Source organism: Cardiocondyla obscurior, linkage group LG09 (assembly GCF_019399895.1).
Source record: "Cardiocondyla obscurior isolate alpha-2009 linkage group LG09, Cobs3.1, whole genome shotgun sequence".
Taxonomy (NCBI): domain Eukaryota; kingdom Metazoa; phylum Arthropoda; class Insecta; order Hymenoptera; family Formicidae; genus Cardiocondyla; species Cardiocondyla obscurior.
The window spans coordinates 267,894-412,072 of NC_091872.1; the positions used below are offsets into that span (position 1 = coordinate 267,894).

The window sequence follows — 144,179 nt, forward strand, 5'->3', positions numbered from 1 at the left end:
GTTTTGCGACAAAGACCATCCACCTCGAGGCGGTCGGCGATCTGAGCGCAGCGGCGTTCATTGCGACCCTTCGGCGTTTCGTGGAACGCTGAGGATATCCGCGGCGCATACATTGTGACAACGCCACCAATTTCGTTGGAGCAAAAAACGAGTTACATGAATTGGTTCGTTTACTTAAAGGGGAAGAAAAGAAATTATCGGATGAATTTTTTATTCCAAATAAAATTGAATGGGCATTTATCCCGCCATCGGCACCTCATATGGGCGGTTTATGGGAAGCAGGGATAAAATCATGTAAATACTATCTTAAACGCGTGATGGGAGAAAATCTCATAACATTCGAGGAATTAAATACGGTGTTAGTACAAATCGAGGCCTGTTTGAATTCTCGCTCGATATGCCAAATGTCGTCAGAAAGTACAGATTTACAGCCCTTAACTCCAAGACATTTTCTAATCGGCGGCGCTTTGACGACCCTTCCGGACGTCAATTTAACAGACATTCCTCTAAACCGATTGAATCGGTGGTAAGCAGTACAACGGGTAGTACAACATTTTTGGAAACGTTGGAGTTCAGAATTGTTACGTCAGAAATGGAAATATTTTTAAAAAGAAGATTACCGCTTCTCGGTAGCTAAGGAAATTGGTCGAGAGCAGGTAAGGAGGAGGAAAAGATTTTGAAAAAAAACGCAAATACCGATCCTTGCGTGACGCGTGCGATACAGCGCCACGCGTATATAGTGCTAGGAATAGGTTTAAACAACAAAAGATTTGAGTTAGCGCGATTTTAGTTCTTTTTAGGGAAAAAATTTTAATTCTTATTCCAAAGAAAAAACCGGAGGTGGTTTCGCAACAAATGGGTTCCAGGGTTTATTTTAGAAATGCAAAGATTAGGTTTTCGCCTTTAATACAAAACATTTATTATCAACTAATTCATACAAAAGGAATAAAAACAAAAATAAAAAAAAAAAAAAAATTAAACATTTTAATTTTTGAAAAAGATAAATTTATTAACTAATGAGTACAATATAAAAAAAACGTAATTATGAAAATAAATAAGACAATTGTTAATGAGTGTGTATGTATATATATATATATATATATATATATATATATATATATATATATATATATATATATATATATCTATATATATAATTGTGAAGTGTGTATAGAAGAGGGTGCGAGGTTATATAAATATACGTTTATTCAAGATCTATTTCAATGATTTCGGAGATCCGGGCTGTCGATCTCGGGAACACCCGGTCGATGAGCCTGATCGGGGCAAGAAAGGGGAGTTCCACCCCGGGATAAAAGATAAGAATGTTTTGATCAGGAGTCGCCCCACTGGCCTCTCTCTTGATCTCCTCAGGATCAAAATAGTCAGGGCCTATGGTAAAGGCCCTTTCTGGGACAGGATCCGTCCAAGGAGTGCAGATCCTCCGGAGAAGCTCGAGGAGAATATCAACGACCGCTCTCGATTCCTCTTGCTCCCCGAGGAACTTCACACTTGGGACGGGGGAAGGGGAATGTTCCGAGCTGTCAGGCTCTTGCCAAGAGACGGTTTCGTCCTCAGCAAAGGAACCGACCTCCTCGGGTTCCCCAGGATATGGTATCGGTGATGGGATAGGAGAGGAGCATGCTCTAGAAGCAGCTCCAGGAGAATGGTCGTCGGAGTTTAAAGAGATGTCAGGAGTATAGGAGGGAGAAGTAGAGCGGAACCGCTCCGACTCAGGCTCGGATCCGCTTGCGGAGGCATTTGAGAGCGACGGACTCGGAGGTCGGGCTGGTTCCGAAGCGAGATCTTGGTCTTGCGCGGTCTCTTCCGGAGTCAGTGAATTCGGGGGAGCGGGTGGTGGAGGAGACCACGAGCGCTCTTCTCTTCTTCGGGGAGGGTCGGATGTTATCTCCCCTGGCGCCGCCGCGAATAAGTATTGTATAAAGAAAATCTGGACAAGCTGTCTTAGACTTCTTATTTGGCGATTACGGCGGGCCCGACTTTTCTTTATTGTTCTTAAATTTCCAGATTCCAGTAAAAAGGTATTAATTTAAAATTCAATTAATGAAAGAATTATCGAGAGGAATTGATAGGGCATCACGTCGCATTCTTTCTTCCGGATCTCTCCATACGTCACTTTAAAGATTCTCGGAGTTTCTCTGACCGGATGGAGCCTCACTCAAATCAAGGTTTTAATAGTCACCATTTATTGGCGGCATATCGCAACCCCCGACAAAAGGAAGCTCACTAGGCGGGTCGAGTTACCGGAGAACTCGGAGGACTCTAGAGAGATACCGAATTTGCGAGATACGAACGACACCCTGACAATTCCCTCGTTTTTTATTTTGAAGATAATTAAAATTTTTATTTTAGTGGAACCGTTTCGATAGTGAAAAGGAAAATGAGAGTTAAATAAATGATGAGACTTACTACTTGTTGTCTTCAAGTTTCCTCGGACGAGTCCTTGGTAGTCCCTTTATTTCTCGTGGTACACAGAATATTTTACAAGTCACTTGTTTTATTAAGACTCAGAAAGCAACTATAACTTTAGTTCGATTCAAAGACAGAATGAGAGAGAGTCCCGCCGAAATCCGCGGTTTTATAACCTCGGAAAAGGGAAGGACTAGCGCCGAATTTTCAATCTTTATAAAAATTAGAATTCCATTTGCTAGGCTTGTTCCTCCACTTTTCCGTCTTCGCAATTATTGGCCGCCCTCCTCTCAGATTTTCTTAAATTTCTAAGTTTTCGCCCTTAGTTCCTAAATTTTGGTGAGGAGTTCCCGATATCTATTGGTTTCGGAAAAAATGTTTTTAAGAAGCTCCGCTTACATGGCTTTAACCCTTCCAAGCTTCCAGAATTTTTATTAACATATTCAAAAATGGTTAGGTAACCCTTTTTTGTTATCGGCAGCGTGCAATTGCTGCCTGAATTTTTATAGTTTCCGGCTGTGTATCCTATCTTTATTATTGCAGGCTTCTTGCCTCTTGTTTTTCTAATCCTTAAAATCCACGGCGCAATTTTGATTTTTAAGAGTCATTTTTCTTCCAGAAATTCCTTTGTTTACCGCCAGATATTTGTTGTTAATTTGAGATATTTCAAGACCTTCTGAGCTTTTAATGATTTTTTAATATTTTGACAAGTCCCTACGTTTTAATTTTTATCGACATCTGTTATACAATTGTTACAAGTTTCTTTTTTTTTTATTTATGCATCTGGCGATTCAAGATGTTCTGTTAGTAAAAATTATTTTTCTGGGAGCTTAGAACTGTTGCACCGCAGCCGGTGCACGGGGTCCGTCCTTCGGGATCCGTGGGGAAAGGACGATAAATTTAAGATAGACAAATAAATACTGCGTTTTTAATCGGTTCGGTGTTACAAGTTCTTCCGCTTCTCCTAATTTTCCCTTGTTTGCTTCGATGCGCGTTCCGGAGTTATCACGCAACCTCGGCTCCGCGAGGTCTCCTCTTTCACGACACGCGACCGAACTTCAATTACTACGCGGTATCGTTTTACTACACGGACTCTTCCTCTTTTGGCTCAGATGTGACTGCTCGCCCGTGACGGTCCGCGGTTATTTAATAGTGACGCTGGGCCTTGGCGTCATCGGGTTGCAATGCCGAACTTCGGTTGTTCGGCGAATGCAACCTTAGCGATTTCGGCAATAAGTTCTCGCAATTGTTTTTTTCTTTTATTTATTTTTATTTAATTGCTTAAGGCGGCTTGCTGATGCCGCATCCTCCGATGCTATTTTATTACGAGATCTTATGCCGAACTGCTTTACATCATGCTACGTGTTGTAATGAGGTTCAGGTTACAACAGAACCCTCGGTACAAACTCCTTCGGTACCAATACATTCGGTATACTTCTCTTTATCTATTCTATCAACCATGTGTCGGAAAAAGAAGATGTGAAGTTTACAGGACGTAACAGAATATTTTACACCACTACAGGTAGAACTAAATGGAAAACAAACCAGTCGAACTTGGTGGCGGGTGACGTAGTCTTAATCCACGACAATAACGCTCCAAATTTAAGATGGAAATTAAGAAAAATAGAAGAAACGCACGAGAGCGCCGATCAAAGAGTACGCGTTGTAACAATTAAAACGGCCATGGGAATGATGAAGAAAAATATAACAAAAATTTGGAAACTGCCTATAACAGATAATTGTAATTAAATTATAATTAATCAAGATTAATTGGTGGGCAGCATGTATATAACTAATAAGTTCAAAATTAACGACAAAACATGTTGATAAATAAAAGCAAAATAGACGAGTACACTTGCGAAAACAAATACGAAGATCGAACGGGATCTATCCGAACCAAATGCGAGCGTTGCGAAAAAATGTAAAATGAGTCTTTTGTGGTACCGCAACGAGTTTGCATCACAATAAATTATATTCCGCGAATTTCAAAATACTTGATTCCTCTGTAGCTGTGTGACGCAATTTTTTTAAATTAAAGTATCCGACGACTGACGCTGTCAAACGAACGTTTTTTATTTCAATTTGCACTTGAACATTTCTACTTTCCCAACATTGTATCTAACCCGTATCATGGATATTAAAATTAAAATTATTACTTTTAGTTGTATTAAATAAAATATTTATCTGCTATTACAGATGCTAAAGTTGTGAAACAAATTAATCTTCTATGTCATCTGTTATCACCAAGAGGAAGATTTATAGTGAACAAAAAACACTGGAAATTTTCAATTCAAAAAAGTATAAATTCTATCATTATTCATGCAACTGTGAGTATTGTTATAAACTGTAATAATAGTTCTTGCATTATTATAAATTAGGTAAATTTGTAAATGTTGACAGACAAATAAAGGACCCCGCACATATCTTATGGAAAATAACTTTCGGTTAAATTCGCTCAAATTTTGCTATCTTCTAAAATTTGTTATTCTGAACAAGTTTCCATGGCCGCAACAAAATCTGACGAGCCGTTTTTGCTCTATAAGAGTTCGAGTATCGGTAATAATAGTTTAATCGTATACCTATAAGTAGGGAATAAACACGGGTTCTAATCCATGGGGCAATGAGCGGGGTGCGGGGACGGGGAAGGATCTACAGCAAGAGGAGCGCAGGGAGGGGGAATTTCACAGGCGTAGAGACGAACGAGTCACCCCCCTCTTTTTCTCTTATGTCTCTACACCAGTGAGATTCCACCTCCCTGCGCTCCTCTTGCTGTAGATCCTTTCCCCCGTCCCCGCGCCCCGCTCATTTTCCCAAAAATTAAAACTCACGTGTCAGCGAAAATCTTACGCACCGCCCATTTTCACACACATCGACCATTTTTTATTACGCACCGGCCATCTTTACGCATCCGAGAATCCGCGCATTGTCCCCGAAAATTGAATAAAAAATTTTAAAAATATAGAATTTTGCTCACCAATTAGTTGGGCCGCTTTCGTTTAACGGACGGTAGGTCGTCGTCGATGAACTTAAAGCGCCTCGTATGGCCGCACAAATGTAGACGCTTGTCTACAATGTAAGTCCCGTCGTCGCCAACTCTTGGCGTCCTGTCGACGACAACCTCGTCGACTTTTCTTGTACGGACGTACTCGTGCAACCGGTCGCCCTGATATTCGTCCAGCAACGCGACGTTATTCTTCTTGTGCGTGTTGCACCACAAACCGCCCGAACTGAATGCGTTTTTTGCGCCTATTTCTCGATTAAAGACGTGATGAATAATCAAATTACACTTGTCCATCACGTTACTCGTTTTGTTCACGACTGGCAGCTATGAGCTCGTCGCATAATCGCGATGCACAAAAATGCTTATGCGAAAATAAACGAATGCATTTTTTTTAAATCCCCCCCATTCAATGGTTAGACTACACTCAGGTGACGAGACCATAATACCGAGAAATTAAAATGTAAACGCAGCAAGATCAGGAAACGGACGGAAATCTTATTTCATTAAGAATAGCGGCGCATACATTTCAGCAAAGATAATAAAATAAAAAAATTTTTTTAATATTACTTTATTACATATTTTATATATTTACATTTAAACACTTTTTACAGAAAATATAAAATATCATTTTTTTACTACATTTTTTTTAACGCTGTATTTATTAAGAAAAAATACATAAGAATGAAATTTTTAATAAAAACATTAATAAATTTTTATACGCTAAAGACAAGAGCTAACAGTTCACAATCAATAAATTGGTTTTTATCAAATAAACTGCTAGCACGTAATGCATCTACAACATTAGATTGGTTCTTCACAGCTGAAGCGATGTTTACGAATTGCACATACTTGGTATCAATTTGATTGAGAACTGCAGTCATTCTATCAAAAGTTAATGTGATGCAGTCATCGAGAGTAAGCATCTTGTGATACGTTGATTCAGTCATTAATATATGCACGTGGTTGGATTCCAATCGCAGAAAATTTAAATTATTCATGGTATAGAGTCGAGCTGATACTGAACCGAGGTGTACAAAATCTTCTGGATTTTTGAATTTATTATGAAGAAGATTCAGAATGTTTTCCTGGTATTCACAAAGAGACTTCCAAGCTTCAAGAGATAATACAATTTCATGTCCTCGATTGTCTCCGATAGCGATCTCAACATAACTTTGCTGGCCAACGTTCACACCAATTTCCAGATATTTATAACTGGTGGCTGTAAGCGCATAACGTCTGCTTAACAAGCGTGTAGCGCGCTGTTTGGTTGAGGTGCTGTAAAAAGTTTTTATATAAGAATTGAAAAAATTTTTGTGCACAATTAATACTCACACATTATTTGAATATGATGCCGATGATGTGCTAGCTACAGCTGGAACGTAGAAGTCCATTTTTGTATACAGTGTCTTCAGCGTGAACGAATACGACTAATGCTGTAATTTAATTTTGGCTTCGAATTTATACACAAGCCCCCCACTATAATTGCTATCATTATTAATATAAAATGCATTAATCAGCAAGATTGATTTTTATCGACAATGTTCTTTCTATGTATTATATGCAACACATATAGGGCATATATAGCATGGAAATATTGTATATGTTGGAAGTCTGCAATTGGTGCATGATCTTCCACATAATGCACCGAAAATATCTATTTCATGTTTGACAATAGATTGCATTGTTTCACCATCATTTAAATTAATCATGCATGATGCACATAGCACAGTATTTCCAATTAACGAGCAATAATAAAAAGCTATCATACAATGTCTGGTTTGCCCATTAAGTGCACGAATTCCCGGTGAATTTAATGTCACACATATGCGATCTTCGAGGTCCTCACTTTGAACACTCACATAGTCACTGTCATCAGGCAATGTGGAATTATCATCATCGTCGTCAGATAAATCTAAGTCCATTAATACATTTTGGCCTCCGTCTTGTTCTTCTTCATCAGATAAGTCCATAATTACGTTTAAATCAACCATTTTTCATATAAAAAATATTTTTTAATTGCGGCTTACGTTTAAGTGAACAATTAATATACATATATGCGTAAAAAAACTCGGTGGTTTTTATATTAGCTATACATCGCCGGTGGGTGGGATTATAATTTTGTGAGAACAGCGGCGGCAGCGAATAAGCGCTAAAAGTCGCATGCGTAAAAGCCAATAAGATTATTTTACTGTAGTGAGATCAATGGATATGTATAAAATATGCAAATTATGCATTTTATAAGTTCAAAGCACTGTACGAGAAGAATGAAGGTAATGTATCAGATGACAAATGTTTGCTAATCCATTGTAAGCGCTAAAACGTTGCATATGCAATTTGCAAAAGCTAATAAGTTCAATGCACTGTGAGAAGAATAAAAGAGATGCATTCGATGAATAAAATGGTAACTGGATCTATCATATAATACCACACATAGTGGTAATTTGATCCATCATTTTGTAGAAATTATACTCAACTCATTTGCAAAGTTAATAAGTTCGATGCACTGAGAGAAGAATAAAAGTGGATGCATCCAGTGAATAAAATGGTAATTTGATCGATTGCATGTAAATGGTAACTTGATCCATCATTTCGTAGAAATTATAAGTTTGACGAACTCCACAATCTCTGAAATCAGCATATTCTCATTTCGTAGAAAATATAAGTTTAATGAACTCCACGATCTTTGAAATCAGCACATTTGTTTGATGCACTGCAAGATTCTCAGAATATATAAGATGAATGTAAAATTATGCATTTGGTGAAAAAATGAGAAGTTTTAATGTGCCATAAAAATGGCGACAAATGTTTAAAAATATAAACTTAGCAGTTACGTGAAACAATTAAAATAAAAATATCGTTGTGAATATATAGTAATATGTAATTGTCACAATGAAATCATTGAACTTGTTGAAATGTAAACTCAGCATTTTTATTATGTGATGCATTGAAACAACGTATAAAAGTATGGGCGAGTGCATGAGTTTAATCATTAGTCATACATAAATCTTGGGAGTAATAATGGATCAGTTAGAGCAAGAGCTGGTGGCACAAGCAGATCAATTAAATTCAAGTAATGAATTTTGTGTATGGCAGCAACAATGTGAGGAATATATTGAGTCGCTGGAAGAACAAAATCGAAATAAACGCCCAAGATTATCCGTCGGCGCTCAAAATTCAATTGTTGCACGTATTGCCCGTATTGAAAGTTTAATAGATTTAACGCAGCGGCGTTTCGTTCACAAAGGTGCTGGATATAATTCATGTAAGGCGGGACTTCGATGGTGTAAGATTGACACTGCTTTTAAAAGTCGCATATTAACTGGTGCAGTAGTCAATTCAAAATATATTGAACCTCAACAGTTTCTTGAAGATGCTCGAGACATTGTGCTCGAACATGTGCAAAATGTTATGCATGAACATCGTAATGTGAAAATAAATACTGTGTTCAATGGTGAATTTGTGGCAGGTGCAAAAACCTCAAATAAATGTGTATGTACGAGAAATTGTGAACTCTTTCAAACAAGTAATTTACAAGAATGGTATAACTCACATGTCATTGAGCCCATTCTTGCATCTTTAGATGAGTTTCAAGAACGTGATAGCGGTTGGGCATTATCGCGCATACGAAATTTAATCGTAAATGTAAATAAATACAATCTATTGCATGCTGGGTGTTATATTAAATTACCTCGAGAAATTTAAAAGAAACGAGCAATAATCAATGTGAAATCTACAGATAATGCTTGTTTTGCATGGGCAGTTGTGGCCGCTCTATATCCAGCTAACGCGCATACTGAACGATTAACATCGTATCCGCATTATACAACAGTATTAAATCTTCATGGTATTGAATTTCCAGTAACTTTAAAACAAATAAAAAAATTTGAGAACTTAAATAATATTTCAATTAATGTATATGGTATTGAAAATAAGCAAATTTTACCATTACAACTCGCTGATAAAAAGAGGGAGAGGCATATACATTTGTTATATACACAAGAATGCAATGCTATTAGACATTTTTCTCTGATAAAAAATTTATCTCGCCTCATCAGTTCACAGCTAAGCAAGACGAACAACAAAAAATACTTTTGCGACCGGTAAATATCAACATAATTTTATGTTATAACATTTTACATTATTTAATGGTATATTAATATACTTTTATTTTCAGATGTCTGCACTATTTTGGTACCAATGAAAGATTGGAAACCCACAGTGCAGACTGTGGAAAAATTAATAATTGTGCAATTATACTACCAAGTGAAGATGACAAATGGCTAAGTTTTAGTAATTATAACAGGAAGGAACGGATGCCATTTGTTGTATACGCCGATCTCGAATGTACTCTGGAAAAGACGAATGTTAATCCTACAACATCTACATATGTGCAGAATCATCATAAGGTATTTAGTATAGGATACTATGTATGCTGTTCATATGACGACTCTTTATCAATGTATCGATTTCATCGTGATAATAACTGCGTCACATCGTTTGCCGAAGAACTTTGAAATTTAGCCCACAATGTAAAGATGATTTTATCTAATCCTAAACCAATGATAGGTTTTACACAGGACAAGCGAGAAGAATTTAAAAAAACTAAACATTGTCACATATGTGAAAAGCCGTTTGCAATCGATGATACGCGAGTGCGTAATCACTGTCATTTAACCGGTCGATACAGAGGACCTGCACATCAAGATTCTAATATAAATTATATGGATTCAAATTGTATTCTCATAGTTTTCCACAATTTATCAGGTTATGATGCACATTTTATTATTAAAGAAATAGCTACAGCTTATGAGGAAAGTGTAGAGTTACTTCCTATCACAAAAGAAAAATATATATTGTTTACAAAAAATGTTAAAAGCACTAATGATGATAGAAATGATTGCATAAAATTACGATTTATTGACTCATTCAAGTTTTTAAATACCAGTTTAGAAAAATTAGCTTCTTTTCTAGGTAAAGATTAATTACGAGTGTCGCGGTGCGAATTTTCTAATTTAATTAATGAAAATTTTGATTTGCTTACACGTAAAGGTATCTTTCCCTATGAATACATTGATTCCATTGAAAAGTTGGAAGATTCATATTTACCACCGCGAGAATCGTTTTATAGTTCATTGACAGATGAAATAGTATCTGAGAGTAATTATGCACACGCTGTTGATATCTGGCAGCGGTTCTCAATTAAAACGCTTGGCGAGTATAGTGATTTATATTTAAAAACCGATGTTTTGTTGTTGACTGATATATTTGAGAATTTTAGAGACAGCTGTATATCGAGTTATAAACTTGATCCAGCGTATTATTACACTCTACCAGGTTTTACGTGGGACGCGATGTTAAAACATACAGATATTAAATTTGAACTTCTTACTGATGTTGACATGGTTATGTTCATTGAGCGTGGTATACGTGGGGGCTTAAGCCAATGCTCTGGTAGATATGCTTGCGCCAATAATAAATATATGCAATCACATGATTCAACGAAACCATCAACGTATTTGATGTATTATGATATTAATAATTTATATGGATGGGCGATGTGTCAACCACTACCATATGCTGAATTTCAATGGGTTGACAACGCTTCCACTTTCAATGTGATGAGCGTTCCATTAGATTCGTCAGATGGTTACATTCTCGAAGTTGATTTAGAGTATCCGCAACATTTGCATGATGCGCACATTGACTTACCGTTCTGCCCAACGCGTGATAAGCCGCCCGGCAAGCGTCAGGACAAGCTCCTAGCAACCTTGTGCGATAAGAAACGTTACATCATTCATTATCGCAACTTGCAGCAATGTGCTCATCACGGTCTTCGCATTACAAAAATACATCGCGTATTACAATTCAAGCAATCTCCATGGCTTAAGGCGTATATAGAACTAAATACAAAATTTAGAACGATTGCTAAAAATGACTTTGAAAAAAATGTATACAAATTAATGAACAATGCAGTATTTGGCAAAACCATGGAAAATGTTCGTAATCATGTTGACGTTAGGCTTATAACACATTGGGAAGGTAGATTTGGTGCCGAGGCAATGATTTCAAAACCAAATTTTCACAGTCGCAGTGTCTTTGCTGAGAATCTGGTTGCGATTGAAATGCGCAAACTTGAGGTAAAATTTAACAAACCAATCTACGTTAACATGTGTATTCTCGACATATCTAAAACATGTTTATATGAATTTTACCATGAGTATATGCGACCGTTATATCACGACCAATGTAAAATTATGTACACTGATACAGATAGTCTTATATATCACATTGAGTGTGAAGACGTTTACGAAAATATGAAACGCGACATTAATAAATTTGATACGAGTGATTATACATCTGACAATGTTTATGGTCTTCCACTTGTTAATAAAAAAGTACCAGGTTTAATGAAAGATGAAAACAACGGTGTGATTATGACGGAATTCGTTGGACTTAGAGCAAAAATGTATGCATTGCGAGTTAATGGTAAAAAAGATATAAAAAAGGTTAAAGGTGTTAAGAGTAATGTTGTCGCGAAGAAGATAACGTTTGACCATTACACGCGATGCTTACATGAAGAAATAGAAATGACTCGTCAGCAGACGTGTATACGATCCAAGCTGCATGAAGTGTATACTATACGTGAGGAGAAAACTGCTCTAAGTCCATATGATGATAAGCGATATATTGTTCCAGGTTCCATAGAAACTTTACCATGGGGACATTATAAAATACCATTATAAAAAATGTGTAAATAAATACTTCATGTTTCCATTAATTTTTATTTAAATAAAAAAATTTTTTATAAAACATTATTCTTGTGTATCCATGAATTGTGTGAATTATCAAATCCTAACCATTTTACATAAACTTAATTTCCACGTTTTCGCAGCACTTTTTCGACGAGGTATACGTCGTGATTTTTTACTTTGAGTAATTCATATTCATAGAATCCTCCAGCGATGTGTTTTTCATAAGAATCCTCTAACAAGTACGTTGCGGGATTAGTTTTCCGCACTTTGATGATTTTAAACACTTCGGTAGTCCAATTCGGTGTATAACCTTTTTCAAATAATGTTTTAAACTTGCTTATGCGTACCAAATCATCCACCTTAAATCGCGCTGGAGCTGCGATCTTTATACGGCTGTACACCGTTGCCAAGAGTTTGTTCGCGTTTTCTGGAGTAACGTCGACAGGCCGCATGCCGATAGTTCGATGTCTTCGCATGTTATAATTCAAAACAAGCTGTTGCAGTGAATTAATCCATTTATAATTTCCATTGAGCGTAAATATTTTCCACATATCATTTTTAAGAGTTCGGTTAAACCGCTCGACAACTGACGCTTTCATTATGGAGTATGTGGAATAGTGATTAATACCATATTTCTTCAACAAATTCTGCACATTTTCATTGTAAAATTCTTTACCCTTGTCAGTTTGAAGATTATTTGGGCATCTTGCATTATCTCGAAGTATCTTTGCAATCACCATGGCAATTTCGATACCGCTCTTCGTCTTCAATGGCATTGCCCATGCGTGCTTACTCAGCACATCGATAATTGTTAGTATGTAGTGGTAGCCTTTGTTGGCATGTGTATATGGACGCATCTCAACCAAATCAGCTTGCCATAAGTCATCATATCCATGCACTATGACATGCTTCCGAGAAAAATTTCTTCTTGCTGGAATATGCAATTCGTTTATCAACTGCCGCTTCTCAGAGCTTATTTTTTCAGACATGTTAGAGCTTTGAGATTCACTGCACTATTAATTCTGCGATAATGATAACGGCAACGGCAACGGCAACGACAGCTGTTTAATTCTGTTCACCGCGAATAAATTTATTACGAAGCGTGTTTACCACAACCTGCAGACTACGCTGTAGTATTTCTATTTTCTTATTCAGCTCATCTAGTTGATCTTTTAAAATGCTAACATTCTGTTGAACATATCGCTTATTGGCTGCATCGGTATCACCCGTAGGTTCCGCCACACGTATAATTTTACGCGATCTCGCATCATAATCGGCGGATATTGTACAAAGAGCGTTATCACGAACAAAATTTCTAACTAATGCATTATATTGATAATAATCAACACCACTTCCTTCTCCTTCTCCACCAAGCAATGCTCCAAACTTGTTGATCGGCATTTCAATGTTAAATGAATGAATTACATATGCATACTTCAATTTATGATAAGTCCAGCCTCGCGAAGTTCTTCGATAATTGATAAAATCTCATTATCGTGAGCGTTATGGCCTGCATGACGTGAAGCTTCGAGTAATCGAAGTCGATCCACAAACTCGTTTCGATCGTTCCAATGAATGTAATCAATTTTGTTATCATTTAATATCACAGTGCTTGGTATGTCTTGTCCAACTTTTTTATCCAATAATGGAGCGATTATACTTTTGTACTTGTGACCTTTGTTACTCTTTACTTGATTTTGCTCACTATAATCGCGTTTATGAGCGTTTGTTGACAAAAGTATACTTTTATAATATTGTTTATCAATATCCGTGTAACTGCTTTCATTGGGAAATTTCATAAAAATTAATTCGTAAAGTCCTACCGTCCCAGGATACTTTTTACCATCTATGAATATATCATCGTTTTTATCCAACTCAATACGTTTGCTACCAATCATGGTTCCACTATCGTTGAAATATACTCCATAAACACTATCGATGGTAACAGATTTTTTGCCACTCAGTACAGCACCTAGATATTTCTGTCCTAATGGTCCATAATGAGTCTGAAGAATTTTCCAACCATCAGCTGTTTGCAACTGTTGTCGAATAGAGGTTACCAGCTGTTCAGTATCCACGGAATTAAAAATTTCATCGATGGAATTAGCGTGTGAAAATTCATGTGATAAATTTTGCTGACCTGCAGTTTTAGATGTCTCATTTAATGTATGTAGATCGGTGTTTGATCGTTTCAACATTGAAGATGTTGCGTTTACACGTTTCGGAGTTGATGTCGTTATTGAAGATGTTGCGTTTACACGTTTCCGTTTTAGTGCCGATCTGTTATATTCTTTGTCTTCAGATAATGATATCGGAGATGGGGAGATTGACCGCTTATGTTTTGGTGTCGACATTTCTTCTTCTCCAGAGTAATACAGTTCGTTCTTCGGTATAACTGATTCGGCTTCGTTGTTTACATCGGTGTTTTCCACAATTTGTTTCAAAGTTTCGACGATGGGTTTAAAATGCCGCTCCAGTGCGATATCCTCGTCCATTTTTCCCGTTTTCATAGCATGATATTTTTTGCGAATTGAATCACTCGTTTGAGCGATTTTCTTTACAATTGTTTCATGATTTTTAAGTTCATTAGTGGTATTCATATCGAGCGCAATGGTTGTCTAATCGGTGTATAAACAACGACTGATTACATTAAGATACAGCAAAGTCGTTAAATTCTTTTCTATATCGACCATTTGAAATGGCGCTGTCCTTGTCAATCACCACAAATCCATACTTTTTTTCCCAACATAGTTGGCACAATTTATTAAAATCTTCAAAAGACATATCAGTGTTTACGTGATCATTATATACATGTTTCATATTTGTACCATCTTGTTTAAACAGGATCAATAAATTCGTATTATCACGTATGAGATGCTTCGGTATTTTCGCATACTTTTGACAAAGATAAAAGCTGTCAACGCTCGCGTGTCGCCCCATCGCAAAGTATTCTCTTACAACATCTTTGTTGTAACCCGACAGCGCACGCTGGTCATTGACCACCACGCGCGACACATTTTTATACACAACTCAGCAGATTGCCAAACTGTTGGAATCTGCTGAGCTCAAGAATCCGTCTTGTCAGCATTTCGACATCACGCACTATCAGCAGAAGGCAGTAGGGCACGCGGCCACTTCCTTCTGCTATTTCGCTGACAAGACCAAAAAATAATAATATATAATGCACGAGCTCCGAAGCTCGTGCAAGTCAGTTCGAGAGTTCGAGGTAGCGACTCGTAACTTTATCATCGAAACACACAGGAAGAATAAACGCAAATACATATATATAACGATCAACAAAGATATTTATTTCTACACGCCGTCATCCTTTTACACCTGAACGTGTAATATTCGGAGGACGGACCGCGTGCACCGCTCCGGTGCAACAAATTGGTGGCAACGGGGGGATCCGCCCCCTGAAGAAAAAGTAAAAAATTTTTTTTTCTCGCCCTTACACCGCCCGGTGTTGCTGGTAGTACACGACTGAAACAGAAAAGATAAAACAAGGTGAGGACAACGTCAACGAGAAAGACAGCCAAGCAGCTCACGTTACGGTACCCGCCAAATACACAAGCATAAGCGAAAGGAAAGAACCAGCAGAAAACAGCATGCGTTCCATACTACTACTGTAAGTTAACGAAAAAATCTTTCTTACAACAAATCGAACGACTGACTTCCTGTCTTGGCAGACGCTATAAACAAACGCGACCGCGAAATTCGCAGAGACAAAAAACCGAAAAAGTAAAATGTCGCGATAGCAAACTGCGAAACCTACTGCCACATGGCATACTGACGTTTTTAATGATTCGAGTGACGAATTTGACGACGATCCGACAGCAACGTACGAAAACATTGAGAGACCCTACAGACAAACGCGCACCTCCGCACAAACGACTATCCGCACAGCCAACGGAAAAAATTTTATGCTGACGATCACTGACGAAGGACATGAAACTGAAAATCCTGGACCTTCGGAAAGTGAAAATCCGCCTAAAGAAAGTACAGAGGAAGAAGAACGATCCGAGCACGCTCATTCCTCTCCTATCACGAACTCGAAACCCAAGATCTCACAAAACGACACCACTCTCATGCTACTAGAAGCAATGCAAGAAATAAACAAAAGGATGGATCGAATGGAAGCCGGGCTTAACGCGGTAAAACCCGAGTTACAGCTCACGCGGATGATAGATCAAATACCAGAAGAGGAAGACGACGAGGACGCGAGACTTACACTCGATCAGTCGGACGAATTTATATCATTAAAAGAGGCAGTTAAGATAGTCCCGACTTTTTACGGAGACACAAGAGAGGTCCGCGACTTCACACGATCCTGCGAATTCGCCGCGCGTAGAATTAAACCAACGCAAGTAAAGTTATTACTAGCCGAGGTATTATATACAAAATTAAGGGGACGCGCCCTAATGCGATTTGAAACAAAGAAAATAACTAATTTCCGGCAATTTATAAAGGCCGTAGAAGAAGCATATTTACAAAAGGAAGGAGTCGTACACCTACAAACCGACTTCCTTAAACTAAAACAGCGAGCAGGCGAAAGCGCTCAAGCATTCGGAGCAAGAGCAGACCGACTAACAACGGATTTATACGACGCATTGAGTGACGATGCCGCATACTCGCACGAACAAAAATTAGGTATTTGTAACTCTCTACAAAAACAAGTACTGGTCGTATATCAAAACGGATTGCACAAGCATCTCCAAATGATAATACGTTCCCGCAATTACACGACCCTCTCTGAGGCAGTCGCAGGAGCCACAATTGAAGAACGGCAACAGGGAACCCCCGCGCGGGTTTACTCGGAAAACGGAAAAACATACCCGCCAGTAATTTCACGAAGCAGCATAAATTGCCAAAAATGCGGAAAACAAGGGCATACGGGAAGCGACTGTAAAAATAGCCGTCACGCAAAACGATTCTTGTTACCACGAGCCGACGCAAACGAAAAAGTAAATGCGACCTCGAAGTATTGCACGCATTGCAATATCAACGGGCATATACGCGAAGAGTGCTGGAAGATCCACGGGCGACCAACAACCTCGCGTAACCCAACCCGCGCCACGCGCGACGCATCAAATAACCGTAGAAAACGCGAGGTGAATACCACGACACGAGCGTATGCACAAGACGCCAATAGCAGCGACGAAGAAAGACACTCGACAACGTGGGCCACGCAAACGGTAAGGAAGCATCAAGTATCGCAAATGATGACACAGGAAAAAGCACGCGGGCTAAAATTAATCACCCTGCCAGTAAAGGAAGCGAAGCAAGGGAAAATAACTTTCCTGTTAGACTCAGGTGCAACTATAACTATAATAAAAGTGGGAAAATTGAAGGGAAGCACTCCCTTAAATGACCACAAATTAACATTAACAGGCGTAACCGGACATAAGGCAATCACGCTAGGACGAATAAAAGCCACAATTAACCTAGGCCGCACAGAAATAATACATAAAGCACACATAGTAAAAGATAATTTCCCCGTGGACTATGAGGGAATACTAGGGATGGACTTCCTGGAAAAACAAAGAGCAGTATGCGATTTAAAAAGAAGCACCCTTACAATGGGTAACACCGTATTTAAATTAATGCCGTACGAACAGATCCTTCTACCACCTCGCAGCGAGACAATCTGCCGAGCCATCACCAATACCGACCACATCGGGATCATTCAGGCGAGAATATGCAAACCCGGAGTATTCATGGGAAGCTGCCTGGTTGAACCCATAAATAATATCTGTCCGGTAAGTATATTAAATACTTCGGACAACGAAATTGTCTTTAGCACGCCGAACGTCGATATAAAAAGAATTAAAACCGCTGACACAGAAGAAGTACTCGTGTTGCGCGGAACGCGTGACTCGGAGCCCGTACAGTCACGACAAAAAAGATTAAGAGACATTTTACGCACCGAACATTTAAACGAGGAAGAAAAGAAGTCTCTATTAGAAATGTGTGACAACTTTTGTGACACATTCTACTTAGACGGAGATACCTTAACATGTACGAAAGCGTTAGCACATGAAATCTCCATGGACGAAAAAGCAAAACCAATAAATAGTAGACCATACAGACTGCCTGAACGACATAAAACGGAGGTAAACAATCAAATACAAAAAATGCTACAAGAAAAAATAATACGGGAAAGTACCAGCCAATGGAATGCACCCATTCTGGTAGTACCGAAAAAAGCTGACGAAAATGGAAATCCCAGAGTTCGAATTGTGGTGGACTTTCGGAAATTAAATGAGATCACAATTGGAGACTCATTTCCGATTCCTAACATCACAGACATACTAGATCAATTAGGACAAGCAAAGTACTTTTCCACGTTAGATTTAGCATCAGGATATCATCAGATTCCGATGCACGATAAGGACCGGAATAAAACCGCCTTCTCAACGACTCTGGGACATTACGAGTTTAATCGTATGCCGTTCGGACTAAAAAATGTACCAGCCACATTTCAACGGCTGATGAATGCAGTCTTATCCGGTTTACAAGGCATCAAGTGTCTGGTATATCTTGATGATGTAGTAATATACGGCCCTACTCTCCACGAGCATAATGAACGACTAAAAGAAGTTTTTAAAAGGCTAAGAGAACACAATTTAAAATTACAACCAGGGAAATGCGAATTTCTACGAAAAGAAGTCCTGTACTTGGGACATATAATAGCAGAAAACGGAATACGGCCAGACCCGTCTAAAATATCCGTCGTAAGAAATTATCCGACTCCGAAAAGAATCAAGGATATTCAATCTTTTATCGGATTGTCCGGATACTATAGAAAATTCATCGCTAACTTCTCAAAAATAGCAAAACCATTAACAAATCTAACTAGAAAAGGCCAAGAATTTAAGTGGGAGATAGAGCAGCAGCAAGCATTTGAAATGCTCAAGGAAAAATTAACTACCGCACCGGTATTAAATTACCCAGATTTTGCGAAAAAATTTTTAATCACAACGGACGCCTCCGACCAAGCAATCGGAGCCATACTTTCGCATGGTGAAATCGGAGAAAACAGGCCGATCTCTTATGCAAGCCGCATATTGAATAAAGCAGAGAAGAATTACACAACAACTGAAAAAGAATTACTAGCCATAGTCTGGGCTGTTAAACATTTTAGGCCATACATGTACGGAACAAAATTCACCATCATTACGGATCATAAACCACTAACCTGGCTTTTTAATGTAAATGATCTAGGGTCGCGATTAATCCGATGGCGATTAAAATTAGAAGACTACACATACGAGATTCTACACAAGGCAGGAAAGAAAAATACGAACGCAGACGCGCTCAGTAGAAACCCGCCAATCGAAAAAACTGTCAGCATAAATACGACCGCTGAAACGCGAAACTATACGACAGAAGAAAAAAAAAAAATTTTAAAAGAATATCACAACTCTCCACTGGGAGGACACCAGGGAGTATCACGAACAATAAATCGATTGAGATTAAAACATAACTGACACGGACTAACAAAGGATGTCGAAAAATACATAAAGAGATGTGAAACATGCCAGAAAAATAAATTAAGTAGGCAAACAAAAATGCCACTAACGATTACGGATACGCCTAAAAAACGACCTTTTGAGAAATGCGCCCTGGATATTGTAGGGCCACTCCCCGTGTCAAACGAAGGGAACAAATATATATTAACATTCCAAGACGCTTTAACGAAATTTAGTAAGGCGATTCCGATTACCAACCAAGAAGCGCTGACAGTGGCAAAAGCATTTATAACGAAGATCGTATTCGAGCATGGAATACCGGAGAAACTACTCACGGATCAAGGAACGAATTTTACAAGCGAAATGTTTAAACAAACCTGCAAGTTACTAAAAATTGAAAAAATACAAACAACCGCCTACCACCCTGAAACAAATGGCGCATTGGAAAGATCGCACAGAACACTCGCCGAGTATCTAAGACATTATCTAAACGAGGAACAAACAGATTGGGACGAATGGTTACCGTATGCTATGTTCACGTATAATACCACGCCACACACAGCTACGGGTTTCACACCATTCGAGCTCATCTATGGGCACCAAGCTTTGCTGCCTACAGCAGTGTCAGGCACACCAAAGCAAACGTATTCGTACGGAGATTACGTACAAGAACTCCGAGAACGACTACGAGCATCGAATTTCTTAGCGCGAGAACACGCTAAGGAGGAAAAATTAAAAGCAAAAATAAACTTCGACATACGAACAAACCCTAAATCATTCAAAGTCGGAGATTCCGTACTATTACACGACGAAGCAGTACGGCGAGGGCGATCAAAGAAACTCGACGCGCAATGGGTGGGACCATACGTAATAATAGAAAAACTCGGCGAAATAAATTATACGATAAAAAAGGAAAGGAAAACCATTCGCGTTCACGCTAACTGGTTAAAACTATTTATCGAACATTAAAAGGAAAAGGATATGGTGAGTCGGTAAAACAGAGAGAGAGAGAGAAGAAGCAAAAGAAGAGTCATGCCACAGAGCAAACAGAAAATTGATACCCAGGAGCATTGGATGAGGGGACTGGACGACGGATCAACAGCAGGAAGGAACAGAGTTCAAAGCCCAAAAGCGGCAAATAAAAAAATAACTCACCAGACTGCAGGACATCAACGGTGTGAGAGCCATCCTCGGCGAGCCGCACACACAAGTCCCGGTCCTCCACCCGGGTGATGATTTCCCGCAGACCATACGGAGGCGCCGGCGATGACCCTGGGTCCGGGGCCGCAGACACCCCCGAACGATAGGTCACCAAAGAATACGGTGGCGGCGGCGATTCGGGGGGCGGCGACCGATAAGGAGGATCCAGAGCCGGAGGATCAGTATCCGGCGTCCTCGGCTCCACCGGTGATGACATCCGCGAAGATGCCTCCGTTGGCAGAGGGCTTGATGGTTGATCCTCAGGGGGAAAGGGGGAAGATGAGAGAACTCAGGTATCTCCTTCACCACGATCCTCCCGGTAGTAAGCTCCCTGCAGACCATCGGAGGGAATCCACCGATGGGCGGCATGTACAACGGGGGCGGCAGCCCCACGGGTACCCCCCCGGTCGAAGTCGACGGGCCTGCCGAGTGCTCCGGCACCGTTGTCGCCGTTGAACTAGGCGACAAAGCAACCACGGAGCACTCCTCGCAGTACCGAGGAGCATAGGTGCTCCGGCACCGCGGGCAAAAATGCAGGCAAGCCCGCGACATAGTATGCCCCAAACACAAGGGGGCAAATCGGGGCTCGTCGCACCGATAGCATCCAGAAGACACGTTCTCACTCACTGGAAACAAGAGAAAAGTTATAAAACCGACCACCACACATCACATATATGTATATATATAAAAAAAAAAAAACAATAAATAAAAAAATTTTTACTTTTTTTTTTGAAAAAAAAATACGTAAAAACGGACTCGTTATCGATAGACTGCTCGAGACAGACTAAAGAGTCTCTAAAATTAGAAGATAGCAGTAAAGGAAAGAAGAACTTGAGCCGTGCAAAAAATAAAAAGTTTAGATAAGTGAAATTTTAATTGTAATATGCACCTCTCATCAAAAGACGTTCCCACTGTAGACGTTGGACACCACGACACTGACGGACACTTCCACATAAAAATATAAAATCAAAACTAACACACAGTAAAAAAGGCTACTCATTTTTCAGACTTGCGTTCACGGTAACGCAAGCCAGGAATTTAGGAGAAAACACGGATACACGCTCACCACCGTATTCTCTCGCCCGGTTTACACACACCCCCGGATTATATTATGAGAGCCAGGGATTTCTGCAAATAGCAACGTCTACATGGAAGTTCATAATTATGACAGATGTCTCAACCATCGAAGAGCGATACAAGAAAATACAAAATTACACGGAAAAAGCAGAAAAACTCTGCAATTACTTCCATGAGGCACATGAAGAAAACATAGGTGGCAAGTGCAACGAGCTACTATATACAACGCTCGCCGAATTAACAACCGCAATAAACCGGCTGCAAGTTATATATGGGTCCGCAACACAAAAGAGAGATTTAATTGATTTCGTCGGGAAAGCGGGAAAAGCATTATTCGGCCTGATGGACGTAGACGACGAGAAACAAATCGCGGAACAACTAGAAATACTACACTCGCAACAACAAACTTTGTAACATATCGCAAAAAATCAGATAAAAATTCTGAACACAACGATAGGTCACATCCGAGAAACAGAAAGTAAGATGGACCAACATATTAAAAATCTAGCTAACGCAACAGCGGCAGTGAGCTGGAAACTCGACCAGATAACATGCCGACTGTACGCATTAGATTTCGTGTCTATAGTAAGAACACCACAGACACATTAAATGATGTGCACGACATCACGGATTTCTTGACACATTCAAAATCCGACATGCTGAATATGCGGTTATTTCCGTTAGAAAAAATACTAGCGGAACTAAAGGAAGCCGCAGGAAAATTAAGAAGGGGAAATCACTTCCCATTTCGTATCAACGAACAAAGTTGGTACAATATCCACGAATACGCAGAAATCAGCGCGTATTACAAAGGAAATGCAATCATAACAATTATAAAATTCCCGATAGTGGGATATGAAAATTTTGAGGTAATGCGAGTCACGGCAATCCCCGTGTATAGTAGTGAAAACATATTCAACATCATAAATAACGACAATGAAATAATCGCTTTCGACAAAGAAAATAATAACTACCTAAAATTAACCGCGACCGAGTTAGAAAAATGCAAACGCAGCGACAAACAGTACGTGTGCACTCAGAGTCATCCGATATACCACGCAAAGGCAAATGCTCCGTGCGAAATACAAGCACTCACGAGACCGGATCAACGACCGACGCAGTGCAAAACCCGACACTTCCTATCAAGAGCGACCATATGGATCTCCCTACACGAAGCCCAATCATGGATATTCTCAACTACGGAAGAACAGGAGATCCAAATATTTTGTTTAAACCACCCCAGGAATATTATTAAAATTAAAAACACCGGTAAACTTACTATTTTCGGCGAATGTCAGGTAATAACAGCTGACATATCCATACGAACCAAAAGCGTGCATGAATCACACATCATGACACGCTTACCTGCATACAACCTGACACTCGACCGAAAAAACATTATATTAAGAAATCTCAAATTAAAGCAGAATGAGTTACAAGGCGAAACAATTATATCTAACCCGCGAGAACTACAACAATTAACGAATAGCCTCGACGAGTTAGACGACGAAGTAGACAAGGCAAACGAAATACCTATACATAAAATACTTGTATACTCTACCAACGGCGGTACATTCCTCATAACAATAACCATCATTATAATTATAACCATCGCAATAGTTAAAAAATGTAATAAAAATAAAACTCCTGCCCTTCCGCCGCGAACGCTAAAACCAAAAGCAAAAAACTTCGCTGCGACGGAGATCGAAGAAGCATAAAAATATATAATATAATAATTAAGAATTGTAAAAAAGAAAAAGATTGAGATACTCACTCTTTTTCTTTTCCCCTAGGGGGAAGGGATGTTGTAACCCGACAGCGCACGCTGGTCATTGACCACCACGCGCGACACATTTTTATACACAACTCAGCAGATTGCCAAACTGTTGGAATCTGCTGAGCTCAAGAATCCGTCTTGTCAGTCTTTCGACATCACGCGCTATCAGCAGAAGGCAGTAGGGCACGCGGCCACTTCCTTCTGCTATTTCGCTGACAAGATCAAAAAATAATAATATATAATGCACGAGCTCCGAAGCTCGTGCAAGTCAGTTCGAGAGTTCGAGGTAGCGACTCGTAACTCTATCATCGAAACACACAGGATGAATAAACGCAAATACATATATATAACGATCAACAAAGATATTTATTTCTACACGCCGTCATCCTCTTACACCTGAACGTGTAATATTCGGAGGACGGACTCCGTGCACCGCTCCGGTGCAACATCTTGCTTATCACATGCTATGTCATCAAAGATAAAGATGGAATTCGGAAGTGCTTTGCTGGTTGGAACAACATCACTGTTATTTGAAAATGTGAAATAACCAATTTCTTCTATCGGTGTCAATATCTCTTTTAAATACTGATATTTCAGCTGTTGCAGTGACTTTGAGTATACATAAACATTTTCAAATCGTAGTCCATGTGGACTTTCTAGCAGACTTATCAGTACGTTAGTCTTACTACAATTTGATGGACCGTAAATGATAGCTCGAATAGAGCTCGGTAGCATGTTTCCATGCCTGCGTATCTAACGCTCACTTATTAACTCATCGTCAAAATTCACCACCTTAATTGGTGGCGCTTGTTGTATGAACCGCATTCTACTTTCTAAATGAGAACGATATCACTATGACGGGTATATTTATAGCTGTGTATGCCAATTAAATGTTTAGTATTGAAGATGTTTCTGTTCATGTCGGATGATTTTTTATCGACATATAGAATAAACTTCCAAAATACTAAAAAAATCGATTCAATGATATCATTGAAAAACGTATATTAATAACCCCACGCTGTTTATAAAACTGTGTTGAATGCCTAAACAACTAAACAAAGTCTATTAAACAGAGCGATCAACGCACTTCCTTTTGAATTAGACATACCTGGCTACCATTTTTGTGGGCCGGAACTCGATTGAACGAACGACTTGCCAGGGGAGATCACGGTATTAATCTATTGGATGCAGCTTGTCGCGATCACGATATAGCATATTCGCGTAGCAGATAGCGAAACATATGCGCATTCCATATTTTAGAGGTGTTTTTATGCGTAACGCCTTACCAGTTGGGGGAGTATATCGAAACGAAAGCGGAATTGTGAATTTAGATAATGTTGAAGGACTTGGCACCCACTGTGTAGCATATGCAAAGAGAAGAGATCGCGCCATATATTTTGATAGCTTTGGTAATCTTCGACCACCGCGAGAACTCGAGCGGTATCTGGGAAATAATACAACACAAATTGAATACAATTATTCGTTATATCAACGCTATAATCAGAAAAACTGTGGACAATTATGCATACAATTTCTGCGAACGGTAGAAATACAATTTAAAGATAAACATAATACCATGTTAACTCAATATCAAACATGTCGTTGACGTTCACGTTATCAGGTAAAAGTAGTAGCCTCGCGGTGAGCTACTTTCCAGCTGTTGATTTAAATAATGGTGAATATGACCTTGGGCTGGCAGATTTTGAAACGTATTATACAATTCCAAATGTAAACTTATCAAATAATAAGTTTTATTTCGATAATGATAATGATAAAGTGATCGATAATGATAAAGAGATTGTAATTCCCGATGGGTCATATGAGCTACGTGATATCGCAGTGTACTTTGTGGCCTGAGGCCACGAACTTCAGACCCCGCGCCGCAACCACCACCGTTCGCCCGAAACAATCGCGCGGCCCCGAACATATTTTAAGTCACGCGCAGGCCGACCAGCCACCCGCGGCGAGTAGCGCGAAGCTACGCAACAGAGAACATGGGCCGCCCAACCGCCCACACCGCGCGCCGCCACCCGACCGCTCGGGAGTGGGGGCCCCCACTCCCAAGCCCACGGGTATATAAGCCGCCTCGAGCGCAGACGAGGCACCTTTTCCGCGCTGGGGAGCACCCCAGCATCCGATCCTCCAGGACTTGGGCGCTCCCAAGTTTTCCTCGACCGGGCTCACCCGGCCTTCGAAACCGACTTCACTCTACACGAACTCGGGCGCTCCCGAGCCTTCCTTCGTCCGGGCGCTCCCGGCCGTCCTCGACACCGACATCTCCGAGACTCGGGCGCTCCCGAGCCTTCCTTCGACCGAGCGCTCCCGACCGTCCTCAACACCGACACCTCCGAGACTCGGGCGCTCCCGAGCCTTCCTCCGACCGGGCGCTCCCGGCCATCCTCGACACCGACATCTCCGAGACTCGGGCGCTCCCGAGCCTTCCTTCGACCGGGCGCTCCCGACTCTCTCTCGCACCAACACGGTCCTAGCATTCAGCCTCGTAGGCGGATTGCATTGCGGCACCGCTGACTCGCGACTACGGAGCCCGTACAACCGATACGGTCCGAACGACCTAGCTTGTAATCCGCGCCGCCGTCTCGCGAACGCGAAAACTGTCCGACCGATACGGCCCGAGCGGCCCATCTTGTAATCCGCGCCGCCGACTCGCGACCGCGGAGCCTGTACGACCGATACGGCCCGAACGGCCTAGCTTGTAATCCGCGCCGCCGACTCGCGACCGCGGAGCCTGTACGACCGATACGGCCCGAACGGCCTAGCTTGTAACCCGCGCCGCCGACTTGCGAACGCGAAGACTGTCCGACCGATACGGCCCGAGCGGCCCATCCTGTAATCCGCGCCGCCGACTCGCGACTGCGGAGCCTGTACGAGCGATACGGCCCGAACGGCCTAGCTTGTAATCCGCGCCGCCGACTCGCGACCGTGGAGCCTGTACGACCGATCCGGCCCGAACGGCCTAGCTTGTAACCCGCGCCGAGGACTCGCGAACGCGAAGACTGTGTCCGATCGATACGGCCCGAGCGGCCCATCCTGTAACTCACGCCGCTGACTCGCGACCGCGGAGCCTGTGCGACCGATACGGCCCGAACGGCCATCCCGTGACCGCGGACTCGTTACGTAGGATACGCTCCAAAGCGACACGAACTAGCGTCCACATTAAATCCAGCTCCCGGCGGACGTTTGCTTTTGTTCAATTCATTCTTAGATTATTATATTGTTGGTTCCTTTGTTTCATTCATTCTTAGACTATTATATTATTTGTTCCTTTTCTTTCAGTCGTTCTTGGACTAGTGTAATATTTGTTTCTACATTATTTCTTTTCTTAATAAATCTTTTATTTTACGATAACCACGTCTCGGTTCTTTACACTCGCACCCTGGCTTCCGACGAGCTTTCTGGACCCGAAATTATCGTGTTACAACTTGAAAAATGCGCTAGAACAGCATCATATCAATAATGCTGCGAAAAAGAAAACGATCGCGCATGCCAGTGTGAGTGATTACCCTTTGGTTATTTGAGCTAATAATAATACAATGAAAAGTGAAATCAGATGTGATTATCAAATAAATTTCACTAAACCAAACAACATAGGATCATTGTTAGGATTCTCACCAAATCGCATGCTCGAACCACTACTTTGGCATGAATCGGATGCACCAATACAAATTAATGGTGTAAACATTATTCGAATTGAATGTAACATAACAGGTGGCGCATACAGTAACGGTAAACGTGTACACACAATACATGAATTTTCACCTAGCGTTCCACCAGGATATAAGATATCTGAAACTCCAACGCAGATCATTTATCTCCCAGTTACCGTACGAAGCATTACGGATTTGTCGATTCGCATTGTGGATCAAAACGGTCAATTGCTTGATTTTTGTGGCGAAGAAATTACTGTGAGATTACACGTGCGGAGACGACTATAGTAAGAAATGCTCGTTTTGAATAAAACATCGCAAGTGAAACAGTCTAAGTACATAGTGTTGTAACCCGACCCTGGCAACAGCAAGGCCACGCACGCGAAGGCCGGGTTGACAACCAGCGTCGATCGGATCATCCGATCGCGGAATCCGCTGACCGATCGACGCCTTGCACTTTTCGCCTAGGCAATGACCGAACGCGGTCACTGTCCTACGCGCCCGGAATCCGCGAACTGTTGCTTTTCCGCCTTAGCAACAGTCGCGTATAAAACCCGCGGCCACCGAATGTCCGCGGGTCATTCTGTTAATCACTACGACGGGGTAACGCTGCCCGAAGCCGAAGAACTTAACCAAAGGGAAATAAAAAGACATCGAAATAAAAACAAGTGTTATCTTTTATTCACGGCCCTCGCTGAGTTACACATAGTTCTGGGAGGACGGACCCCTTGCACCGTCCGGGTGCAACAATAGTTTCCAACAGAAAAAACTCAATTATAAAAAAAAAAAACTCTCAGCATTGAACATTGAATTCTTAAAATTGTTGGGTTTTCGTGTACGCAATATTTAAAAAATGGCTGGAATATTAGCCGTAGAAAGTGAGCCGATCTTCGACGATAGTATTGTTAAAATCGAAACTCACACATACAATCCATATGCTAACACGACATTTGGACATAGTGATGAAATAAGAATACCGATACAACAACAAGATTTATATACATTGCCATGTGATAGTTTTCTGTATGTTGAAGGAAAATTGTCAGTAAAAAAAACCTAATGATAAGTCAACAATTGTGCTCGGAAATAATTGTGTTGCATTTATGTTCGATGAAATTCGTTATGAGCTTAATGGCGTTGAAATTGATCGCAACAGAAACGTTGGAATAACGAGTTCTCTCAAGAATTATATATCATTAACATCTGATAATGCTTTAATACTGCAAAATGCTGGATGGAATGGGCCGACGTCCACTGCTGGAGGATACTTTAATTTTTGCATATCACTTCGTATATTATTGGGCTTCTGCGAAGATTATAAGCGTGTGGTTGTCAATGCTCGTCATGAATTAATTTTAATACGCGCCCGCAATGATAATAATTCCATTATGGGAGATTCTACGACTGAGCCTGAGATTGAATTACATAAAGTACAGTGGCGAATGCCACATGTTATGTTAAACGAATTCAATAAATTATCGCTGCTGCGAACTTTAGACAGCGGACGATATTTAAGCATGACTTTTCGTTCGTGGGATTTATATGAATATGCACTTTTACAGAGTACGACAAAACATTCATGGGCCGTCAAGGCCGCAACACAACTTGAGAAGCCTCGATATGTTATTTTTGCTTTACAAATTGGTCGTAAAAATATTATGTCTGAATCATCAGCTGTTTTCGATACTTGTGAACTGACCAATGTAAAACTTTATCTTAATTCAGAATGTTATCCATATGATGATTTGAACTTAGATTTTAGCAAAAACAGATACGCCATTCTTTATGATATGTATGCGCGTTTTCGTAAATCTTATTATGGTTGCCATTACGGTGAAGTTTTTTGCAACATAACCACATTTCTTTCAAATGGACCATTCGTCGTAATCGATTGCTCTCGACAGAACGAGTCAATTAAAAGCGCCAGTGTGGATGTGCGAATAGAATTTGATTGTAAGGAAAATGTGCCTCACAATACTACGGCATACTGCCTCATTTTACATGACCGTATAGTCGAATACAGCCCATTGTCCAATGTTGTGCGGAAAGTTTTATAAAGTTGCAATGTCAACAAAATATTCTTATAAAATAAACAATTTTATCGATGAAAAATTATGTTTTAATGCAATTAAATTGTAATTAAAATTACAAACAATAATGAAATAAAAAAATCTATTTATATTTATATTTATATTAACCTAGTCCTAACTTTCAGGCTCGAAGAATGGATCATGCTCCATATTAAATAAAATTTTCTTAAACCGAAGTCATCGCATGTATATTCATCCATATAATTATTATAATCCCGGTCGTTTTTACAGTGCTTTCTGCTGCTCTCATATTTGTTGAATATTAATTAATACAATTAAAATTACAATTACATTTAATACTTATAATAAATCATTTAATAAAGTGGAACCACGTTTTTTAAAAATTATAATAAAAACAATGCAAATTATGTGATAATGTATAAAAAAAAATGTGAGATCTGATGTTATCCACATTGAAGCATACAAAGAAAGGCCAATTATGCATTCGCTGAAAAAATATAACACCGACGATTGTAATAAGATCTTCAATGAGGTGGAAAAGAATTTAAAAATGAAACATTCACAATCTCAGTAAGATTAAAGTGTAAATTGAAACCATAGATGTCATTCACATTATACAATTGAAATAACTTAAGAGGTTCTTAACCGGAAACATGTTAGATCATCAATAAGGTGGAACCACGTTTTTTTAAGAATTAAAAATGAGACAATGCAAATTATGCGATAATGAATGTATAAAAGAGAGGATTTGAAATCTGAATATATTCAGTAAAGCAACGATTTTTCCAAGCAACGTTTGAAGCAAATTTATTTTACCCGTAAAAATGTCATCTGTGTTGGGTGATGCATTTGTCATGCGACAAGAAGATCGCATAGAAAATCATATTTTTGTTGAATATCCAGCCATTGGGGTAAGTAATTCTGCACAAAATTAAAAAAATTATTTAAATGGTAAAAGTAACAATAGAAAAATATAATTTTTTAATTCTACAGCGCATATATGTGGATGGTGAGCCCATGCACAATGTGGAAATTAAAAATTTAGTGAGGTTGCTAATACCTCATACGCAACCTGTAAGTTATTTTTTATTCACGTAAATAATATTCAATGTATTTTAATAAAAACCATGTATTTGATGTATTTTATGTATTTTTCAGAATTGGATCGACCACCATGATATCAAAATTAGGGGGTTTATTAATATTCAGCAAATACTGGAGCAGCGAAGAGCGCGACAAAACGATCGGGAATATAATAATTATGTATGGATGAATCAACACACTGGAGATGACTTCGGTTTACGAACATTATTTAATATGGATTATGATAAATTCTTCGAGCCCGAAAGCTGGGACTAGGTTAAGGTTAAAATAATTTTTAGATTATAATTATAAATATAACTTGTAATTGTAATTGTAAATAGTAAAGAATAATACTTTATCTTTACTATAAAATAGTGTTTAAATGTAAATATAAAATATGTAATAAAGTAATATTAAAAAAAATTTTTTATTTTATTAATGTATGCGCCGATGTTCTTAATGAAATAAGATTTCCGCCCGTTTCCTGATCTTGCTACGTTTGCATTTTTAATTTCTCGGTATTATGGTCTCGTCACCTGAGTGTAGTCTAACCATTGAATGGGGGGCATTAAAAAAATGCATTCGTTTTTTTTCGCATAAGCAATTTTGTGCATCGCGATTATGCGACGAGCTCATAGCTGCCAGTCGTGAACAAAACGAGTAACGTGATGGACAAGTGTAATTCGATTATTCATCACGTCTTTAATCGAGAAATAGGCGCGAAAAACGCATTCAGTTCGGGCGGTTTGTGGTGCAACACGCACAAGAAGAATAACGTCGCGTTGCTGGACGTATATCAGGGCGACCGGTTGTACGAGTACGTCCGTACAAAAAAGTCGACGAGGTTGTCGTCGACAGGACGCCAAGAGTTGGCGACGACGGGGCGTACATTGTAGACAAGCGTCTACATTTGTGCGGCCATACGAGGCGCTTTGCGTTCATCGACGACGACCTACCGTCCGTCAAACGAAAGCGGCCCAACTAATTGGTGAGCAAAATTTTATATTTTTAAAGTTTTTTATTCAATTTTCGGGGACAATGCGCGGATTCTCGGATGCGTAAAGATGGCCGGTGCGTAATAAAAAATGGTCGGTGTGTGTGAAAATGGGCGGTGCGTAAGATTTTCGCTGACACGTGAGTTTTAATTCTTGGGGCAATGAGCGGGATGCGGGGACGGGAGAAAGGATCTACAGCAAGAGGAGCGCAGGGAGGTAGAATCTCACTGGCGTAGAGACATAAGAGAAAAAGAGGGGGGTGACTCGTTCGTCTCTACGCCTGTGAAATTCCCCCTTCCTGCGCTCCTCTTGCTGTAGAGTCTTCCCTGTCACCGCGCCCCGCTCATTGCCCCATGGATTAGAACCCGTGTTTATTCCCTACTCGTATATGAGACTAATTTTACTATTCTTTTCGAATTACAGTACTTTTTGAGATAATTGTTAAAGTACAATGAATTTCCCAGCTCTTAGCATTATCCAGGATCAACGACATGGACGTGGCGGGAATCTGATCCCTCATGTGTACTGTGACGTGGCGGCTTTCGTTGCTTCGTCGCAGCTCCCCGCGGCCGTCACAATGGCGCAGCGGCGCTGGACGAATCGCGATAGCGAAGAGAGCAAAAAGGGGTCGCGGAAATCTCCGGAGGATGTAGCGTTATTTTCTCGAGGCGGTAATTAACGATCGCATTGGTGGATTTTGTTGCTATCGTATGTTGTCGAGATTACCGCCCGTCCTTGCCGGGGGAAAAGCGAGAGGAGCGGACCATATGCGGGGGCGCAAACTTCCGGAGGAGACGGTGACCGGACACGGGCCCGGAATGGGAGGCCACCCATCCCGAGAGCCTTGGAGGAGACTTGTCGCCTACGCATTTCGGCGCCGAAAGCAACCTGCGGGGGAATTGATGCGACAACGGACTATCCGAAACCCGCACCAACCGGCTAGTATCGATAGGGCTCTGTGAGAGCAGCGGCTTCCGTGGGAAATCGGCAACGTAGCGCGCGGAAAAATCCGTGAGACGCGAGAGTGGGGATACGTCGGGCCTCGTGCCGAAAATTCGCGCGGTCCTCGCTCTCTTCCGTGTAGACCGGCGACCGAGGCGGACGATAGCCTGCGATAGCGAGAGCGAGCCGAGACGATAGATAACGAGCGAGAGCGAGAGAGTGCGAGAGAGCGCGGACGACTTGAGGGCCAGGGAGTGTTTTTTCGGTGAGATCTTCCACCCGCATTGCGGAATTTTTATTTTGTACAGCCCTCCGCTTCCCGGGGAGACCGACGCGGATTTAGACAATATCCGGCCACGTAAAACGGGCACGCGGGCCCGATAGATTATTTGGTGGATCCTTGTCGCGAGGCAAGGACTTAACGTTAGAGAGTGGCAGCCAACGGGCGTCTGAAGTCCAGTGGCTATACCCCGCGGAAAACACCGGTACGGTTTATTTGCGCTGATTAATTTTATGGTTTACGAGGCTGTCGTACATCGCGTCCGCACGGAGAGCCCTCGGCAGCGGCCGAGATCGGGAAAGAAATCTCGCGATCTCGTCGACGACCGGCGACAGTACGCGGAGATTCTTCAGTGTTGTAACGTCCCGCTAAAACACGTCGCGTGCACGGAAGGAGCGTGGCCGGCATCGCACCAGTCAGGGCCGACACGATAGTTTCGAAGGGACGAGATCTGAATAAACGAATTGTTAGCGATTTTGTATTGTTAGTGTGCCGCCACGATCGAGGTAACTCTACGGCGCTTGATCGCGCTTGCCTTTTTTTTTTTTCTCTCTTTTGTTATTTTATATAATTCTTTTTCTTTATTATTATTTTTTCTATAATAAACAACTTATGGTAACTGGGGGGGTTTCTGACACTGTTGCAGTTTCTGACACTAACGGTATATTTATATTTGTAATAAATACAGTTTTTGTCAAATATAAAAACATTTACAACTAAATTAAAGAGCATTTTTTTTCTGTGGTATATTGCACAGATACTTTTTTTTTTTTTTTAATTTTATATTTAAATTATTAAAGTGAAATGAGCGACTTGTGCTTTTCAATGGCTCTCGAACGTCACTTTTAGTTGACATGTTACTATAACCACAATTGAAAAACTGCATATTTTTAATATTACGTAAGTATTAAAATAACATAAAAGTTATATAACACGTACAGCACGAACCAAATTATTGATTAAACATAAAATAATTTATCTGTATATATTTTTTTTTTTAATTCTCAAAGTCATTAACTGCATCGCATAATAAAGGCTAGATGTAGTTTTTGACACTAAATATTTAATCAGTTAAAATTAATAAAATTAATAAATAAATAAGTAAACAAATTTTATATAAAATAAAAGATAATAAAAAAAATAAATAACAACAACAACAATAATAATTAACAATAATAATTTGTATAAAATTAGTTTCTATTTAAAAAAAAATCTATTTTAATACAGTTTTGAAAGGCAGAAGAAGAAGTTATGGAGATGTTAGAGGCAGCAAATTCATCTCAGAACGTGTCGAAAAAGTACACAATACTTTTTAAAAACTATTGAGATTTAATTTTCAATACAAATTGTTTAAATATATTTTATTTTAATGCGTTTAGAAAGACAAAAGGATCTGGTTTACAATACACAGATGCTATGCTTAAGGAGGCCTTAGACTCAATAAAAAATGGAATGCCTGTCAGCACTTCGTCAAAGCTATACAATATTCCGAGAACCACGTTAATGTACAAAAATCGTGGTACATTGACACCTGTTATAAAAAAAAGGAGACCTGAATGTATACTTGGTGAAGAATATGAACGCCAACTTGTACATTGGATTTTATATATGAGCCAAAATAGATTCCCTATATCACGGGTTCAACTTTTAGACAGCGTTCAACTACTACTGAAGCATATTCGTAAAACAACGCCGTTTACAGATAATCGTCCTGGAAGACAATGGTACAATGCCTTTCTTGCGCGTAACACAAATTTAACGGAACGAATGTTGCAAAATTTGACACGCAGTAGAGCTACAGTAACAGAAAATAAAATACGAGCATGGTTTAATGAGGTGCGAACTTATCTTGACTCGAAGTCGCTCCTTGATATTGATTCTTCTCGTGTTTTTAATTGCGATGAGTCAGCATTCTTTCTGAGTCCGAAAGGAAGCAAAGTATTAGTCAAAAAGGCGACAAAACTGTATATAATTTCATAAATAATGACGAAAAAGAATGCTTAACTACGCTCTTCTGTGGAAATGCCATTGGGAAAATCGCACCACCAATGGTTATTTTTTCATTCAAACGAATCCCCGGACACATCGCTTCAAACATGCCAAAAGACTGGGGCATCGGACACTCCGAGAGTGGATGAATGACTGGAGAAACATTCTACGAATACATTGCGAATATTTTTTATCCATGGTTAATAAAAAATAATATTAAGTTCCCTGTAGTGTTGTTTTTAGACGGACACACTTCACATTTAACGATGGCGTTAAGCAATTTTTGTAGTAAGAAAGAAATAGAGCTTATTGCTCTATATCCAAATGCAACGCACATACTACAACCATTAGATGCTGCATTTTTTCATCCTTTAAAAACATCATGGGCGAAAATAGTGCGACAATGGAGGATGGAAAATAACGGCGAGCGTATTAAGTGAGAAAAATTCGCACAGTTCATGCAAAGAGCTATAGATGTACTAGAAGTAGATATCATTCTAAAAAACGAATTTGAAAAGACAGGACTCCATCCCTTTTCGTCGGACGGAATCAATTATGAAAAATATTTTAAAAAATTAGTAGAATACTTAACAACAGATCCTTTAATTACTCAGAGCCACAGAACTGAAAAAGAAAATCACTTAAAATTTTTTGAGAAAAATATCGAAAAGGAGGTATTGCAAACATTAGTACGCGGAAATGCTAAATCTATCAGTCTCATCGGGGCCAGGAAAAGAAGTTTCCACCCCCGGATAGAAAATTAAGAAATTCGAGTCAGGAGGAGAGCGACTCGCCTGCCTCCTGATCTCATCAAGATCAAAATGGCCGGGGTCAATAGAGAAACCCCCTTCCGGAACAGGATCTGTCCACGGAGTACAAGCTCTTCGAAGGAGCTCCAGGAAAGGGTCTAAAACTTCTTTTGGTTCTGGGTGCTCCTCGAGAACCTCGATACTCGGGATGGGTGACGGAGAATGATCTCGGAAGTCTACCTCCGGAAGAGAGATTGAATCATCCTCACCCAGAGTCGATCTCCTCAGGAACAAAAGGAAAAGGAGGCGGAGAGAGAGGAGAGGAACAGGCCCTGAACTCACCTGCGGGAAAACGTGAGTCGAAGATGAGGGATAAGCTTGGTGTAAAAGACGGAGTCGTGGGGCGGAATTGGTCCGATTCTAGCTCCATGCACCAATCGGAGAAGTTCGACACGTCGTGATTATCGTTCGGTGGATTATAACAATAAAGTGGCTCGGGGTCTCCGTGGATGGGTGATGGTGGAGGAGCGCCCGGTGGCGGGGACCACGGCCTTTCTTTTTAACGCGAAGGAGTCAAAAATACTTTTTCACTCGGGGCCGCCGCAAACAAGTATTGGATGAAGAACCTTCGGACTAATTTCCGAAAGTTCCTAATTTGCTTATTTCGTCGCGCCCGGCTCATCTTTAAAGTTTTTCTATTCGATGATTCCACTAGAATATATTGTTACACATGACGGCGACACTCGGACAGCGGCCTCTCACTCTCTCACACACGTTATCCGCTGCAGCGCTCTCACTCTCTCTCACACTCCGCGTCACTCCCGCCGTAAGGAAAAACTCAGACTTTACAAAAGAAGCGGATTTAATAAATTAACCTCTCGACATACATCGCCCGTCAACGTCACGGGTAAGATTGACAATTCTCTTTTTAAACAACAAGGTGTCCCCTAGCGACGGGTGACAGCTAACTCGAAACTCGCGGAATGTTCACGTTAAAACTCTTCATGCCGAACGTCGCCGAGCTCAGACTTCGCGCCACTCCAAGACAGCGAGTTTCACGCCGTTCTCCATACCGAGCGTAACAATATGAATGAATTTAATTTAATATGAAATAAAATTAATTAATTTTTAAATAAAGATAGGATCGAGAGAGACTCGTCGTTCTCATTCATTCGGAATTCTGGGTTCGCCCTACCATGGATCTTCGCAGCTATCGGACACAAGGAAAGCCACACGATTTTTTAAGCTTTAGGCAGTCGCCAATTAGTTAGCAACATTTCGCGACGTGAACCACTGAAAGTCGCCATTTCATCGACAGCATGTCGTAGCCTTTAATCGGCAGCAATTAACCTTGTGAAACGATTTACTGCAAAGTCTAGCGGACTTATTTGATACCCCGAAATTCCGACACGGACGATCCAAATCTTGACACAAACGATCTTTTCTCATCTTATTTAGATATATTAAATAAAGCACTTGAAATCATTAAATATTTAGCGGAATCAAGAATACGCCAAAAATGATAGTTAACTGTTGAGACTTACTTTTTAGAAGATCTTCTGATTCTTCTTAGAAGTTTTCTCTGGACTCACAGCCAGACACGATTTGTTTAAAGTAAACTTTTGCATTAGAAGTCTGGAGAGCAAGAATAAATTTTTTAAGGTTTTTTAAACTTTCTTTGGATTAATTTCTTTTCTATTTTCTTTCAATTTATTAATTGATTTAAATTCACAAATTGTTTTCAAGTGCAATAAGCTTAGAAACTTTAGAAGAAGAATTTGTAAAAATGAATCCGGAGGAAATGTTGTCCTCGAACGAAATAATAGACAATATTCAATTATACGATGCAACTGTGTAAGTTAATATAATGAAGTAATATTATTTTAATTAAATTTTATATATTAAAAAATAATTATTTTTCAATAGAGAAATTATTGGTTTTGTTGATGGCATCGAATCACCCAAAATTGTAGGCCATAATCAGCAATCCAAAGTTTTCAAATTTTTTTTGAATAATGGAAATGGAAAAGGAATCCAAGTGGTTTGTTGGAATGATGAAATTTCCAGAATTTGTGATTATATATTACCAAATTGCGTAAGTTTTAATTAATTAATTTAATTAAACTTAATTTTATTGTAACTTAATTTAATTTATTATTTTTTTATTAAAATTAAATTTTTTATTGTATTAAAATATTTTGTCTTTTATTTCTCTTTTTTTTCCTATTAGAAAAAGTAAAATATTAAGATTATAAATAACGTATAAATAACTTATAAATAACTTATAAATAACTTATAAATAACTTATAAATAACTTATATTATAAAAATTTTTAGATTAATCATTTAGATGGTGTTCAGGCACGAGTGCCAAAAATAACTTCATTTAATAACGGAAATGCTCCTTTTGAGTTACTAATTCGTAGCAATTCAAAAGTTAATAATTTTGGAAAGTATGAACCAATATCAAATTTTGCTGAAAAACCAATTACTGTTAAATTCGAAGAAATTTTTAGCACGACGCAACGAATTAGTATGTATTAAGAAATTATATTAAAAATTAATTTAAATTTTGTAAACATTAAATTAAATTTCTTTTTATTTAATAAGGTTTAGATTGTTATAAAACAACAAATTTTGAAGAAATGCATGACGCTAAATTAAATAAAAAAATAGGATGTGGAGCAATTACTGATGGACATTTTAAATTAGAAGTACATATATCTGATTTTTCAATAAATGAATTTAAAATGTTAAATATAAATAAAGGAAGTAAAATTCAAATCATTGGATTAATCCAAACAACTGGTAAAAAAATATACTTTATAATACATATACAAAATACTAATAATAAATAAATATAATAAAAATAATATTAACAATTATAAAATTTTAGATCCAGTACATTTATTGGTAAAAAATGTAAGTAACATAAAAAAACTTGATGGCAGTATGTCACTTATCCAAATTTTAAAAGCATCCCAAATTCCAAAAAAAAAGAAAAACAGAGAGTACAAATATACAGGTAATTTAAAATTAATATTTTAATTAAAAAATTTAAAACATTAAAACTAATTTAAATATAATTTTATTTCAGCCTGAAAAAAGAAGAAGTGTGTAATAATTTGTTTTTGAGTATTAATTTTGATTTGTTAAACTTTAAATTTGTTATAAGTGTTTTATTTTTGTTTTAAATTATTTTTTGTTAATTTTTGTTTAGTTTCAAATGTTAAATATGTTATGTTATATTAAATTAAATTGCGTTATGTATTGAGTTATGATAATGTATTTTAATATTAATTAAAAAAAGATTAATAAATAATTTTAAAAAAAAGTATACATATATTTGTAATTGATTTTAAAAAAATTAAAAATATGTACAAAATAAATAAAGAAAAAATAATATATAAAATATATTTAAGAAATAAAAGATATGCGAAAAATAAAGAAAAATGTATAAATATAAAAAAGTAATAAGAAAATAATAAAAAAAAGTAAAGTTAAATAAAATAAAAAAAGTATAATAATAAGTAATTTTACATTTATAATTTTTATATTAAATTTAACATTTATATTAAATTTAATTAATTTAAATTATTAACACTTTTATTTTTATTATCAAAATACTAAATTGCAAAACATTTTTTTATTTTGTTTAAAAAAAAACGAAAAAGAGAAAAAAAAGAATCAAAGCAAAAAAGGGAGGGGGAGGAAGAGAGGGTGGGAGGAGGAGGGGGGGGGGGCATAGAGGGAAATTTTTTTATAATAATTAAATAAAATGTAAGTATGATGATAATAAAAAAAATTATGATGATGATGATGATGATGATGATGATGATGATGATGATGATAATGATTAAAAAAATTTTTAATTATTGATAGTAGTAGTAGAAGGTGTTTATTTTATTGATAGTTATAAATAAAATAAAAAATAAATAAATAACAAATAAATAATTAATAAATAATAAATATAAATAATCAATAAATAATAAATAATAAATAATAATAATAATAATAATAAATTAATTAATTTTAATTAATAGTAATTATAAATATTATTTATTGAAAAAGTATAATTTATATATTAAAAAAAGTGCCAAAACGAAAAAAAGAATATAATGAAGAAGATGCAGAAAAAATTCAACGACAACATAATAAAAGAAAAGCATTAAATCAACAAAATTATAAACAAAAGAAAAAACTAACAGTTAAACAGAATTATATAATACTTGATCAAATATCTGAAAATATTTGTATTTCCAATACATCTAATGTTATTAATATACCTAACCTTATTGGAAACGCCAGTACGTCTTATGCAAAACAAGTAACTCAACAAAAAGAAAGTCCTGAACGTCAAGAACAAAATGATATTATTCTTAATCAAAAATTCGAAAATATTTGTATTCCCAGTACATCTAATGTTACTAATATACCTAACATTATTAGAAACGCCAGTACGTCTTATGCAAAACAATTAACTCAACAAAAAGAGAGTACTGAACGTCAAGAACAAAATGATATTATTCTTAATTAAAAATTTGAAAATATTTGTATTCCCAGTACATCTAATGTTACTAATATATCTAACATTATTGGAAATGCCACACAAGTATTACAACAAGAAAAAAGGATTGAACGTAATTTACATTATCGATCACGTTTTAAAGATCAACCTTCTTTAAATTATACTACAATAGATAGTTTAGAAGAATATTATATTGGTGTTATGAATATATTATGTACCCATTGTAATGCTAAACATTTTTTAGTTGAAAAAGTTTTAAATAAAGGAAATTTATTTTATGATTGTTGCGATCATGGAGCAGTATATCTCGAGCCACTACCTGAATTTTCTAATTTTTTACATAATCTGTTAGAAGGAAATCATGAAAAATCAAATAATTTTTTTCAATGTATACGTAGTTATAATTCATCATTTTCGTTTGCATCATTTAACGCTAATTTAATTAATTTTGAAAATAGAAGACCCGGTCCATATTGTTTTAAAATACAAGGACAAATATATTATCAAATGAATGAAGCACTGTATGCTGAAGTAAACGAGAGACCAACTAATGGACAACTTTTTATTATAGATTCAAATAAAGCGATAAATCATTGTTTAAATGAAAATTTAAATTTAGATTTAGAAATTACACAAAATTTGGAATTTATAATGAGAGAACATAATATATATGCTAAATCATATCAAATGATGGGTGAAGAAATAGAAAATCAACGACAATTATTATGTAATACAAATGATGTATTACCAGAATTAAAATTATTATTTACTTTAAAACCAGGAATGGATCGTCGTCGATATAATTTTCAAAGAACAAATGAAGTTGCTGCTGTCTTTTCTACGAATGCTGATGGTGAAATACCAGAATCGTATGTTACAATACGAAATAAAAATACTAAAACTTTACAAATAATAAGTTCTATGGATCCAAATGTTGAACCATGGATATATCCATTATTTTATCCATATGGAACATAAGGATGGCACCGTAATTTAATGAAAAAGAACAGTAACAGACGAATAACTAGAGGACAATATATTAAATATCGCATGGGTATTCGTGAAAATTTTAATGCTTTTTTGTTAGGACGACGATTATTTCAACAATGGCTTGTAGATAATTATGTTGTCACGTCCTGATAAACGTAATTATTTAGTCCGTTTTTGAGTCAATTCATTTAAGAACTTTACCCGGGACCGGACAAGGATTGCGAAATTATTTCTTTGCTTTTAATCGTCTGGACCGAAAAGATAAAGATTTCTGTAAGTCACAAAACGCGGATCTGTTTTAGGAATTATATTAAAATTCGGATAATTGATTTGGAAATTAATCGAAATTAATTTATATTTCGGTTTATTTGATTCAGTTATTTGATTTAATTTCTGGATTAAGGAGAAAGGATTTTGTTTTGCTTCAAGGGCTCTTTTGACCTGGTATCGGAGTCGTTTTATTTGAACTCGTTTACCGGCGCGTTTCTTCATTTAAAAACTTCAAAATCTAAGTTCTTTGTTTAGCGGCGGCAGCAGAAAATTTTCGGAAATCTTTCTGCGCGCGCTCCATAAAGAAGCGACCAAACCCAACGCGACACTCTTCGTCCGCGAGGTTCTACAGAAACACCTCCAAGGAATAAATAATAACCAATAGTATTTTAACTCAACTCCTTTCAATTTAAAAGTCCGACACCAAAATCAAGTTAAATCAAAATAAAATATTGAAATTAAATTAACAAATAACAATTTATTCAAATAAAATATTTACCTTAAATTCCCAATTAAATTTTAAAATCTCTCACAATCGTTCCAAAGATCCTCAACTCTCAATCTCTCAAAGTCTTAGCTCAATTTCCTCGGTCCTCTCGCTCAATTACTCTTTAAACTCGATCGGAATCAAACAACTCTTTCTGACCATCAATCGCTTCGTTCACAATGCTCTATGATAACTCTGTACTAATTTACAACTGATTGGTTAATTTGAAACGACCGTAATTTGTGGCCGCGAATATCGTGCAAACTGGAGTGCCCGGACGTGCTCGCCGGACGGACAGGATTCGCGATTTGAATTGAGAGGTTCGAGAATGCACGAGACGTGGTTTGTGTAACAATTAATTGATAATTTATTCAATTAATGAAACAAAGTACAGTAAGCCAATTGTGACGAACGCGTGATTGAGACGTCGCCGGACGAACACGAATTTAACAAAAGATTTACGATAACGCGGTAATTGGCGCGAGTATGCGCCGGATCGGTACGGCGGTAATCGATACGCGGATCTATGACGGGCGGGCCGTTACAAGTTTTCGGCATCCGCCTAGATAACGTCCTAATCGGCGCGCGGGGCTAGCGGCGCGAATATTTCCCCGAGTCGCGGGCCTGATCTATGCACGCGGCGCGAGACGCGGTGATCGACCTAACGCTTAGATCGCGGCGCGAATGCGGTGTTCGGACAGCGGGGAGGATGGAGCACCTGTTCGGTGTTGCAGTAGCCGAGAGTACTCGGCCGAGGCGGAGAGCTCTCCACCCCGGGTTTGTGCAACGGTGCGAAAGGATATTTTCGCCTTGGCAAACCGACTGTAGATCCGGGATCGAGATCGCTCGAAGGAGGCGAAGTGCGCTTCACCCCACGAGCCGGTTTTACGAGTCTAGTCTTGCGTTCGGCTGTAAGGAAGATTCCTCTGCGGTGCAAGCGTCAGGAGTTCCTGACCGAGACGGAGTTCGCTCCACCCCGTTGGTTTGCTTGCTCCAGGAGTCGGTTCGGTCCGGATGTTCGCTGTGAGGCGAACGGAACGATAACGGTGCGCGACTTCTCCGAGTTCGTCTTTTTATCTGGAATAAGGCGACGTCCGGGGGTATCCTTGTTCGTGGCGCCGGCCGCGGTATTCCGCGGTACCGTGCGCGTCGCGCTCGCTCGGATGAGTTCGGGGCCGCTCGGATACGTTCGTTCCGCGGGACTTTGCGCGTTCCGCGGTACTCGTTACAATTTACGTATTTCGATGATCGGTTTCTTCGGGAGCCCCCCGCGCTCCCTTTCCTGTCCGAGAGGATGGTCGTCTCGGCCGTTCTTCTCCGGGAACGATGCTCATTCCGGGGGCATCGTTACAAATTAATTAACTAACTAACTAACTAACTGCTCGCGCTTCTTCGCACGTTCTTTTATAGGATGTGGTTTCCCTTGTCCCCGCTAAAGACTTGGTTTACCACCTTTTTCAAAAAATCAAGGAGAAAGGGTACTTTAAGATCGATAATTAAATATAGCTAATTAGTAACTGTTTTCCCCGTCGTTGTTCGATCGATAAAATCAATAGTTCCATATAGTTATCCCGGCTCGGTCCCACCCGGTAACAATCGCTTATTGTCGTTCTTTAAATAGAATTGGTTTTAAATTTCTTTACATTCCAAAGTTTTATTCCCACAGTTTATTAATTAAAATAATGAATTTGTCAGCATGTGACAATGTAAAAATTGAAAAGGATAGAATAGATTTTTGCAAAACTCATTAAAAAGAATTACGTTCAGAAACATATCAAGATTTAATAGATTATATGCAAAATATCACAAATAATTCAAATAGACGTATAGGAAAGATGGTTGTACTCCCTTCTTCTTTTATTGGATCACCGCGAAATATGTTACAAAATTATCAAGATGCAATGGCAATAGTTACGAAATATGGAAAACCAGATCTGTTCATCACAATGACATGTAATCCGAATTGGCGAGAAATTCAAGAAAATCTTTTATCTGGTCAACAACCTTCAGACAGACCTGATATTTGTGCTCGTGTTTTTAATATTAAGAAAGATTATCTTATAGATTTAATTGTTAAACAAAAAATGTTTGGTGGAACAGCAGCATATGTATATGTAATTGAATTCTAAAAACGTGAATTACCACATATACATTTATTAATTACGTTAAAACATAATTTCAAAATAACAATACCAGAAGTTATCGATAAATATATTTCGGCTGAAATTCCAGATCCATATAAAAATCGTACTTTACATGATATAGTTATGAAACATATGATTCATGGACCTTGTGGAGATTGGTGTATAAAAAACAATCGATGTTCTAAACGTTATCCAAGAGCATTTCAAAAAGAAACTAAAGTTGATGAAAATAATTATCCATATTATCGTCGACAAGATACTGGTAAAATTTATGAACGACCAGGTGGATATAAAGTACATAATCGTCATGTGGTGCCATATTGTCCAGCATTATCAATTATATTTAATTGTCATATTAATGTTGAAATAGTTTCCAGTATTAAATCGGTTAAATATTTATATAAATACATTTACAAAGATCATGATGCAGCAACTATAACAATTGAACCAGTAACTGAAAATGTAATTATTGATCATGATGAAATACGTGATTTTATTGAAACACGTTATGTTGGACCTGTAGAAGCTGGCGAATACTTAATAAAAAATTACAAGAAAAAAATCATGCTATAACACGATTACCTATTCATTTGCCAAATGAACAAAATGTAATAATTGAAAATGATTCAATTGAAAGTGCATTAACTTCTGCATTAAATCAAGTCACTATGTTAATCGATTATTTTGCATTAAATTTACGTGATATCGAAGCAAAAAAATATTTATATATAGAAATTCCACAATATTATACGTTTAAGAAAGAAAAAATTAATGGTCAAAATATATCACACTGGAAAAAACGTCAAGGTTATTTTAATTGTATTGGTCGAATGTATTCTGTGAGTCCATCGCAAACGGAGTTATTTCATTTACGATTATTGTTACTAATAATTAAAGGAGCCACCAGTTTTGATGATTTAAAAACTGTTAATGGTATAATTCATCAAACATTTACAGAAACATGTTTGGCTTTAGGTTTGGTTGAAGATGATGATGAATGGGTTAGATGTATGAATGAAGGTGTTAGATGGATGATGCCACGACAACTACGTAAATTATTTGTACAAATTTTAATACATTGTCAACCATTACATCCTAAAGAACTTTGGGAAAATTTTTAAATAGCTATGTCAGAAGATTATGTACGACAATATGGTACAATACAAGGAGAAAAAAAACTTTAAAACAAATTAACACTATGCTTATAGCAAAAAGTAAAAGTATTTCTGATTATTGGGAAATAGAACAAATGGAACTAATTGAAAATGATACACGAACAAATGAGGAAAATAGGAACTGAACAATATAATCAATTAAATAAAAAACAAAAACAAATTGTTGATTTAATATTACAAAAAATAGACAATAATGATAATGATAATAATAATTGTTTTTATATTGATGGTCCAGGTGAAACAGGCAAAACATTTGTATATACAACTATATATTATTTAGCAAAAATTAAACAAAAACAAGTATATACAATGGTTTTTACAGAAATTGCTGCAACATTACTTCCTTTTGGAAAGACAGTTCATAAAACTTTTGGATTACCAGTTCCATTGTTTGCTGATTCAACATCTACTATCAAAATTCAATCTAAAGAAGCTCAAAATTTAAAAGAAATAGATGTTTTTATTTGGGATAAAGCACCTATGGCTCCACGATATGCATTAGATATAATGGATAAACTGTTACAAGATATTATGGAAAATAGTTTACCAATCGGTGAAAAAGTTGTTATATTGGGCGGTAATTTTAGACAACTTCTTCCAATTAAAATACGAGGTACTCGAAGTGAAATTGTGAATTTATCTATAAAATATAGTAATGTTTGGAAATATTTTACAAAATTATCATTAACGCAAAATATGAGAGTAAAACCAGAGGAAATAGAATTTGCAAAATTTTTATTAGATATGGGAGATGGGAAAGTAAATGATTCAGAAAATAATATACAAATGCCTCAATGCTGTATAGCACCAGCTAAAGCTAATATTGTTATAGATATATTTGGTGAATTAATAAAAAAACAAGATTTTAATGACATGGCTAAGTGTGCAATATTATCTTCAAGAAATGTAAATGTAAAAAAAATTAATAAACAAGTTGTTGAATTATTAAATATATTTGAAGAACGAATTTATACAAGCGTAGACAGTATCGAAAATTGTGGAAATGATGAAGATATTATTAATTCTTTAATACCAGAATATTTAAATACTTTGTCACCAATATCTCTTCCTCCTTATGAATTACGTTTAAAAAAAAATTGTATTGTAATGTTAATTCGAAATCTTAGTATTAATGAAGGACTTTGTAATGGTACTAGATTAATAATTAAAAAAATGGAAAATCATTTATTGAAATGTCAAATTTTAACAGGAAATAAAACGGGAGATATTGTATTTATAAATCGTATAACATTATATTGTGAAAATGAATTTCCTTTTGCATTTAAAAAAAGACAATTTCCTATTAAAATAGCTTTCGCAATGACAATTAATAAATCACAAGGACAAACATTTGAAAAAATTGGACTTGATTTAACTAGAGACGTTTTAAATCATAGTCAACTTCACGTTGCTTGTTCACGAGTACGATCATGAAAAGCATTAACTGTTTATTTAGGAGAACAAAGAATAAGTACATATGTCAAAAATTACGTGTATAAAGAAATATATGAATAATACATATATATTATTTAAAATTTTTTAATATTTTTTATAATGTAAAACTTTAAAAACTTTAAAAAAACAACTAAATAACAAAAGGAGATAGATGGTAAGAAAGAAAAAAAAGAATAATATAAAATAATATAGTATAATAGAATATAAAATAATTTAATATAAATATAATATAACATAATATAATATAATTAAAAAATAAAAACAAACATGTAAACGTGCAGTACAACAAATTTTTCCCGTCCCACTTATACAGACTTCGGACTGTCGGATGTACTTTTATTATTCTTTTAAAATACAACCGGTGTGGTTAAAAAACTTTGATGTACAGCACAACTTAAAAAACAAAATTTAAAAAATGTAAAAAAAAAAAAATAATATTAATAACAATAAATATATATAAAAAGAGAAAGTAAAAATAATAAATTAAAATATATGTAATAATGTTTATTTTTCTTTCGAGGTACATTTCGGACTTTTCGTCTCCTTACATCTTTAAATTTTTATAAACTTAAACTTAATCATACTCATAACAATAACAATTCTTTATAGACCTCTTACATTCAACATTTCTTTCTTAAATATAAACTCCGCCAACTCTTTTTACTTTTTTCCACTACCTTTCCCTCATTACTGTCTACCTTTATCGCCACTATTTTCTTCTATCATTTAACGCTTCTTATCTATTTCATCTATTCGTCCTCGCCTTACAACATTTTCTTATCTTTATTTTTTTCTTCTTCTTCTCTTCCTTTTTCTTCTATCAACTTTACACTCTTCTGTCTTCTTTTACATTCCTTTCTTACTTCCATTATCCTGAAAAGACAAACAAAAACCTCGTCTTATTTCCTAAACGCTTTCTTATTTCTACCTTAATCTTTCTTATTGATCTTCCATCTTCTTTTAATTCCTCTTCTTTCTTGTTCTTCCCTGCAAATAACTTACCTCCTACTTTTCGCTTTTCTTACTTTCTCTAAACGCCGCTTAGCACACGAGAGAGAGAGAGAGAGATACCCATACGTTCTTACGCTCACACCGCCAGAAATCATTCTCTTACTCTATTTCTCATTCATTCTCATGGACCCCCGCTTCCGACGCTTTTACATCTTCATAGTCTGCCTCATTCATTCTTCCATTCTCTCCTATTCTTTCCCTTACCCTTTCCAGTATTCTTAACCATTCCTCCCCATTTCCCTCCCCTCCCAATACATCTTCAACTGCCTCCTCCCAACTCCTCCCGTCCCCCCAGATTACACACTCCTCCCAAACATGTTTCCACGTTTCCTCCTTATCCAAACACATCCTGCACTTTTTTTTCTATTTCCTCCCAGTATCTATTTCCCCTCATATCATCCCCCACTCTAAACCTTCCCACCCTTTGCCATTTCTCCTCCTTCCATCCCTTCGTTAAATATTCCGGTACTCCTTCCTCCTTTATTTTTCCATAATCCTTATTAAATTTCCCCATTCTTATTTTTTCCCATCTCTCTTTTCTTTGCAATTCTTTATCTTTTACCACTATCTCTTCACCTCTCATTCTCTCTTCTTCTCTTCTTTCTTCTATCCTCTCCAGCGTCCACCCCAATCTTTCAAAGAATTCCTCCCTTTCTTTTTCCCATTTCCCACTTGTTTTTCCTTCCCTCGCTCTCTCCTTCATTTCTACCCAGCATCCTCTTGCCAAAACCCCCCCCTCTTCCTTCTTCCAATCTTTTCTCATATTTCCAAGCCCTCATTCCCGCTTTCCCAGACAACTTTTTCTTCTGAAATTCTTCTCTCATTATATACCCCGGCACACTTCTACTTACCCTCATTATTCATCTTAAATACCTCTTATGTACCATTTCAATCTCTTCCCTTTCCTTTTACCCCCATATCTCCACCCCATAGCTTATTATTGTCCATACAAGCCTGTCAAACAGCCATAGTCTTTTGCCCCAATCTTTTCCAAATTTCTTTTTGCCAATATTCCATATTTGTCCCATCACCCTTGCTGCTTTCTTTACTCTTTCCTTCACGTGCTCTTTCTGATCTCCATTCCTTGTCACCACATAACCCAAATAATTAAATTTTTTAACCTCTTCTATTTCTTTACCCATTTACACTCACTTTACCCTTTTCCATCTCCCTCTTTCTTTTCGGCACCTCATCACTCTTGTCTTATCCACATTTACCTCCAATCCCTTTTTTCCACATATTCCTCTAATGTCTTCAACATTCCCTTTATTCATGCTTCCGTTTCTGCAATCAATGCAATATCATCCGCGTATGCCAGCGAGTACACCCTTCTGCCTTTTATCTTAGTTCCGCCCCATCCACCCTTTTCCAATTCCTGGTCCAAGTCTGCCAGCAGGATCGTGAATAAACTCGGGCTCAGCGGACATCCCTGCCTCACCCCTCTCACCGTCCAAAATTTTCTCCCTCCCTCTTTTTTTACTCTAACTTTGCTACTCGTCTCTTCCATTATCTCTTCGCACCTTTTTACCAACCCCTCCCTTATCCCCCTATTTCTCATTGCTTCCATCAATTTTCTTCTGTCCACAGAATCGAAGGCTGCCTTCATATCAATAAAAGCTATTACTAGCTTCCCCTCCTTTCCCTCTATTCTTCTATTTATCAGGTGGTTTAAAACATAAATTTGATCCAGCGTCCCCATGTATCTCCTGAACCCTGCCTGACTCTGTGGAACTATTTTCTTTTCTTCCACTTCTTCTCTTATCCTTTCCTCCAAGACCGAAGCATATACTTTATACCCTGTTTGTGTCAGTGTCACCCCTCTGTACTCTTCCACTTTTTCTCCTTTTCCTTTCTTTAAGACTGGCACAACTATCCCTTTCCTCCATTCTTCTGGAAACCCTTCTTCTTTCCACACCCTTTTGCATATTTCCCATAGCTCTTCTTTCACCTTCTCTCCCTCTTCTCTCCACGTCTCATTTTCAATGTCATCACTCCTTGCTGCCTTTCCCTTTTTCAGCTTTTTTGTTACCTTTTCAAACTCCTCTCTTTCCATCTCCTTTTCCTCATCTCCCTCCTTACTTCTCTCTACTTCCCCTCCCACTCTCCACTCCACTCCTCCCAGTACCCCCCTAAATTATTCTTCCCATTCTCTTATTTCAATCTTCTCATCCACTCCCCTCCTACCCTTCCTTTCTTTGTTTACTATTTTCCACACTTCTCTTCTTCTGTCTTTGCCTGCTCCACTTCCTTTTCCCATTTCCTTTTCTCCTCCTCTTTCTTTCTATCACATAGCTTCTTATACTCCCTTTTACTTTTCTTATATTCATTCCCACTCCCCTCACCCTTTCTCCATTCTTCCAGTTCTTCTTTAACCTTCGTTTTATTCCTTCTGCATTCTTCGTCCCACCAATCTTCTACAGCTTTGTCCTTTTTTTTCCCCATCCTCATTATTCACTTCTCTTCTTACTTCGTTTTTTACTTCTCTTACCCATTCACTCAGGTCTTTCAATTTTCCCTCCTTTTTCTTCTTTCCTTCTTTCTTTCTTTTAAACCCTTCCTCAAACAGCTTCTTTTCATTTTCATTCCATTTTAACCTTCCCCTTCTTTCTTCATTCTTATTCCATTTCCTTTTCTGCCCCCCTCCTTCCACCATTACTATTATCGGGTGGTGGTCCGAATCTACTTCTCCTCCTACTCTCATCTCCTTAATTCTTCTTTTTGTCTCTCCATTACAAATCACGTAATCAATCACTGTTTCCCCTCTACCCCCTGTATACGTCCACTCTCCTTCCTCATCCCTCTTTACACATCCGTTTAAAATTCCCCACCCCTCCTCTTCCAGCATTTTACATAATTTCCTACCCTCCCCCGTTATCTTTTTATCCTTTAATCTTCTTTTCTTCTCCTCTCCCTCTTCCTCCACAAATTCATCCCAGATTCCTCCCTCCTCTCCCGTCCTCACATTAAAATCTCCTCCTATTAAATAATTACATCCTTCCTCCTTCTCCTCCATCCACTCTTTCATCATTTCCGCCACCTCCTCCATATTATCACTAATATAAACTCCTATTATTTTCCATTTCATCCTCCCTCAGCATATCTTTATACCCAATACCCCCTTCTTTTCTTCCATTTTTCTTTCTTTTTTCTCTTCAAAATCCTTCCTCCATCCTATTACCATTCTTCCCATTGCTCTTCCCTTCCTATTCCTTTTCTTTGCTTCTTCCTATATTCATTTGTATTCTTTTGGTAACTTTCCCTTAATCCTACCCCATTTTTTTTCCTGCAACCATGTCTCACACATAAAAATCACATCCCACTGTTCTAATTTTTTCCAAAAATCTTTATCCTTATTTTCTACTCTCGCCACGTTCCAAAAACCCACTCTTATTACACTTTCCTTTTTTCTTTTCTTCATTTTTGTTTTTCTTTCCTTTCCTTCTTCTTCCTCCTTCTCTCCTTCCATACTTCTTCCATTATTCATTCCACTTTCTTCACCTTCTCTTTTTCCGCCTTTCTCTAAAAACTCATATTACTTTTATTTACCATTATCTTTTTTTTGTTCTTTTCCTCTTCTTATTCCCTTATCTTTACTTCCGGCCACTTTCTCAGCTCATCTTTCATTTCGTCCCATACCCAAAGTTCCTTGTCCACCCACATTTTTTTGTACCCTATTTTCACCTGGCTACTTTCTCTCTTTCTTTTCTCTGCCTTTCTTTTTATTACCCATTCTACCTTCCTCTCATATTCCGTCATGTCATCCCCTATCCATTCCGTTCTCTCCTTTAACTTTCCTTTTTTTTTTCATTATTTCCACCTGGTCCTTAAAATTTTCAAGTTTCACCCATACCATCTTGTATCCTCTCTTATTCATTCCCCCGATCTTATTTACTTCCATTATCTTCGCTTTTACCCCAATCACTTCAAAAATTTCTTCTACCTTTTTTTTTAATTCCTCTTTATTCTCTTCTTTTATTTTTAGGCCCCTTACAATCAAGTTATTTTTCCTCCATTCTTTTCTTTCTCTTTCTTTACCAATATCCAACATCCTCATTCTCTCTTCCAAACCAATTACTCTCCCCTTTACCTCTTTTGCTCCCTCCCGTTCTAGCCCTTCTGTACCCTTCTTCTCCATTACTTTTTTTTTCAATTTCACTTATTCTTTTTTCCAATACCACCTTGTCGTCCCTCCACATCTTCTTTAACTCCTCTATTTCCTTCCTGATTTTTACCTTACATTTCATTAAAACTTCCATCTGCTCTTGAATCTTAGCAAATCCGCCTCTCATTTCCTTCATTATCATCCCCAATCCTTCCACTTCTTTCTCCTTTCTTTCTACATTCTTTTCCACTCCTTCTTCCCCCATGCCCTTTATCGGCGATCTTAACACTCTATTACTCCTCTTAAATCCTTGCATACTTTCCATTTCCCCTCCTTCCTCTTGCCTCTCCTTTCTCTTTTCTGCCTTTTGAAATGCCTTCATAATGGGGAGGCTGTTTGCTCTCTCCCTCATCAGGCCTTCCACCCTCGCCGGCCTTCCTGGTTTCCTTTTCTTCTCCTCTCCTTGCTCCTACACCTTTTTCACTTTCTCCTTCCATATCTTTCATTCCTTCAATTTTTTCTCTTTTTTCTTTACTCATTTTATCACTTTATCCTTTTTCTTCTTATTTAAAACCTTTTCTTCCTTTCCAGTTTCTCTTCTCTTTTTCCTTACCTTTTACTATCTGTTACTTCCTTCTAACCTCTCGACACTGTTTACTACTTTTACTTTTTATTCCCAATTTTCTTAAATTTCTTTTTGTTACTACTCTCTTCCCTTTAACCACCCTCCTTCCAGCCCTTTTCTTTTGTCCTCCTTTGTCCCCTTTCCCCTTTCCTCTTCCCCCCTTTCTTTGTTTTAACTCTCTACCTTTGTTCTTTATTCCAAGCCTTTCTAACCTCAAAACTCACCTTCTATTTTTTCCCAAATTTCTCCCTCAGCCCTTTTCCCACACTATTTCCTTCACTTCCCCTTTTTACTCCTTCCTTCCCACCCACCTTTTGCCCACCACCCTCTCTTTACTTCCTCAAAAACCTTTCCAAAAACCTTATTTCCACAGGCACACTGACATACACTCATCCACTCACTACGCTGTCGGAAACGAAAGTCTAATAAATAAAATAATACACTATATTATTTTAATAATTAATATAAGAAAATACGGAAGTATGGATATATGGATACATAAAATAGAATAAAAAGAAAAACAGCATACGTATTTTTTTTTTTAATTTTTTAATGATATTTTTTAATGGTTTTTTTTCTTTAAAAAAATGAAAAATTAAATGAAATATTGCGCGCGCGCAGCGCGCGTCTGGTTTGTTCTATTATTACAAAAAACAAGGGTAATTTAACATCCGCAATGCTACGGTTAAAAAATTTAGAGCAGGCGTATTGCACGCAGGCTCACAAATTAATATTTGTTAAAGCGCGAAAAAATACGGACGTCGTTAACGATTCGCGCTAATACGGCATTTGAGGTGAAACTTAAAGAAAAAAAACTAGATAGCTAGAAAATCCGCGCGTAGCATTAGGTCACACAAAACACTATAATTGCAAAAATACGGTTCTCAAAGAATTACGGAAAGTTAGAACAAAATATGCATGATTTTGAGCAACATATATCAACGTATAAATAACGATAGGAACCAAATGTTGGAATTGATCTATTAATCTTTACCATGTTAAAGCCATGCCGTTAATCCAGCATTTAATACATCGTATTTCAGGAAAAATGATGTAAAGCTGTAGAAAATTAAGCGCATAACGTAACTCGTTAGATAGTGTTTTAAGGAATAAAAAAAAAATTCAATTAAACATTCAAGACAAATCTAGGAATTATAATTAATGGTCGTAGATGAGAATAAAGGGTTAACGCGAAACGTTTAAGGTTTGAAATTTGCAGGAGTGTACGATGTCAATGTTAGTGCAAAGTAATATTGTTTAATTTAAGTTAATCTTACAATTAAAGAGAGTTAAATTGAGATTATCAAAAAATATAATTAAAAAAATAAAAATAAAATTAATGGAACTATAAAATTAGATAATGTAACATTCGCGAATTTTGCAACTAATAAAGAAAATGAGAGGACTTTCGTTTCCGATTGCAGAGCGAACGGTTGTGTATCTGAGCGAGTGCGTGTAGAAAAAGGTTTTGTGGGAGTAAAATAGTTTTCAGAGGTAAAGGGTTGGTTTGAGAGGAAAGAGGGAAGGGTTTTTAAGGAGGGCAAGTGAGGGTAAAGGGTAGAGGTAAGAATAAAGGGAGAAATCTGGGAAAGTATAAGGCGGAGGTATTTGGAGGTTAGGTTGGCAGAGACAGGGAAAAAACCGAGTGTAGACAAAGGAAAGGAGATAGGTGAGAGGGTGAAAGGGGAAGTAAACGGGAATAAAGACAAAGAAAAGAGGCTTAGAACAATCTGGAAAATGAGTGAACAAATGAAGGAAAATGCTGAGATGGGAAAAGAGGAAAAAGGAGAGGAAAAAATGAAGAAGAAAGTGGGAAGGCCGGCAAAAATGGAAATGCTGAAAAGGGAAAGATCCAATAGCTTGCAAATAATGAAAGCATGGAAACAAGGAGAAAAAAGGAAAGATAGGCAAGAAGAAAAAGGTGAAGTAGAAGGTTTGATAGGATTCAGAAAAAGTGTGAAAGTTTATAGGTCACCGGTGAAAGCAACAGAAGAGGGTGGTGAAAGAGGAATAAGTAAGGAAGGTTTTGAAGAGGTGATAAAAGAGATGAGAAGTGGATTCGCTAGGATCCAAGCGCAGATGGAGGAGGTAAGGGAAATAAAGGTACAAATCAGAAAGGAAATAGAAGATTTGAAGAAAATATGGAAAAAAGAGAAGATAGATTTAGAGAAAAAAATGGATAGGATGAAAAAAAAAAATAGGGGAAAAAAATATGAGGGAGGTAAAATGGAAATACCAGCAGAGATACAGGAAAAGGTTTTAAGTTTGGAAGAAAGAACGAGAATGTTGGAAATGGCAAAAAAAAGAGAAAAGAAAGAATGGAGGAAAAACAATTTAATAATAAGAGGTATAAAGATAAAAAGTGAAGAAAAAAAGGCGCTGAAAGAACAAGTGAAAGAAATAATTGAAGTAACAGGTGTGAAAGCAAAGATAGAGGATGTAAATAAGATAGGAGGAGAGAATAAAGGAGGTTATGGTATGGTATGGGTAAAGATGGAAAACTTTAAAGAAAAACTGGAAATACTAAGATGCAAGGGAAAACTAAAGGACAGGGCGGAATGGATAGGAGACGATCTGACAGAATATGAAAGGAAAGTGGAATGGCTCATAAAGAGAGAAGCGGATAGATTGAAAAGAGAAGGAAAACAGGTAAAAATAGGATACAAGAAGATATGGGTAAATAAAGAAATGTGGATATGGGATGATTTGAAGGAAGAATTGAGAAAATGGGATGGAGCGAAAAAGTTTGAAAAAGAAGGAAATAAAAGGAAGAGGGTGATAGTGGATAGATTGAATGCAAGTTTTTAAAAAGGAGCGGAAGAAGAGAAGGAAATGAGTTGAAAAAAGTGGATAGAAAAGATGAGGAAGGAGGAAAAGAAAAGGACAAAGAAAAAAATAGAAAAAGGAAAGATAAAAGGAAAAAAGAGAAAGAAAAGGAGAAAAAGGAGAGAGGAAAGGAAAAGGCGGAGATAAAAGATAGAAACGTGAGAATAGTTTTTTGGAACGTGGCAGGAATAGAAAACAAGGATGAAGCTTTCTGGAAGAACATACAGAAATGGGATGTGATTTATATGTGTGAAACATGGTTGGAAGAAAAAAAATGGAATGGGTTAAGAAGCAGACTGCCAAAGGGCTACAAATGGTTAAATAAAGGGGCAGAAAAGAAAAATAAGAAGGGGAGGGTAATGGGGGGAATGGTGATGGGATGGAAGGAGGAATTGAAAGAAGAAGGAGAATTAGAATTTGAAGCTAGAAAAGAAATGATAGGAATAAAGATAAAAAGTGGAAAAGTATGGTGGAAAATAGCAGGGGTATATGTAAACGAGAATTTAGAAGACATAACAGAGAATATGAGAAATTGGATGGATGAAAAAGAAGAAGGAACGAGATATCTGATAGGGGGAGACTTTAATGTGAGGACGGGAGAAAAGGGCGGATTATGGGATGATGAAAAAGGAGAAGAAGATAAGGAAGAGAGAAAAAGGAAAACAAAGGATAAAAAAATTACAGGAAAAGGAAAAAAATTTCGTAAAGTTTTGGAAGAAGCAGAATGGGGAATAGTCAATGGTTGTACAAGAGGAGATGAAGAGGGTGAATGGACATATGTAGAGGGAAGAGGAAAAACAGTGATAGACTATGTGATCAGTAACGTGGAATCAAAAGGAGAAATAGTAGAAATGAAGGTGTGAGAGGAAGTGGACTCATACCACTTACCCTTAATAGTGACGATAAAAAGGGAAGGAGGAAAGAGGAGAAGCTGTAAATATGGTAAAAAAAAGAGCACGAGACTAGCTTGGAGTGAGAAGGAGAGGAAAATTTTCAGGGAAAAATATAAAAAAAAAAGAGAGAAAAAAAACAATACGGAGGAAAATTGGAGAAGTTTTAGTAAGGAACTGGAAAAAACAAAGAAAGTAGTTAAAAAGGAAATAAAAAAAGAGGAGGGGGAAAAACCAAAAAAAAGATTGTGGAATGAGGATTGTAAAAGGAAAAAAGGTGAAGTAAAGGAAGAAATGCGAAAATGGAGGAAAAGGGAAGGAAGTGAGAAGAATTGTAAAAAGATGAAAAGTGAATATAAGAAGCTATGTGAGGAGAAAAAATTGCAAGAAAAGATGAGATGGGAGAAAGAAATAGAAAACATTAGAACAGATGGAGAAGTATGGAAAGTCGTAAACAAGGGAAGAAAAAAAAGGAAGGAAGTGGAGGAAAAAATAAGGATTGAAGAATGGGACGGATATTTTAAGGAAATGTTAGGAGGAGTGGAATGGAGAGTAAGAGAAGAAATAGGAGGAGAAAGAATAGAAGACAATGAGGAAGATATAAATAGAGAAGAATTTGAAAAGGTAATAAAAAAGTTGAAAAAAGGAAAAGCAGCAGGAAGCGATGATTTAGAAAATGAAATATGGAAATGGGGAGGGGGGGGGAAGTAAAAGAGAAACTATGGGAAATGTGCAAAAGGGTATGGAGGGGGGAGGGGATGCCGGAGGAATGGAGAGAAGGTGTGGTAGTTCCGGTGTTAAAAAAAGGAAAAGGTGAAAAAGTAGAAAAGTATAGAGGGATAACGTTGACACAGACTGCGTACAAAGTGTATGCATCTGTTAGCAGAAAGATTAAGAAAGGATATAGAAGAAAAAAGAATATTACCGCAGAGTCAGGCCGGTTTTAGAAGAGACGTGGGGACAGTAGACCAGATATATGTGTTAAATTTCCTGCTAAATAAGAAGATAGAGGAAAAGGAAGGAAAAATGGTAATAGCGTTTATAGATATGAGAGCGGCTTTTGACTCTGTAGATAGGAGAAAATTGGTGGAAACAATGAAGAAAAGAGGGATAGGAGAGGGATTGAAAAGAAGATGTGAAGAAATATTAATGGAAACGGTGAATAAAGTTAAGGTGAAGGATAAAGAAAAGAAAAGGTTTTGGACGACAAAGGGAGTAAGACAGGGGTGTCCGCTTAGCCCCAGCTTGTTCACACTCTTGTTGGCGGATATAGAGGAAGAATTAGAAAAAGGAGGATGGGGGTATAAGAATAGAAAACAGGAGAGTTTACTCGCTGACATACGCGGATGACATTGCACTACTGGCAGAAAATGAGGCAGGGATGAAAGGAATGATTAAAAACATGGAAGAATATGTAAAGGAAAAAGGATTGGAAGTGAATGTAAAGAAAACAAAGATAATGAGGTGTAGAAAGGGGGGAGGGAGATGGAAAAAAACTAAATGGGTATGGAAAGGGGAAGAAATAGAGGAAGTAAAAAGTTTCAAGTATTTGGGATACATAATCATGAGAAATGGAGAGTAGAAGAAGCATGTAAAGGACTGAGTAAAAAGAGCGGCAAGAATAATGGGGCAGGTGTGGAGTATAGGTAAAGAAAATTCGGAAAAGATTGGAGTAAAAGAATATGGCTATTTGATAAACTGGTATGGTCGGTTATTAATTATGGCGTGGAAATATGGGGATGGAAGGAAAGAGAAGAGGTGGAGATATTACAGGAAAAATACTTGAGATGGGTGCTGGGAGTAAGAAGATATGTACCTGGATATATAGTGAGAGAAGAGCTACAGAGGGATAAATTGAAAGGTAGAGCAGGGATGAGAGCATGGAAATATAAAAAACGGCTAGAAGAAGGGAAAGGAGGAGATTTAGCAAAATGGTGCTGGGAAGAAATGAAGGGAAGAGCAAGGGAGGGAAGAAGCAAAGGTAAATGGGAAAAAGAAAGAGAAGAATTTTTTGAAAAATTTGGGTGGTCTGGAAAAGAGGTGGAAGATCTAAGAGAAAGAGGAGAAATAAGGGGGGAATATTTGGTGGAAAAAAATAAAGAATGGCAAAGAGAGGAAAGATGGAAAAAAATAAGAGAGTCAAGATTCAATAAGTATTATAAAAAAGTGAAAGAGGAAGGGATACCAGGATATTTGAAATTGGGGTGGAAGGAAGAAAAATGGCAAAGAGTGGCAAAATTTAGATTAGGGGAGGAAATGAGAGGAAATAAATATTGGAAGGGGAAGGAGAAAAGAAAATGTAGAATTTGTTTGAAGAAAGAAGAAACGTGGGAACATATATGGGAGGAATGTATAGACTGGGGAAACGAGAATAGTTGAGAGGAGATGGTGGAGGAAATTCTGGGAGGGGAAGGAAGGGGGGTTGATTGGTTAGAAACTTTGGAAAGAATAAGGGAGGGAAATGGGAGTGAATGAAAGTATGAAAGAGGTTAAAAAAAAATAAAGAAATAAAATAAAGAGCGTCGGAAGCGGGGGTCCAAAGGTAGAATTTAAGGTAAAATAAGGCGGAATATAGTTAAGGTATGAATAAAAGTGTGATCTCTCTTTCTCTCTCGACGCGCAAGCAATAGAATAGAAGCGTAAAAAGGCGTAGGATATAAGTTTGATTTTCAGGAATTGTTGCAGGAAGAAAGAAGATTATAAAAGTAAAAATAAGTTAGAGATAAGACAAGTTGTAACGCGTAGATAGGTAAGGGGATAATGATGATGAGAAGGAAAAGTGTAAAAGAAAAGGAGGAATTTGTTAAGAAGAGGAAAAGGATATAGAAAGGAACGAAAAAGTGGCGGAAAGTATTTTGTTTTTGTTATATAAAAGTATGAAGTTTTAAGATATAGTTTATGGGAAAATGTAAAACAAATCTGTGGGATGCGAAAGTCCCGGTGTACCTCTAAGGAGATGAATAAACACCTTTATATATAAAGAAAATGAGATCAGCGTAGAATAATTATTATTATTAAAGAATCGCATTTGTTAAACTTTCGTATGCTGTAACTATGCAATATTAATTCATACAAGTTATTGATAATTTAGCTTACCAATAACGCAGCAATAATTGCAATAAATATAATAAAAAAGTATAATTATTAACGTACGCGTCGAAACAGTGTTATGCGTATTAGTTAAACGTTAAAGACGTTATTAAAAGTTTATTACGTTATTTTAAACTAATTTTAACGGATTTTTTTATACATAAAATATAAAATGGTATTTGAATTTAGTAATATATTTTATTTAAGTTTTGTCATAAGTTTAAAAAAATAATGCAATTAATCATTTTCAGAATAATAAAATTTACGGAAATTCCCAAAAAAAAACAATTCAACAATTTACGAAGTAGGAAATTGAATAATAGAATTATTAATAATAAAAAGGTATGATATTTTTCCTATAAAAATTAATAGTTTAAATAATTATTTTTTTTTTAATATAAATCATTTTTTTAATAAAATTATAATGTATGTTCTTTAGGGTTAAAAACATATATTAAATTGAAACAAATATTTAAAAAAAAATCAATTAACTGATAAATATTTTAATTTTTTTTTTTTTATTTCTATAACTTAATTTTATTTAAAAAAAAAAAAAATATGTTTTTTAAAAAAAAGAACCTATTTTCCAAATATAAAAAAAAACATAATTAAATTTAAACAAATTTTTAATTTAAAAAAAAAAGATTAAAAGGTTTAAAAAAAACGTACTTTATTTTAGAAATTTTTCATTTCAATATAAATTAAAAAAAAAGAAAAAAAAAAACCAAATTAATTTCACACTTTCACTAATTCTCTCTTTAACAAACTCTAGTATTTTAAATTAAAATAAATCTATTTTATAGGGATAAAATAGAATCGAATTGTAAAATAAGCGGCTAGTTTTTTTTTTTTTTTTTTTAAATTATGCAACAAAATAATAATTTGAGGTTGCTTAGCGCCATTAAAAAAAAAAAAAAAAAAAATTAAAATTTTGAGGCTGCTTTGCGCCAAATTTATTTTAATAAAAAAAAGAAATAAATTGTAATTTATTGGCTGCCTAGTGCATAAAAAAAAATTAAAATTAATAAAAAAAAAAAGGCTGCTTAGCGCCAACATAAAATACAAATTAATTAATTACAATACATTGCGTATTTATTTGTGTAGCGGTCGACGCATTTTGTGAACGCAGCATAATGCGTCATCTGCTACAGCGTAAGTTAACCTAGTAACCTATCAACCATGACAGCTTGAGCTGTCATTAAGAGGAGTTTGCCTCCACTCCGCTAGGTGGATTGGAGGCAAATTCAATTCTCGGTAGTAAAAATGGCCATCCAACTGGTCATATACTGGACCAGTTGGTCGGTCAAAGTCGCTAATGATCTGCTCTAATAAAGTAATCAGAAGCCAAAAGTGTCTTAACCCGCTGAAGTGTACGCTGACATACAGAAGCACCCGAGGCAAAGTGTCTTAACCCCAAATGAACGAGTTCTCTTGTAAAAGAGTAAAAAGAGGGAAGCGAGTCAAGAAGATCATTACTTCAGCCTTCCTGCCTTCTTCACCGGAGAGCGACAAGAAGAATCTTCCGAGGATACTTAGCATCGAGAACTTCAAAGGACGAGTAAAAATCCTACCGAGAAAAAAACTCGACGAGGGAATCCAACTCCTGCCCTGGAAACTCATCCCGATAGACGACCCTCAACAGAGAACTCAACAGAAGACCGGAATCAAGGCAGAGCCATCTACAGCTGAGACCAGAATCCAGGCAGAGCCATCTTCAGCTGAGACCGGAATCCAGGCAGAACCATCTATAACTGAGACTGGAATCCAGGCAGAGATCTTCAAAATAGACGAAGCGACGCAGACGGAGGAAACAGAGATCTTCCCACTGAAATATCTTGGCGACGACAAGTGGGGGCCAATTCTGGTCACACTAACTGAACCTCACATAAGCTACCGCGAACGCCGACAGGACAAATAGAAAGTCCTCGGCATTTTGAAAGGCGCCCAACTCAAAGGGCGCCGCCTAAAATATTGCAAACTAAATAATTGTTAAAAAGTTGTAAATTAATATTAATAAAAATTTATGTTGAAAAATATTTGGAGAACCACTGATTCTACCATAATTTGAAAAAAGGGTCTGCTAATTTTAATTAAATTGAAATTAAGAGACAGCTTAGAACCAATAATTTATTTAAAAAAAAAGATTGCGTTAATAAAAAAAAGGCTGCTTTGCGCCATAATAAAATTTTACAAAAAAAAAGTTTACGAAACTAATTGAAAAAAGGGCTTGCTTTACGCCATAATTTAAACAAATAAAATTTTAAAAGAAAAATTAAAAAAAAAAAAAGGCTGCTTTGCGCTATTTTTTAATAAAAAAAAACAAATTAAAAAGTTAAGACTGCTTTGCACCAAAAAAAATAAAAAAAAAAAGAGTGCCAAAACAAATATAATTATAAAAATGATATCTAAAACAGAAATAATTAATTTAAAAGAAAAAGAAAGAAATGAAATAATTAATGGAGAATGGTTAAGTGATAAGCATATGGATCACTTTAATTTTCTAGTAGAAAAATTTACAAATTATAAACCAGTCGAAACCTGGCGTGTATAAATACCAAAAACAATAAAATCCATATCCTCTTTACAAAAACATATTCAGATATTATATAGTTCAGATGGACATTGGGTTTGTTGTTTTTATAATACAAAAAATATATTTATTTATGACTCATTAAATAAGAAAAAAATTCATAATGATCATATGATAATGTTAACTAAAATATTGCCTTTCTTTAATTATAAGGAAAATTGTGTTAAATTTCCGACAGTACAACAACAACCAAATGGTAATGATTGTAGTGTATTTTCAATAACATTTGCAATATCATTGTTATATAATATTAAACCTGAAAAAGTTAAATATGATTGGAGTTTAATGCGTCCCCATTTATTAAAATTATTTGAAAATAATATAATTGAACATTTTCCACAAAATTTAAAGAAGGTAAACCACAAGAGGTAATTTCATTGGCAGTTACTAAAATGCGAGAAGCAGAAGCATTTCGTTTAAGGATAAAACGACATATTGAAAAAAAAGAAGAAAATAAACAGAAAAATGAATTTAAAAAAAGAAAATTAAATAACAAAAATAATGAAATTAATACAGTAAACAATGAAATAACATTGAAACCAATAATAGAAAATTATAATTTAGTTAATTTAGAAAAAGATAATAATACAAAAGAAATTAAAAAAGAAGTCAATGTATTAAATTCAAAAAATGATGAAAAAATTCTTAATAAAATTAATTAAAAAAATTAAAATAAGAGGGTAAGCGAAAATGATAATTTCGAGAATTTACTTGCTGTAAAGCGAATTAAAAAAGAATTGGATTATAATAGTAATAATGAAATAACTATTAATAGAGCTAAACAAGTTGAATGTTATAAAAAAAATATAATTTATTATCGTTTAAAGAAAAGGGAAAACTATTTTAAAAATCTAAATATAAATCGTGAAAAACAAAGGTATTATAAAAATTTGCCAAAAAATAAATATAAAAGGCGAATACATTATTTAAAATTAAAAGCAACTAAATTCAATTTAATTAAAAAAAATTATATTACCTTAAAAAATAATTAAAAAAATAAAACAATATTAAATCATAGATCTTTATTAAAATGTAAATCTTTATTAAAGAAAAAAATATATAAAAAATTAAATTTTGAAAATAGAATTGAAAAACAATTACAATCGGAACGTATTGTACAGACTTGCATGAATATTAGAAATCATTTTATTTCTAATTTATACAAAACAATTTCAATTATAAAAAAGAATGCAAAAATTTCTTTAATTTTGGAAAAAGAATGTATTAATCCTAAAGATAAATTACATGCATTATGTGGACTATCCAAACATACGGCTACTACAGAAAGTTATTGTCGAGAAACAATTTATCGTGAATTACAAAGTAATGAACTTCTTGTACTTAATTCAGAAGGTAAAATATGTAATTTATTACCAACAATTAATGGTACAGCCCAAAAAAATTGGTTATGTTCTACAATATGTAAAGTGGATAATCCTTTAATAATAGATCGTTACTTAAATTTATTAGAAGGATTAGGAAAAATTTCACTTAAAAAACTTAATAAATTGTTACCAAAAATAAATATGTGTACACGGGAAAAATTTATACAAAAAAAAAAAACATACAGAAAGTTGTTATATAGATATATCAAAATGTAATGCATTGAATTTATCATTACAAAAATTATCTCCACATTTTCCAATAGTTAGACAAATACAATCAAAAATATATGAATTAACACGATATTATCGTAAAATTATAAAATTCGAAAAAATAATAAAAAAAGGAGATTTAGAAGAAATAAAGAAAATTATATATTCAACAGAATTTTTAATAAAGACTCATAGAAATACAATAAGTGAAGAAGAAATATTTACAAAATATAAAAGTGCATTTATGGCATTAACAAAAAGAACAATGGACACGCCAAAGCATGTATGTCTGTCTTGTGAAAGATTATGTTATTTAAAAAATGTTACAAATATTAAGAAAATAAAATCACAAATTCATACAGCAGATTGGATAAATTTAATTGCTTATTTGGAAAAACAAAATTCAAAAAATGATAAAATTTGTAATTATTGTGAAAGAAAATTTAGAAATGGAATATTACCTGCTTATTGCATTTTAAATAATTTAATTGTAGAACAAATACCAGAAGAAATCTCTTCATTAAATACATTTGAAAAAATTTTAATACAAAGAGCAAAAGCTTTTCAAACAATTGTTAAAATGAGTACAGTAATGAATAAAAAAATACCACAAAAACAAATGGTACCAAAGGTTAAAGGTAGAACGTTTCATTTACCATTACCAATTCAAGAAACTTGGAATAAAATTTGTAAAAAAACAGATGCCATAAATAATAATTATAAATTATATATTTTAATAAGAGGAATTCCAACAAAACAAAAAATTATCTGGGAAGAAATGGTAGATTTAAATAAAGTATTTAATGCACTAAAATGGTTAAAAGAAAACAATCCTATTTGTAAGCAAATAATTTTACCAAATACACCAGAAGAATTATGTTTAAATAATATGAAAGAAAATGAATTTAAAATAGAAAAAGATGAAAATACAGAAAAAAATAATTTAAAAAGTGATGTAAAAATTAATAAAATAAAATTAGAAAATAAAGATTATAAAAACAATAAAGGAATGATGAGTGAGGTAAACGAAAATGATAATTATTATGAACAATATACAATTTATCCTTTGTATGAGAAAAAAATAAATAAATCTGTTTCGGCATTATACCAAATGTTAAAAATTGAAGAATTACCAATAAATAATAGAGAAAAAAGCTTGGATTTATTATGTTTCCCAGATTTATTTCCATTTGGAAAAAATGGACAACACGAAAATAGAAAAATAAGATTATTAGATCATGAATACATTAAATTACGTATACAATCTAAACATAAACAATTTAGAATAAATATACAATATTTATTCTTCTTATTAAATAATGCAAATATTAGACAATTAAGTTGAGGTATTTATCATAAACTGAATGTAACGAATTTAAGAAATCGATATACTGCAGGTGATTATTTAAAAGCAGTACAAAATGAATTATTGGAGGCAAATATAAATGCAATTTTTTCAACATTAAGAAATACTGAACAATTTTGGCGTAAACCAAAAAATGATTTAAATTGTATGATACACCATTATGGTCCAGCAACTTGGTTTTTAACATTAAGTCCATCTGAATGGTTATGGGAAGATTTAGAGGAATATATTCGTGAAATAAATAATTGGAAAAATGAATCAATAAATATAAATGAATTAATTGCTCGAGATCCAGTATCAACATCAAGATTCCTCGAAAATAAATTTCAAGGAATAATAGATTTTATATGTGCAAATAGTAATCCAATAGGAAAGGTAAAACATTATTTTTGGAGAAGAGAATATCAAGGAAAAGGAATACAACATTTTCATATAATTATTTGGATAGAAAATGCACCGATAATTGGTGAATCAACAAGTATGGAAGTTGGAGATTTCATAACAAAACATATAAGTTGTAAAATACCTAATTCAAAATTATCACCAATATTATATAAACGAGTAATAACACATCAACAACATAAACATAATGATTATTGTTTACGAAATAAAAAAATAGGACGAAAAGTTGTACGAATTTGTCGATTTGGATTTCCAAGAAGAATAACTAAAACATTTCTAATGAGAGATGTAATTAGTGCAATAGCTAGTCGTAAACAATTAAAACAGAAAAGTAGATTGTATGATTTACCACGAACAGAAAAAGAAAAAAATATAAATGATTATAATCCAATTCTTCTAACTGCTTGGGAAGGAAATATGGATATCCAATTTATTGGAGAAAAATCAAATCTAGTAGTTAGTCGTTTTGAGCGTTACATTCCTAGCTCAGGACTGGTCAGTTTGGCTAGACAGCCACGAGATAAATCTTGGATTGGCTAGCTAGTCACTAGATGACGGCTAGGTTAAATTTCCACTCGGGTAGTAAGCAGATAAACAGCGTAATATTTGACACAGGCATAACCCTCTAACATTAATTAAAGATTGGAGACGTATAATAAAATTATAATTTAATTATTTTTTAAAAAATGGGGAAAAAAAACGTTTACAAAAAATTAAAAAAAAAAAGAGTTGCGAAATTATTTATGGAATCACTAAAAAATAAAATTATAAAATTAAATTGTATATATAAAGGTGTTTATTCATCTCCTTAGAGGTACACCGGGACTTTCGCATCCCACAGATTTGTTTTACACTTTCTCATAAAATATATCTTAAAACTTCATACTTATTATATAACAAAAACAAAATACTTTCCGCCACTTTTTCGTTCCTTTCTATATCCTTTTCCTTTTCTTAACAAATTCCTCCTTTTCTTTTACATTTTTCCTTCTCATCATCATTACCCCCTTACATATCTACGCATTACAACTTGTCTTATCTCTAACTTATTTTTACTTTTATAATCTTCTTTCTTCCTGTAACAATTCCTGAAAATAAAACTTATATCCTACGCCTTTTTACGCTTCTATTCTATTACTTGCGCGTCGAGAGAGAGAGAGAGAGATCACACTTTCATTCATACCTTTACTATATTCCGCCTTATTTTACCTTAAATTTTACCTTTGGACCCCCGCTTCCAACGCTCTTTATTTATAAAATTAAATTGTAATTAAAAAAATTTTTTTTAAAAAAAAGGATAATTTAAAAAATATTTTAACTAAAAAAAAAAAAAATTAATAATAAAAAAAAAGATATATTTTAAAAAAACTTTTTTAAAAAAAATAAAAAAAAACGTCAAGTAAACGAACTGAATTCCTAAAAAAAAAAAAAAGCAATGATATCAGAAAAAAACGTCAAGTTAGAGAAAGAATATTAACAAAAATTAAAGTAAAAAAAAGTTAAAGAAAAAACTTGACCCTGCGTACGAATTTAAAAACCACAAAAAACAAAAAAAAGCAGCGAAAAGTTTTTTCTTTAACTTTGTTTTACTTTAATTTTTGTTAATATTCTTTCTCTAACTTGACGTTTTTCTGATATCATTGCTTTTTTTTTTTTATTTTTTTTTATTTTAGGAATTCAGTTCGTTCACTAGACGTTTTTTTTTACTTTCTTTTAAAAAGTTTTTTTTAAATATTTGTAATAACGGAAACCTGATCATTCGCGATAAAATTTTTGAGCGGGTCAGCAATTTTAGGTATTTAGGCTCGATTATTAACCAAACTAATAAAATAAGACAAGAGCTTAAGAAAAGATTACATTTGGGGAATGCATGCTTTTATTCGGTTAATAAACTACTTGGTTCGCGGATTCTGTCTAAGCGTTTAAAAATTAGAATTTACAAAACAATCATTCTACCGGTAGCCCTCTATGGCAGCGAAGCGTGGTCACTTACGTTACAAGACGAGAAAAAATTTAGAGTATTTGAAAACAAAATACTTCGAAAAATCTTCGGTGCTAAGCGCGATGAGGAAACGGGCGAATGGAGAAAATTACATAACGTAGAATTGCATCAATTATACAATAGTCCGAATATTATTAACGTCATAAAATCGCGTTGATTGAGATGGGCAGGTCACGTGGCGCGTATAGATGAAGACCGAACCGCGCATAAAATTCTAATTGGTAAACCTAATGGGAAAAGACCATTGGGTAGACCAAGACGTAGGTGGGAAGATAATATCAGAATGGATCTTAACATGATGGGGTACGAGGGGCGCGAATGGAGGGATTTTGCTCAGGAAAGGGAACGTTGGCGAGATTTGGTATTTGCGGCAATGAACTTCCGAGTTCCTAACGCCACCTAATAATGATAATAATATATGTAGTTATGTATCCAGGTTTTAATTTGTGCAACAGATCGATTATTCAAGCACTTATTTTTTTCTTTTTGTTAGATGTTAGCTAACGTTTTGCGCTACGATAGTAATTAAGAGCAAGGTCCAGGACCGATATCAGTTGCAAAACGCTGACGGCAACGTCGAGCAGTCAGTCTTTGTACGAACCTCTTGCAAATATCATATAGTAGTCATCATGTAGAATTAAAGAATATAGTTTATCAAGTATTTCTTTTATTTACGAATTTGGAACGTCCTCCGATTCTCTCCACAACACAACAAATTGGCGACGAGGATGGGATATAATTACGTACGTGTTGTGTGTGGAAAATGAGTACGAGACCTGTCACAATTACGAGTACAATTACAACGACAGCCTCACGGGTGATTAAAGAAAAATTGTAGACCTATTTCATCATGGCTGAGACAGTGGTCCACAGCAATTTCGCAATCGAGCTTTTCGATCCACAAGTCACAAATTGGAAGCGTTGGTTGCAACGTTTTAAAGGCGCTGTTACGATCTTCAAGGTTCCGGAGACACAAAAGGTAGCCTATTTATTACATTTTATTGGCTCAGCGTCCTTCGATTACATTTGCGATAAAGTGGCACCTGCGGATTCGTACTCAAAATCGTACTCTTATTTGACGGAAAAATTGGAGGAATATTATGCACCGTCACCTCTAGAAATCGCTGAAAATTACCGTTTCCATCAAAGGAAACAAAATGAGAGCGAAACGGTGCAACAATTCGTTGCCGCTCTCCATAAATTGAGCATCAACTGCAAATTCGGCCAGTACCTGCAGACGGCCCTGAGGAATCAATTAGTTTTTGGACTTCTAAGTAAGCGGGTACAATCGAGATTACTGGAAACCAAGGATCTCATTTTTGAAAAAGCGGTGGAAATGGCAGCCGATATGGAGCTAACCGAAAGGGACGTCGCGCAACTTCAATCTAGCCCGGTTAATTTGTCAACGGTCAACCAGAAACCGAGTTGGAAGAAAAAAACCAGCACATCAAGAACAAAAGTCTTTCCGAGAAATCCACTTACAGATAAGAATCGCAGCGGCATGAGATCATCATTCGCTATCACATCCGGCTCAAATATCTTTTGTTTCAGATGCGGCAGTCAACACTTAGCTACTAATTACGCTTTAGATAGAAATATAACTTGTCGTGCGTGCGGAATCAAGGGCCACTTGCAAAAAGTTTGTAAAAGGAAAAGTCGTGCTTCAACCAAGGAACTGGCCGAAGTTTTAGTAGCACGAGCGGAGCACAGTCAATTCCGAGAAAAATATTATTGTACAGTACGCCTGGAAGAAAAAAAAGCACGTTTTGAAATTGATAGTGGAGCCGCTGTCACGGTCGTAATTAAAGCATTCGCGAAACAGTTTTGCTCGGGAAAAAGAATCGAGAAATCGGATTTACAATTAGTTACATTTTGCAAAACCACAATTCCGGTAATCGGCTATGTCAAGGTTTTGGTTCATTACGGTAATATTACGCGTGTTTTACATATGTACAGTCACCGGCAATAATGGCCTGTCACACTGCGGCGACGGCGGCTCCCGTGCGTGAGGTGGGGTAGTGTGCGTGAGGCCTCACCGCGGATCGCGTACGTGAGGCGCGGAACGCCGAAAGGAGCGAGAGGACGGGGGAAAATTTGGTGGGGGGCGTTCTCATGCTCGCTCTCGCTCGCGACCCGTGAGTGTGAGAGAGAAAGCATGAGTGAACGCTAAGGAATTATTATAGGCGCACCTTCGCTCTCTCTCTTGCACGCGTTCGTGTTTATACAGGTAGACAAGGATAGAAGTATATCGCAAGAGTACGCTATTAATTCTAGCGTATACTTTAAGACATTTCGCGACTTTTAACAATCGAAATTAAATACTCATGTTACTTATATTGTAAATATATATTTTTACATTACGTATAATTTAATTTTGAGATAATTTTCGTTTTCTGTCTTGAGAAATACAATTTTTTTCTCTCTCACACTCACGGGTCGCGAGCGAGAGAGAGCATGAGAACGCCCCCCACCAAATTTTCCCCCGTCCTCTAGCTCCTTTCGGCGTTCCGCGCCTCACGTACGCGATCCGCGGTGAGGCTTCACGCACACTACCCCACCTCACGCACGGGAGCCGCCGTCGCCGCAGTGCGACAGGCCATTATTGCCGGTGACTGTACAACCGTACACACGTAGACCTAGGTTCGCCCCGATAATAAAACGTTAACATTACAAACCCATGTGGAACAGTTCAAACGTAGATCTAGGTTCGCTCCATTATGATATAACATGGTAATGTAAAGAAAGAAAAAAAAAAACTTGGCGTTGCGAAACCAAATCTTTAAAATCGAAAGAAAGTAAAAAAAAAATATTAAATAAAAAAAGTAAAAAAAAATAATTAAAAAAAAATTTAAATAAAAAATATTGAAACTAAGCAATGCAACTAATTTTTCACGTCTATAAAAAAAAAGATGTAAAGAAGGTGAGAGATATAATAATAACAAAAATATTGAAAATGGGCAATGCAACAAATTTTTTGCCGTCCCACTTGTACAGACTGCGGACTGTCGGATGTATTTTAAATTTTTAATATACATCCGGTGTGGTTACAAAAATCTGATGCATAGCACATCGTAAAGAACAAAATTATAATTTGAGATTTTAAAGATTTGGTTTCGCAACGCCAAGTTTTTTTTTTTTCTTTCTTTACATTACCATGTTATATCATAATGGGGCGAACCTAGATCTACGTTTGTACTGTTCCACATGGGTTTGTAATGTTAACGTTTTATTATCGGGGCGAACCTAGGTCTACGTGTGTACGGTTGTACATGGGTTTATAACTTTTAAAATTTTCTAGCTTTTTTAGGTTCTTGGCGCTATTATTTGATCTCATTAGTTTTATAAAGAGTATTTTATATTAAAGTACACATTTTATGTTCTATTTTTGGGGAGTCTTTTTTCACTGGAGTCTTGGTTTTGAGGGTCTTTTTTTTTAGAAGTCTTGGTTTTGCTTAAACATAATTTTCTATTTTCTTCAGGTTCTTGGCGCAATTATTTGATCTCATTAGTTTTATAAAGAGTATTTGATATTAATGTACACATTTTATGTTCTATTTTGGATTGGAGGAGTCTTTTTTTTTGTAGTCTTTTTGTAGGAGTCTTTTTTAGGAATTATTTTTTTAGAGAAGTCTTTTTTTGGGAGGAGTTTTGGTTTAGAGAGTTCTTTTTTGGTAGGGGTTCTTTTTCTATTTTTGGGGTCTTTTTTCAGTGGAGTCTTGGTTTTGAGGGTCTTTTTTTTTTGAGAAGTCTTGGTTTTGCTTAAACATAATTTTCTATTTTCTTCAGGTTCTTGGCGCAATTATTTGATCTCATTAGTTTTATAGAGAGTATTTGATATTAATGTACACATTTTATGTTCTATTTTGGATTGGAGGAGTCTTTTTTTTGTAGTCTTTTGTAGGAGTCTTTTTAGGAATTATTTTTTTAGAGAAGTCTTTTTGGAAGGAGTTTTGGTTTAGGGAGTTCTTTTTGGTAGGCGTTCTTTTTTGGGAAATCTTTGTTTGAGGGAGTTTTGGTTTTCGTGGAATCTTTTTATGGAAGTCTCGATTTTACTTAAAAAGTTTGTCGAGAATGCTTTTCGCGCGCTTATACTTGGCGCTTTTTTATACCTTTTTTTAAAAAAAGGTAATTTTTGGGAGATATAATTTTACAAGATTCCCGTGTCTTAATTCCGACAAAATTAACAGGAAAAATCTTACAAGAAATTCATTCCGAACATTTGGGAATCGTTAAAATGAAAACTTTTGCACGACAATACGTGTGGTGGCCTCGAATCGATCAGGACATTGAAAAATTAGCAACAGACTGCAGAAATTGTAATTTAGTCCGTAATAACCCACCATTATCAAAAAACTGCGAATGGGAAACCCCCTCTGCTCCTTTTGAACGCGTACACATAGATTATGCGGGCCCTTTTCTAGGACATTACTTTTTCATTTTAGTGGATGCATATACAAAATGGCCCGAAGCTTACATTACAAAAGACCTGACCAGTTACACTACAATAAGAAAATGTAAACAAATATTCTTTATTTTCGGTTTCCCAAAAATAATCGTTTCCGATAACGGTAGGCATTTTACTTCCAACGAATTTGCCACTTTTGTTAAGACTAATGGTATCATACATAAAACTACAGCACCTTTTCACCCGGCAACAAACGGCCAAGCTGAACATTTCGTTCAAACATTAAAACTTCACCTGAAAAAGAAGTTCCAAACAGGTTCAATTCGTACCTCCACTTTGGAAGAGGCAGTACAACAAATACTTTTTCAATATCGCACCACTCCGCATGTAGTCATTGACATGTCACCGGCTGAAAGGATGTTTAGTAGAAAATTACGCACTAGATTAAGTTTATTACTACCGGATAAGAATACGTTCAATTCCAGAAAACATCCGGACATACGCAAATTTCTTCTTGGAGACAGAGTTCAGTGCCGAAATTACTACGGACGCACCAAATGGATTTTCGGACGAATAGAAAAAAGCCTGGGTTTCGCTTATTACCTTGTGCGCCTGGACAACGGAAAAGCATGGAAACGTCACGTCAATCAAATACTTAAAACTGGCAACATTCCTAGTGAAAAACCATGGGACTACAACCCGCCGGATTATGATCAACATCAAGTAAATAGAGACTCGGACCAAAAAGAAAAGGAAACAGAGCCAAAAAGATCCCTAGTTAAAGTATCTCCCGCAAGGACTTCGCCACCGAAGCTTTCTCCTTCACCTCGAAGATCCGAGCGACCCAGAGCTCCCCCGGAACGTTACGGAGAAATTATTTGGCATTAGGCCACGTTCAATTAGATTTGTTAAATAGTTAACTTTGCGTTTTAGTTTAGTATAGTTTTTACTAGCAGGGGAAGAGTTGTTAGATGTTAGCTAACGTTTTGCGCTACGATAGTAATTAAGAGCAAGGTCCAGGACCGATATCAGTTGCAAAACGCTGACGGCAACGTCGAGCAGTCAGTCTTTGTACGAACCTCTTGCAAATATCATATAGTAGTCATCATGTAGAATTAAAGAATATAGTTTATCAAGCATTTCTTTTATTTACGAATTTGCAACGTCCTCCGATTCTCTCCACAACACAACACTTTTACATAAAAAATTTTCATGTTAGATGGTAACTGCTTGATGCTAATTTCCTTTTGAAATACTTTAAATATAGTATTTCGCTCTTTTTTTATCCATCGTGTTCTTTTTGTTATACCAAATGGAAATGCTGTAAAGTAAATCATTCAACATTAAAATCAATTTCTTGTTCGATTCGGAAAGAAGTTGATATAGAAATAAGATATAGAAAGCGGCACAGATTTAGTTAAAATTTTTATACGCAACAAATGATATTGATACAAGGATATGGCACCTTGAATTGATAATTAAACACCTTAACACGTTAAAAGATCAAAATTGTTTGTACTTAAAAGAAAAAAAACATTCGTACACGTTTTCTTCAAAATAATATTAGCAATAAATGTTTTTATTTACAACATTTTCACTTGTTAAATTCCCAAGTTATTAGAGAGTCGCCGTTTAAAATAAAAATGTTTAATAAGATTTAATAGAAATAAGTTTTATTATATTTAAAAAAACAATAGTAAATATGATTTAAAGAAGTATACTGTTATGTGAGTCGAATTTAGGACATTTAAAACAAAAACTTACTGCTACGTTTCTTCGTTTTTAAGGTTCCATTATTATTCTCATCGGAGTTAATATCATCACTATCCATTTCATGGTTTTGAAGAATTTGTCTTTTGTTTCTAGTTTGTTTTCTTATTGTGCCGGTTTTATGAACTTTGTTTCCAGGTGATTGTATAGAGACTGACAGAGGTGAATTTACTGCGCTCGTATTTTCATCACTATCCGATGATTGAAAGTCACTTTCTGATGTTTCAGCATCTTCATCCTGTTTCGTAATATTTCTCATTATTTCTTCTTCTACAAACAATAAAGTATCGTATAATAATTTTGTATATATTGTTGCACCCGAGCGGTGCAAAGGGTCCGTCCTCCGCAGTAGATGGGTATAGGCCGGTTCTGGACCAATTCGTGTTAGTGTGTCCGTGTGACCTAGGGCGAGGGGTAATGACGTCACGCGGGGAGGGGTGTTTTTCCAGGAATCGCTCCTTTGTCTGCGATTCTCGGAATCGATTGTTTATAAATATAACAATAACATAAAAGTTATGAAATTTGATATTTTAATTACGTAATATGATATTTTAATTACGTAATTTGATATTTTTAAAAATAAATAAGTGCGTTATCGCGCCGCGGTATTTTCCTGCGGCATCGCGAATTTCAAAGGGTTGGAATTTTTTCAAAAGGGGAAAGGGGGGTGTCTTATTTTACAGGGGTAAGGGGGGGGTGGGTGTTGGGGGTGATCACGCGAGTCTTAGTCATGGCGTCGGCGGCGGCGAGCGGCGGGGCGGCGGCGGATCGCAAAGGATCTCGCGCCCATCGTTGCCTTTCGCTCGCACTTGTTCGCGCCGCCTATCGTTCCCTCTCGTTCTCGTTCACGCGTTTGTCACCATCGACTACGACTCGTAGTTTTCATGCGTAGTATGCCGCTTTGAAATATAATATTAAACAAAAGTTGACACTATGAGGATGCACAACTGTCGGCTCGAGTGTATTTTCCTCTTCTTATTATTCTTACGATAAGAAAAAATTTTAATAGGTTCGCTAATGTCGTGTTTATCAATCGCTCATGTCGTGTTTATCAATCGCTCATGTGGTATTGATTCCTTGCCCAAGACAATCATCGAAGAGCTGTGCGATTCATGTAATCCGTAAATGGGTAAGTATAAAGATAAATAAAATAAAAATATTTTTATTCGTACGAATAGTAGCTGTAAAATTTTAATATTACAGAAGGACAATTTTGCGTAAAGCCAACGTCACCGGCGTCTTCATTGCAATCATCATCGTCGTCGTTGTCGTCGTCGTCATCGTTGCTCGCATTATATCGATTGTATAAGATAATATCGTTAAAATATAAAATTGTATTTTCTCGTTCGAGTGCCATTCGCGCTCTCGCTCACACCCTTTCACGCTCTCACTCGCATTCTTTAGTTATCGTTTGCAGATGCGTAACATGCTATCGCTAGATTCTTTTCTATATACCCGTGTGGTCAAAAAATCTTTTGCGTTTGTATGGGCTTCAAACGTTGTAAAAATCTTTGCGTTTTTCTCTTGGTCAAGTGTCGTTCATGCTTTTCTAGTAATCGTTTCAAGATGCCTTCGTTAGATATGGACGATTCTTTCTACACGCCTATGCGACAAAAATCTTTGGCGTCTGGAATCTTTTGTATCACGTTTCGTTTTCGTTGGCCCGGCGTCTATTTTCTTTGTTTATTGATGAGAACGACGACGACGACGACGACGATGTGACCATGCCTCATTCTCAGTCTCGCATCTGTACGTGCAGGAGCTCTTTTTCAAAAGACAGTCGAGAAAAGTGAAAAAAACTTTTAGTAAAAATGGCATATTTTGGGGAACCAGGTATGTATTATAATAGAATTTATAATACAATTTAGAAAAATAATTTAATCTGTTATAAAATGATATAATATGTATTTTTATGTTTTTAGCTCAAAAACAACAGCTCTGCCGCGACTTCCAGCGAGGAGCCTGCTCGAACAGTTATTGCGCGTTTGTGCACCCTTACAGGTATTGTTTCAATTACCAAAATAAGAAGTGCACAAACGCGCAATGCAGATTCTTGCATGTAACGAGTGTGGAGCAGGCTCGTTACGAGGCCACCGGATTGACGTCAGCGAAATTACGCTACGAAGTTGGACGCACCCTGCAGAATTCCATCATCTGCGGGGACTACAAGGCCGGCAGGTGCAACAGGACGGACTGCCAACGTCGGCGTATCGGGCACGACGAAAAACTTGAGTGCATAGTGTGCTGCGGCGAAATTGTGTTAGACACGTTCGGGGCGTCCAGTTGCGGGCACGTGTATTGCTACACGTGTGCCCTAAAGTGCCAAGGCCCCCCGTGTCCGTACACTATGCTTACGGTTGTGTGCCCGGTATGCCGATCCGTCACTAGTTACGAACAAATGCATTAGCTTATGTTGTTTTTTGCGTATATTGTATTTTTGGCTTATGTTGTTTTACTTATGTTGTTTTGCTTCTGTCGTTTTACTTATGTTGTTTTGCTTATGTCGTTTTGCGTTTATTGTATGTAATGTAATTTTAAAGGTATTTTTAATGTAATTTTTAATGTAATTTTTAATGTAATTTTATGTATTTTTATGATTATGTTTTTTTTTTTTATACTTGTATTATTTTTAATTTAATTTTTAATTTAATTGAATTTTTTTATGTTTGTATGATAATTTTTTGGTATTAAATAAGATAGAAAATATTATATTAAAAACATATTTTATTTCTTATGTATATAAGGTGTTTATTTCTCCTCAGAGGTACACCGGGACTTTCGCTTCCCCAATTTTCTGTTTACAATTTCATAAAATATATTTTCAAACTTCATTCTTATCTCTAAACTATTTCTACTTTTATAATCTTCTTTCTTCTCACAGCCGTTTCCTGAAAGTAAAAACTTATATCTACGCCTTTTTCCTATTCTATTGCCTACGCGTCGAGAGAGAGAGAGATCACACTTCCATTCATACTTTACATTGTTTTGCCTTAATTCTACCTTAAATTCTATCTTTGGACCCCCGCTTCCGACGCTTTTTCTTTCATACTTTCAATCACTCCTATTTTTCTCCCTTGTTCTTTCCAAATTTTCCAACCAATCTATCCCCCTTCCTTCCTCTCCCAGAATTTCCTTCACCATTTCCTCCCAACTAGTCTCGTTTCCCCAATCTATACACTCCTCCCATATATGTTCCCACGTTTCTTCCTTCTCCAAACATATTCTACATTTTCTTTTCTCCTCTTCCTCCCAATATTTATTTCCTCTCATTTCCTCCCCTAATCTAAATTTTGCCATTCTTTGCCATTTTTCTTCTTTCCATCCCAATTTCAAATATCCTGGTATCCCTTCCTCTTTCACTTTTTTATAATACTTATTAAATCTTGACTCTCTTATTTTTTTCCATCTTTCCTCTCTTTGCCATTCTTTATCCTTTTTCACCAAATATTCCCCCTTATTTCCCTCTTTCTTAAATCTTCCACCTCTTTTCCCGACCACCCAAAATTTTCAAAAAATTCCTCTCTCTTTCTTTTCCCATTTTCCCTTGCTTCTTCCCTCCCTTGCTCTTTCCTTCATTTCTTCCCAGCACCATTTTGCTAGAACACCTCCTTTCCTTCTTCTAACCTTTTTCATATTTCCATGCTCTCATCCCTGCTCTACCTTTCAATTTATCCCTCTGTAGTTCTTCTCTCACCATATATCCTGGTACATATCTTCTTACTCCCAGCAACCATCTCAGGTATTTTTCCTGTAATATCTCCACCTCTTCTCTTTCCTTCCATCCCCATATTTCTACGCCGTAATTAATAACCGACCATACCAGTTTATCAAATAGCCATATTCTTTACTCCAATCTTTCCAAATTTTCTTTTACCTATACTCCACACCTGCCCCATTATTCTTGCCGCTCTTCTTACTCTGTCCTTTACATGCTCTTTCTGCTCTCCATTTCTCATAATTGTGTATCCCAAATACTTGAAACTTTTTACTTCCTCTATTTCTTCCCCTTTCCATACCCATTTAGTTTTTTTCCATCTTCCTCCCCCCTTTCTACACCTCATTATCTTTGTTTTCTTAACATTCACTTCCAATCCCTTTTCCTTTACATATTCTTCCATACTTTTAATCATTCCTTTCATGCCTGCCTCATTTTCTGCCAGTAGCGCAATGTCATCCGCATACGCCAGCGAGTAAACTCTCCTGTCTTTTATTCTTATACCCCCCCATCCTCCTTTTTCTAATTCTTCATCTATGTCTGCCAACAAGAGCGTGAACAAGCTAGGACTAAGCGGACAACCCTGTCTTACTCCTTTTGTTGTCCAGAAACTTTTCCCCTCTTTATCCTTCACCTTTACTTTATTCACCGTTTCCTCTAATATTTCTTCACACCTTCTTATCAATCCCTCCCTTACCCCTCTTTTCTTCATTGTTTCCACCAATTTTCTCCTGTCTACAGAGTCAAAAGCCGCCTTCATATCTATAAACACAATTACCATTTTACCTTCCTTTTCTTCTATCTTCTTATTTATCAAATAATTTAACACATATATTTGATCCACTGTCCCCTTTTTATTTCTTATGTATGAAATATATTTTAATGATTAAAAAAACTTACAACTAATAAACTTGTGTACAATTACTTTTAAATATAAAAAAAAAAAAAAAATGAATACATAAAAGTGACTATATAATAAAAAATAAATATATAAAGAAAATAAAAATTGGTATATGGTATTAAATAAGATTGAAAATATTTTCTTAAAAAAACATATTTTATTTTTATGTATAAAAATATATTAATAATAAAAAATGAAAATATAATACAAAAAATGAATATATAGTATAAAATATAAAAATGAATATATAAAAAAAGAATACAAAGAATACAAAGAATACAAAAATAATAAAAATAAAATATTAAATAAAACTTAACCTAAACTTATAAACTAAAGGTGTATTAAGAAAAATAAAAATGAAAAATGAAAAAATATACAAAAAATGAATATAATATAAAATATAAAAATGAATATATAAAAAAGAATACAAATACAAAAAATAATAAAAATAAAATATTAAATAAAACTTAACCTAAACTTATAAACTAAAGGTGTATTAAGAAAAAAATAAAAAAATGAAAAATGAAAAAATGAAAATAATAAAAATAAAACTTAAACTTAAACTTAACTTAACCTAAACTTATAAATTAATTTTTGGAGTCCTTAGTCAGTGTCTGAAACAAAAAAAGAAATTATTAACAGGGTATAAAATAAAATGTATTAAATAATTAAAATTTATTTCAAATATACTTACATAGATTGATCTGCACCTTCCACTGTTTGCACACCGTGCAGAGATGTTTGGGCACTTGGCCCTGCATGGCAAATGGTATCACTTTCATGCACGGTGTGCAAAAGGAGTGACCGCAAATTAGGGCCTGGATCCCTTTGAAATGCTGCATCTGACAGAAGTTGCATCTCGGCGTGTTATCCTCTGTAAATTTTAAAAAATATAAATTAAAAAATTAAAAAAAAAAAAAAAAAAAAAAAAATTAAATAAAAAAACTTACTGGGAAATGTTCCATTTTCGCAAGAGAGGCACTCCCACATGCACTCTCCAAGTAAATTCTTGGTGCATGAGTGAGGCCTCTGATCCGGCGGGTACGTTTCGCGAAGTAGATATGCCAGGCGTTTTAGTTCGCAAAACGCCGTTTCCGTCATCGGCCGCACATGATGATTAATTTCATCCACCTCATCCTGGTTGAGGTGGACAAATTTGCACGTCGTTCCTGAAAGGCACACCGACTTCGTACACCGCCGGACCTCGTGGAACATCTTGCAGTCACTCCTGGCGCAGACCTTCATCAAATAATCTCGGCAACTCATGGTGATTTTTTTATGATTAATTTAAAATGAGATCTTGCCGAAAATTTTTTCTGTTTTAATTTCGATCCAATCTTGCCAAAAAAACAACAATAGCCAACAAAAAACGACAACAGCAAAAAAACGACAACAGCAAAAACGACAACAGCAATAATAAAAACAACATAAGCAATAAAAACAACAGAAGCAATAAAAACAATACTAGCAATTTTAAGATGTGTACTCCTCGACTGGCGAGCGACCGACTGACGAGCGACCGACTGAAAATCACGTGCTGCGTTTCTATCCGCTTCCATATGTGTGTTCGTAAATGCACAATGAATGATGCTTAAAGAAGCGGATATACGAACGGACTTAAGGCCCTTTCGGTGTAATTCATTCAGCCGGCGTATCGATCCACATGATGAAATTTCTTGCAATACCCAGGTGTATGAATAAAGTTGACATATCTACCGGGTCCACATTTTCTGTTTGCCCGACTCTAATTAACGAAACAAGAGCCGCATCGCCAGAGAGAATATCATTGACGGTAATCCACCCCCGCGCTTTTTCCATGATTATTTTAGCGAGTGTGATCTCTTGCTCCGTCCATATCTGGGCTCGCCGAGGCAAGATTCCGTCTAGAACACACGGTATCGCTTGCCACTTTAATTCACAGAATCGTTCGTCCAGTCGGAAACACTCATAAGGTAGTCTACAGGTTTTGCGAGCCCAGTCGCGAAGATGTACCGTAATCGACGTAGCACTAACATCATCGATGATTCCTCTTTGCCACTTTAAACCTTCTCGGATAGCAACAAGGGTTCCCACTGTAACTTCATGTGGTAACAGCATGAGGTTGGCTGCTGCAATCCTCATATGTGCAGTCAATTGTTCAAGCATCTCCAAATGAGCCTTCTCTCCGTTTGTTAACTTTACCCAAAATAGCGTGGGTGATTGTACGCGTATCACGCGTACTTCGTGCGGCCAGCGGGTAAGTTGCCTTATATTGATGTTGGAAATCATCTGAAAAAATATTTTATATTAATCGGAAATTTTTTTTAAAAAAGATATTAAAAATAATATCAGAAAAGATATTAAAAATAATATCAGAAAAGATACTTACATTTTTTGTAACTTGTTAATTGGCGACGATCAGTTACCGATGCCTGGTTGCAAGGAACTGATCGCTCGACGGTTGAAGAACTCATCTCGATCCAAATTGTTTTATACTGATAAAAAAATTATCGTTCTCACTCGCGTTGCCATTCACGTTGCCACTCACGTTGCCACTCACGTTACCCCGCATCAATGAAAAATAGACTGCTAAGAGAACAAAAGACTATGCGGCTAAATTCAAAGGCTGCAAACGGAGGTAGTTGTTATTTAGCAGGTGTGCATTTCTTTTCTCGGAAAGAGATAAGGTAAAGATTTTAATTCCCCCACATCATTGAAAAATAGACTGCTAAGAGAACAAAAGACTATGCGGCTAAATTCAAAGGCTGCAAACGGAGGTAGTTGTTATTTAGCAGGTGTGCATTTCTTTTCTCGGAAAGAGATAAGGTAACGATTTTCGTTCCCCCACATCTTTGAAAAATAGACTGCTCAGATAACAAAAACTATGCGGCTAAACTCAAAGACTCTGCAAACGGGGTAGTTGCTATTTAGCGGGTGTACATTTCTTTTGTCGGGCAGAGATAAGATAGCAATTTTAAAATACTGCAAAGTGAAACTTATGAAATGACTCATTATAATTTGAGAGAGGGTAAAAATGTGTCACATGATTAATCAGGAGTAGGGGTAGAATATAAAGCATTCCTTAGGCCTCTCTTGTAACCACGCGCGAATCTCATTAGTGAACGAGCGATCGACGATAATGAACGTTGACGTGAGAATAGAAATCGGTGAAGAAATCGGTGAAGAAATAGAAATAGAAATCGGTGAGGAAATCGAAGAGGTTCATCCCCTGTCGGAGGATAGTGCTTGCGAAACCGACGATGACAACGATGAAACGGTTGAAAGTACTACGCGCAAAACGATCAATTTACGGAATTTAAACGCGATTAATCTGCGTACGAAATTTTGTGCCATATATTTTTATTATTGTGACGGGCGAGGATACAACGTGTGCGCTTCTTGTTTGGTGTTGATGCGAAACGATTTCAACGATTCCGTCTTCAAGATTCGTAAACACGTCGTAGGATCGTACGATAGTCTGAGCGGTACGTGGTGTTTGAACTGTAGAACCGCAACATTCGTTGTAATTTCGTGCGATATGTGCCCGGTATGCACGAATGCGTGAACAATGTACTTCGATTTCCATACTCACGTTGCTAATGTCGTTTTTATCGCTAATGTTGTTGTTTTGTTGTATTTATCGCTAATGTTGTATTTATTGCCAATGTCGTTGTTTTGTTGTATTTATTGCTAATGTCGTTGTTTTGTTGTATTTATTGCCAATGTCGTTGTTTTGTTGTATTTATTGCCAATGTCGTTGTTTTGTTGTATTTATTGCCAATGTCGTTGTTTTGTTGTATTTATTGCTAATGTCGTTGTTTTGTTGTATTTATTGCTAATGTCGTTTTTTAAAAAAACATTAACGTGCAAGCATCGGTGTGAGAATCATTAAAAAATGGATCAAAGTTTTCTCGAGGAAGAGCGTGAACTCCTGGTGCAGGCTGACGCCGTGACCACCTTGGGAGAATTTTTCGTGTGGCTTGAGAGATGTGACGACCTAGTGAATCGACTCGAGGAACGTAGTCGCGCCAAGCGAACGCGCGTATCCGTCGGATGCGCGCAATCCACGGTGGCGAGTATCGCGCGACTTTTGGGTGTCAGGAAACATTTGTACGGACGTTACGTGCACCAGGGTGGCGAGTATGCGAGCACCAGTGCTGCCGACGGTGATGGTGACAACGCAGCTGGTGAACTCGAGTGGCGCGAGATCGAGACCGCGTTCAAAAGTCGTATCGCAACGGGTGTGGTAATAAACACAAACTACATCGAGCCGCTGCGATTCCTGGAGGACGCCGGTAACGCGGTGTGCGAGCGCGTACAGAACATCGTGCGTAAAACTAATTGCGTGAAAGTGAACACCGCGTTCAACGGTGAATTCACAGCCGGGGACAAACGCGCCAACAAAAGTATAACCACGAAAAACTGTGAGATCTTTCAAGATACTGATGTACGCGAGTGGTACCGATTACATGTTATCGAACCCACGCTGGCTTCTCTCGAGGAGTTTCAGGAGCGCGACAGCGGATGGGCGTTGTCGCGAATTTTGAACTTGTTGATCAACGTAAACAAGTACAATCCGATGCGTTCGGGATGTCACGTTACATTGTCGCGGAAAATAGTCGCTAAAAAAGCAGTGATATGCGTAAAATCGATGGATGACAAGTGTCTCGCGTGGTCGGTGGTGGCAGCTCTGTATCCCGTAAAGCAGCACGTGGATCGGGAATCGTCGTACCCGCATTACGCAACGGTGCTGAACGTCGAGGGTGTGGAGTTTCCCGCGACTCTTAAAGACGTTGCGAAACTCGAACGATTGAATGATATCTCGATCAACGTGTACGTCACAAAGACACGTGGAAAAGAAATAAACGTTCTACCTATACGCCTCAGCAATGAGAAGAAAAAGAGACACGTAAATTTATTGTACGTGCAACCCGATAACAACGATGACAACGATAACCAGAAAGTGGGACACTTTGCGTGTATCAGTAATCTATCACGCCTCGTCAGTTCGCAACTAAGCGGACGCGAGCATCGGAAACACATTTGTGATCGGTACGTATGGTTTTAAATATATAATTGATTTTTAAAATATTATTTTAAAATTATTATTTTGTAAAAAATATTTTATTTTTAGGTGTCTTCATTACTTTAGTTCGAGCGAGAAGCTCGAGGCTCACGTCATGGATTGCGGAATATTAAACGACTGCGCTATACGACTACCCAGCGAGGACGACAAATGGCTCAGCTTTTCTAATCACGACAACAAGGAGCGCGTGCCGTTCATCGTTTACGCCGATCTGGAGTGCGTGCTGCGAAATATCGATCCACCATCATCGCCCGAACAAACGACGTTTAATTATCAACATCACGAAGTATTCAGCGTGGGATACTACGTCCGATGCTCGTACGACGAGTCGCTCTCGAGATACGAATATCGTCGCGAACCTGATTGCGTCCAGTGGTTCGTCGAGCGGCTAGTGAGATTAGCTCATCGCGTAAAAACCGTAATCTCAAACGTTGTCCCGATGAAGACGTTGTCGAATGCGCAGCTCGAGGTGCACGAGAACGCGAAGCTGTGCCACGTATGCGAAAATCCGTTTGCGGCGGACGAGAAGCGTGTGCGCGATCATTGTCATTTGACCGGTCGGTATAGAGGTCCCGCGCACTCAAAATGTAACCTGCAATACCGCGACACGCGTTACATCCCCGTCGTATTTCACAATCTGTCGGGTTACGATGCACACTTTGTTATAAAGGAGATCGCCACAGCGTACGAGGGTAAAATTAATCTATTACCGATAACGAAGGAGAAATATATCTCCTTTACGAAACACGTTAACGATACGGCTGAGGGACAGGACTCGCGAACTGCGATAAAGTTGCGCTTTATAGACTCGTACAAATTTTTGAACGCTAGCCTCGACAAATTATCGTCTCTACTCGCCAAAGACAAATTGCGAATCTTGCGCGCTGAATTTGCGACACTTTCAGAAGAAAATTTCAATCTTCTGACGCGAAAAGGTGTATTTCCGTACGAGTACGTCAACAGCGTCGAAAAATTGAATGAGTCAAGCTTACCGTCGCGCGACTCATTCTTCAGTTCGCTGACCGGTGACACGGTGACCGAGACAGATTACGCGCACGCCGAGACCGTATGGCAGCGGTTCTCCGTTCGAACTCTGGGCGAGTACAGCGATCTGTACCTCAAGACCGATGTACTGTTATTGGCTGACGTATTTGAAAATTTTCGCGACAGATGCGTCGAGAGTTACGGACTCGATCCCGCGCATTACTACACCTTACCCGGTTTCACGTGGGATGCGATGCTCAAGCATACGCGCATAAATTTCGAATTGTTGACCGACATCGACATGGTGATGTTCGTCGAACGCGGTATACGCGGCGGTCTAAGTCAATGCTCCAACAGATACGCGCGAGCCAATAACAGATACATGCGGTCGGGTTACGACTCGTCGAAACCTTCGTCGTACATTGTGTATTACGATGTAAATAACTTGTACGGATGGGCCATGTGTCAGCCGTTACCGTACGCGGACTTCGAATGGGTCGACGACAACGACCTCGCGAACCTCGACGTAGACGCGATCGCCGCGGACTCGCCCACGGGTTATATTCTCGAGGTGGATCTCGAGTATCCCGCGAGCGTGCACGACGCGCACTCCGATCTGCCGTTCTGTCCCACGCGAGAGAAACCACCGGGGCGAAACACGATGTAAAACTTTTGGCTACGCTGTGTGATAAGAAGCGATACGTCATCCACTATCGCAATCTGCAGCTGTGCACGCGTCACGGTCTTCGCGTCACCAAGGTTTACCGCGTGCTGCGATTCACTCAATCGGCATGGTTGCGCGATTACATCGAGCTCAACACGCGACATCGAACTCGCGCGACCAACGATTTTGAGAAAAATTTGTTTAAACTGATGAACAACGCGGTGTTCGGTAAAACGATGGAGAACGTACGAAATCGCGTCGACGTTCGCTTGCTCTCGCAGTGGGACGGACGGTGCGGTGTGGAGGCGATGATCGCCAAACCGAATTTTCACAGCAGAAGCGTATTTGCGGAAAATTTAGTAGCTGTGGAATTACGTAAACTCGAGGTGAAATTCGCCAAGCCGATATACGTCGGTATGTCTATACTCGACATATCTAAAGTATGCTTGTACGAGTTTCATCACGAGTATATGATACCGACTTTCGGAGACAAATGTAGCGTCATGTATACCGACACGGACAGTCTTGTGTACAGCGTCGAGTGCGACGACGTATACGAGATGATGAAACGCGATATCGCGAGGTTCGACACGAGCGACTATCCGCCCGATAACGCGTATGGTATACCTCTCGCGAACAAAAAAATACCCGGCTTAATGAAGGATGAGTGTAACGGTGCGATCGTCACAGAGTTCGTCGGACTCAGAGCTAAGATGTATGCGATCAGGGTAGACGGTAGAAAAGACACCAAAAAAGCAAAGGGTGTAAAGAGCGGAGTCGTGGCGCGAACTATAACGTTCGACGATTACGTGAGGTGTCTCGAGGACGAGATCGCTATGACTCGCGACCAATCGTGCATCAGGTCGAAATTGCATGAGGTGTACACCGTGTCCGAGACAAAGATCGCTTTGAGTCCGTACGACGACAAGCGATATCTCGTGCCGAACTCGACCGAGACCTTGCCGTGGGGTCATTATCGCATACCTCGATAAAAAACGCAGTACACATGTACGCGGTATACATGTATGCAGTATGTATTATACTTCCGATTGACGCAACGTTTCTCGAGTGATTGTTAACATTCGCATATTTAGCATTTTGTGGAGAGTGATGGGATGATTGAGGCGTTCATGATTGCATTGTTTTATTTTTTGGATTGCACAAAATAATTTTTATTTTGCGGAGTATGAGATGTTCTTGGTTGCTTTGGTTTTTTATCAAATTTAGTCTGATTTTCACTTTGTAGTATTTGATGCGTTCATGATTGCCTCTTTTTCAATTTTATCTGGTTTAAAAATATTTTATAAAAGTCTCGAGCTCGTTATATGAAGCATGCGTGGAATAACATACATTATATGTATTATTCCTAGCACTGTCATATTCTCCAACTATACTCGTATCTTTACCCCTTTACCCCTTTACCCCTTTATTTTTACTGACGGTACAATAGTTGGTATTTCTTTTCTTTTTTTTGGTATTTTTGCAGCTAGCAAATGGGCTGGATTGCACAAAATAATTATTATTTTGCGGTGTATGAAGTGTTGTTTGCTAATGGTTTTTTTCAAAATTTAATTTGATTTTCACTTTGTACCGTTTGATGCGTAGATTGCATCTTTTTCAAAATTTATTCCTAGCGTTGTCATATTCTCCAACTATGCTCGTATTTTTACCCCTTTATTTTATTACTGACGGTACAAGAGTTGGTATTTCTTTTCTTTTTTCTTTTTTCTTTTTTTTTGTTGTTACTGGTTTTGTTGTAACTGGTTTTGTTGTTACTGGTTTTGTTGTTTACCCTTTACCCCCTTTACCCCTTTACTCCTTTACTCCTTTACTCCTTTACCCCCTTTACTCCTTTACCCCCTTTACTCCTTTACCCCTTTATTTTTTACTGACGGTACAATAGTTGGTATTTCTTTTCTTTTTTTGGTTTTACCGGTTAATTGCGATATAATGTATGGGTTAACATTCGCATATTTTACGGTGTATGCGGTGTATGTGATGTTCTTGGTTGCTTATGTCGTTTTAAACTTAATTTGAATTTATTTTGTGGAGTGTTTGATGCGTTGATTGAGGTGTTCTTTGCGGAAATCTCGAAACGACCGACGAAACGGTCATGTTTTATATTTTTATGCGATGATGTACAGGTTTAAGTTAGTAGTCGCTAGCATGCCCTTACGTAGTACACATGTACGCAGTACACATTTACGCAGTACACATGTACGCAGTACACATGTACGCAGTACACATGTACGCAGTACACATGTACGCAGTATACATGTACGCAGTATACATGTACGCAGTAAGCAGTATGTAGTATGTATTATAGATGTAATTATACAAATGAAGTAAAACATTGTACAATGCGTACGTTATATATTTTTCTCATTTTTATACATTTTTGTATCGAATCACACATACACATGTGTGAAATAAAAAAATTTATTAAACGATGCTGTTTTTGTCGATCCACGAATTGTGCGATCCGTCGAATCCCAACCATTTTACGTAGACCTTGTCACCCTTTTTGCGCAGAACCTTCTCCACCAGATACACGTCCGGATGCGTCGCGCGTGCAACTCGTACTCGTAGAACGCTCCGGATATCGCCTCACCGCGATAATCCTCCAGTAGATAGGTAGCTGGATTAGTTTGCTGCACCTTAACGATCGTGAAAACCTCGGTGGTCCAATTCGGAGTGTATCCCTTTTCAAAAATCATTTTAAACTTGCTCACGCGTACTTTATCACCGACCCTGAATTTGGCCGGAGCGGCTATCTTTATAGCGCTGTACACGGTGTCGAGGAGTTTTTTGGCGATATCAGGTGTCACGTCAACGGGCCGCATGCCGATCGTTCGATGCTTGCGCCTATTGTACTCGTCTACGAGACGCGGTAGCGCGTCGAACCACTCATAATTACCATTGAGTGTAAACATCTTCCACATGGCGTTTTTGAGCGTGCGATTGAATCGTTCGACTATCGACGCCTTCATTACCGAGTATGTCGAGTAATGATTGACGCCGCGTTTCGCGAAAAGTCGTTGCACGTCGGCGTTGTAAAACTCCTTTCCCATGTCAGTTTGCAGATTTTTCGGGCATCGCCCGCTCTTTCGCATCAACTCCGCTAAAGCGTCAGCCGTCTCGCTGCCGCCTTTGTTCTTGAGCGGTATCGCCCACGCGTACTTGCCGAGTACGTCGATGACGGTAAGAATATAGCGGTAGCCTCGATTGAAACGCGCGTACGGTTGCATCTCGACGATATCAGCCTGCCACAGATCGTCATATCCCTTGACCACGACGCGTCTTCGCGGAAAATTTCTTCTCGCCGGGGCGTGCAACTCGTCAACGAGTCGCCTCCTCTCGGGACCTGCGTCGCTCGACTTGCGCGATCTAGACATGATCGATTCTGTCGCTCGATTCCTACCGGTCGATCAATTTATAATCAAACCCGCCTCGCGCAGTTCCTCGACGATCGACAGATTTGTCGTGTGCGTTGTGACCGGCTCGACGCGAAGCATCCAGCAATCGAAGACGATCCACGAGCTCGTTAGGATCGTCCCAGTGCACGTAGTCGATCGTGTGATCGTTTAACGTCATGAGGCGAGGTAATCCTTTACCGGAGCTTTTTCTTCTCGATTTCCTGGCCGAATCGCCTGACAGCAGCGGTGCGATCACCTTCACGTACTTTGAGCCTCTGTTACCCATGACGCGACCGCTGTCGCTGAAATCTTTCTTATGCGCGTTCGTCGCTTCGAGTATGCTCTTGTAGTGACGTTTATCCGCCTCGGTGTAAGCGGTTTCATCGGGTACCTTCTTGAAAATCAACTCGTACAGACCTTCCGTACCGGAATATCTCTTACCAGCGACGATTATATCATCGTTTTTATGGTCGAATTCGACATGCTTGTTCCCGAGCATTACTTTGTTCGTGTCAAAGTATATACCGAAAACGTCATCGATATTTATTCTTCTGTCACCACTCGCCGCTTCCAGATACATCGTTGCCATCGATACGCTGGGCCGCGGCGTCGATACGCCAGATCGCGGCGTCGATACGCCGAACCGCGGCGTCGATGTGCGGGGCCGTGGCGTCGACGGAAGTTCGACGTTTTCGGTCGTAACGTACGAATCGACGGTCGTATCACTCAATGACGGATTAGCTACGATCGTATCGCCTAACGTTGCCGACGACAACGAATCGTCAAACGTGACGTTTAAACGCCGTTCGGGTTTTGGTGTCGACCACAATCGTCGCTCCAGTTTCGGCGTCAATCGCTCCGATTTCGACTCCACCTTCGGTACTGCGATACCGGATTCCTCGACGGTCTCGACCATCCGCTTTAGAGGTTCGACGATGGGCTTGAGGCGCTTCTCCGACGCGATGTCGGCGTCGATCGTGTCGGTCTTTATAGCTCGATGCTTCCTGCGAATCGCCTCGCTCGTCTTCCGATCTCTCGATTTCAACTTTCGCGCTCACGTTGTCGTTTCCCCCGTCATATCGATCGTATCGCGCGATCCGTTCTCGACGAAGCGTCTTCGACGACTGATTGTCACGCGATATCATCAATCTGTTAAAAAATCAACTCGACGGTACCGCAAACACGTCGAATCCTCGCCTGTATCGCCCGTTGTCGAGCGGACTGTCCTTGTCGATTACCGCGAAACCGTGATCATGTTGCCAGCATTCGCGACACAACGCACTGAACTCGTCGTACGACATGTCGGTGTTGACGTGATCGTTGTACACGTGTTTCAGATTGGTTCCGTCCTGTTTGAACAGGATCAGCAGATTCGCGTTGTCGCGTATCAGATGCTTCGGTATCCTCGCGTACGACTGACACAGATAGAAGCAGTCTACGTTCGAGTGACGACCCATCGCGAAGTATTCTCTCACGGCGTCTTGCTTGTCGCACGCGATATCGTCAAAGACGAAGATCGAATGCGGAAGCGCCTCGCTCGGCGGAACGACGTCGCTGTTGTTGGAGAACGTGAAATAGCCGATCTCTTCGATCGGCGTCAGCAGACTTTCCAAGTACTGATACTTGGGCTGCTGCAGCGACTTCGAGTACACGTACACGTTCTCGAAACGCAAACCGTGCGGACTCTCCAACAGACTGATCAGAACGTTCGTTTTGCCGCAGTTCGATGGGCCGCACACGATCGCGCGCACGGTGTTTGGCAGCATCTCACCATGCCTGCGTTTTTTCTCCCTCTCGAGACTGTCCATCAGTCGTAATCTGTCGTCGCAATTCGCGACGCGTATCGTCTGCGGTTGTCGCACGAACCGCATCTCGTACCCGCTGTACGGAGACGATCACTCGCGCGCCTATTTATAGTCGCGCGACCCCGCGAATAGCTCATTAATCGACATGTATCTCGCGCTGAAACATCCCTTTGACGTGTTGAATTTGACCGCGGAACAGTTGAGCATCGTACCAAAAGCCGTTTTGCTGCACGTCTGCGGCGATTACGTTCATCACGTGTGGGACAAACTTCCCGTGCACTTGACGGAAGATCCGGAGGTTCGAACCTACCGCAGGTGCCTCGAGCATTACAATCAACCCTGGCAAGAAACGCACATCGACGGACCTGCTCCGTTAATCCGAGAGTGCGGCGAGTGTCAACGTCGTCTACCGCTTCATCGGAAGTAAAGTGCTGCGGCAAAGGTTTGTTGAATCGCGCGATAAACGCCCTCCCCTTCGAACTGCACATCCCCGGTTATCAATTTTGCGGGCCGGGAACTCGACTGAAGGAACGCATAGGCGATCGAGGCGTTAATCCGTTGGACGAAGCGTGTCGCGAGCACGACTTGGCGTACGCGCGAAGCAACGATCTCACAGATAGACACGCAGCGGACAAAGAACTCGCCAAGAGAGCGGGAAAACGCGTTATAGCGAAAGATTCAGGCTTACGCGAGAGAGCCGCCGCAGCAGCCGTGTGGGCTGCGATGAAAGCTAAAACGAAAATTGGGATGGGTATGTCGACTAGAAAGAACAGGTTGAGGACTGTGAGAAACAGAACGATTACGAAGAGGAGAAGAAGAAGTACGATTCGCAAAAAACGCATGCTTCCAACAGCAAAGCGCGGTGGCATGCTGCCGATCATTCCGATTCTCGGCGCAGTCGGATCACTTGTCGGTGGAGCCGCGAGTATAGAGAGCCGTAAACGAGAGAAAAGCTGCTCGCGCGGCAGCCGGTGGATCCGGCGTACATCTGGCCCCGTACAACGGTGGACGGGTCTTCTTCTCCGCCGTACAGGTACGGCAGAGGTATGACTGTTGCGAAGAGAGGAAGAAAAAAACGTCGAGCAGACGTTAAAAATGCCTTTGGGTGCGACTACAAACGTGCAGTTGAATCATCTGGCCAGACGTATGCGCGTTCCTTATTTCAGAGGCGTCTTTATGCGCGACACCCTACCTACGAGTGGTGCGCGTACAAACAAGAGCGGTATCGTGAACCTGGACAACGTGACGGGTCCGGGGACTCACTGGGTAGCGTACGCCAAAAGAGAAGATCGCGTCGCGTACTTTGACGGCTTCGGTAATCTCCGACCGCCCATAGAATTGGTGAGATATCTTGGAGTCGACGTCTCGTCGATAGAATACAATCGACGATCCTATCAAACGTACGATCAGAGTATCTGTGGACAGCTGTCTGCGATTTTTAAGTACGTCGACGCGATTACGTTTAAAAACTGACGTCGCGACATACTTCGCCTCAGTATCGCTTCGAACATGTCGATCGAACGCTGAAAATAGTCACGTGGGCATCTGCTGACGTCACCGCACGAAAATTACTTGCCAGATTAAAAAAATTTTTTTGTTTTTGTCAATATCTCTGCTTCTGGTGAAGTAGAACGCTGAAAATAGTCACGGCATCTGCTGACGTCACCGCACGAACGTTGCCAGATTTTCAAAAATTTTTTTTCGTTTTGTCAATATCATTGCTTCTAGTTAAGGTAGAACGCTGAAAATAATCACGTGGGCATTTGCTGACGTCACCGCACAAAGATTTGTTGCCAATTTTAAAAATTTTTTTTCGTTTTTTGTCAATATCTCTGTTTCTGGTGGAAGTAGAACGCTGAAAATGGTCACGTCGTTCTGCTGACGTCACCGCACGAAAATTTGTTGCCGATTTTCAAAAATTTTTTTCGTTTTTTGTCAATAATTTTTTTCTGGTAAAGTAGAACGCTGAAAATAGTTACGTGGGCATCTGCTGACGTCACCGCACAATGTTACGTTGCCAGATTTTCAAAAACTTTTTTTTTGTTTTTTGTCAATATCTCAGTTTCTGGTGAAGGTAGAACGCTGAAAATAGTCACGTGGCATCTGCTGACGTCACCGCAAATGATATGCCAGATTTTAAAATTTTTTTTTTTTGTTTTTGTCAATATCTTTGCTTCAGAAGGTAGAACGCTGAAAATGGTCACGTGGGCATTTGCTGACGTCACCGCACGAAGATTTGTTGCCAGATTTTCAAAAATTTTTTTCGTTTTTGTCAATATCTCTGCTTCTGGTGAAGGTAGAACGCTGAAAATGGTCACGTGGGCATTTGCTGACGTCACCGCACGAAGATTTGTTGCCAGATTTTCAAAAATTTTTTTTTCGTTTTTTGTCAATATCTCTGTTTCTGGTGAAAGTAGAACGCTGAAAATGGTCACGTGGGCATTTGCTGACGTCACCGCACGAAGATTTGTTGCCAAATTTTCAAAAATTTATTTTTCGTTTTTTGTCAATATCTCTTTTTCTGGTGAAGGTAGAACGTTGAAAATAGTCACGTGGGCATAAGCTGACGTCACCGCACAATGATACTTTGCCAAATTTTCAAAAATCTTTTTTTTTGCTTTTTGTCAATATCTCAGCTTCTGGTGAGAGTAAAACGCTGAAAATTGTTACGTGGGCATCTGCTGACGTCACCGCACGAAGATTTGTTGCCAAATTTTTAAAATTTATTTTCGTTTTTGTCAATATCTCTGTTTCTGGTGAAGGTAGAACGCTGAAAATAATCACGTGGGCATTAGCTGACGTCACCGCACAATGATATTTTTGCCAAATTTTCAAAATTTTTTTTTTTGTTTTTTTAAACTCATTGCCTCTAAAATAGAACGCTGAAAATAGTCACGTGGGCATCTGCTGACGTCACAGACGAGATTCGTTGCCAGATTTTCAAAATTTTTTTTTCGTTTGTCAATATTTTTTTTGGTGAAGTAGAACGCTGAAAATAGTTACGTGGGCATCTGCTGACGTCACCGCACAATGTTACGTTGCCAGATTTAAAAAACTTTTTTGTTTTTTGTCAATATTTCTGCTTCTGCGAAGTAGAACGCTGAAAATAGAATACGTGGACATTTGCGACGTCACCGCACAATGATACGTTGCCAGATTCAAAAAATTTTTTATTTTTTTTGTCAATATCTTTGCTTCTGGTGAAGGTAGAACGCTGAAAATGGTTACGTAAGCATTTGCTGACGTCACCGCACAAAGATTTGCCGCCAGATTTTCAAAATTTTTTTTGTTTTTTGTCAATATCTCTGCTTCTGGTGAAAGTAAACGCTGAAAAAGTCACGTGGGCATTTGCTGACGTCACCGCACGATGATCTTTGCCAGATTTTCAAAAATTTTTTTTGTTTTTTGTCAATATCTCTGTTTCTGGTGAAGGTAGAACGCTGAAAATGGTCACGTGGGCATTTGCTGACGTCACCGCACGAAGATTTGTTGCCAGATTTTCAAAATTTTTTTTTGTTTTTGTCAATATCTCTGTTTCTGGTGAACATAGAACGCTGAAAATAGTCACGTGGGCATCTGCTGACGTCACCGCACAACAGATACGTTGCCAGATTTTAAAAATTTTTTACGTTTTTGTCAATATCTTTGCTTCTGGTGAAGGTAGAACGCTGAAAATGGTCACGTGAGCATTTGCTGACGTCAATGCAAAATGTTGATTTGTTGCCAGATTTTCAAAATCTTTTCTGTTTTTGTCAATATCTCTGCTCTGGTGAAGGTAGAACGCTGAAAGGTCATCGTAGGCATCTGCTGACGTCACCGCACAAAGATTTTTTTCGTTTTTTGGTCAATATCTCTGCTTCTGGTGAGTGATAAACGCTGAAAATGGTCACGTGAACATTTGCTGACGTCACCGCACGAAGATTCGCGCCAGATTTTCAAAATTTTTTTCGTTTTTTGTCAATATTTCTGTTTCTGGAGAAGGTAGAACGCTGAAAATAGTCACGTGAGCATCAGCTGACGTTACCGCACAATGATACGTTGCCAGATTTTCAAAATATTTTTTTTGTCAATATCTCTGCTTCTGGTGAGGGTAAAACGCTGAAAAGTGTTACGTGAACATCTGCTGACGTCACCGCACGAAGATTCGTTGCCAGATTTTCAAAAATTTTTTTATCGTTTTTTGTCAATATCTCTGCTTCTGGAGAAGGTAGAACGCTGAAAATTGTTACGTGGGCATCTGCTTACGTCACCGCACGATGATTTTTTGCCAGATTTTCAAAAATTTCTTTTTTGTTTTTTGTCAATATCTCTGCTTCTGGTGGAAGTAGAACGCTGAAAATGGTCACGTGGGCATTTGCTGACGTCACCGCACGAAGATTTGATGCCAGATTTTCAAAAATTTTTTTTTCGTTTTTTGTCAATATCTCTGCTTCTGGTGGAAGTAGAACGCTGAAAATGGTCACGTGGGCATCTGCTGACGTCACCGCACGAAGATTCGTTGCCAGATTTTCAAAATTTTTTTTTCGTTTTTTGTCAATATCTTTGCTTCTGGTGAAGTAGAACGCTGAAAATAGTCACGTGGGCATTTGCTGACGTCACCGCACAAAATTTGTTGCCAATTTTAAAAATTTTTTTTCGTTTTTTGTCAATATCTCTGTTTCTGGTGGAAGTAGAACGCTGAAAATGGTCACGTGGGCATCTGCTGACGTCACCGCACGAAGATTTGTTGCCAGATTTTCAAAAATTTTTTTGTTTTTTGTCAATATCCTGCTTCTGGTGAAAGTAGAACGCTGAAAATAGTCACGTGGGCATCTGCTGACGTCACCGCACGAAAATTGTTGCCAGATTTTCAAAAAATTTTTTTCGTTTTTTGTCAATATTTTTTTCTGGTAAAGTAGAACGCTGAAAATAGTTACGGGCATCTGCTGACGTCACCGCACAATGTTACGTTGCCAGATTTTCAAAAATTTTTTTTGTTTTTTGTCAATATCTCTGCTTCTGGTGGAAGTAGAACGCTGAAAATAGATACGGGCATTTGCTGACGTCACCGCACAATGATACGTTGCCAGATTTTCAAAAATTTTTTTTGTCAATATCTTTGCTTCTGGTGAAGGTAGAACGCTGAAAATGGTCACGTAAGCATTTGCTGACGTCACCGCACAAAGATTTGTTGCCAGATTTTCAAAATTTTTTTCGTTTTTTGTCAATATCTCTGTTTCTGAAAGTAGAACGCTGAAAAAAGTCACGTGGGCATTTGCTGACGTCACCGCACAATGATTCGTTGCCAGATTTTCAAAAATTTTTTTTGTTTTTGTCAATATTCTGCTTCTGGTGAAGGTAGAACGCTGAAAATGGTCACGTGGGCATTTGCTGACGTCACCGCACGAAGATTTGTTGCCAGATTTTCAAAAATTTTTTTCGTTTTTGTCAATATCTCTGTTTTAGAATAGAACGCTGAAAATAGTCACGTGGGCATCTGCTGACGTCACCGCACAATGATACGTTGCCAGATTTTGAAAAATTTTTTTATTGTTTTTTGTCAATATCTTTGCTTCTGGTGAAGGTAGAACGCTGAAAATGGTCACGTGAGCATTTGCTGACGTCACCGCACGAAGATTTGTTGCCAGATTTTCAAAAATTTTTTTTTCGTTTTTTGTCAATATCTCTGCTTCTGGTGAAGGTAGAACGCTGAAAATGGTCACGTAGGCATCTGCTGACGTCACCGCACAAAGATTCGTTGCCAGATTTTCAAAATATTTTTTTTTGTTTTTGGTCAATATCTCTGCTTCTGGTGAGGATAAAACGCTGAAAAGTGTTACGTGAACATCTGCTGACGTCACCGCACGAAGATTCGTTGCCAGATTTTCAAAATTTTTTTTTTCGTTTTTTGTCAATATCTCTGTTTCTGGAGAAGGTAGAACGCTGAAAATAGTCACGTGAGCATCAGCTGACGTTACCGCACAATGATGCCAGATTTTCAAAAATTTTTTTTTGTTTTTGTCAATATCTCTGCTTGGAGAAGGTAGAACGCTGAAAATTGTTGCCGGGCATCTGCTGACGTCACCGCAATGATACGTTGCCAGATTTTCAAAAATTTTTTTTTGTTTTTTGTCAATATCTCTGCTCTGGTGGAAGTAGAACGCTGAAAATGGTCACGTGGGCATTTGCTGACGTCACCGCACGAAGATTTGTTGCCAGATTTTCAAAATTTTTTTTTTTCGTTTTTTGTCAATATCTCTTGTTTCGGAGGTAGAACGCTGAAAATAGTCACGTGAGCATCAGCTGACGTTACCGCACAATGATACGTTGCCAGATTTTCAAAATATTTTTTTTTGTTTTTTGTCAATATCTCTGCTTCTGGTGAGGGTAAAACGCTGAAAAGTGTTACGTGAACATCTGCTGACGTCACCGCACGAAGATTCGTTGATTTTCAAAATTTTTATCGTTTTTTGTCATCTCTGCTCTGAGAAGGTAGAACGCTGAAAATTGTTTGGGCATCTGCTGACGTCACCGCACGATGATTTTTTGCCAGATTTTCAAAAATTTTTTTTTTTTTGTCAATATTCTGCTTTGTGGAAGTAGAACGCTGAAAATGGTCACGTGGGCATTTGCTGACGTCACCGCACGAAGATTTGATGCCAGATTTTCAAAAATTTTTTTTCGTTTTTTGTCAATATCTCTTCTGCTGAGAAGTAGAACGCTGAAAATGGTCACATCTGCTGACGTCACCGCACGAAAATCGTTGCCAGATTTTCAAAATTTTTTTTTGTTTTTGTCAATATCTTTGCTTCTAGTGAAGGTAGAACGCTGAAAATAATCACGTGGGCATTTGCTGACGTCACCGCACAAAGATTTGTTGCCAAATTTAAAATTTTTTTTCGTTTTTTGTCAATATCTCTGCTTCTGGTGGAAGTAGAACGCTGAAAATGGTCACGTGGGCATCTGCTGACGTCACCGCACGAAGATTTGTTGCCAGATTTTCAAAATTTTTTTTTGTATTTTGTCATCTCTGCTTCTGGTGAAAGTAGAACGCTGAAAATTGTTACGGGCATCTGCTGACGTCACCGCACGAAAATTCGTTGCCAGATTTTCAAAAATTTTTTTTTCGTTTTTGTCAATAATTTTTTCTGGTAAAAGTAGAACGCTGAAAATAGTTGTGGGCATCTGCTGACGTCACCGCACAATGTTACGTTGCCAGATTTTCAAAAACTTTTTTGTTTTTGTCAATATCTCTGCTTCTGGTGGAAGTAGAACGCTGAAAATAGATACGTGGACATTTGCTGACGTCACCGCACAATGATACGTTGCCAGATTTTGAAAAATTTTTTTATTTTTTTTTGTCAATATCTTTGCTTCTGGTGAAGGTAGAACGCTGAAAATGGTTACGTAAGCATTTGCTGACGTCACCGCACAAAGATTTGTTGCCAGATTTTCAAAAATTTTTTTTTCGTTTTTTGTCAATATCTCTGCTTCTGGTGAAAGTAGAACGTTGAAAAAAGTCACGTGGGCATTTGCTGACGTCACCGCACGATGATTCTTTGCCAGATTTTCAAAAATTTTTTTTTTGTTTTTTGTCAATATCTCTGCTTCTGGTGAAGGTAGAACGTTGAAAATGGTCACGTGGGCATTTGCTGACGTCACCGCACGAAGATTTGTTGCCAGATTTTCAAAAATTTTTTTTTCGTTTTTTTGTCAATATTTGTTTCTGGTGAACATAGAACGCTGAAAAGTCACGTGGGCATCTGCTGACGTCACCGCACAATATGCCGTTGCCATTTGAAAAATTTTTTTTTGTTTTTGTCAATATCTTTGCTTCTGGTGAAGGTGCTGAAAATGGTCACGTGGCATTTGCTGACGTCACCGCACGAAGATTTGTTGCCAGATTTTCAAAAATTTTTTTCGTTTTTTGTCAATATTCTGCTTCTGGTGAATAGAACGCTGAAAATGGTCACGTAGGCATCTGCTGACGTCACCGCACAAAGATTCGTTGCCAGATTTTCAAAATATTTTTTGTTTTTGGTCAATATCTCTGCTTCTGGTGAGGATAAAACGCTGAAAAGTGTTACGTGAACATCTGCTGACGTCACCGCACGAAGATTCGTTGCCAGATTTTCAAAATTTTTTTCGTTTTTTGTCAATATCTCTGTTTCTGGAGAAGGTAGAACGCTGAAAATAGTCACGTGAGCATCAGCTGACGTTACCGCACAATGATACGTTGCCAGATTTTCAAAAAATTTTTTTTTGTTTTTTGTCAATATCTCTGCTTCTGGAGAAGGTAGAACGCTAAAAATTGTTACGTGGGCATCTGCTTACGTCACCGCACGATGATTTTTTGCCAGATTTTCAAAAATTTTTTTCTTGTTTTTTGTCAATATCTCTGCTCTTGGTGAAAGTAGAACGCTGAAAATGGTCACGTGGGCATTTGCTGACGTCACCGCACGAAGATTTGATGCCAGATTTTCAAAAATTTTTTTTTCGTTTTTTGTCAATATCTCTGTTTCTGGTGGAAGTAGAACGCTGAAAATGGTCACGTGGGCATCTGCTGACGTCACCGCACGAAAATTCGTTGCCAGATTTTCAAAATTTTTTTTTTCGTTTTTTGTCAATATCTTTGCTTCTAGTGAAGGTAGAACGCTGAAAATAATCACGTGGGCATTTGCTGACGTCACCGCACAAAGATTTGTTGCCAAATTTTAAAAATTTATTTTTCGTTTTTTGTCAATATCTCTGTTTCTGGTGGAAGTAGAACGCTGAAAATGGTCACGTCGGCATCTGCTGACGTCACCGCACGAAGATTTGTTGCCAGATTTTCAAAAATTTTTTTTTCGTATTTTGTCAATATCTCTGCTTCTGGTGAAAGTAGAACGCTGAAAATTGTTACGTGGGCATCTGCTGACGTCACCGCACGATGATTCTTTGCCAGATTTTCAAAAATTTTTTTTTTTTGTTTTTTGTCAATATTTTTGCCTTTGGTGAAGGTAGAACGCTGAATATAGTCACGTGGGCATCTGCTGACGTCACCGCACGAAGATTCGTTGCCAGATTTTCAAAAATTTTTTTTTTGTTTTTTGTTAATATCTCTGCTTCTGGTGGAAGTAAAACGCTGAAAATGGTCACGTGGGCATCTGCTGACGTCACCGCACGAAAATTCGTTGCCAGATTTACAAAAAATTTTTTTTTGTTTTTTGTCAATATCTCTGCTTCTGGTGAGGGTAAAACGCTGAAAAGTGTTACGTGAACATCTGCTGACGTCACCACACGAAGATTCGTTGCCAGATTTTCAAAAATTTTTTTTTCGTTTTTTGTCAATATCTTTGCTTCTAGTGAAGGTAGAACGCTGAAAATAATCACGTGGGCATTTGCTGACGTCACCGCACAAAGATTTGTTGCCAGATTTTCAAAAAATTTTTTTTTGTTTTTTGTCAATATCTCTGCTTCTGGTGAGAGTAGAACGCTAAAAATAATCACGTGGGCATATGCTGACGTCACCGTACGATGATACGTTGCCAAATTTTGAAAAATTTTTCTATCGTTTTTTGTCAATATCTCTGCTTCTGGTGAAGGTAGAACGCTGAAAATAGTCACGTGGGCATCTGCTGACGTCACCGCACGATAATTTTTTGCAAAATTAAAAAAAATTTTTTTTTTGTTTTTTGTCAATATTTTTTTTTCTGGTGAAGATAAAACGCTGAAAATGGTCACGTGGGCATCTGCTGACGTTATTGCACGACGTCACGTGGTCAGATTTTCAAAAATTTTTTTTCGTTTTTTGTCAATATCTCCGCTCTTGGAAAGGGTAGGACGTTGAAAATGGTCACGTGAACATCTGCTGACAAAACCGCACGACATTACATGATCAAATTTTCAAAAATTTTTATTTCGTTTTTCGTCAATATCTTCGCCCCTGGAGGGGGTGGACGCTAAAAATAGTCACGTAGGCATTGGCTGACGTCACCGCACGACGTAAAGTGGTTATATTTTCAAAAATTTTTTTTTTGTTTTACGTCAATATATTTGCCCCTGGAAAGGGTGGGACGTTGAAAATGGTCACGTGAGCATCTGCTGACGTTACCGCACGACGTCACGTGGTCTAATTTTCAAAAATTTTTATTTTGTTTTTTGTCAATATCTTTGCTTCTGGTGAATGTAGAACGCTGAAAATTGTTACGTGGGCATTTGCTGACGTCACCGCACATTGTTACGTTGCCAGATTTTCAAAAATTTTTTTTTCGTTTTTTGTCAATATCTTTTTTTCTGGTGGAAGTAAAACGCTGAAAATTGTTACGTGGGCATCTGCTGACGTCACCGCACGATAATACGTTGCCAGATTTTGAAAAATTTTTTTATTGTTCTTTGTCAATATCTCTGCTTCTGGTGAAGGTAGATCGCTGAAAATTGTTACGTGGGCATCTGCTGACGTCACCGCACGATGATTTTTTGCTAAATTTTCAAAAATTTTTTTTTTGTTTTTTGTCAATATCTTTGCTTCTGGTGAAAATAAAACGCTGAAAATGGTCACGTGAGCATCTGTTAACGTCACAGCACAATGATACGTTGCTAGATTTTGAAAAATTTTTTTATCGTTTTTTGTCAATATCTATGTTTCTGGTGGAAGTAGAACGCTAAAAATGATCACGTGAGCATCTGCTGACGTCACCGCACGAAAATTCGTTGCCAGATTTTGAAAAATTTTTTTATCGTTTTTTGTCAATATCTCTGCTTCTGGTGAAGGTAGAACGCTGAAAATAGTCACGTGGGCATCTGCTGACGTCACCGCACGATAATTTTTTGCAAGATTAAAAAAAATTTTTTTTTTGTTTTTTGTCAATATTTTTTCTTCTGGTGAAAATAAAACGCTGAAAATGGTCACGTGGGCATCTGCTGACGTCACCGTACGATGATACGTTGCCAAATTTTGAAAAATTTTTCTATCGTTTTTTGTCAATATCTTTGCTTCTGGTGAAGGTAGAACGCTGAAAATTGTTACGTGGGCATCTGCTGACGTCACCGCACGATGATTTTTTGCCAGATTTTCAAAAATTTTTATTTCGTTTTTGTAAATATCTCTGCTTCTGGTGAATGTAGAACGCTGAAAATTGTTACGTGGGCATTTGCTGACGTCACCGCACAATGTTACGTTGCCAGATTTTCATAAATTTTTTTTTCGTTTTTTGTCAATATCTTTTTTTCTGGTGGAAGTAAAACGCTGAAAATTGTTACGTGGGCATCTGCTGACGTCACCGCACGATAATACGTTGCCAGATTTTGAAAAATTTTTTTATCGTTTTTTGTCAATATCTCTGCTTCTGGTGAAGGTAGATCGCTGAAAATTGTTACGTGGGCATCTGCTGACGTCACCGCACGATGATTTTTTGCTAAATTTTCAAAAATTTTTTTTTTGTTTTTTGTCAATATTTTTGCTTCTGGTGAAAATAGAACGCTGAAAATGGTCACGTAAGCATCTGCTAACGTCACAGCAAAATGATACGTTGCCAGATTTTGAAAAATTTTTTTATCGTTTTTTGTCAATATCTATGTTTCTGGTGGAAGTAGAACGCTGAAAATCATCACGTGGGCATCTGCTGACGTCACCGCACGAAGATTCGTTGCCAGATTTTGAAAAATATTTCTATTGTTTTTTGTCAATATCTCTACTTCTGGTGAAGGTAGAACGCTGAAAATAGTCACGTGGGCATCTGCTGACGTCACCGCACGACGTCACGTGGTCAGATTTAAAAAAATTTCTTTTTGTCTTTCGTTAATATCTCCGCCCCTGGAGGAAGTAGGACGCTAAAAATGGTCACGTGGGCATCTGCTGACGTCACCGCACGACGTCACGTGGTCAGATTTTCAAAAATTTTTTTTTTGTTTTCGTCAATATCTCCAATCCTGAAAAAGGTATGACGCTAAAAATGGTCACGTGGGCATGTTTTGACGTCACCGCACGACGTCACGTGGTCAGATTTTCAAAAATTTTTTTTTCGTTTTTCGTCAATATCTTTGCTTCTGGAGAAAGTAAAACGCTAAAAATGGTCACGTGGGCATCTGCTGACGTCACCGCACGACGTCACGTGGTCAGATTTTCAAAATTTTCTTTTTCGTTTTTCGTCAATATCTTCGCCTTTGGAAGGGGTAGGACGCAAAAATGGTCACGTGGGCATCTGTAACGTCACTGCACGACGTCACGTGGTCAGATTTTTAAAAATTTTTTTTTTGTTTATCGTCAATATCTTTGCTTTTGGAGGAGGTAGGACGCTAAAAATGGTCACGTGGGCATCTGCTGACGTCACCGCACGACGTCACGTGGTCAGATTTTCTAAAATTTCTTTTTCGTTTTTCGTCAATATCTTTGCCCCTGGAGAGGGTCAAACGCTAAAAATGGTCACGTGGGCATCTGCTGACGTCACCGCACGACGTCACGTGGTCAGATTTTCAAAAATTTTTTTTTCGTTTTTCGTCAATATCTTTGCTTCTGGAGATGGTAAAACGCTAAAAATGGTCACGTGGGCATCTGCTGACGTCACCGCACGACGTCACGTGGTCAGATTTACAAAAATTTTTTTTTCGTTTTTCGTCAATATCTCCGCTCTTGGAGGGGGTAGAACGCTAAAAATGGTCACGTGGGCATCTGCTGACGTCACCGCACGACGTCACGTGGTCAGATTTAAAAAAATTTTTGTTTTGTTTTTCGTCAATATCTTTAATCCTGAAGGGGGTATGACGCTAAAAATGGTCACGTGGGCATGTTTTGACGTCACCGCACGACGTCACGTGGTCAGATTTTCAAGAATTTTTTTTTCGTTTTTCGTCAATATCTTTGCCCCTGGAAAGAGTAAAACGCTAAAAATGGTCACGTGGGCATCTGCTGACGTCACCGCACGACGTCACGTGGTCAGATTTACAAAAATTTTTTTTTTGTTTTTCGTCAATATCTCCGCTCTTGGAGGGGGTAGGACGCTAAAAATGGTCACGTGGGCATCTGCTGACGTCACCGCACGACGTCACGTGGTCAGATTTTCCAAAAATTTCTTTTTTGTTTTTCGTTAATATCTTCGCCTTTGGAAGGGGTAGAACGCAAAAATGGTCACGTGGGCATCTGCTAACGTCACTGCACGACGTCACGTGGTCAGATTTTCAAAAATTTCTTTTTCGTTTTTCGTCAATATCTTCGCCTTTGGAGGGACTAGAACGCTAAAAATGGTCACGTGAGCATCTGCTAACGTCACTGCACGACGTCACGTGGTCAGATTTTCACAAATTTCTTTTTTTGTTTATCGTCAATATCTTTGTTTCTGGAGGGGGTAGGACGCTAAAAATGGTCACGTGGGCATCTGCTGACGTCACCGCACGACGTCACGTGGTCAAATTTACAAAAATTTTTTTTTTGTTTTTCGTCAATATCTCCTCTCTTGGAGAAGGTAGGACGCTAAAAATGGTCACGTGGGCATCTGCTGACGTCACCGCACGACGTCACGTGGTCAGATTTTCAAAAATTTCTTTTTCGTTTTTCGTCAATATCTTCGCTTTTGGAGGGGGTAGGACGCAAAAATGGTCACGTGGGCATTGCTGACGTCGCACGACGTCACGTGGTCAGATTTTCAAAAATTTCTTTTTCGTTTTTCGTCAATATCTTGCCCCTGAGGGGTAAACGCTAAAAATGGTCACGTGGGCATCTGCTGACGTCACCGCACGACGTCACGTGGTCAGATTTTCAAAAATTTTTTTTTCGTTTTTCGTCAATATCTTCGCTCTTGGAGGGGGTAGAACGCTAAAAATGGTCACGTGAGCATCTGCTTACGTAACCGCACGACGTCACGTGGTAAGATTTTCAAAAATTTTTTTTTCGTTTTTCGTCAATATCTCCAATCCTGAAGGGGGTATGACGCTAAAAATGGTCACGTGGGCATGTTTTGACGTCACCGCACGACATCACGTGGTCAAATTTTCAAAAATTTTTTCTTCGTTTTTCGTCAATATCTTTGCCCTTGGAGAAGGTAAAACGCTAAAAATGGTCACGTGGGCATCTGCTGACGTCACCGCACGACGTCACGTGGTCAGATTTAAAAAAATTTTTTTTTCGTTTTTCGTCAATATCTTTAATCCTGAAAAGGGTATGACGCTAAAAATGGTCACGTGGGCATGTTTTGACGTCACCGCACGACGTCACGTGGTCAGATTTTCAAAAATTTTTTTTTCGTTTTTCGTCAATATCTTTGCCCCTGGAAAGAGTAAAACGCTAAAAATGGTCACGTGGGCATCTGCTGACGTCACCGCACGACGTCACGTGGTCAGATTTACAAAAATTTTTTTTTCGTTTTTCGTCAATATCTCCGCGCTTGGAGGGGGTAGGACGCTAAAAATGGTCACGTGGGCATCTGCTGACGTCACCGCACGACGTCACGTGGTCAGATTTTCCAAAAATTTTTTTTTCGTTTTTTGTTAATATTTTCGCCTTTGAAAGAAGTAGAACGCAAAAATGGTCACGTGGGCATCTGCTAACGTCACTGCACGACGTCACGTGGTCAGATTTTCAAAAATTTTTTTTTCGTTTTTCGTCAATATCTTCGCCTTTGGAGAGAGTAAGACGCTAAAAATGATCACGTGAGCATCTGCTAACGTCACTGCACGACGTCACGTGGTCAGATCAAATTTTTTTTTTTTTTTGTTTATCGTCAATATCTTTGCCTCTGGAGGGGGTAGACGCAAAAATGGTCACGTGGGCATCTGCTGACGTCACCGCACGACGTCACGTGGTCAAATTTACAGAAATTTTTTTTTGTTTTTCGTCAATATCTCCGCTCTTGAGGGTAGGACGCTAAAATGGTCACGTGGGCATCTGCTGACGTCACCGCACGACGTCACGTGGTCAGATTTTCAAAAATTTCTTTCGTTTTTCGTCAATATTCGCCTTTGGAAAAGGTAGGACGCAAAAATGGTCACGTGGGCATCTGCTGACGTCACCGCACGACGTCACGTGGTCAGATTTTCAAAATTTTTTTTTTCGTTTTTCGTCAATATTCGCCTTGAGGGAGTAGGACGCTAAAATGGTCACGTGAGCATCTGCTGACGTCACCGCACGACGTCACGTGGTCAGATTTTCAAAATTTTTTTTTTGTTTATCGTTAATATCTTTGCTCTGAGGGGGTAGGACGCTAAAAATAATCACGGGCATCTGCTGACGTCACCGCACGACGTCACGTAATCAAATTTTCAAAAATTTTTTTTTGTTTTTCGTCAATATTCGCTCTGAGAGGGTAGGACGCTTTAAATGGTCACGTGGGCATCTGCTGACGTCACCGCACGACGTCACATGGTCAGATTTTCAAAAATTTCTTCTTCGTTTTTCGTCAATATCTTCGCCTTTGGAGGGGGTAGGACGCAAAAATGGTCACGTGGGCATCTTCTAACGTCACCGCACGACGTCACGTGGTCAGATTTTCAAAAACTTCTTCTTTGTTTTTCGTCAATATCTTCGCCCCTGGAGAAGGTAAAATTCTAAAAATGGTCACGTGGGCATCTGCTGACGTCACCGCACGACGTCACGTGGTCAGAATTTTCAAAATTTTTTTTGTTTTTCGTCAATATCTTCGCCCCTGGAGGGGGTAGGACGCTAAAAATGGTCACGTGGGCATCTGCTGACGTCACCGCACGACGTCACGTGGTCAGATTTTCAAAATTTTTTTCGTTTTTTGTCAATATCTCTGCTTCTGAGAAGGTAGAACGCTAAAATGGTCACGTGGGCATCTGCTGACGTCACCGCACGACGTCACGTGGTCAGATTTACAAAATATTTTTTTTCGTTTTTCGTCAATATCTTCGCTCTTGGAGGGGGTAGAACGCTAAAATGGTCACGTGGGCATCTGCTTACGTCACCGCACGACGTCACGTGGTCAGATTTTCAAAAATTTTTTTTCGTTTTTCGTCAATATCTCCAATCCTGAAGGGGGTATGACGCTAAAATGGTCACGTGGGCATGTTTTGACGTCACCGCACGACATCACGTGGTCAAATTTTCAAAAATTTTTTCTTCGTTTTTCGTCAATATCTTTGCTCCTGGAAGGGGTAAAACGCTAAAAATGGTCACGTGGGCATCTGCTGACGTCACCGAACGACGTCACTTGGTCAGATTTTCACAATTTTTTTTTTTTGTTTATCGTCAATATCTTTGCCTCTAGAGGGGGTAGGACGCTAAAAATGGTCACGTGAACATCTGCTGACGTCACCGCACGACGTCACGTGGTCAGATTTTCAAAAATTTTTTTTTTGTTTCTCGTCAATATCTCTACTCCTGAAGGGGGTTGGACGCTAAAAATGGTCACGTGGGCATGTTTTGACGTCACCGCACGACTTCACGTGGTCAGATTTTCAAAAATTTCTTTTTCGTTTTTCGTCAATATCTTTGTTCCTGGAGGGGGTAAGACGCTAAAAATGGTCACGTGGGCATCTGCTGACGTCACCGCACGACGTCACGTGGTCAGATTTTCAAAAAATTTCTTTTCGTTTTTCGTCAATATCTTTGCCCCTGAGGGGTAAACGCTAAAAATGGTCACGTGGCATCTGCTGACGTCACCGCACGACGTCACGTGGTCAGATTTTCAAAATTTTTTTTTGTTTTCGTCAATATCTTTGCCCCGAAGGGGTAGGACGCTAAAATGGTCACGTGGGCATCTGCTGACGTCACCGCACGACGTCACGTGGTCAGATTTTCAAAATTTTTTTTTCGTTTTTCGTCAATATCTCATCCTGAAAGAGGTATGACGCTAAAATGGTCACGTGGGCATCTTTTGACGTCACCGCACGACGTCACGTGGTCAAATTTTCAAAAATTTTTTCGTTTTTCGTCAATATCTTTGCTTCTGGAGAAAGTAAGACGCTAAAATGGTCACGGGCATCTGCTGACGTCACCGCACGACGTCACGTGGTCAGATTTTCAAAATTTTTTTTTTGTTTTTGTCAATATCTCTTTGCCTCTGGAGGGGTAGGACGCTAAAAATGGTCACGTGGCATCTGCTGACGTCACCGCACGACGTCACGTGGTCAAATTTTCAAAATTTTTTTTGTTTTTCGTCAATATCTCCGCTCTTGAGGGTAGGACGCTAAAATGGTCACGTGGGCATCTGCTGACGTCACCGCACGACGTCACGTGGTCAGATTTTCAAAAATTCTTTTTTCGTTTTTCGTCAATATCTTCGCTCTTGGAGGGGGTAGACGCAAAATGGTCACGTGGGCATCTGCTGACGTCACCGCACGACGTCACGTGGTCAGATTTTCAAAATTTCTTTTCGTTTTTCGTCAATATCTTGCCTCTGGAGGGGGTAGGACGCTAAAATGGTCACGTGGGCATTTTCTGACGTCACCGCACGACGTCACGTGGTCAGATTTTCAAAATTTTTTTGTTTTTCGTCAATATTCTCCGCTCTTGAGAGGGTAGGACGCTAAAATGGTCACGTGGGCATCTGCTGACGTCACCGCACGACGTCACGTGGTCAGATTTTCAAAATTTTTTTTTTCGTTTTTCGTCAATATCTTCGCCTTTGAGGAAGTAGGACGCAAAAATGGTCACGTGGGCATCTGCTGACGTCACCGCACGACGTCACGTGGTCAGATTTTCAAAATTTCTTTTCGTTTTTCGTCAATATCTTTGCCTCTGGAAGGTAAAACGCTAAAATGGTCACGTGGGCATCTGCTGACGTCACCGCACGACGTCACGTGGTCAGATTTTCAAAAATTTTTTTTTGTTTTCGTCAATATCTTCGCTCTGGAGAAGGTAGAACGCTAAAATGGTCACGTGGGCATCTGCTGACGTCACCGCACGACGTCACGTGGTAAGATTTTCAAAAATTTTTTTTTCGTTTTTCGTCAATATCTCCAATCCTGAAGGGGGTATGACTGAAAATGGTCACGTAGGCATCTTTGACGTCACCGCACGACATCACGTGGTCACCAAAATTTTTTCGTTTTTCGTCAATATCTTTGCCCTTGAGGAGGTAAACGCTGAAAATGGTCACGTGGGCATCTGCTGACGTCACCGCACAATGTTACGTTGCCAGATTTTCAAAAACTTTTTTTTTGTTTTTTGTCAATATCTCTGCTTCTGGTGGAAGTAGAACGCTGAAAATAGATACGTGGACATTTGCTGACGTCACCGCACAATGATACTTTGCCAAATTTTCAAAAATCCTTTTTTTTGTTTTTTGTCAATATCTCTGCTTCTGGTAAAGGTAGAACGTTGAAAATGGTCACGTGGGCATTTGCTGACGTCACCGCACGAAGATTTGTTGCCAGATTTTCAAAAATTTTTTTTTTCGTTTTTTGTCAATATCTCTGTTTCTGGTGAACATAGAACGCTGAAAATAGTCACGTGGGCATCTGCTGACGTCACCGCACAATGATACGTTGCCAGATTTTGAAAAATTTTTTTATTGTTTTTCGTCAATATCTTTGCTTCTGGTGAAGGTAGAACGCTGAAAATGGTCACGTGAGCATTTGCTGACGTCACCGCACGAAGATTTGTTGCCAGATTTTCAAAAATTTTTTTTTCGTTTTTTGTCAATATCTCTGCTTCTGGTGAAGGTAGAACGCTGAAAATGGTCACGTGGGCATTTGCTGACGTCACCGCACGAAGATTTGTTGCCAAATTTTCAAAAATTTATTTTTCGTTTTTTGTCAATATCTCTGCTTTTGGTAAGTAGAACGCTGAAAATGGTCACGTGGGCAGCTGACGTCACCGCACAAAGATTCGTTGCCAGATTTTCAAAATTTTTTTTTTTGGTTTTTGTCAATATCTCAGCTTCTGGTGAGAGTAAAACGCTGAAAATTGTTACGTGGGCATCTGCTGACGTCACCGCACAAAGATTCGTTGCCAGATTTTCAAAATTTTTTTTTTGTTTTTTGTCAATATCTCTGCCTCTGGTGAAGGTAGAACGCTGAAAATGGTCACGTGGGCATCTGCTGACGTCACCGCACAATGATTTGTTGCCAGATTTTCAAAATTTTTTTTGTTTTGTCAATATCTCTGCTTCTGGTGAAGGTAGAACGCTGAAAATGGTCACGTGGGCATTTGCTGACGTCACCGCACGAAGATTTGTTGCCAGATTTTCAAAAATTTTTTTTTCGTTTTTTGTCAATATCTCTGTTTCTGATGAAGGTAGAACGCTGAAAATAGTCACGTGGGCATCAGCTGACGTCACCGCACAATGATAAATTGCCAGATTTTCAAAAATTTTTTTTTGTTTTTTGTCAATATCTCTGCTTCTGGTGAAGGTAGAACGCTGAAAATGGTCACGTGAGCATTTGCTGACGTCACCGCACGAAGATTTGTTGCCAGATTTTCAAAAATTTTTTTTCGTTTTTTGTCAATATCTCTGCTTCTGGTGAAGGTAGAACGCTGAAAATGGTCACGTGGGCATTTGCTGACGTCACCGCACGAAGATTTGTTGCCAGATTTTCAAAAATTTTTTTTCGTTTTTTGTCAATATCTCTGCTTCTGGTGGAAGTAGAACGCTGAAAATGGTCACGTGGGCATTTGCTGACGTCACCGCACAAAGATTCGTTGCCAGATTTTCAAAAATTTTTTTTTGTTTTTTGTCAATATCTTGCTTCTGGTGAGAGTAGAACGCTGAAAATAGTCACGTGGGCATCTGCTGACGTCACCGCACGAAGATTTGTTGCCAAATTTTCAAAATTTTTTTTCGTTTTTTGTCAATATCTCTGTTTCTGGTGAAGGTAGAACGCTAAAAATAATCACGTGGGCATTAGCTGACGTCACCGCACAATGATACTTTGCCAAATTTTCAAAATTTTTTTTTGTTTTTGTCAATATCTCTGCTTCTGGTGAAGGTAGAACGTTGAAAATGGTCACGTGGGCATTTGCTGACGTCACCGCACGAAGATTTGTTGCCAGATTTTCAAAAATTTTTTTTTCGTTTTTTGTCAATATCTCTGCTTCTGGTGAAGGTAGAACGCTGAAAATGGTCACGTGGGCATCTGCTGACGTCACCGCACGAAGATTTGTTGCCAGATTTTCAAAATTTTTTTTTGTTTTTGTCAATATCTCTGCTTCTGGTGAAGTAGAACGCTGAAAATGGTCACGTGGCATTTGCTGACGTCACCGCACGAAGATTTGTTGCCAAATTTTCAAAAATTTTTTTTCGTTTTTTGTCAATATCTCTGCCTCTGGTGAAAGTAGAACGCTGAAAATAATCACGTGGGCATCTGCTGACGTCACCGCACAAAAATTCGTTGCCAAATTTTCAAAATTTTTTTTTCGTTTTTTGTCAATATCTCTGCTTCTGGTGAAGGTAGAACGCTGAAAATAGTCACGTGGGCATTTGCTGACGTCACCGCACGAAGATTCGTTGCCAGATTTTCAAAATATTTTTTTTTGTTTTTTGTCAATATCTCTGCTTCTGGTGAAGGTAGAACGCTGAAAATAGTCACGTGGGCATCTGCTGACGTCACCGCACGAAGATTTGTTGCCAGATTTTCAAAAATTTTTTTCGTTTTTTGTCAATATCTCTGCTTCTGGTGAAGGTAGAACGCTGAAAATGATCACGTGGGCATCTGCTGACGTCACCGCACGAAGATTTGTTGCCAGATTTTCAAAATTTTTTTTTTGTTTTTTGTCAATATCTCTGCTTCTGGTGAAGGTAGAACGCTGAAAATGGTCACGTGGGCATTTGCTGACGTCACCGCACAAAGATTCGTTGCCAGATTTTCAAAATTTTTTTTCGTTTTTGTCAATATCTCTGCTTCTGGTGAAGGTAGAACGCTGAAAATGGTCACGTGGGCATTTGCTGACGTCACCGCACGAAGATTTGTTGCCAGATTTTCAAAAATTTTTTTTCGTTTTTTGTCAATATCTCTGCTTCTGGTGAAGGTAGAACGCTGAAAATAGTCACGTGGGCATTTGCTGACGTCACCGCACGATGATTCTTTGCCAGATTTTCAAAAATTTTTTTTTTGTTTTTTGTCAATATTTCTGCTTCTGGTGGAAGTAGAACGCTGAAAATGGTCACGTAGGCATCTGCTGACGTCACCGCACAAAGATTCGTTGCCAGATTTTCAAAATTTTCTTTTTCGTTCTTTGTCAATATCTCTGCTTCTGGTGAAGGTAGAACGCTGAAAATGGTCACGTGGGCATTTGCTGACGTCACCGCACGAAGATTTGTTGCCAGATTTTCAAAATTTTTTTTTTTGTTTTTTGTCAATATCTCTGTTTCTGGTGAAGGTAGAACGCTGAAAATAGTCACGTGGGCATCTGCTGACGTCACCGCACAAAGATTTGTTGCCAGATTTTCAAAAAATTTTTTTGTTTTTTGTCAATATCTCTGCTTCTGGTGAAGGTAGAACGCTGAAAATGTCACGTGGGCATCTGCTGACGTCACCGCACGAAGATTCGTTGCCAGATTTTCAAAAATTTTTTTTTGTTTTTTGTCAATATCTATGCTTCTGGTGAAAATAGAACGCTGAAAATAGTCACGTGGGCATTTGCTGACGTCACCGCACAAAGATTTGTTGCCAAATTTTTAAAATTTTTTTTTCGTTTTTTGTCAATATCTCTGCTTCTGGAAAAGGTAGAACGCTGAAAATAGTCACGTGGGCATCTGCTGACGTCACCGCACGAAGATTTGTTGCCAGATTTTCAAAAATTTTTTTCGTTTTTTGTCAATATCTCTGCTTCTGGTGAAGGTAGAACGCTGAAAATTGTCACGTGGGCATCTGCTGACGTCACCGCACGATGATTTGTTGCCAGATTTTCAAAAATTTTTTTTTGTTTTTTGTCAATATCTCTGCTTCTGGTGGAAGTAGAACGCTGAAAATGGTCACGTGGGCATCTGCTGACGTCACCGCACAAAGATTCGTTGCCAGATTTTCAAAATTTTTTTTTCGTTTTTTGTCAATATCTCTGCTTCTGGTGAAGGTAGAACGCTGAAAATGGTCACGTGGGCATTTGCTGACGTCACCGCACGAAGATTTGTTGCCAAATTTTCAAAAATTTTTTTTTCGTTTTTTGTCAATATCTCTGCTTTTGGTGAAGTAGAACGCTGAAAATGGTCACGTGGGCATCTGCTGACGTCACCGCACGAAAATTTGTTGCCAGATTTTTAAAATTAATTTTTTTCGTTTTTTGTCAATATCTTTGCCTCTGGTGAAAATGGAACGCTGAAAATAGTCACGTGAGCATCTGCTGACGTCACCGCACAATAATACGTTGCCAGATTTTCAAAATTTTTTTTGTTTTTTGTCAATATCTCTGCTTCTGGTGAAGTAGAACGCTGAAAATAGTCACGTGGGCATTTGCTGACGTCACCGCACAATGATACGTTGCCAGATTTTCAAAAATTTTTTTTTGTTTTTTGTCAATATCTCTGCTTCTGGTGAAGGTAGAACGCTGAAAATGGTCACGTGGGCATTTGCTGACGTCACCGCACGAAGATTTGTTGCCAGATTTCAAAAATTTTTTTTTCGTTTTTTGTCAATATCTCTGCTTCTGGTGAAGGTAGAACGCTGAAAATAGTCACGTGGGCATCTGCTGACGTAACCGCACAATAATACGTTGCCAGATTAAAAAAATTTTTTTTTTCGTTTTTTGTCAATATCTTTGCCTCTGGTGAAGGTAGAACGCTGAAAATGGTCACGTGGGCATTTGCTGACGTCACCGCACGAAGATTTGTTGCCAGATTTTCAAAAATTTTTTTTTCGTTTTTTGTCAATATCTCTGCTTCTGGTGAAGGTAGAACGCTGAAAATGGTCACGTGGGCATTTGCTGACGTCACCGCACGAAGATTTGTTGCCAAATTTTCAAAAATTTATTTTTCGTTTTTTGTCAATATCTCTGCTTTTGGTGGAAGTAGAACGCTGAAAATAGTCACGTGGGCATTTGCTGACGTCACCGCACAAAGATTCGTTGCCAGATTTTCAAAATTTTTTTTTTTGTTTTTTGTCAATATCTTAGCTTCTGGTGAGAGTAAAACGCTGAAAATTGTTACGTGGGCATCTGCTGACGTCACCGCACGAAGATTTGTTGCCAAATTTTTAAAATTTTTTTTTTGTTTTTTGTCAATATCTCTGCTTCTGGTGAAGGTAGAACGCTGAAAATAGTCACGTGGGCATTTGCTGACGTCACCGCACAATGATTTTTGCCAGATTTTCAAAATTTTTTTTTGTTTTTTGTCAATATCTCTGCTTCTGGTGAAGGTAGAACGCTGAAAATGGTCACGTGGGCATTTGCTGACGTCACCGCACGAAGATTTGTTGCCAGATTTTCAAAAATTTTTTTTCGTTTTTTGTCAATATCTCTGCTTCTGGTGAAGGTAGAACGCTGAAAATAGTCACGTGGGCATCTGCTGACGTCACCGCACAATGATACGTTGCCAGATTTTGAAAAATTTTTTTATTGTTTTTTGTCAATATCTTTGCTTCTGGTGAAGGTAGAACGCTGAAAATGGTCACGTGGGCATTTGCTGACGTCACCGCACGAAGATTTGTTGCCAGATTTTCAAAATTTTTTTTTTGTTTTTTGTCAATATCTCTGCTTCTGGTGAAGGTAGAACGCTGAAAATGGTCACGTGGGCATCTGCTGACGTCACCGCACAAAGATTCGTTGCCAGATTTTCAAAATATTTTTTTTTTTTTGTCAATATCTCTGCTTCTGGTGAAGGTAGAACGCTGAAAATGTTACGTGGGCATCTGCTGACGTCACCGCACGAAGATTCGTTGCCAGATTTTCAAAATTTTTTTATCGTTTTTTGTCAATATCTCTGTTTCTGGTGAAGGTAGAACGCTGAAAATAGTCACGTGGGCATCTGCTGACGTCACCGCACAATGATACGTTGCCAGATTTTCAAAAATTTTTTTATCGTTTTTTGTCAATATCTCTGCTTCTGGTGAAGGTAGAACGCTGAAAATTGTCACGTGGGCATCTGCTGACGTCACCGCACGAAGATTCGTTGCCAGATTTTCAAAAAATTTTTTTTCGTTTTTTGTCAATATCTCTGCTTCTGGTGAAGGTAGAACGCTGAAAATGGTCATGTGGGCATTTGCTGACGTCACCGCACAAAGATTTGTTGCCAGATTTTAAAAATTTTTTTTCGTTTTTTGTCAATATCTCTGTTTCTGGTGAAGTAGAACGCTGAAAATGGTCACGTGGGCATCTGCTGACGTCACCGCACGAAGATTTGTTGCCAGATTTTCAAAAATTTTTTTTTCGTTTTTTGTCAATATCTCTGCTTCTGGTGAAAGTAGAACGCTGAAAATTGTTACGTGGGCATCTGCTGACGTCACCGCACGATGATTCTTTGCCAGATTTTCAAAAATTTTTTTTTTGTTTTTTGTCAATATCTCTGCTTCTGGTGGAAGTAGAACGCTGAAAATGGTCACGTAGGCATCTGCTGACGTCACCGCACAAAGATTCGTTGCCAGATTTTCAAAAATTTATTTTTCGTTTTTTGTCAATATCTCTGCTTCTGGTGAAGGTAGAACGCTGAAAATGGTCACGTGGGCATTTGCTGACGTCACCGCACGAAGATTTGTTGCCAGATTTTCAAAAATTTTTTTTTCGTTTTTTGTCAATATCTCTGTTTCTGGTGGAAGTAGAACGCTGAAAATGGTCACGTCGGCATCTGCTGACGTCACCGCACGAAAATTTGTTGCCAGATTTTCAAAAATATTTTTTTCGTTTTTTGTCAATAATTTTTTTCTGGTAAAAGTAGAACGCTGAAAATAGTTACGTGGGCATCTGCTGACGTCACCGCACAATGTTACGTTGCCAGATTTTCAAAAACTTTTTTTTTGTTTTTTGTCAATATCTCTGCTTCTGGTGGAAGTAGAACGCTGAAAATAGATACGTGGACATTTGCTGACGTCACCGCACAATGATACGTTGCCAGATTTTGAAAAATTTTTTTATTGTTTTTTGTCAATATCTTTGCTTCTGGTGAAGGTAGAACGCTGAAAATGGTCACGTGGGCATTTGCTGACGTCACCGCACGAAGATTTGTTGCCAGATTTTCAAAAATTTTTTTTTCGTTTTTTGTCAATATCTCTGCTTCTGGTGAAGGTAGAACGCTGAAAATGGTCACGTGGGCATTTGCTGACGTCACCGCACGAAGATTTGTTGCCAGATTTTCAAAAATTTTTTTTTGTTTTTTGTCAATATCTCTGCTTCTGGTGAAGTAGAACGCTGAAAATGGTCACGTAAGCATCTGCTGACGTCACCGCACAAAGATTCGTTGCCAGATTTTCAAAATTTTTTTTTCGTTTTTTGTCAATATTTCTGCTTCTGGTGAAGGAAGAACGCTGAAAATGGTCACGTGGGCATTTGCTGACGTCACCGCACGAAGATTTGTTGCCAGATTTTCAAAATTTTTTTTTTGTTTTTTGTCAATATCTCTGCTTCTGGTGAAGGTAGAACGCTGAAAATAGTCACGTGGGCATTTGCTGACGTCACCGCACAATGATTTGTTGCCAGATTTTCAAAAATTTTTTTTTGTTTCTTGTCAATATCTCTGCTCCTGGTGAAAGTAGAACGCTGAAAATGGTCACGTGGGCATCTGCTGACGTCACCGCACAAAGATTCGTTGCCAGATTTTCAAAATTTTTTTTTTCGTTCTTTGTCAATATCTCTGCTTCTGGTGAAGGTAGAACGCTGAAAATGGTCACGTGGGCATTTGCTGACGTCACCGCACGAAGATTTGTTGCCAGATTTTCAAAATTTTTTTTTTCGTTTTTTGTCAATATCTTTGTTTCTGGAGAAGGTAGAACGCTGAAAATAGTCACGTGAGCATCAGCTGACGTTACCGCACAATGATACGTTGCCAGATTTTCAAAAAATTTTTTTTTGTTTTTTGTCAATATCTCTGCTTCTGGAGAAGGTAGAACGCTGAAAAGTGTTACGTGAACATCTGCTGACGTCACCGCACGAAGATTCGTTGCCAGATTTTCAAAATTTTTTTTTTCGTTTTTTGTCAATATCTTTGCTTCTAGTGAAGGTAGAACGCTGAAAATAATCACGTGGGCATTTGCTGACGTCACCGCACAAAGATTTGTTGCCAAATTTTAAAAATTTATTTTTCGTTTTTTGTCAATATCTCTGTTTCTGGTGGAAGTAGAACGCTGAAAATGGTCACGTCGGCATCTGCTGACGTCACCGCACGAAGATTTGTTGCCAGATTTTCAAAAATTTTTTTTTCGTATTTTGTCAATATCTCTGCTTCTAATGAAAGTAGAACGCTGAAAATTGTTACGTGGGCATCTGCTGACGTCACCGCACGATGATTCTTTGCCAGATTTTCAAAAATTTTTTTTTTGTCTTTTGTCAATATCTCTGCTCCTGGTGGAAAAAGAACGCTGAAAATGGTCACGTAGGCATCTGCTGACGTCACCGCACAAAGATTCGTTGCCAGATTTTCAAAATTTTTTTTTTCGTTTTTTGTCAATATCTCTGCTTCTGGTGAAGGTAGAACGCTGAAAATGGTCACGCGGGCATTTGCTGACGTCACCGCACGAAGATTTGTTGCCAAATTTTCAAAAATTTATTTTTTGTTTTTTGTCAATATCTCTGCTTTTGGTGGAAGTAGAACGCTGAAAATGGTCACGTTGGCATCTGCTGACGTCACCGCACGAAGATTTGTTGCCAGATTTTCAAAAATATTTTTTTCGTTTTTTGTCAATAATTTTTTTCTGGTAAAAGTAGAACGCTGAAAATAGTTACGTGGGCATCTGCTGACGTCACCGCACAATGTTACGTTGCCAGATTTTCAAAAACTTTTTTTTTGTTTTTTGTCAATATCTCTGCTTCTGGTGGAAGTAGAACGCTGAAAATAGATACGTGGACATTTGCTGACGTCACCGCACAATGATACGTTGCCAAATTTTGAAAAATTTTTTTATTGTTTTTTGTCAATATCTTTGCTTCTGGTGAAGGTAGAACGCTGAAAAAAGTCACGTGGGCATTTGCTGACGTCACCGCACGAAGATTTGTTGCCAAATTTTCAAAAATTTTTCTTTCGTTTTTTGTCAATATCTCTGCTTCTGGTGAAGGTAAAACGCTGAAAATGGTCACGTGGGCATTTGCTGACGTCACCGCACGAAGATTTGTTGCCAGATTTTCAAAAATTTTTTTTTTGTTTTTTGTCAATAACTCTGCTTTTGGTGGAAGTAGAACGCTGAAAATGGTCACGTAGGCATCTGCTGACGTCACCGCACAAAGATTCGTTGCCAGATTTTCAAAATTTTTTTTTTCGTTTTTTGTCAATATCTCTGCTTCTGGTGAAGGTAGAACGCTGAAAATGGTCACGTGGGCATTTGCTGACGTCACCGCACGAAGATTTGTTGCCAGATTTTCAAAATTTTTTTTCGTTTTTGTCAATATCTCTGTTTCTGGTGAAGGTAGAACGCTGAAAATAGTCACGTGGGCATTAGCTGACGTCACCGCACAATGATACTTTGCCAAATTTTCAAAAATTTTTTTTTTGTTTTTTGTCAATATCTCAGCTTCTGGTGAGAGTAAAACGCTGAAAATTGTTACGTGGGCATCTGCTGACGTCACCGCACGAAGATTTGTTGCCAAATTTTTAAAAATTTATTTTTCGTTTTTTGTCAATATCTCTGTTTCTGGTGAAGGTAGAACGCTGAAAATAGTCACGTGGGCATTAGCTGACGTCACCGCACAATGATACTTTGCCAAATTTTCAAAAATTTTTTTTTTTGTTTTTTGTCAATATCTTTGCTTCTGGTGAAGGTAGAACGCTGAAAATGGTCACGTAGGCATCTGCTGACGTTACCGCACGACGTTGCCAGATTTTCAAAATTTTTTTTTCGTTTTTTGTCAATATCTCTGCTTCTTGGAAAGGTAGAACGCTGAAAATGGTCACGTGGGCATCTGCTGACGTCACCGCACGAATCACATGCCAAATTTTCAAAAATTTTTTTTTGTTTTCGTCAATATCTTCGCTTCTGGGAGGTAGAACGCTGAAAATAGTCACGTGGGCATCTGCTGACGTCACCGCACGAATGTGCCAGATTTTCAAAAATTTTTTTTGTTTTTTGTCAATATCTCTGCTTCTGAAGGTAGAACGCTGAAAATGGTCACGTGAGCATCTGCTGACGTCACCGCACGAAACGTTGCCAGATTTTCAAAAATTTCGTTTTTGTCAATATCTCTGCTTCTGGTGAATGTAGAACGCTGAAAATTGTTACGTGGGCATTTGCTGACGTCACCGCACAATGTTACGTTGCCAGATTTTCAAAAATTTTTTTTTCGTTTTTTGTCAATATCTTTTTTTCTGGTGGAAGTAGAACGCTGAAAATTGTTACGTGGGCATCTGCTGACGTCACCGCACGATAATTCGTTGCCAGATTTTGAAAAATTTTTTTATCGTTTTTTGTCAATATCTCTGCTTCTGGTGAAGGTAGAACGCTGAAAATTGTTACGTGAGCATCTGCTGACGTCACCGCACGAAAATTCGTTGCCAATTTTCAAAAATTTTTTTTTTTTGTCAATATCTTTGCTTCTGGTGAAAATAGAACGCTGAAAATGGTCACGTGGGCATCTGCTGACGTCACAGCACAATGATACGTTGCCAGATTTTGAAAAATTTTTTTATCGTTTTTTGTCAATATCTTTGTTCTGGTGGAAGTAGAACGCTGAAAATGATCACGTGGGCATCTGCTGACGTCACCGCACGAAGATTCGTTGCCAGATTTTGAAAAATTTTTTTATCGTTTTTTTTTCAATATCTCTGCTTCTGGTGAAAATAGAACGCTGAAAATTGTTACGTGGGCATCAGCTGACGTCACCGCACAATGATACGTTGCCAGATTTTCAAAAAATTTTTTTTTGTTTTTTGTCAATATCTCTGCTTCTGGTGAAGGTAGAACGCTGAAAATAATCACGTGGGCATCTGCTGACGTCACCGCACGATGATACGTTGCCAATTTTGAAAAATTTTTCTATCGTTTTTTGTCAATATCTCTGCTTCTGGTGAAGGTAGAACGCTGAAAATAGTCACGTGGGCATCTGCTGACGTCACCGCACGATAATTTTTTGCAAAATTAAAAAAAATTTTTTTTTTGTTTTTTGTCAATATTTTTTTCTGGTGAAGATAAAACGCTGAAAATGGTCACGTGGGCATCTGCTGACGTCACCGCACGACGTCACGTTGCCAGATTTTCAAAAATTTTTTTCGTTTTTTGTCAATATCTCCGCTCTTGGAAAGGTAGAACGCTGAAAATGGTCACGTGGGCATCTGCTGACGTCACCGCACGACATTACATGATTTTCAAAAATTTTTTTCGTTTTTCGTCAATATCTTCGCTTCTGGTGGAGGTGAACGCTGAAAATAGTCACGTAGGCATCTGCTGACGTCACCGCACGACGTAAGTTGCCATATTTTTAAAAATTTTTTTGTTTTTTGTCAATATCTTTGCCCCTGAAAGGGTAGAACGCTGAAAATGGTCACGTGAGCATCTGCTGACGTCACCGCACGAAGATCACGTTGCCAATTTTCAAAATTTTCATTTCGTTTTTTGTCAATATCTTTGCTTCTGGTGAATGTAGAACGCTGAAAATTCACGTGGGCATTTGCTGACGTCACCGCACATTGTTACGTTGCCAGATTTTCAAAAAATTTTTTTCGTTTTTGTCAATATCTTTTTTCTGGTGGAAGTAGAACGCTGAAAATTGTCACGTGGGCATCTGCTGACGTCACCGCACGATAATACGTTGCCAGATTTTGAAAATTTTTTTTTGTTCTTTGTCAATATCTCTGCTTCTGGTGAAGGTAGAACGCTGAAAATTGTTACGTGGGCTCTGCTGACGTCACCGCACGATGATTTTTGCCAAATTTTAAAAATTTTTTTTTGTTTTTTGTCAATATCTTTGCTTCTGGTGAAAGTAGAACGCTGAAAATGGTCACGTGGGCATCTGCTGACGTCACCGCACAATGATACGTTGCCAGATTTTGAAAAATTTTTTATCGTTTTTGTCAATATCTATGTTGCTGGGAAGTAGAACGCTGAAAATGATCACGTGAGCATCTGCTGACGTCACCGCACGAAGATTCGTTGCCAGATTTTGAAAAATTTTTTTATCGTTTTTTGTCAATATCTCTGCTTCTGGTGAAGGTAGAACGCTGAAAATGGTCACGTGGGCATCAGCTGACGTCACCGCACGATAATTTTTTGCCAGATTAAAAATTTTTTTGTTTTTTGTCAATATTTTTTCTTCTGGTAATAAAACGCTGAAAATGGTCACGGGCATCTGCTGACGTCACCGCACGATGATACGTTGCCAAATTTTGAAAAAATTTTTCTATCGTTTTTTGTCAATATCTTTGCTTCTGGTGAAGGTAGAACGCTGAAAATTGTTACGTGGGCATCTGCTGACGTCACCGCACGATGATTTTTTGCCAGATTTTCAAAAATTTTTTTTCGTTTTTGTCAATATCTCTGCTTTCTGGTGAATGTAGAACGCTGAAAATTGTCACGTGGGCATTTGCTGACGTCACCGCACAATGTTACGTTGCCAGATTTTCAAAAATTTTTTTCGTTTTTTGTCAATATCTTTTTTCTGGTGGAAGTAAAACGCTGAAAATTGTTACGTGGGCATCTGCTGACGTCACCGCACGATAATGTTGCCAAATTTAAAAAATTTTTTATTGTTTTGTCAATATCTCTGCTTCTGGTGAAGGTAGAACGCTGAAAATTGTTACGTGGGCATCTGCTGACGTCACCGCACGATGATTTTTTGCCAAATTTTCAAAAATTTTTTTTTTGTTTTTTGTCAATATCTTTGCTTCTGGTGAAAATAGAACGCTGAAAATGGTCACGTAGGCATCTGTTAACGTCACAGCACAATGATACGTTGCCAGATTTTGAAAAATTTTTTTATCGTTTTTTGTCAATATCTATGTTTCTGGTGGTAGAACGCTGAAAATGATCACGTGAGCATCTGCTGACGTCACCGCACGAAAATTCGTTGCCAGATTTTGAAAAATTTTTTTATCGTTTTTTGTCAATATCTCTGCTTCTGGTGAAGATAGAACGCTGAAAATAGTCACGTGGGCATCTGCTGACGTCACCGCACGATAATTTTTTGCAAGATTAAAAAAAATTTTTTTTTTGTTTTTTGTCAATATTTTTTCTTCTGGTGAAAATAAAACGCTGAAAATGGTCACGTGGGCATCTGCTGACGTCACCGTACGATGATACGTTGCCAAATTTTGAAAAATTTTTATATCGTTTTTTGTCAATATCTCTGCTTCTGGTGAAGGTAGAACGCTGAAAATTGTTACGTGGGCATCTGCTGACGTCACCGCACGATGATTTTTGCCAGATTTTCAAAAATTTTATTTCGTTTTTGTCAATATCTCTGCTTCTGGTGAATGTAGAACGCTGAAAATTGTTACGTGGGCATTTGCTGACGTCACCGCACAGTGTTACGTTGCCAGATTTTCAAAATTTTTTTCGTTTTTGTCAATATCTTTTTCTGGTGGAAGTAGAACGCTGAAAATGGTCACGTGGGCATTTGCTGACGTCACCGCACAATAATACGTTGTCAGATTTTGAAAAATTTTTTTATTGTTTTTTGTCAATATCTCTGCTTCTGGTAAAGGTAAAACGTTGAAAATGGTCACGTGGGCATATGCTGACGTCACCGCACAATGATTTTTTGTTAGATTTTCAAAAATTTTTTTGTTTTTTGTCAATATCTTTGCTTCTGGTGAAAATAAAACGCTGAAAATGGTCACGTGGGCATCTGTTAACGTCACAGCACAATGATACGTTGCCAGATTTTGAAAAATTTTTTTATCGTTTTTTTTCAATATCTATGTTTCTGGTGGAAGTAGAACGCTAAAAATGATCACGTGGGCATTTGCTGACGTCACCGCACGACGTCACGTGGTCAGATTTTCAAAAATTTTTTTTTCGTTTTTCGTCAATATCTTCGCTCCTGGCAGGTAAGACGCTAAAAATGGTCACGTGGGCATCCTGCTGACGTCACCGCACGACGTCACGTGGATTAGATTTTCAAATTTATTTTCTTGTTTTTCGTCAATATCTTTGTCCCTGGAAGGTAGGACGCTAAAAATGATCCGTGGGCATCTAAACGTCTGCCACGACGTCACGTGGTCAGATTTCAAAAATTTTTCGTTTTTCGTCAATATCTTCGCCCCTGGAGAGGGTAGGACGCTAAAAATGGTCACGTGGGCATCTGCTGACGTCACCGCACGACGTCACGTGGTCAGATTTTCAAAAATTTTTTTTTCGTTTTTCGTCAATATCTTCGCCTCTGGAGGGAGTAGGACGCTAAAAATGGTCACGTGAGCATCTGCTAACGTCACTGCACGACGTCACGTGGTCAGATTTTCACAAATTTTTTTTTTTGTTTATCGTCAATATCTTTGCCTCTGGAGGGGGTAGGACGCTAAAAATGGTCACGTGGGCATCTGCTGACGTCACCGCACGACGTCACGTGGTCAAATTTACAAAAATTTTTTTTTTGTTTTTCGTCAATATCTCCGCTCTTGGAGAGGGTAGGACGCTAAAAATGGTCACGTGGGCATCTGCTGACGTCACCGCACGACGTCACGTAATCAGATTTTTCAAAAATTTCTCTTTCGTTTTCGTCAATATCTTCGCCTTTGGAGGTGGGACGCGAAAATGGTCACGTGGGCATCTGCTAACGTCACTGCACGACGTCACGTGGTCAAATTTTCAAAAATTTTTTTTTTTGTTTATCGTCAATATCTTTGCCTCTGGAGGAGGTAGGATGCTAAAAATAGTCACGTGGGCATCTGCTGACGTCACCGCACGACGTCACGTGGTCAGATTTTCAGAAATTTTTTTTTCGTTTTTCGTCAATATCTCCGCCCCTGGAGAGGGTAGGACGTTGAAAATGATCACGTTAGCTTCTGCTGACGTCACCGCACGACGTCACGTGGTCAGATTAAAAAAAATATTTTTTTCGTTTTCGTTAATATCTTCGCCCTTTTTCAGGTGGGACGGCTAAATGGTCACGTGGGCATCTGCTGACGTCACCGCACGACGTCACGTGGTCAGATTTTAAAAAAAATTTTTTTCGTTTTTCGTCAATATCTTTGTTCCTGGGAGATGGGACGCTAAGTAATGGTCACGTGGGCATCTGCTGACGTCACCGCACGACGTCGTGGTCAGATTTTCAAAAATTTTGCTTTTTCGTTTTCGTCAATATCTTTGTTCCTGAAGAGGGGTAGGACGCTAAAGCGGTCACGTGGACATGTTTTGACGTCACCGCGACGTCCTGCGTGGTCAGATTTTCAGAAATTTTTTTGTTTTTCGTCAATATCTCCGTTCTTCGGAAAGGGTAGGACGCTAAAAATGGTCACGTGGGCATCTGCTGACGTCACCGCACGACGTCACGTGGTCAGATTTTTCAAAAATTTTTTTTTGTTTTTGTCGTATCTCAAATCCTGAAAAAGGTATGACGCTAAAAATGGTGCGTGGGCATGTTTTGACGTCACGCGACATCACGTGGTCAGATTTTCAAAATTTCTTTTTCGTTTTTCGTCAATATCTTTGCTTCTGGAGAAAGTAAAACGCTAAAAAATGGTCACGTGGGCATCTGCTGACGTCACCGCGACGTCCGCCGATTTTCAAAATTTTCTTTTCGTTTTTCGTCAATATCTTCGCCTTTGGAAGGGGTAGGACATAAGAAATGGTCCACGTGTGGCGGCGCATCTGTAACGTCCACTCCACGTCACGTGAATTGAATTTTAAAAATTTTTTGTTTATCGATCAATATCTTTTTGCCGCTGGAGGAGGGTGGGACGCTAAAAATGGTCACGTGGGCATCTGCTGACCGTCACCGCACGACGTCACGTGTTCAGATTTTTCAAAAATTTTTTTCGTTTTTCGTCCATCTCAATCTTGAAGAGGTATGACAGCAAAAATGAATCGTACGGGCATGTTTTGACGTGCCGCACGTCACGTGGTCAAATTTTCAAAAATTTCTTTTCGTTTTTCGTCAATATCTTGCTTCTGGAAAAAGTAAAAACGCTAAAAATAGTCCATTGAAAAATGCCTTTGGAAAGCGTACGCACGACGATCACGGTCAGATTTACAAAAATTTTTTCGTTTTCAGTCAATATCTCCATACTTTGGAGGTGAGAACGCTAAAATGGTCACGTGGGCATCTGCTGACGTCACCACGACGTCACGTGGTCAGATTAAAAAAATTTTGTTTTGTTTTTCGTCATCCTTTAATCCTGAAGGGGTATGACGCTAAAAATGGTCACGTGGGCATGTTTTGACGTCTGCCCACGACGTCGATGGTCAGATTTTCAAAAATTTTTTTCGTTTTTCGTCAATATCTTTGCCCCTGGAAAGAGTAAAACGCTAAAAATGGTCACGTGGGCATCTGCTGACGTCACCGCACAGAGCGTCACGTGGTCAGATTTACAAAAATTTTTTTTTTTCGTTTTCGTCATTCTGATGAAAATAAAAAGCTCAATAGGCCCAAATGCATCTATTTTGAATGCCGCACAATGCTATGTTGTTAAATTTCAAAAATATTTTTTGTTTTTGTATATCTCGGCTGCTGGTGAAAATAGAAGGCTCGAATAGGCCGTTTGAATTTTTTTTTAATTGCCGCACAATGCTACGTTGTAAAATTTCAAAAATATTTTTTTGTTTTTGGCCATATCTCGGCTTCTGATGAAAATAAGCTCCAAATAGGCCCAAATTCATCTATTTTGAATGCGCACAATGCTACGTTGTAAAAATTCAAAAATATTTTTTTGTTTTTGCCATATCTCTGACTTCTGATGAAAATAAAATGCTCAAATAAGCCCAAATTCATCTATTTTGAATGCCGCACAATGCTATGTTGTTAAATTTCAAAAATATTTTTTTTTGTTTTTTGGCCATATCTCGGCTGCTGATGAAAATAAGAGGCTCGGAATAGGCCCGTATGCATTTTTAATTGCCGCACAATGCTACGTTGTAAAAATTCAAAAATATTTTTTTTGTTTTTGGCCATATCTCGGCTTCTGATGAAAAAAGCCTCCGAATAGGCTCAAATCATCTATTTTGAATGCCACACAATGCTATGTTGTTAAATTTCAAAAATATTTTTTTTTGTTTTTTGGCCATATCTCGGCTTCTGATGAAAATAGAAGGCTCAAATAGGCTCGTATGCATTTTTAATTGCCGCACAATGCTACGTTGTAAAAATTAAAAAAATATTTTTGTTGATTTTTGCCATATCTCGGCTTCTGATGAAAATAAAAGCTCCAAATAGGCCCGAATTCATCTATTTTAATTCCGCACAATGCTACGTTGTAAATTTCAAAAATATTTTTTTGTTTTTTGGCCATATCTCATTCTGATGAAAATAAAAAGCTTTGAATAGGCCCAAATGCATCTATTTTGAATGCTGCACAATGCTATGTTGTTAAATTTCAAAAATATTTTTTTGTTTTTTGGCCATAATTATTTTCTTTGATGAAAATAGAAAGCTCGGAATAGGCCGTATGCATCTTTTTGAATTGCCGCACAATGCTACGTTGTAAAATTTCAAAAATATTTTTTGTTTTTGGCCATATATCGGCTTCTGAATGAAAATAAAGGCTCAAATAGGCCCGAATTCATCTATTTTTAATGCCGCACAATGCTACGTTGTAAAATTTCAAAAATATTTTTTTTTGTTTTTTGGCTATATCTCGGCTTCTGATGAAAATAAAAAGCTCCGAATAGGCCCAAATGCATCTATTTTGAATGCCGCACAATGCTATGTTGTTAAATTTCAAAAATATTTTTTTTTGTTTTTTGGCCATATCTCGGCTGCTGGTGAAAATAGAAGGCTCGGAATAGGCCCGTTTGAATTTTTTTTAATTGCCGCACAATGCTACGTTGTAAAATTTCAAAAATATTTTTTTTTGTTTTTTGGCCATATCTCGGCTTCTGATGAAAATAAAAGGCTCCAAATAGGCCCGAATTCATCTATTTTGAATGCCGCACAATGCTACGTTGTAAAATTTCAAAAATATTTTCTTTCGTTTTTTTGCCATATCTCGGCTTCTGATGAAAATAAAATGCTCCAAATAAGCCCGAATTCATCTATTTTGAATGCTGCACAATGCTATGTTGTTAAATTTCAAAAATATTTTTTTTTGTTTTTTGGCCATATCTCGGCTGCTGGTGAAAATAGAAGGCTCGGAATAGGCCCGTATGCATTTTTTTTAATTGCCGCACAATGTTACGTTGTAAAAATTCAAAAATATTTTTGTTTGTTTTTTGGCCAATCTCGGCTTCTGATGAAAATAAAAGCTCCGAATAGGCTCAAATGCATCTCTTTTGAATGCCGCACAATGCTATGATGTTAAATTTCAAAAATATTTTTTTTTGTTTTTTGGCCATATCTCGGCTGCTGATGAAAATAGAAGGCTCGGAATAGGCCCGTATGCATTTTTTTTAATTGCCGCACAATGCTACGTTGTAAAAATTAAAAAAAATATTTTTGTTGATTTTTATATCTCGGCTTCTGATGAAAATAAAAGCTCGAATAGGCTCAAATGCATCTCTTTTAAATGCCGCACAATGCTACGTTGTTAAATTTCAAAAATATTTTTTGTTTTTGGCCATATCTCGGCTTCTGTTGAAAATAAAGCTCTGAATAGGCCCAAATGCATCTATTTTGAATGCCGCACAATGCTATGTTGTTAAATTTCAAAATATTTTTTGTTTTTGGCCATATCTCGGCTGCTGGTGAAAATAAAAGCTCGGAATAGGCCCGTATGCATCTTTTTAATTGCCGCACAATGCTACGTTGTAAAATTTCAAAATATTTTTTTGTTTTTGGCCATATCTCGGCTTCTGATGAAAATAAAGGCTCCAAATAGGCCCGAATTCATCTATTTTGAATGCCGCACAATGCTACGTTGTAAAATTTCAAAAATATTTTTTTTTTTTTTGGCCATATTTCGGCTTCTGATGAAAATAAATGGCTTTAATAGGCGAATTTATCTATTTTAATGCCGCACAATGCTACGTTGTAAAATTTCAAAAATATTTTTTCGTTTTTGGCCATATCTCGGCTTCTGATGAAAATAAAAGCTCTGAATAGGCCCAAATGCATCTATTTTGAATGCCGCACAATGCTATGTTGTTAAATTTCAAAAATATTTTTTTTTGTTTTTTGGCCATATCTCGGCTGCTGGTGAAAATAAAAGCCTCGGAATAGGCCCGTATGCATCTTTTTTTATTGCCGCACAATGCTACGTTGTAAAATTTCAAAAATATTTTTTTTTGTTTTTTGGCCATATCTCGGCTTCTGATGAAAATAAAAGGCTCAAATAGGCCCGAATTCATCTATTTTGAATGCCGCACAATGCTATGTTGTTAAATTTCAAAAATATTTTTTTTGTTTTTTGGCCATATCTCGGCTGCTGGTGAAAATAAAAGCGAAATAGGCCCGTATGCATCTTTTAATTGCCGCACAATGCTACGTTGTAAAATTTCAAAATATTTTTTTGTTTTTGGCCATATCTCGGCTGCTGGTGAAAATAGAAGGCTCGAATAGGCCCGTATGCATTTTTTAATTGCCGCACAATGCTACGTTGTAAAATTTCAAAAATATTTTTTGTTTTTGGCCATATCTCGGCTTCTGATGAAAATAAAAGGCTCAAATAGGCCCGAATTCATCTATTTTGAATGCCGCACAATGCTACGTTGTAAAATTTCAAAATATTTCTTTTGTTTTTGCCATATCTCGGCTTCTGATGAAAATAAAGGCTCAAATAGGCGAATTCATCTATTTTGAATGCCGCACAATGCTATGTTGTTAAATTTCAAAATATTTTTTTGTTTTTGGCCATATCTCGGCTTCTGATGAAAATAAAAGCTTTGAATAGGCCCAAATGCATCTATTTTGAATGCCGCACAATGCTATGTTGTTAAATTTCAAAAATATTTTTTGTTTTTGGCCATATCTCGGCTGCTGGTGAAAATAAAAGGCTCGGAATAGGCCCGTATGCATTTTTTTTAATTGCCGCACAATGCTACGTTGTAAAATTTCAAAAATATTTTTTTTAGTTTTTGGCCATATCTCGGCTTCTGATGAAAATAAAGGCTCAAATAGGCCCGAATTCATCTATTTTGAATGCCGCACAATGCTACGTTGTTAAATTTCAAAAATATTTTTTTGTTTTTGGCCATATCTCGGCTTCTGATGAAAATAAAAAGCTCGAATAGGCCCAAATGCATCTATTTTGAATGCCGCACAATGCTATGTTGTTAAATTTCAAAAATATTTTTTTTTTTTTTGGCCATATCTCGGCTGCTGGTGAAAATAGAAGGCTCGGAATAGGCCCGTATGCATCTTTTTTAATTGCCGCACAATGCTACGTTGTAAAATTTCAAAAATATTTTTTTGTTTTTTGGCCATATCTCGGCTTCTGATGAAAATAAAAAGCTCCGAATAGGCCCAAATGCATCTATTTTGAATGCCGCACAATGCTATGTTGTTAAATTTCAAAAATATTTTTTTTTGTTTTTTGGCCATATCTCGGCTGCTGGTGAAAATAGAAAGCTCGGAATAGGCCCGTATGCATCTTTTTAATTGCCGCACAATGCTACGTTGTAAAATTTCAAAAATATTTTTTTGTTTTTGGCCATATCTCGGCTTCTGATGAAAATAAAAACTCAAATAGGCCCGAATTCATCTATTTTGAATGCCGCACAATGCTACGTTGTAAAATTTCAAAAATATTTTTTTTCGTTTTTTGGCCATATCTCGGCTTCTGATGAAAATAAAAGCTCAAATAGGCCCAAATTCATCTATTTTTAATGCCGCACAATGCTACGTTGTAAAATTTCAAAAATATTTTTTTTTGTTTTTTGGCCATATCTCGGCTTCTGATGAAAATAAAAACTCCAAATAGGCCCGAATTCATCTATTTTGAATGCCGCACAATGCTACGTTGTAAAATTTCAAAAATATTTTTTGTTTTTGGCCATATCTCGGCTTCTGATGAAAATAAATGGCTCAAATAGGCCCGAATTCATCTATTTTAATGCCGCACAATGCTACGTTGTAAAATTTCAAAAATATTTTTTTGTTTTTGGCCATATCTCGGCTTCTGATGAAAATAAAAGCTCGAAATAGGCCCGTATGCATCTATTTTAATGCCGCACAATGCTACGTTGTAAAATTTCAAAAATATTTTTTTGTTTTTGGCCATATCTCGGCTGCTGGTGAAAATAAAAGCTCGGAATAGGCCCGTATGCATCTTTTTAATTGCCGCACAATGCTACGTTGTAAAATTTCAAAAATATTTTTTTGTTTTTGGCCATATCTCGGCTTGATGAAAATAGAAAGGCTGGAATAGGCCCGTATGCATCTTTTAATTGCCGCACAATGCTACGTTGTAAAATTTCAAAAATATTTTTTTCGTTTTTGGCCATATCTCGGCTTCTGATGAAAATAAAAGGCTCCAAATAGGCCCGAATTCATCTATTTTGAATGCCGCACAATGCTACGTTGTAAAATTTCAAAAATATTTTTTGTTTTTTGGCCATATCTCGGCTTCTGATGAAAATAAAGGCTCCAAATAGGCCCGAATTCATCTATTTTAATGCCGCACAATGCTACGTTGTAAAATTTCAAAAATATTTTTTGTTTTTGGCCATATCTCGGCTGCTGGTGAAAATAGAAGGCTGGAATAGGCCCGTATGCATCTTTTTTTGCCGCACAATGCTACGTTGTAAAATTTCAAAAATATTTTTTTCGTTTTTTGGCCATATCTCGGCTTCTGATGAAAATAAAAGCTCGAATAGGCCCGAATTCATCTATTTTGAATGCCGCACAATGCTACGTTGTAAAATTTCAAAAATATTTTTTGTTTTTGGCCATATCTCGGCTGCTGATGAAATAGAAGGCTCGGAATAGGCCCGTATGCATCTATTTTAATTGCCGCACAATGCTACGTTGTAAAATTTCAAAAATATTTTTTTTTGTTTTTTGGCCATATCTCGGCTTCTGATGAAAATAAAAAGCTTCGAATAGGCCCAAATGCATCTATTTTGAATGCCGCACAATGCTATGTTGTTAAATTTCAAAAATATTTTTTTTGTTTTTTGGCCATATCTCGGCTGCTGGTGAAAATAAAAGGCTCGGAATAGGCCCGTATGCATCTTTTTTAATTGCCGCACAATGCTACGTTGTAAAATTTCGAAAATATTTCTTTTTGTTTTTTGGCCATATCTCGGCTTCTGATGAAAATAAAAAGCTCAAATAGGCCCAATTCATCTATTTTGAATGCCGCACAATGCTACGTTGTAAAATTTCGAAAATATTTCTTTTCGTTTTTTGGCCATATCTCGGCTTCTGATGAAAATAAATGGCTAAAAGTACGGCCCGAATTCATCTATTTTTAATGCCGCACAATGCTACGTTGTAAAATTTCAAAAATATTTTTTTTTGTTTTTTGGCCATATCTCGGCTTCTGATGAAAATAAAAAGCTTCGAATAGGCCCAAATGCATCTATTTTGAATGCCGCACAATGCTATGTTGTTAAATTTCAAAAATATTTTTTTTTGTTTTTTGGCCATATCTCGGCTTCTGATGAAAAAAAATGCTCCAAATAGGCCCGTATGCATCTTTTTAATGCCGCACAATGCTACGTTGTAAATTTCAAAAATATTTTTTTGTTTTTTGGCCATATCTCGGCTGCTGGTGAAAATAAAAGACTCGGAATTGGCTCGTATGCATCTTTTTTAATTGCCGCACAATGCTACGTTGTAAAATTTCAAAAATATTTTTTTTCGTTTTTTGGCCATATCTCGGCTTCTGATGAAAATAAAAGGCTCCAAATAGGCCCAATGCATCTATTTTGAATGCCGCACAATGCTACGTTGTAAAATTTCAAAAATATTTTTTTTCGTTTTTTGGCCATATTTCGGCTTCTGATGAAAATAAATGGCTCCAAATAGGCCCGAATTTATCTATTTTTAATGCCGCACAATGCTACGTTGTAAAATTTCAAAAATATTTTTTTTGTTTTTTGGCCATATCTCGGCTTCTGATGAAAATAAAAAGCTCTGAATAGGCCCAAATGCATCTATTTTGAATGCCGCACAATGCTACGTTGTAAAATTTCAAAAATATTTTTTTTCGTTTTTTGGCCATATCTCGGCTGCTGGTGAAAATAGAAAGCTCGGAATAGGCCCGTATGCATCTATTTTTAATTGCCGCACAATGCTACGTTGTAAAATTTCAAAAATATTTTTTGTTTTTGGCCATATCTCGGCTTCTGATGAAAATAAAAGGCTCTAAATAGGCCCGAATTCATCTATTTTGAATGCCGCACAATGCTATGTTGTTAAATTTAAAAAATATTTTTTTGTTTTTGGCCATATCTCGGCTGCTGGTGAAAATAAAAGCTCGGAATAGGCCCGTATGCATCTTTTTTAATTGCCGCACAATGCTATGTTGTTAAATTTCAAAAATATTTTTTTTGTTTTTTGGCCATATCTCGGCTGCTGGTGAAAATAGAAGGCTCGGAATAGGCCCGAATTCATCTATTTTGAATGCCGCACAATGCTACGTTGTAAAATTTCAAAAATATTTTTTTTCGTTTTTTGGCCATATCTCGGCTGCTGATGAAAATAAAGGCTCGGAATAGGCCCGTATGCATTTTTTAATTGCCGCACAATGCTACGTTGTAAAATTTAAAAATATTTTTTTTGTTTTTGGCCATATCTCGGCTTCTGATGAAAATAAAGCTCCGAATAGGCCCGAATGCATCTATTTTGAATGCCGCACAATGCTATGTTGTTAAATTTCAAAAATATTTTTTTTGTTTTTTGGCCATATCTCGGCTTCTGATGAAAATAAAGCTCGGAATAGGCCCATGCATCTATTTTGAATGCCGCACAATGCTACGTTGTAAAATTTCAAAAATATTTTTTTGTTTTTGGCCATATCTCGGCTTCTGATGAAAATAAAAGGCTCAAATAGGCCCGTATGCATCTTTTTGAATGCCGCACAATGCTACGTTGTAAAATTTCAAAAATATTTTTTTCGTTTTTGGCCATATCTCGGCTTCTGATGAAAATAAAAGGCTCCAAATAGGCCCGAATTCATCTATTTTGAATGCCGCACAATGCTACGTTGTAAAATTTCAAAAATTTTTTTTTCGTTTTTTGGCCATATCTCGGCTTCTGATGAAAATAAAAGCTCAAATAGGCCCGAATTCATCTATTTTGAATGCCGCACAATGCTACGTTGTAAAATTTCAAAAATATTTTTTTTTTTTTTGGCCATATTTCGGCTTCTGATGAAAATAAATGGCTCGAATAGGCCCAATTCATCTATTTTGAATGCCGCACAATGCTACGTTGTAAAATTTTAAAAATATTTTTTTTTTTTTGGCCATATCTCGGCTTCTGATGAAAATAAATGACTCCAAATAGGCCCGAATTATCTATTTTTAATGCCGCACAATGCTACGTTGTAAAATTTCAAAAATATTTTTTGTTTTTGGCCATATCTCGGCTTCTGATGAAAATAAAAGCTCGAATAGGCCCAAATGCATCTATTTTGAATGCCGCACAATGCTATGTTGTTAAATTTCAAAAATATTTTTTTGTTTTTTGGCCATATCTCGGCTGCTGGTGAAAATAGAAAGCTCGGAATAGGCCCGTATGCATCTTTTTAATTGCCGCACAATGCTACGTTGTAAAATTTCAAAAATATTTTTTGTTTTTGGCCATATCTCGGCTGCTGATGAAAATAAAAGGCTCGGAATAGGCCCGTATGCATCTTTTTTAATTGCCGCACAATGCTACGTTGTAAAATTTCAAAAATATTTTTTTTAGTTTTTGGCCATATCTCGGCTTCTGATGAAAATAAAGGCTCAAATAGGCCCGAATTCATCTATTTTGAATGCCGCACAATGCTACGTTGTAAAATTTCAAAAATATTTTTTTTTTTTTTGGCCATATCTCGGCTTCTGATGAAAATAAATAGCTCCGAATAGGTCCAAATGCATCTATTTTGAATGCCGCACAATGCTATGTTGTAAAATTTAAAAATATTTTTTTTGTTTTTTGGCCATATCTCGGCTTCTGGTGAAAATAAAAGCTCAAATAGGCCCGAATGCATCTATTTTTAATGCCGCACAATGCTACGTTGTAAAATTTCAAAAATATTTTTTTTTGTTTTGGCCATATCTCGGCTTCTGATGAAAATAAAAGCTCGAAATAGGCCCGTATGCATCTTTTTGAATGCCGCACAATGCTACGTTGTAAAATTTCAAAATATTTTTTTTTTTTTAGCCATATCTCGGCTGCTGGTGAAAATAAATGGCTCGGAATAGGCCCGTATGCATCTTTTTAATTGCCGCACAATGCTACGTTGTAAAATTTCAAAATATTTTTTTTGTTTTTGGCCATATCTCGGCTTTGATGAAAATAAAGGCTCCAAATAGGCCCGAATTCATCTATTTTGAATGCCGCACAATGCTACGTTGTAAAATTTCAAAAATATTTTTTTTCGTTTTTTGGCCATATCTCGGCTTCTGATGAAAATAAAAGACTCCGAATAAGCCCAAATGCATCTATTTTGAATGCCGCACAATGCTATGTTGTTAAATTTTAAAAATATTTTTTAATGTTTTTTGGCCTTATCTCGGCTGCTGGTGAAAATAGAAGGCTCGGAATAGGCCCGTATGCATCTCTTTTAATTGCCGCACAATGCTACGTTGTAAAATTTCAAATATATTTTTTTTTGTTTTTTGGCCATATTTCGGCTTCTGATGAAAATAAAAGGCTCCAAATAGGCCCGAATTCATCTATTTTGAATGCTGCACAATGCTATGTTGTTAAATTTCAAAAATATTTTTTTTTGTTTTTTGGCCATATCTCGGCTGCTGGTGAAAATAGAAAGCTCGGAATAGGCCCGTATGCATCTTTTTTAATTGCCGCACAATGCTATGTTGTTAAATTTCAAAAATATTTTTTTTTGTTTTTTGGCCATATCTCGGCTTCTGATGAAAATAAAAAACTCCAAATAGGCCCGAATTCATCTATATTGAATGCCGCACAATGCTACGTTGTAAAATTTTAAAAATATTTTTTTTGGTTTTTGGCCATATCTCGGCTTCTGATGAAAATAAATGACTTCAAATAGGCCCGAATGCATCTATTTTGAATGCCGCACAATGCTACGTTGTTAAATTTCAAAAATATTTTTTTGTTTTTGGCCATATCTCGGCTGCTGGTGAAAATAGAAAGCTCGAAATAGGCCCGTATGCATCTTTTTTAATTGCCGCACAATGCTACGTTGTAAAATTTCAAAAATATTTTTTTTTGTTTTTTAGCCATATCTCGGCTGCTGGTGAAAATAAATGGCTCGGAATAGGCCCGTATGCATTTTTTTTAATTGCCGCACAATGCTACGTTGTAAAATTTCAAAAATATTTTTTTTTGTTTTTTGGCCATATTTCGGCTTCTGATGAAAATAACAGGCTCCAAATAGGCCCGAATTCATCTATTTTGAATGCCGCACAATGCTACGTTGTAAAATTTTAAAAATATTTTTTATCGTTTTTTGGCCATATCTCGGCTTCAGATGAAAATAAACAGCTCCGAATAGACCCAAATGCATCTATTTTGAATGCCGCACAATGCTATGTTGTTAAATTTAAAAAATATTTTTTTTTGTTTTTTGGCCATATCTCGGCTGCTGGTGAAAATAGAAGGCTCGGAATAAGCCCGTATGCATCTCTTTTGAATGCTGCACAATGCTACGTTGTAAAATTTCAAAAATATTTTTTTTTGTTATTTGGCCATATTTCGGCTTCTGATGAAAATAAAAGGCTCCAAATAGGCCCGAATTCATCTATTTTGAATGCTGCACAATGCTATGTTGTTAAATTTCAAAAATATTTTTTTGTTTTTTGGCCATATCTCGGCTGCTGGTGAAAATAGAAAGCTCGGAATAGGCCCGTATGCATCTTTTTTAATTGCCGCACAATGTTATGTTGTTAAATTTCAAAAATATTTTTTTATGTTTTTTGGCCATATCTCGGCTGCTGGTGAAAATAGAAGGCTCCAAGTAGGCCCGAATTCATCTATTTTTAATGCCGCACAATGCTACGTTGTAAAATTTCAAAAATATTTTTTTTTGTTATTTGGCCATATCTCGGTTTCTGATGAAAATAAAAAGCTTTGAATAGGCCCAAATGCATCTATTTTGAATGCTGCACAATGCTATGTTGTTAAATTAAAAAAATATTTTTGTTGTAACCCGACCCTGGCAACAGCAAGGCCACGCACGCGAAGGCCGGGTTAACAACCAGCGTCGATCGGATCACCCGATCGCGGAATCCGCTGACCGATCGACGCCTTGCACTTTTCGCCTAGGCAATGACCGAACGCGGTCACTGTCCTACGCGCCCGGAATCCGCGGACTGTTGCATTTCCGCCTTAGCAACAGTCGCGTATAAAACCCGCGGCCACCGAATGTCCGCGGGTCATTCTGATAACAACAACGACGGGGTAACGCTGCCCGAAGCCATGGAACTTAACATAAGGAGAATAAAAAGTCTTAAAAGTGAAAAACAAGTGTATCTTTATTTACGAGCCCCTCGTGGTATAAGAAGAAGTTCCGGGAGGACGGACCTCTTGCACCGTCAGGGTGCAACATTTTGGTGGCAACGGTGGGATCCGCCCCCCGGAGAGGCACCGCTTCGGCGACGTCTAATTATCCCGACGGGCCATATAGGAGATCTCTGAAACATAAAACAAAAGTAAGAAGTCGGATTCATCCTACTCTGAAGAAGAGGACTAGGACAGCGCAAGCAGCCGCTCTGCCGATATCGCACGCACTCGACACCGGAGAAGCCAAGCAGCTGGGAGATAAGCCGAGGTAGCAGCAGCCCGGTCGCAGCCACGCAAAGGAACGGACAGCCGTGGACAAGGACCGGAAGGAAAAGGCAACAAACAAACCCGGAAGCAGAGACTGCGCCATGCGACACCTTGCGTTAGTGTAAGTCCGAAATCTAATTTTATTGTAAACTTTAACCCGACTAGTCGATGTCGGACGAAGATTCCGTTTTGCGAAATCAAGTAGCCAACGAATCTTGGCTACATAGCGAATCAGGCCATCGGGCACGGCGACCACCCCCTGAAAACCCCATAGGCATTGCAACCGCCGCCCTACGCGAAATCCGCGATAACGTGCGTCGGGCATTAAATACAGAGAGCAATAGCGAAAACTCAGCCGAATTTGATCCGCGCGAAGAACCCGAACCGTGCGACGAAACCGATTTAAATTTAGCACAACCTACCGACGAAACGCAAAAAAGCGACCGGAAGAGGCTATTAGAAGAAACGGGTAGCGATATCAGCGACGTATCGCAACGCGGCGAATTCTCTCTTACCTCATACGACAGTAGCATATTTGATCCCGCGGAAATAGTAGACGAGTTAGAAATGCGACGACGCGGCCGAAACTCTACCCGCGATAATCAAGGGACCTCCTCAAGGCTCTATGAAAATCAGCCGCTTGAAACGAACCTCGGCGAACAAATTTTTATGGTAACAGACCAAGGCGATCGCGACGGAACGAGCGAGTCAAGGGAGGAAGCTGCCGGCGGCACCCCTGTGACAACCACCGACACGGTAATAAAGCGGCCCAGGCCCGAACCCCCTTCTCCGATTTCGCGGAGGCGCTCACCGGTACCCCATAGCGATACGTTAAGTACGATCTTGGATGCCATACAAGAGATAAACAGACGCCTAGATCGGGTAGAAGTCGAGATAAGTACGCTGCGAGAACCGCTCCACTCCACACGGACATCGGAGCCGGCAGCCGCACGACGAGAACCGCTGACTCAGGACCGCGATGACGTACGATTCTCTCTAGACAACCCCCGGCAATACCTGTCGATGAAACATGCCCTCGAAACGATCCCTTCCTTCGACGGAAACGAGACGCACGCCAAAAAATTTATTAAAGCATGCGAATACGTCGCGAGGAAAATAGACCCGGCGGACGAAAGTGAATTATTAGCCGCGATACTTTACACGAAACTGACTGGACGCGCGCTGTCGCGTTTCGAGACTAGGAAAGTCGTCGGATTCTCACAATTCCTAAGCGAAATAGAAGAAGCATACGTGCAACGACGGGGCACCTCGTACTTGCAAATTGACTTCAACAATCTGCGGCAACGACATGGGGAAAGCGCGCAAGCTTTTGGATTCCGAGCCGACTCCCTCGCGACCGAACTATACGACGCCTTAAGCGAAAATCCGAAATATTCGGATGACGAGAAACGCGGCATTTGGAATTCCGTACAGGAGCAAGTGTTACAAAATTACCAGGCCGGACTCCTTCCGTATACGCAAATGATCGTCCGTTTACGGAATTATACCACCCTACAACAGGCCATCGCGGGGGCGGCCATGGAGGAGAGACAGCGCGGTATACCGACGCGATCCTTCCTGGACCGCGACCCGCCGCCGCGACGCCCCCCGCCAGCCTGTCAAAAATGCGGGAAGCAAGGACACGCGGGATTCGCGTGTCGCTCGAGCCGTTACGCGCAACGCTTCCCGTTACCGCGAGCCGATCATCCGCCGCGCGTGCATACCACAACGAAACATTGCACCTATTGCAACATACCAGGGCACACGCGCGAGGAGTGCCGACGCCTGAAACGCGAGACGGGACCCCGTGAAAACATTAGACGCGACTCCCGACCGCACCCCCGCCGAGGAGGGCCCCTACAGTCAACACCGCGCATTGCCAAGAGAGAGAAACAAACACGGATATGATAGGGAGCGGCCCCGGAACCGCTGCCCCGCCGCGCCAGCAGGAGACCCGACTCGCGAGGGATTACCAAATAGCGCACCTGGCAGAAGATACGCGGAGCCGACAGCTCGATCTCGTCACTTTACCGATCCTTCAAGCAAAGAACGGAAAGGCTACTTTCCTCGTCGACTCAGGCGCCGCGGTTACACTGATAAAAGTGGGAAAACTGAAGGGTACCACCCCCATTTTCTCCGGCTCGACCGCTTTAACAGGAGTAACGGGACATAAAGCGAAAACCCTCGGGAAATGTAACGCCACGATCCGCCTCAAAACCACCTTCGTGCACCACGACATGCACGTCGTGCCGGACGATTTCCCCATCGATTACGAGGGAATTCTCGGCATGGATTTTTTAAAGACTCAGCGGACCGTGTATGACGTAGAGAACGGCCGCTTAAGTATAAACCGCGTTACTTTCCCGCTCCATCCGTACGCTCGCATCATGTTACCGCCGCGCAGTGAGACCATCGTACGGGCAATTACTAACGAAAACCGGGTGGGTATAATTTACGCACACGAGCCCGCACCCGGGATCCTGATCGGGAATTGTCTAGTCGAACCGATAGACAACGCGTGCCCGGTCAGCGTAGTTAATACGACCGAAAAACCTGTAGTTTTCCCGACGCCACGACTGGTCGTTCACCGCACGGAATTTGCTGACTCGGCACCGGTACTCGCGTTACGCGACACGCCAAGCGACGGCAAGGTACAGACACGGATAAAAGCATTACATGAACAGCTGCGGGTATCACATTTAAATAAGGAAGAGGAAGACAAGCTGCGGCAAATCTGTGCAGACTTTTGCGATACATTCTACCTCGCCGGCGATACTCTCTCACACTTCCGCGGTAGCGCACGAAATAAATAACGACGCGGGAATAAAGCCTATAAACTGCCGACCCTACCGGTTGCCAGAGCGCCATAAAGAAAAAGTAAATCGACAGATAGCTAAAATGATGAACGAGGGAATTATCCGCGAAAGCACGAGCCAGTGGAATGCGCCCATACTCGTGGTACCGAAGCGAGCCGACGCGTCAGGTAACCCGAAACTCCGGATAGTCGTCGATTTCCGAAAATTAAACGACGCCACAGTAGGAGATTCGTTCCCTATACCAAACATCACGGACATCCTAGACCAACTGGGAAACGCGAAATATTTTACAACGTTAGATCTCGCGTCGGGTTATCACCAAATTCCTATGCACGAGGAGCACAAAAAGAAAACCGCGTTTTCAACGGCACTGGGGCATTACGAGTTTAATCGAATGCCGTTCGGGTTAAAAAATGCGCCAGCTACTTTCCAACGACTCATGAACTCGGTACTATCGGGCCTACAGGGGATAAAATGTCTAGTGTACCTCGACGATATAGTAATTTACGGAGCCTCGTTAGACGAACACAACAAGCGACTCGTGGAGGTGTTAAAAAGATTGCGTCAACATAATCTGAAACTTCAACCTGAGAAGTGCGAGTTCCTCAGGAAGGAAGTTTTATATTTAGGGCATATAATAACAGAAGGAGGAATACGACCCGACCCATCTAAACTAACTGCAATACAACAATTCCCGACGCCAAAACGAGTACGCGACGTACAATCATTCATAGGGCTAGCGGGTTATTATCGAAAGTTCATCGAAAATTTTTCGAAAACCGCAAAACCTTTAACCGCGCTTACGCGAAAAGACAGCGTTTTCAAATGGGAAATAGAGCAACAACAAGCTTTTGAAATATTGAAGGAAAAACTAACCACCGCCCCTGTGCTAAGCTATCCGAATTTCGAAAGAATTTTCCTGATTACCACCGACGCCTCGGACTACGCAATCGGGGCTATTCTGTCACAAGGAGAAATAGGAGAAGACCGCCCTATCGCATACGCTAGCAGAATACTGAATAAAGCAGAGAAGAATTACAGCACGACAGAGAAGGAGCTACTAGCAATAGTGTGGGCTGTAAAACATTTTCGCCCGTACATTTATGGCACGCGTTTTACTATAATCACGGACCATAAACCACTCGTGTGGTTATTTAATGTTAACGATCCGGGATCACGATTAATCAGGTGGAGACTAAAATTAGAAGAATACACATATGACATCGTGCATAAGTCGGGCAAGCAAAATACAAACGCGGACGCGCTCAGCAGAAACCCGCCAGAGGAGTTTATCGGAGTCAGCACAAACGAGACCGGCGAAGAACAGAAGTACAGCGAGGAAGAAAAAATAAAAATACTCCGAGAATATCACGACTCCCCCCTAGGAGGACACCAGGGAGTAAATCGCACGATAAATAGGATCAAATTACGCCATAATTGGCCCGGAATGAACAAAGATATCGAGAAATATATCCAGAAATGCGTAAATTGCCAAAAGAACAAATTAAGCCGAAAAACGAAAATGCCGCTGATATTAACGGACACGCCAGGGAAACCCTTTGAGAAATGCGCCCTGGACATCGTGGGACCGCTACCGATAACGACCGCCGGAAATAAATACGTGCTGACATTTCAAGATCTTCTAACTAAGTTCAGCAAGGCTATCGCGTTACCAAACCAAGAAGCGGCTACCGTGGCTAAGGCATTCGCGACAAAGATAATTCTCGAGCACGGCATACCTGAGAATATTCTCACGGATCAAGGGACCAACTTCCTAAGCGAAATTTTCAAACAAACCTGTAAACTATTGAAAATAAACAAAATTCAAACTACCGCCTACCACCCTGAAACAAACGGAGCGCTAGAGAGATCGCACAGAACCCTAGCGGAATACTTGCGACACTATTTAAATGAGGAGCAAACCGATTGGGACGAGTGGCTACCCTACGCGATGTTCACGTATAACACCACGCCCCACACAACCACGGGATTCACCCCTTTCGAACTCGTGTACGGGCACCAGGCAATACTACCTACGGCACTGACCACGGTGCCCAAACTAACATATTCGTACGAAAATTACGCGCAAGAATTACGCGAACGATTGCGCGCGGCTAACCGGATAGCTAGAGAAAACGCTAGAATAAAGAAAGAAAAAACAAAAATTACATTTGATCAAAAAACAAATCCGCGCGCGTTCAAAGTAGGCGACCACGTGCTGCTGCACGACGAAACGGTACGTAGGGGGCGATCGAAGAAATTAGACGCTAAATGGGTAGGACCGTATATAATAATCGAACGGAACGGCGACGTCAACTATACAATAAGAAAGGGCCGAAAAACAACGCGAGTACACGCGAACCGACTAAAAGCCTTTATAGACCATTAGTAAGACGGAGAGAGATCACGCGCAGCGAGGCGGACAGGAATAAATAAGCAATAGGGATAAGGAATAAACAGCAGGGGGACCAGTGGCAGAGGCAATCGACACCAGCCTCAGGACTCAAAGAGGCTGGGTTCAAGCCAAAGGACGGACAAAGCATAGAAAAATAACACTACTCACGATTGCTGAGGGGCCAGACGACCCGGCCAGTGGACGTCGCCCGGACCCGGAGGTCCACGTCGTAGCGACGCTCCCACACCGATATTAAGCGAAAATCATCCCTCGGCGGCGGGGGCGGTGTCGGCGTCCGTGGGGTGCAGCACGGCTCACACATCCTGGGTTCGAAATAACCGCTGCACCTCACGCAAAGCTGGTAGCGCGCCCGGTCCAGGAGGTGGTCCTGGCACAGGACAATGTAACCAGGCGCGCGGCACCGGAAGCACCGCTCCCCCGACGCCAATGTAGCCTCTCTTGGAAAATCCACTGGAAACGAAGAAATCACAAATAAGCACCCCGTAGATATAAGTACATTTAAGTAATTATAAGGAAATTAGAAGTAAGACACAAAAAAAAAAAAAAAATATAATAAAAATTTTTTTTTTCCACCCGGAAACAAAAACACGATATTCTTACTTTTTGCCTAACGTCAGAGAATAAAACAAGTACTCAAGAAAACCGTAGTGTACTCGTTGACCACGAGAAGAAGACTGACGGGACGAACATAAAAAATTCACGGGATAGATTAAGGCGACACCGTAATATTACACGAATGAAATAGAATATATGCACTCACCTCAGCGATAGAGTCCTTTTCGCCGGCACAAACGAAACTTCAGACACGTGGGGACACTTCGCGCACTCAAAAAAAAAAAAAAAAAAAAAAAAAGCCAACGCGGCGTCGCGTTATAATAAGACTGAAAGATAATTTACCTTTCAGAATTATTCTCGCCACAGCACACGGTTCAAACGGCGGTACGGGGGGTGAACAGTCACCACCGTACAAAATCACCAAATTCGAGAACGAACCCGGGCTATACTTCGAGGGCCAGGGACAACTTCAGATAACCGAATCCGTGTGGAAATTCGTAATAATCACCGACACAGAAGCCATCGAAGCACGGTACAAGAATTTACAAAGCTACGTCAGTAAAGCAGAAGAATTATGCGAGAATTTCTACAAAGCAAAGGAAGATCAGATAGGCGCAAAGTGTAAGGAGATACTATATACAGCGGCGGCAGAAAACGATAAGCTAACGGTCGCGTTGAACCGACTACGAATAATATACGGAGTGCCAGTACAAAAAAGGGGATTAATAGACATTGTAGGGAAAGTAGGAAAATCGTTGTTCGGATTAATGGACGCGGATGACGAAGAGCAGATAACCGAACAACTCGAAATAATACACTCGCGGCAGGAAGCGCTACAACATGTCGCCAAGACACAGATAAAAATTTTAAACACGACCATAGGGCACATAAAATTAATGGAAGATAAAGTGGAACACCACATACAGGTTTTAGCAAACGCAACGAGCAATATCAGCTGGAGGCTGGACCAGCTGACGCGCAGACTATACGCGATAGATTATCTGTCGGTATTAGAGGCATTAATTAAAAATATGTTAAGCGACGTATACGATGTAACCGATTTTATAACGCACGCAAAAGCGGACATTATAAACCTGCGCATACTACCTCTAGAAAAACTAATAATAGAATTAAGGGAAGCCTCGGGGCATCTAAAAGGAGGAAATCACTTCCCATTTAGAGTAAACGAACAAAGCTGGAACGACATACAGAAATACGCGGACATTAGCGCATATTACAAAAAGAACGCGATAGTAACTATTATAAAATTCCCCATCGTCAAGTATGAGTCGTACGAGGTAATGAGAGTCTCGCCGATACCCGTCATAGAAAAGGAAAATAGATTTAAGGTAATAAATGTAAACAACGAAATTATCGCGTTTGACCGAGATAACGCGAACTATATCTTATTAACCGCGGACGGGTTAAAGAAATGCAAGCGTGGGAACAAAAATTACATATGCATGCAGAATCATCCGGTTTATCGCGTTAAGGCGAATGCCCCGTGTGAGATACAGGCGCTCACGCGACCCGAGCAGCAACCGACGCAATGCGATATACGACACCTCACGTCGCGTGCCACGTTTTGGATGACTCTAAGCGAGCCGCAGGCTTGGTTATTTTCGACTATAAACACACAGGAGATACACATGCAATGCAAAAACTACCCAAGCAAAATACTACTGATTGAGCGGACGGGAAAATTGAATGTATACGGAGAATGCAAAATCACCACGACCGACATGACGATACGTACGAGGACAGCTTTAAACGAGACAGATATAACTACTCACTTACCGCTGTACAACCTAAGCCTTACACCCGCGAATGCCTTACCGGAAGGTACGAACATGAAAGAGATACAACGCGAAACATTTATAAGAAACCCGGTAGAATTAGATAAGTTAAGCGGCGAGCTCAGTGAGCTGGACAACACAGTGAGCCAGCCCGGAGGTATCACCTCACACGAAATAATCGTGTACACCGCGAGCGCCAGTACTACCGTAAGCGTGGTAGCTATAATTGCGGTAATTGTAATATTAGGTATAAGAAAATATAATAAAAATAAAAGACCCCCTCCGCCTCCTCGCATGCTAAAACCAACCACGGCGACCGCGTCCGTGTAAGACATAAGTTTAGAATAACAAGCGAAACAAGAAAATTAGATTAAGCAACCAAATAATGTAATGGCTTCTGTATACTACGACCAGAAGAAAATGGCCCTGACAAAACTCTGGCCCTTTTCTTCTCCCCAGGGGGGGAGGGATGTTGTAACCCGACCCTGGCAACAGCAAGGCCACGCACGCGAAGGCCGGGTTAACAACCAGCGTCGATCGGATCACCCGATCGCGGAATCCGCTGACCGATCGACGCCTTGCACTTTTTCGCCTAGGCAATGACCGAACGCGGTCACTGTCCTACGCGCCCGGAATCCGCGGACTGTTGCATTTCCGCCTTAGCAACAGTCGCGTATAAAACCCGCGGCCACCGAATGTCCGCGGGTCATTCTGATAACAACAACGACGGGGTAACGCTGCCCGAAGCCAAGGAACTTAACATAAGGAGAATAAAAAGTCTTAAAAGTAAAAAACAAGTGTATCTTTATTTACGAGCCCCTCGTGGTATAAGAAGAAGTTCCGGGAGGACGGACCCCTTGCACCGTCAGGGTGCAACATTTTTTTTTGCTTTTGGCCATATCTCGGCTGCTGGTGAAAATAGAAGGCTCGGAATAGGCCCGTATGCATTTTTTT

At 38.6% G+C, this 144,179-nt stretch overlaps 12 protein-coding genes and 1 pseudogene across 12 annotated transcripts; 11 read left to right on the forward strand and 2 right to left on the reverse strand.

The window, feature by feature from the left end:
• The first annotated feature begins 8,380 nt into the window (after positions 1-8,380).
• Positions 8,381-9,906, forward strand: LOC139105459 (uncharacterized; annotated as a pseudogene).
• Positions 9,907-9,963: 57 nt separating this feature from the next.
• Positions 9,964-11,569, forward strand: LOC139105587 (uncharacterized). Its single transcript, XM_070661776.1, has 3 exons — positions 9,964-10,399; positions 10,478-11,467; positions 11,514-11,569. Exons 1-3 carry the CDS (start codon positions 9,964-9,966, stop codon positions 11,567-11,569), a joined length of 1,482 nt encoding a protein of 493 aa, XP_070517877.1.
• A 26-nt stretch (positions 11,570-11,595) lies between these two features.
• On the forward strand, positions 11,596-12,660 carry LOC139105460 (uncharacterized). The gene has a single exon (XM_070661569.1). The coding sequence runs from the start codon at positions 11,596-11,598 to the stop codon at positions 12,169-12,171; it is 576 nt and encodes a 191-aa protein (XP_070517670.1). The 3' UTR covers positions 12,172-12,660.
• Positions 12,661-13,546: 886 nt separating this feature from the next.
• LOC139105458 (uncharacterized) lies at positions 13,547-15,076 on the reverse strand. The gene is made up of 2 exons (XM_070661568.1): positions 14,512-15,076; positions 13,547-14,460 (listed from the first exon to the last, which is right to left on the reverse strand). The coding sequence occupies exons 1-2, from the start codon at positions 14,778-14,780 to the stop codon at positions 13,617-13,619; spliced, it is 1,113 nt and encodes a 370-aa protein (XP_070517669.1). The 5' UTR covers positions 14,781-15,076; the 3' UTR covers positions 13,547-13,616.
• Positions 15,077-22,480: 7,404 nt separating this feature from the next.
• Positions 22,481-23,647, forward strand: LOC139105588 (uncharacterized). Its single transcript, XM_070661778.1, has one exon. The coding sequence runs from the start codon at positions 22,481-22,483 to the stop codon at positions 23,645-23,647; it is 1,167 nt and encodes a 388-aa protein (XP_070517879.1).
• A 4,577-nt stretch (positions 23,648-28,224) lies between these two features.
• Positions 28,225-29,428, forward strand: LOC139105589 (uncharacterized). The gene is made up of 2 exons (XM_070661779.1): positions 28,225-28,394; positions 28,528-29,428. The coding sequence occupies exons 1-2, from the start codon at positions 28,225-28,227 to the stop codon at positions 29,426-29,428; spliced, it is 1,071 nt and encodes a 356-aa protein (XP_070517880.1).
• A 14,141-nt stretch (positions 29,429-43,569) lies between these two features.
• LOC139105590 (uncharacterized) lies at positions 43,570-44,451 on the forward strand. The gene is made up of 2 exons (XM_070661780.1): positions 43,570-43,825; positions 43,931-44,451. Exons 1-2 carry the CDS (start codon positions 43,570-43,572, stop codon positions 44,449-44,451), a joined length of 777 nt encoding a protein of 258 aa, XP_070517881.1.
• A 911-nt stretch (positions 44,452-45,362) lies between these two features.
• LOC139105591 (ATP-dependent DNA helicase pif1-like) lies at positions 45,363-46,487 on the forward strand. Its single transcript, XM_070661781.1, has one exon. The coding sequence runs from the start codon at positions 45,363-45,365 to the stop codon at positions 46,485-46,487; it is 1,125 nt and encodes a 374-aa protein (XP_070517882.1).
• Positions 46,488-49,721: 3,234 nt separating this feature from the next.
• LOC139105592 (DNA ligase 1-like) lies at positions 49,722-50,604 on the reverse strand. Its single transcript, XM_070661783.1, has 2 exons — positions 50,008-50,604; positions 49,722-49,946 (listed from the first exon to the last, which is right to left on the reverse strand). Exons 1-2 carry the CDS (start codon positions 50,602-50,604, stop codon positions 49,722-49,724), a joined length of 822 nt encoding a protein of 273 aa, XP_070517884.1.
• A 3,379-nt stretch (positions 50,605-53,983) lies between these two features.
• LOC139105593 (golgin subfamily A member 6-like protein 24) lies at positions 53,984-55,054 on the forward strand. Its single transcript, XM_070661784.1, has one exon. It carries the CDS (start codon positions 53,984-53,986, stop codon positions 55,052-55,054), a length of 1,071 nt encoding a protein of 356 aa, XP_070517885.1.
• Positions 55,055-64,015: 8,961 nt separating this feature from the next.
• Positions 64,016-65,545, forward strand: LOC139105594 (uncharacterized). Its single transcript, XM_070661785.1, has 2 exons — positions 64,016-64,493; positions 64,635-65,545. The coding sequence occupies exons 1-2, from the start codon at positions 64,016-64,018 to the stop codon at positions 65,543-65,545; spliced, it is 1,389 nt and encodes a 462-aa protein (XP_070517886.1).
• Positions 65,546-67,857: 2,312 nt separating this feature from the next.
• LOC139105595 (uncharacterized) lies at positions 67,858-72,300 on the forward strand. The gene is made up of 2 exons (XM_070661786.1): positions 67,858-68,932; positions 71,450-72,300. The coding sequence occupies exons 1-2, from the start codon at positions 67,858-67,860 to the stop codon at positions 72,298-72,300; spliced, it is 1,926 nt and encodes a 641-aa protein (XP_070517887.1).
• Positions 72,301-74,993: 2,693 nt separating this feature from the next.
• Positions 74,994-75,589, forward strand: LOC139105596 (zinc finger CCCH domain-containing protein 10-like). Its single transcript, XM_070661787.1, has 2 exons — positions 74,994-75,015; positions 75,105-75,589. Exons 1-2 carry the CDS (start codon positions 74,994-74,996, stop codon positions 75,587-75,589), a joined length of 507 nt encoding a protein of 168 aa, XP_070517888.1.
• Positions 75,590-144,179: the final 68,590 nt, after the last annotated feature.

Bases quoted from the DNA above. Each gene is read 5' to 3' on its own strand.
- LOC139105587 (XM_070661776.1), top strand. From the start codon at position 9,964: ATGATTTTATCTAATCCTAAACCAATGATAGGTTTTACACAGGACAAG. The intron at 10,400-10,477 runs GTAAAGATTAAT...TTACACGTAAAG, and splicing joins AAAATTAGCTTCTTTTCTAG to GTATCTTTCCCTATGAATAC. The intron at 11,468-11,513 runs GTAGATTTGGTG...AAATTTTCACAG, and splicing joins GCTTATAACACATTGGGAAG to TCGCAGTGTCTTTGCTGAGA.
- LOC139105460 (XM_070661569.1), top strand. From the start codon at position 11,596: ATGTGTATTCTCGACATATCTAAAACATGTTTATATGAATTTTACCAT.
- LOC139105458 (XM_070661568.1), bottom strand. From the start codon at position 14,780: ATGAATACCACTAATGAACTTAAAAATCATGAAACAATTGTAAAGAAA. The intron at 14,461-14,511 runs GTCAATCTCCCC...AGAATATAACAG, and splicing joins TCGACACCAAAACATAAGCG to ATCGGCACTAAAACGGAAAC.
- LOC139105588 (XM_070661778.1), top strand. From the start codon at position 22,481: ATGCCGACTGTACGCATTAGATTTCGTGTCTATAGTAAGAACACCACA.
- LOC139105589 (XM_070661779.1), top strand. From the start codon at position 28,225: ATGGCTGGAATATTAGCCGTAGAAAGTGAGCCGATCTTCGACGATAGT. The intron at 28,395-28,527 runs GTATGTTGAAGG...TGATCGCAACAG, and splicing joins TTGCCATGTGATAGTTTTCT to AAACGTTGGAATAACGAGTT.
- LOC139105590 (XM_070661780.1), top strand. From the start codon at position 43,570: ATGGTTGTACTCCCTTCTTCTTTTATTGGATCACCGCGAAATATGTTA. The intron at 43,826-43,930 runs GTGGAACAGCAG...TAACAATACCAG, and splicing joins TGTTAAACAAAAAATGTTTG to AAGTTATCGATAAATATATT.
- LOC139105591 (XM_070661781.1), top strand. From the start codon at position 45,363: ATGGTTTTTACAGAAATTGCTGCAACATTACTTCCTTTTGGAAAGACA.
- LOC139105592 (XM_070661783.1), bottom strand. From the start codon at position 50,604: ATGAAATGGAAAATAATAGGAGTTTATATTAGTGATAATATGGAGGAG. The intron at 49,947-50,007 runs GTAAGAGAAGTA...GGGAAAAAAAAG, and splicing joins TGAAAGACCTGAGTGAATGG to GACAAAGCTGTAGAAGATTG.
- LOC139105593 (XM_070661784.1), top strand. From the start codon at position 53,984: ATGAGTGAACAAATGAAGGAAAATGCTGAGATGGGAAAAGAGGAAAAA.
- LOC139105594 (XM_070661785.1), top strand. From the start codon at position 64,016: ATGGTAGATTTAAATAAAGTATTTAATGCACTAAAATGGTTAAAAGAA. The intron at 64,494-64,634 runs GTATACAATCTA...GATATACTGCAG, and splicing joins TCATGAATACATTAAATTAC to GTGATTATTTAAAAGCAGTA.
- LOC139105595 (XM_070661786.1), top strand. From the start codon at position 67,858: ATGGCTGAGACAGTGGTCCACAGCAATTTCGCAATCGAGCTTTTCGAT. The intron at 68,933-71,449 runs GTAATATTACGC...TTTTCATTTTAG, and splicing joins CAAGGTTTTGGTTCATTACG to TGGATGCATATACAAAATGG.
- LOC139105596 (XM_070661787.1), top strand. From the start codon at position 74,994: ATGGCATATTTTGGGGAACCAG. The intron at 75,016-75,104 runs GTATGTATTATA...TTATGTTTTTAG, and splicing joins GGCATATTTTGGGGAACCAG to CTCAAAAACAACAGCTCTGC.